Consider the following 144,179-nt stretch of genomic DNA (forward strand, 5'->3'; position numbering starts at 1 on the left):
CCAAGATGAAACAGTGTGGCTCCGGGGAACGGGTACTACTTTGAAGTTTTTTTTGTGTTTTCTTGTTGTGCCTGGTATATGTTTATTGCTATTTCACCATATAGTATAACGTCTGTGCAATACCCTCGTACAGAAGGAGATTACGTTACGCTGAAATAAATATACAAATGAATGAATAAAGTAATAAAATACAAGACAGACTTATGCTTTCTAATATACCCTATAATTGTATAAAATGCCAACGTGTTTATTGTGACGTGCCACCAAGCGTCATATGCCCACAGTTTCACTATGACTGCTTCTGGCAGTCAGTATATGTTTATAATGTATGTGCCCAGCAGGGCAAGCAGTTTGTTCGTTCAATGTTGAAACGCGGAAACGTGTCGTTGTTCATTCAATGTGCCTATCATCAAATCACAAGCTTGTCATTAGGTATGAATGAAAATCAAGAATTGACAGGTAGCACTTATTATTATGGGTCTGTGTACTGTTAAATATGCTTTTAGAACACTTTGCGCTTAAATGTTTAACGAAGTATTTATCATAAAAAAGTGCAGAGACCGTACTGTTACGCCTTACACCATGTCACAATATATATTGACAGAAACACGAGCAGTACAACGAAGCTGTATCTTGCAACGCGCTCCATCATAATGAAGGTACAAGCCAAAACTTTGAATTCTGCGTACAAATTTCTCTTATGTATGCTGATACGATTTTTTAGCACGAAAGTATGTTATGCCGAGATCGACCAAAACTTCACTGACGACTTACGTCCCGAATATGAATGTGAACTTCATAAACAGAATACAAAATAAATAAGAAGAAAAAGTTCCATGAATTCCGGAGAATTGAAAGTTGAAACGACGACCTCTCAGCCAGCGACCATAGATTACGGGTTCCTAACCAACTGCACCATCGACACTTGTGAAAAAACGTTCTTCCAACGCGCTTTATATATCCCACGCTCCTTTTCTGTACCTGCATGTAGAAGAGTAGTACTTCCTTAGGACATTAGCTAGTACCGACAACAACAACAAAAAAAACACTTGACTATACTCAGTACATTCAGAACTACGGTACGGTGCTTCGATGTTACCGTTCGAGTGGACTTTGGCATCAGGATGCCCTAACAACACCACCTATGTGGCCTTGGCCCTGCTCAGCATAGCGGAGCATGGTCTCCGCATTAAGCTCCGACAGTGTTTTTGGCGCTGACCTCTGAAGCCACAGTACGATGAAACTATTATATCATAGTTCACTGTAGCCACGAGGGATCCTACATGCTGACAATGCCGCTACGCGCTTTGCTTTGTGTGTTCTGTTAGTGTGTCACCTGTTTGCTTTGTCTGTCGCGTTGTGCTAATGTAGACAACTTCCACATGCACCAATAGAGATTTCCGACCATCTGGCGATACGAGTGCAAATGCACCAACTTCGAGAACTGCTGTAAGGGCTGCCGAAACTCATCCGCGTCGACGGGTGTGTGTTACTCAAGTGAGTTCGATGCAGCGAAGTACACGCCAGATGGGAGAAGGAGGCCTTCGCGGGTGCGCGGCGGAGGCTGAAAACTCTGGCTCTCGCTTTGCCAAATTTGAGTGCATCCCTACCCAACTGGCTGTCGCTGACACGACGAAGCGGGACCCTAAATGCTCACACCTCCACCAAAGTGATCTACCATCAGGACGCTCGTCGACACAACGACGCCGCATGCCAAGCACATCCATCGGATGGATGGTCGTCGGCACGTAAATTGTGCACCCTTCCTACAACCAACAGTGCGTTAACGAAACGAATCAGTGAAAACCTGTTTGGTTTCGCTTGCACCGTTTGATAACGCACGTGGTTCATGTGTGGGGCACGCGCGATGCTCCTGTGCGTGTAATGCAGTGTTTTTGATAGTTGTTGTGCTGGAGGAGCATTATCAGGCGTCAACGTCTAAGGATACTGCAGTGAATACACACCAAGACACACTCTTTATATATATATCTATATAGGGATCTACCATATTTTTTATTTGTATCCCTTAAGCTCATAACATATAGTCTTCTGTCTATTTTCTATTTTCCTTAAAAACTTCTTTTGTTTTTCTCAGATTTTTCGTGATAGCGGTTACGGACATAGGCGGCTGCGGTGGCGGACAACTTCCTCTGCCACTGCCGTTGTGATCTGATAACAGTTTTCACTCTAATAGTCCACATGTTGGTGGAATCGCATAAAGAGGCCTGGTGTGCGGCCCGCCTCCCACCGTTGATCACATTCACTGCTTGAACAAAGTGTATAACCCAATGCTTTACTCACTGCGTCTTTTGAATAGTTGGAAAGAGGGCAACGCGCTGCCAGCTATTTATCGCATGTTCATTCCATCGCAACATCAAGACGGCAAAACGAGACCTTCTAAGAGCACATAACGTGGCAGTCTCTTTAAACGACGAGAAACAAGGGCCAGCAAGTGAAGGCCTTCGAAAACACTGGTCATCGTGTCACGTGAAAGACTCGAAAATATATGCTCACTTTATTCACGCAAAACTGATGGCTACAAAAAATAACACGAAAGAAATGCACAGGTATACAGAGGGTAACATTACTATTTCGATTTTGAAACCTGCTACCAGCTCGTGTAGCACGTTTTTACTGCTCGGTGCAGTCTAGGATCACACAAGGGAGATGGAAACGACACAAGTGTGGGGAATTCAATAAGAGGTACATCCGAGTATCACACAGCAAAGTCGAGAGCGTTTGATCGTGTCCTTTCTAAGCTGCGTGCACACTGCTTGTGGAACGGTGAGTTGTCTGTAATATCTTTTACGTTTCATCTGTGGGAGCCACAAGTAAATGCAGCCCAGGAAGCCCTATTTTACGAACAACTCATGCCTGAAAAAAAAACACTCGTTACAGCATAACCAATATTAAACCTGATCATCTTCTCATACCTCGTGGACCTTTGTCTTCTTTCAATCGCTTTAAGAAATGAAAGTGATTACAGAAAGATGAAAGCATTTGAGAAGATAACGTTCATATCGATAAGTGTGTCAAAAAGGGGACGAAATCGTACAAATGTTAGGTAATGGTGAAGCATTAAAATAATTTGCAAAAGGAAATACTTTCGATATCTTAGCAGAAAATTGCATTGAGAGTGCGGTGCCAGAAAGAGGTACTTGTCATTTGTCCTCACTTCCTCGAAGGTTGGTTTCAAGGACAGAAACACACTCGGGTTTTTTTAATGACGAAGTTTGGAAAGGTCATGTTACAATTGAAAGTTGAAGTCATGCAGGAAAAGAAGGCAATTTGGAGGGAAACTTGTGCTTATTTTTACAGAGTAGTGCAAATGCTTGGGAGGGTACAGACAGGGGTGTCGCTACAACTCATAGCATCGTTCACGCTGACGAAACGTTTAAGCAAATTTATCCTTCATCAGAGCAACGTGTTTGGAGCTTTAGACAAGTCTCGAAGCAGTAACGAATTTGGCCAGTATGTTTGAAACTTGTGAAATCTTGACATCTTATAATACTTGTTTAGAAATTATCACCAGACAGATACCTCAAAAAATGCGACGCTTTTTTTTTGAACCTAACATTCATTTCAACAAGTAGGCCGGACGTTGTGCCAGATCGTCAAAGCAGTACAAGAAAATAATCAGGCAATTCGTGCAGTTTTTGTGTGAGCAGTAGCGGCCCCGAGATGACGTCAACAATTCACAGAAAAAAAAAGGTGCTCGAGAACGCTATCCCTCAACAGTCACATAAACACAAGCGTAACATTTTCCTTTTAAGAGGAAGAACCAACAACATAGAGATCACAGTGAATCACTAACTGACAACAACAACGTTGTTAGGTAGTAAAGCCAACAGTACACCCTTGGTTAACATTTTAGAGTTACATTCATATATTTTTATATACGTTGTCAAACAGATGGGAACACAATGTTTATATAACATGTACATAAACATTACGACTTTCACACCTTAACGACGATTACGAACAGATATATGATGTGTCAGGTCTTAATCATACACTAGGCCATTTTACGGTCCTAGATCAAGTCTTACAACGCTACATCATACCATATTCTTTGTCTCAAGCCGAGTACTAGTTCCTTGGTGTGGCTAATCCGAGTGAGCGACCACCCCGCAAACAAAACAGTCAGTAGTTTCTTAGGCAGAAGCAGGTTTGATATAAACAAAAGTATACTATATATAAAACAAATGGCGATTTTATCTACAGCGTCTCTGACAGAGCCTCAAAGCAAAAGCCATCAAAAACTGATGTCAAGGTTGGATCACTTCACAGAGCAAAATAAATTAATTAGTGATTTACTCGGTGTCATTATTGTGTGATAGCGATACTGCAGCTATGTACAACTGTGTGTGTTTTTAAGATTATGCGCCATTCTGTTGTAACCTTGACCAACATAAAAAAATAACGGGAGTCTCAGCCCACTGCCTTTTAGACTAAACCCTTTCAATTTTGTTTAAGGGGGGGGGCGTTAACATCTCCCAGTTGAAAATGACCACAGAACTTGCTGTTACTACAGATTTTTCGGTAATTATTTCAGTTTCCTTATGTGGTGTCAGCCTAGTCCATTGGGCAACAAACAATTGTTGTCCTAACAACGGAAACAATTCTGTCACGTGTATATTGTTAGAATAGAGACCTGAACAAGGAAAAGAAATTTTCTTAGTACAGCGAAAAATGTGCTGTCACAAGAGAAACGTTCCTATGGTGCCTTACAAATTATTTTGTAGTGCCACAAAAGCCTGTTGGCACATAGACTTCCAAAAGAATCTTTCAACCAGCTATGTGGTCACATCAGCAAAAGATGTCCCAAAAGACGACAAGACATCCGATTTTTATGTCGTCGTGTTCTGCTACCTTTTTCAACTGAGCTAGAACGCTAAAAGTGACGAAACATAGCCAGTACAGGAATCACCAAAGAAAAAGTACTCATCACTGATCAGTTTGCCCTTAATTATCGTCGTATCTTTTGTTCGTCCGGTACACGCACTAGACTGCTACTTTTACGCAACCAACGAAGTACAACAGCGAGCGACATCTGTAAAGACAACACAAAGCTGACACTTCTTCTTTTGACATCCACACTGGAGCAAACAAAAATGACGAAGTAGGTATTTCGCCGACGAGCCGCCATGGAGACCGCTGTTAGCCTGGCAGGCCTGCTCACTTCTTGCCCAGCGACTGAAAGAGGCCGGCCCTCTGGCACCGACAGTTGGTGCCCCAGAGATTGCAGCGGCAAGCCGACTGGTTGCAGCAGTCGTTGGGTCGGCCATCGCAGGTTGCCCCCCGCCGAATGCAGCTGCGCCTGAGCATCGAATGAAAACAAAGTCTTTCAATGAGAAGGATTTAGCTGTAATAGCGGAGCAAATTCTTAGTTGTCGCTTTTTTTTATTAGCGTAGCTTTTCATGCTGGGAGAAACTCTGCTCAATTACAATAAAAATTATCCTTATCAGCTTGCACGGGCATTTGTCCAGCATGTCCAAACGACGTACACGTGTAAATCTACTGTTTAAAAAATATGTAGTACTTCAGTAGATTCCGCGCCAAAAAATGCATCTCGTGCATCTCCATTACCATACTTCATGTACTTTAGGAAGCTCTCACAAAAAGAGACAAGAAACGGGCAATTATTTTTGCTCTCATTAAAAGTATCATTGAAATTTATTCAAGGCAGTTGCTCTTCAGCCATTGTGTTTAGAGCAATCAAGTGCATAAGAAAACCTTTTTTTTTACTGGACTTTTGTACCAGTTCGTAAAAAAGCTTTGATTTGTTACGAGCTGTAACGAAAGTTTTCTGTTATCAGACAAACACTAATGATCTCTATCGGAAGCTTCACTTGATACCTTTCAAACTAAAGTTTTATCTCCCCTTCTTGTACTTTGAAGTTTCTAGCATAAGTAAACCATGAAACCATTATTGTTCTATCGTATTCGTATTGTTTTCCAGCTTTCAGGGAGATTTCATGTCATTTGCCCTTTGAAATACGTTAAGATAAAGTATCATACTTCTTCGTCGACGACCATGTGACCAATATACCTTCCAGAAAATTTTCAGAACCAATAACCTGATCCTGTTAGCATCGAGGCACGTAACGAAAGAGCTTCTGCAATTCGTTTTCAGCGACTAGTGCCTGAAATTTGTGGGCAACAATGTATTGCGCTTTCTTCAGCTTTTTTTATATGAATTAGCGCACTTAGGATCAAAGAAAGTTTATGGCGTCTTCAATGAACCTCCGCAAACAATTCACTAAAGGGTTTGAAGCAAAGAAAGTGGATTACCAAGCGCAGACAATTTTGAAGGTTGTAAATAAAAACAAGCCTTGTAACGATATGTGCGATTGGGGCGCTCGCTGGTGAGTGCTCTTAGAGGAGGACAATGATTATAGCGGCTAGCTCATGTCACGCGGGCAGTGGCTACCAGTAGTTGCGGCTCAGGCTTAGACAAGGAAAGATGGTTCCTTGTCAGTCTCCACATACTTTTTGGGGGTTCTCAGGCTAGCCGCCGCCAAAAAACCCCGTGTTAGATAGATAATGCACTCATTAAAGTGAGGCAATTTTCGATTTTAGCCATGCATAAAGAAACCACATATATATGAATTACTATAAACAATATGCTCCGTTCATCCTCAAGGACAAAATGCAAACGTACGATGCTACGCTGCACTGTTGTTGCTGAGTGTTATAACGACGAATTATTGTTTATATTCGGAAAAATTGTAATCAGAATCAATGTACTCACTTATCGGCAGACATCAAGTAGTTCTCGAGCCGCTGCTTGTATTCATCTAATAGCTGATCATCTGTAAAAAAAAAGGAACACAGAGTACACAGTCAGTACACGCGGATCGAATTGCTCTTGTCGATGCGTCTTTCCCAATAACATATACGATCATTCCTCGGAGCAGTCATTTATAGAAGTAACATTGCTCCTTCTCCAATCAGTATCATTGTTAAGTCGCTGCACATAACTCGAATAATATTATAGTTAGTAAGGCTGATTTCATTCAGCATTGTAGATAGCCATGGTAACACAGTGGCTAAGATGCTTGGCTGCTGAACCGAATGTCGCTGGTTCAATCCTGCTTTTGGCAGTTACATTTTCAATGTATGTAAAAATTCTAGAAGCTAGTGTGCCGAGATTCAGGCGTACGTTGAGAAACCCCAGGTGGTAAAATTTTTCTCAGCTCTCCCCTATTTCGAGCCGCATAAACACTTGGTGCTTTTACGCGCAAAGCTTTTGTAGCTATAAATAATTATTGAATGTCGTTATGTATGGGCGCCGCTTCGCTACCACCATATGTGATATGTTTTTCGCATTCAATTTGGATAAGTTAATGGCATGTTCAATTCGAATTTAACCACCTCAATCCCTAACGAAGCCACTGTCCTAGCATAGCACGCCAGATTGTGTAAGGACTCTCACGAAAGGTCGAAACAAAATAAATTCTGTGACGGAGTTCCTGCCTCGATGGTTTGGTTCTAATATTCGTAAGCACTCGAAGGTTACTGCCTTAGGCAAGAGACATAGGGATGAATGCACAATTGTATACTTTACTGTTTACTGCTAACGGCCTGCAGTGTTCTGTCATAGGTGACACAGCGGTATTCTTTAGTGAAGTGAGCACCGAATAACTCGGGTTGGCCGTACATTATGCAAAAGGCTTCTTTTACAAACATTTGTTTTAAAATCAAGAGCTTTAGTTCAGGTTTAGAATCATGCTAAACACATATGGCATGAGAGCGTAATTTACTTAGGGAAATTACCTCTTCGCCGAATAATCAAAGTTCCTTGAATATTAATATGGAGAGAGTTTAGGGCTTCCTGGTAAGCGGCTAAGAATGTAGCGGCACCTGATGGAGCGGAACTGAAACACGCTCTTCCTTCTACGTTGCCTCCGAGAGCTGCTAACACAGCGTGGTGAAACACGGGGTGAAATAGGTAAAGGGAAACGACGTAGGCGAGACAGAAAGGCCAGACAGAGGTGAAGGGCGCCCGTATCGTCTATATCACTTTTTTATCCCGTGTATTGTGTTTCACTACCAAGTATGCATCTCAAACTGTGCGAAATCTTCACCTTCTAAAGTTTGCAAGGTTAAAGCCAACGAAGGCGCTTCGATGCGCGCATGCTGTAGTGCCACTGCCAGACAGCTAAGTGAAGTTTCAGAATATCGCAGGTAGCATATTCGTTAGCATAAGGCTCCTGAACTGGGCAACTCGTATTGTGAATCTCCCCGAAGTACGCGCTTCGTTTCAATAAAACGAACGTCTGTGGTCTATGATTAGTGATGACATCACGTTAGACGACAAGTTTCCTTTTAAAGACTAGCTTACTCGGCGCGCCTAGTATGCGCACGCATAGGCGCCCCTTACGGAGAAAAGGGTGTTTTGTACAGCAATCCCCTTCCAGTTATGTCAGTATATCGGGCTGACTTTGCCAACCCCTTTCATCTTGCAGAACACTCCTCCCTATTATGTCAATGTGTAAGGCTGACTGGGTATCCTCTTAGGCGTTGTCGCCTTCCTTGCACTCCTTCATCATGCGCTCGCCTACTGCGCACATAAGTATACTTCATTTACAAACAGAGTGTCGATTCGTAACGCTCACTCAAAGCCTGAAAATGCTGCGTAGATTCACTGGCGGCTTGTCATGAAACAGATTCCCACAATGCGTGAAATCTACCGTGTTTTATTCTTTTTTTATGAATGATTACTTAACGTAAGAAATTTGTTGTGGATGCGGTACAGGGATGTTCTTACCGTAGTTGTTGTAGGGCACAGAAAGCACTGTCCCCACGAGGAAAATGACTACTAAGGTGAGGGCGACCAGCTGCGACTGCATTCTGCTTCGAGGAAGGTGTGGAGTGCTGAGATTTCACTGAGTGTGAAGTGACCGCCCTGCAAAAACACACGCAAGCGAAAAAACATCAGCACTACTAGCGACACCAAGCATGTCATTGTTGCTACAATTCCCAAAAGAATGGTAAGCTTCATGTTAGGGCATAGAGAGCAGCAACTGAACCCACGACGTCTCGCTGAGGCGCATACTGTTTGAAAACCCGTAAAACTTACAGAACGGACCTATACGGGATGGATGCCGTATAAACATCTCAACTGCCGCATTCTGCAGCGGGCCTCAGCGGTTCCCACTTCCCAGAGAAATTTTGTTGGGGAAAATGATAAGTAATAACGTTTACTGTGATCGGTATTTGGTCGGTTGGGTTATTATTTACGGTTCGAGGGCGCCCATACGCTAGCGATTTTGCTGTTGCAGTATTAAAACTTCAAACGCACGATTTATTTGTTCGGCGTAGAGCTACGACATTGTTATTGCGTGGAAAAAGCTACGGCTTCAAGAGTGTCTTCTGCCATAACAGTGAACATCCTGGCATTGAAAGTTAACCAGTTCTTTTGGTGTAAAACTACAATTGTTTACGGTATGAAGTTTCTAACAGATACACTACAAATGTTGAAACACCTTCAATTTTTTGTTTTTAAAAATTTGCATTATTCAATGTGCTGCCGTAAACATGGTAATTAATAAGATCAGCAGACAGATTTCTTTAAAGCAGTTGTACTGGGTTTCTTTATTTGCGTAGGCGTCCCCCACTGTTGAGGAAAAGGAAGGCCTCAAGTCGTATCAGAAAACAATGCACTATTTTAGGAAATTAAAACCTCAAACATACAACATCCACACCTAGGACATTTTCCGAGAACAATTTACCCGAAACTGCAAAATCTGTTCGGGCTGAGGTTCTTTTCGATTGCACGGATTTTCATCTTTGATAGGCTGAGTGCCTTTCACAAGAGCCGCGAAATGTGCCGTTGTCACACGAAAGAAAAAGGCGCCGTTCTGCGGCCCATCCGGCCCCCTAGATAACGAATGCAAATTGCACTCGTAATTAGGGCTAGCCGCCCGGCCCTAACTGTTTTTGTATTCCTTCGCGTCGTCGGCCAGAATATCCTATGCATTTTTCTATGAAAAAGTCGGAGGCAAAAAAAAATCTTAGTCTTTAGGTCGGTGTTAGTGGTGCCTTGATTGATTTCTTTTGGCTGCATTTCCAGCCCCGTCTTACAGAATGAGTACTTTCCTACTAGCTCCGCTTCTTGTTATGCCAGTTTACTTTTCTTTTCTGTCAATCTGCTGTCATCTTCTGTTCCTTCGCAGTGAAAGTACTGATCCACCCTCAAAGCCCCTGCGAAGCTGCTGTTAGTGTATACCATACACAAATTGCTTTTCAATTCTTTGTTTTCACCGCACGTGGTACCTAAATAAACGTTTGATGTCTACGAGTCAAATGACGTCATACTGACATCACGGTGAAGTCACCACGACGTAGCACGATCTCGGCCGCCGAAATGACGTCATATAGGGACGTCACCACTTGATAAGGGTTTCTTGCATCACTCGTATTCACAATGATGGTCAATTTGTGCATTTGATTAGATATATGATTCTTTCGTCTTAACACGGAAAGTATGATATCTTTTCCGTCTCGGTTCTTTTTTCAACACCGTAGATTTTTCTGGGGCGTGAAATAAGTGGCGTTCACAGAAGCCACAAAATGTGCTACTGTCACGCGGAAGACAAAAGCGCCATTCAGCAGACCGCCTGCCAAGCTAAGCAATGCAAATTGCGTGCGTAATTAGGGGCTAGTCACCAGGCCCGGGAGGCTTCTGTACTGCTTTGCCTGGTCGCTCCGGCAATTCGTTTTAATTCTTCGCTGGCCCAGAATAAAAGGAACGCTTATTGGCTTATTGGATTCCCCGCTGAGTTCAATCTTCTGGATACAGCATTCGGAGTGTGCAGCACAACTGCGCGTTTACGTTTATTTATTTCGAGCAAAGGAAGTTTGTGACGTCTTCGAGTTAGCCACTTCCCTGTTCGTCATTCTAATTAGCTCGTATTCTTGCTTCCTTCTTTCCTTCACTCTTTCCTTCTGCCACTGTTTTTTTTTGTATTTACGCCTTGTTTTTTGCTGAACGCGGTTTCTTCGCTGAGACCTCCCGGCGTGGATGGCGAAGGCCATTAAGGCTAGCGAAATCAAGTTTGCAGGCGTCCGCACAATTTAGTTCAGTGTGGCGAAAAGACATTTCCGGACTAAGACAGATAAAATGAAGGAAAGGCATGAGTGACCCAGATCCAAATTCCTGTGTCGTAACAACTGAGAAACAAAGTGATGTTGCTGTGTTCTGTGGGTTCAGCCGAAATGTATTATTGGCATGGTGAACATGCTAGCACTCCCTGTTTCTCATTTCATTAGGTTGAATAATACTAGTTTTTTTAATGAACTGTGGAGCACAGGGTCATGAACAAGAAATGGATACAGGATTGTTGGAACTGAGGAAGCACCAATCTTTTTTCTGTCAGTATGTGGTGTGAACAAAATAAAAATGTCCAACCGTGTGGACCGCATCAAGTTGTCCAATAAAGAGTGGTATACTGCCTCGCAGACTAATTTATTTTGCCGTTTTATCCGCAAAAGAGAGAGAGAGAAAACTATATGGAAAGAAAGAGGTCGGAAGGTGAACCTTGTAGTAATAACCGGTTCGCTACCTTGTACAGCGGAGAGGGATTAGAGTCAAAAAGAGGACAGACAGAGAGAGAGAAAAAAACACGCATGCACAAACATACAGGATGTTCCAATCAATCGCTTTGGTGGACAATTCGAACGGAAAAAGCGTAGTAAGGAATGTGACCTTCGTCTAGGACACGAAATCTTGTAAAAGGTGCCACACTCTTTCTTCCGAAAGAGTATGGTCCTCAAATTTATTGAGCGTGTTGCAAAGCGACTGCATCTGCGAACAGCAGGTACCGTGGACAGACGCACAGAATATGCTCAATCGTTTTATCATGGCCGCAGTGGTCACAAGCTGCGGTGTCGAAAATTTCTGTGCTGAACTCGTGCACGTGAAAGCTGTTATTACCACTGAAAATTTCAGGCCGCCGCCACAATGTTTTCAAATCTTTTAGATTATTTTTGACAATTTATGCAAGTCCACCTATGACGCAAGTAGTCTAGTTTGTTCTAGAGGTAACACGACCACCAGCACTAGGCCTGGAATTGGTCAATAACTGTTTATACTAGACGACGCGTTTAAAGAACGGTCAGATTATTGATGACAATCATTACCATGTGACAATATGTGCCTCGTGCACTCAGCTTCTTTAACGCTTAATTAATTCTACTTTATGACAACTGAGGGCATAGGCCTATCTACATGATAGTGATTTTGTTGCAAGGAAGCACAAGTACATCCCACATTCAAACAAAAGAAATACACGCAGGATAGTTGAGCTTTGTATGTAGACAACATCGGTTTGAAAAAGCGCGTAAAAGCCTTTTTATACGAAGCATAGAGTTGCCTGTGGATGTAGAGTACTTGAAAAGTTGTTGCTCCTCAAATCGACATCAAAATGTCTCGTAACAATAAAGACGCGAAATGTTCTTGAGAAAGACTGAGCCCCTTCCATCCACGATTTTGCCTTCTTAGAACTATACTGCTCCCTCCTTTTGACGTCACAACAGTCCACGTGACCCGACTGCGTACGCAAGTGCCACTTTTTCTATAGAAAGGTCCCCTATACGACAGCGAGGCACCCAAGCTCAAAACTTGGCCCGAATCTACCTGTTACACTGTAAACGTCGTCGAAAGACGATAGTCTTGCATCTGGAGAGAGTGAACAAAATGTTTATTTGATGTTCTGCGCAAGAAAATCGGTGAATGGTATTCTGCAGGCGCTCGTTAGAGTGCCACGAGCGTGTGGCGGTGGCGAACGAGCGCATCTAGGCACGTTAGACACAAGTGCCATCTGGCAGCTATCTTCGAAAACGAAGGCGTGCTGCCCGCGGAGAAAGATTCACGCCAGTCTCGGAGATGATAAGGTGTAGAACGCAAAGTGACGGGCAGGTGCCGCCACCATGACGTCGTAGCAAAGCATTGGAAACACCTTTTTGAGTATCGCGTTGCACTGTCAGCGCAGCATAAATAAACGCTACATTCCTTAGAGTTACTTGTGTGTGCCTCTTCTAGTATAAAGGCAGACATAGAAACATCGAAGCGTTGTTGTGGCGCCTTAGACATGCGCAATAATTGCTTTTTAATTGACAATCGCACAACTATGAACGCTAAACCTTGAGCAATATTGGTGGGCGCTGCGGACGGGGTTTGATGTTTAATGCCGTTTGAGAAATTGTTAGGGCGGACAAACAGGCAAGTGTACAGGCAGACAGATAAACAGACAGATAGACAGACAGACAGACAGACAGACAGACCAAAATTTTTTCGTCGAAGGTCCCCAAGAAAGACTATTGTCTTTAAAACTGAATGGATCGATGGTGTTATTTCTTACTTTGGTCTTCCTTCTTGCCGATAAACAAAACACTATATTATTATTTCGTTTTGCACGGGCAGTATGAGGTTGGTAGTCCAATGATTATAGACGTGCCTATTCATGGAGGCGGAAATGCTGTAGGCCCGTGTGCTCAGATTTGAATGCACGTTAAAGAAACCCAGGTGGTCGAAATTTTTGGAGCCCTCCACTACGGCGTCTCACATAGTCATATCGTGGTTTTGGGACGCTAAACCCCACAAATCAATCAAGACGTGCCTATTCCTTTGCTATCTTGATTTGACGCTCTCTGAAGCTCATCTAAAATGTATTATTATGCAGCAAGCTTGTAGGTTTCCTTTAATTTTTGTTTTTCATATTCATGGGTTTATGTTTCCTAGTTTTATTTGGGGCGTTTTCAGAAGAGGGCCTCAAGGAGCCGAAAGCGCCTCCTAGCGAAAACAGCGACTTTCGAAGAGACGTCAGGAATACGCAGACCTGTGTGATCAGGTGACTTTTGCATTGAAGAACATTGTGAGGCCCATTTGTGGCCAGCCAAGATTGCGTGGACAAATGAACAATGTGTATAAAGCTACATCTTTCTACAGAGCAAAAAAAGTGTCAGGCTGTTTACCGACAATCGTTTGTGTGTGTGTGTGTGCGTGTGTGTGTGCGTGCGTGCGTGCATGTGTGTGTGCGTGTGTGCATGTGTGTGTGCGTGTGTGTGCGTGCGTGTGTGTGAGTGTGCGTGTGTGTGTGTGCGTGTGTGCGTGTGTGCGTGTGTTTGTGTGTGTGTGTGTGTGTGTGTCATCGTATTGGAAGGGTGTCAAGACCCGCAGAACATGCCTGATGACATTCATTTAAAACAAACAGATAAAAAACACAGTGTCATTATTGCAAACACGTCATTGATTTTCATGTCCAGATAAGTGTACGCGTTTTTCAAACTCCCTTGTACAGAGAAAATCGGGTCTCTTCGACTGTCATCGCTTCTAGTGCCGCGTCGTTGCATTTGGCGCGATTTGGTGAGCGAATACCTGTCATTCTGTGGCACGGTTCTTCGATTGTCTCGCAGAACACCGCGATTGAGCTGTGCCTAGAGAATCGCTGACAGCGCGGCGCTGCGTATGTGTTATTCATTTCTTGAATGTTGCTCTGTTATCACCAATGGTGAAAAGGATGAAGAAAAAAAAAACGTTCGGCGAATTCCTCAAACTTTCCTGACAAATAGGCAGTGACTTCACACACTCTTAAAGTTTTCAGGCTCCCTTGTTTGTTTTTGTTTGTTTCCTGAACGCCAGATGTTGCTTGCTCAGGCCAAACTCTGTCTTGCCATCAGCTGCATTCGCTTCCGTGTAAGCAACATGCCGTCAGGCGGAACGCACAACGTTACGGGATATCCTGCGAGTGAGAGTATACACTTCCAAAAAGCCGACATGCACTGGAAACTGCACAAACTTACGCTCGTTCCTTATATTTCTTTTTTTATTCTCTTGAAGCAGCTCGAGATCAAGTAAACAGCCCACGCAAACAACAAAGGAAAAAATTCATGGCCTCCTTGCTGCTGCGCATAAACATCCTCAAATCGCTTGGAGAGACGGTAGCAGTGCATATATTTTTAATAACATGCAAATGTCACGCGCACGACGTTTCCGTGAGATGTTTTTCACTCGTTCCGGTCTTTGCGCGAGTCCTAGCTCAAAGAACCAAATTGTTAAGGTCGAAGAGAAAAACTTTTTTTCGTGTTATTCATTTTCGCATCGCTTCACTACAGTCAACCGTGAGCTACGCTTGCTCTCAAGCGAGCCAATTCAACGCGCGTCGAAGCATTTAACGGCACAAGCCAAAGCGGAAGCTCAAGTTGAAGTCACTCGTTTTTCTTAGTCGCACCATCGTGTTTACTTTCAATTTCAGTTTTGCGTAAGAAACTCAAAGTTTTGAGTGAAAATGAGTTAAGACTTTTCGTTTCCTGCTACCCGGATGTTAGCTAATGCTAAAGTCGGACTGAAGGGTTGAAAAATGCAGTGAAATCCTTCCCATCTGCGCCTGCTTTGTTCAATCTTTAACTGAATCACATCTCTGTAAACTCAGTTCCACTTTGTCGATCCCGGGCTTTCTGCGAGTCTGAACCTCGAGCCATTCTTTTGTTCAAGTCGCAGTCGAGCATAACACGTCAAGAAAAATGGAATGCGAACTGAGGTTTTAATAAAGCTTCACACAGCATTCTAGAATTATTTCGTGGCATGCAAGTCATTTCATTCTTATTTTTTTTTTCGTTGTTTTCCCAATATCTGGTTCTTGGAGAATTTTTGTTTTATCACACAATTGCTTTACTAAGTGCCTCACCTGGCTTAATTATCTTCATAGCTTACTGCCTAACAAAAAATAAGAGCACCTCTAACGCCGTCATTTTGATTCGTATTTAAGGTGAAAGAAAGGTAAATAAAGCGACAAGGACTTAGTCTGAAGTCTAGGAGGGAAGTGAAGGATTGAACTTTGACGTCAGTGTTAATCAAATGCTTTACTCGGTGTGACCGCGCTCATTATGATATATTTACGCGTTGTTCTCGCCACTAATTGAAACAAGAGAAATAAAAGCGTGATTAAAGAGCCTCAAGTTTAAGCGTTGTCTTGATTACATTTACAGCATGCGCAATCAATATTGTATGGTTCTAAAATTTGATTGCGGCCTGTGGTAAATGTCTCCCAATGCACAGTTTATTAGAAACCGCTTAAGAAGTCACTTGTAGCCTAATACATAGTTTGTTTCGTTTAAGAAAATCGATATTCCGTCTCATGTGCGCACTGTCTTTAATGCAAGTCTGCGTGAGTATTTCAGATATAACGCTCTAGCCTACGTTGTACACTTCACTGAAATGAGTAAACAAAATAAAAGCAAGTCCCTGCAACCACCACTAGAGCTACCTAGGGCATTCTTGTATTGATTTTTTTAATAAAGTGTTACTATTGTTAAAATTACGGTGCGCCTGGAAAACCACAAAGGAGGTGCAACCGGCTCATTAAGGATGCGCCGGCTGGCATAGATGGTTGTGACGTCAGCACGAGAATGAAAAGGAAAAGGGGTGAGTGAGACAGAAAAGGGAGAGGGATAGTGCAACGCTTCAGAGCTTAGTAATAAGAGTGGATTGTGAGTAATGGTGGCGTATTTGGCACTGTCGCTGCTTTCATGATGTCTCCGTCAAAGACGCTGGGGTGGCCCTTTGTCTTATGCCTTTGATTCTTCCGAAGGAATCTTTTTGCTCTTGCGCCTAAAGGAAGAGGTGTGACAGTGCAGCGTCCGCCGTGAATGGCATACCCAGGAGGAGGGGGTCTAGGGGTTGAAACTTCTCCCCTTAAATTTGAAAATTTTGCATGTGTATGAACGCATGCACACAAACACACATCATCATGCATAATTTAATGGCGAAAGCCCTTTGCCTCTACTTCAAAAAGGTTTTCGACCTACTCCTCTGCAGGCCATGGCAGCTTCGCGCCTCAAGTGTGTGACTGCTAAACTCGAAGACAACGCGCTGTCGATTTCCCACCCCAGTGACCGCTTTGAGATGCGGCATAAGAGGGAAATCCTGTGTTTTTATTTATAGGGCAAAGTTAAAAGGCACTAGGTTGTCCCAACTGTCGCAAATGTCAAAAAATCTGGACTGCTAAGCCTAATAACATGGCTCGGAGTTCCAGCTCCGGTGGCAGCGTTTAGATGGGCACGGGACCGAAAGATCCTATGCACTTATACTTGTGTGCATGTTGAAAAACTACTGCTGTCAAAAAAAAGCTGACACTGGTAGGTTGTTGCGTCGCAGTGATGCTGATGCTACCCTAAGGATGTATCCCTAGCTTCATGCAACGTCCCGCACTCGTTCACAGCATAATTTCTGCAAACATGGCCTCATCAAGCGTGAAGACCACTAGACGGCTTTACGCGTTCCTGTCATAGAGTGCCTAGTTCTTTATATTGTTAACGACCTTCTGCTAAAAATTTTTTATGACGCCTTTCAGCTCTCTCTTAGTACTCTGAATCAGTGAACATTTTTTTCTAAACACCCCTTACGGCATTCCTCTGAGTCGTATCTTGGCGTTGACATGTGAACGGACCTTTTATTATTATACAACATAGTGTTGAGCACTAATTGCAGTTACTCAGCATGGATGCGCCGAAGCATATACAGAATGAATCGCGGGCAAATTCCAAGCACTTTTCAAACGGTACAAAGCTATCGTCATTAGCCTTTCTCGGTTTGCTACACGCAACCGGCGAAACATAGGGAAGTGTCTATAGTGGGATAACTGTTTAGGATCACCGCCATTTTGCTGTAGGAAAGAGAAATGATCAACGTCAAGAACGTGCACGCGCTCTCTCTACATGCTCTTCTGCAGCTTCATCCTCTGCTGTTTCGCAACTAGAACACGTGCGCCGATTGTTCCGGCATGGGCTCCTAATAAGCCCGATGAGTGAGAATATATATATATATATATATATATATATATATATATATATATATATATATATATATATATATATATATTAAAGAAGTGTATACCTAAGGGCTCCTTTTTCCGTGATTTTACGCAATAATATTGAAATCTAACAGACAATAATGCGAAGGAAAGTATAGGGGAAGCTATTGGACCAAATTGTAATGTAAGAATGAAGAAAAGTGGGGGAGAAGATAACTTGCCGTTATATATATATATGAAAGCGAGAGAAGACATTCAATAAAGAAAAAGAAATTGTTGACGATTCAAAACCACGAAGCCTCGATCCGAAGGCGAGCGTCCTCAACCGTCGTCAACACAGAGACGCTAGCGCACCAAATAATAGAGTTGTACAGTGTAGAATAGCAAGCGGGGGGGAAAGAGAAGTGAACAGGATGAGGAGAGATGCGATCACTAATAGGAAAGGAATTAGTTCGTGAGAGATTAAAGCACAGCGTATTAAGAATGATAAAAAGAAAAAAAATATAAAAATATAGATAAAAATACAGAAAAAAATGAAAAATAAACCATTCGAATGAAATAAATAAATAAATAAACAGAGAAAGCAAAAGACAAAGAGCAAGTACAAGCGAGACCGAAGTAATTGGAACGAAAATAAAGAGAAAATTGCTGATATTTGAAAAAAACAAAACCTCAAATGCCCGAACTACACACGTGCCAATAATCTCCTACGTCGCTCCTTACCATTGCTACTGCGGCGCAAGCTACGCCACTTCTTTCTTTATTTGTTAGCTTTTGCGTTACGATAGGTAAACTAGGTGCTACAGAATGAATTCTTGTAATTCGGGAAAGCAGCATGACGTCAATCAAATTCACCATTTTCACTAAGTTCGCTTGGAGCAAGTAATGTGCACATAATAGTTTAGCGAGCTACATCAGGCGACATTTATTGATCTGGTGAGAAAAAAAAACCATCAACTGGCAATGGCGAACCACTCTCAATTTGCGATCATGTTCAGTCAGAATTTCACCGCATTAGTCCTTCCTACTGATACATTCTAACGTACGTCTTTCTAATTATTTTGTATTTTTGTGTGCTATTCGTGGAATATATGTGACCAGCATAGGGGAAACGTATGCAGTCCTGAAAGAAGACGTTTGCAGTTATTGGAACACGTATGCAGATATATTCATATAAAGGACGTATGCACTCATTCTATTCGAATAAGAGACGTGTTATATTGTCTTGAAGCCCTGAGACTTCTACAGTTTTGAAATGATCGCAAATGGACTGAACAACGTGGTGGTAAACTTGTTGTGAATCTGTCTCAAAACCACAATTACGCTACACACTAAAAAAAATACACAAGCTTAATATTTTTGCAAAGGTTTTGTATTGTTCTTGAAGAACCGTGGTGTATTGCGTACGCGCTTTTTAGAAAGCTTTTTTCAGGCTTTTTTTATGAAGACTTTTTTCGTTTGCACTGTAATGTGTTACGTTTAGAGTACAGTTTAACCAGTTTCTTCACGTACAATTTCATACCGGGGGTGGTATGAAAACGTCACTACAGAATCTCTGACACTGCCCAATCTAAAACCTATTGTCTAAGTTTCTGCAGACGAAAAAAGTTACAAACGTCAACGTGAGCCCATCTTAGACACATGTCGATAAAAGAACATAAAACCTTGGAGAGATGAATTCCGCAAGGTAATGAGAATGTTCGAGCAGGAGGGAGATTCGATTTTCTCGCGATGTCTTTTCGAACTTCTCGATCCGATTTCCTGACAGAAACAGTAATAACCCGCCGACATACGTGGCAGGTTGCGACAATTTAATTCTGGCTCTTCGCTTGTTCGACAATTACGCAGACGACTAGTTTTGACATCCGCCCCATCTAAATTGGTTTTGAAGGTCACAGAGAATGTACGGGTAAGGCAAGAGCTCGCCCAATCCAATGGGTACCGCAAGCCTTGCCGACTGTCCCGAAATAACGCAGGTGGGACTGCGTAGATTTTAAACTCTGTGCAATGTAGCCTGCCCGCACATGCGCGCGGAATTTGCGAGCACGCTACATTCCTGTATTATTATTATTTATTTATTTCAGAAGTGCTGCCAGCTTCACACATGAGGCCTTAGGCAGGGGTGGGTGATACAAAAAGGAAACAAATATGAAGATACAACAGGAAGGGAAACACGTCACGTAGAGCTACACCATCAAGAACTAGTGCATCAAAGTAAAACGCCAGTACTTACACAACCGTAGTGGTTTACGCGTACACGTACAAAAAAACTATGATGACAAACATCTGCTCATACAGAACTGAGAAACAAATATCATATAACGGTTCACAAAACGGCAACATTTCAAAAATACAACGCATTGATATTAAAAAAAAGTGATAAAAATGATAGAAATGATTATGCCACGTTACTGCACGTGGGCCATGTAGGCACAATTCACAGCACGATAACTTCAATTTTTTTTTTGCAAAAACCGTTATGCTGACGTGTGTGTAGGGGGGCCAGAGCGCTATGCACTTGTGTTCATGAGATTTCTCTTCACTGGTCTCGCGCAACATTGTTTATAATGTTCCAGAAGTCAATTCAATTCAAATTGACACAGGCGTGAGTTTTCACCCATTCCGCACATCACCACCAGCTGATTAAACTGTCTGACTCTTCCTTTAGAATTTAATACAACCTGGCAGAAGATGTTTTCTGTGTGTCTGCAGGTGATGCGCAACACACATACAGCCTCTCAATAGAGCATTACAGCTTCTACGTGACTCGATATTAGGACAGCGGTATACTGTAGGTCTGTGGTAAAGCACCATCTGTGAGTTAAGTGCCACGAAAGAGCTGTTGACCTGATTGCGAGCCGCGAACCCTAACGAAGCTTTTTTTTAAGAGCGTAATTTCTCGCATGGCGAATGTCTCCATGTGCCATTATGTGTTTTTCAGTGTGTATCAGCACCTGCAGCAGAAAGTCCTTCGAATATCTTGGCTAACATCAACATTTCATTTAAGCGATTCTTTGTATCTATAAAAAACCCATGAAGATGCTCCCACTTGGCGCTTACTCCAGATGAATATAGTTTCCAAAGCTTGTAATCCCTCACACTTTTTACGTAACGTAGTAGTAGGCCGACTGTTTTTTTTTTCTGTGAAGGGTGCTAAAACTTGCACTATTACACGTGGGAATACTTCAAGCAGTCCGGTCTTACTAAGAATATCCAGTCCCTTTCTCCCCCACTACACGCTCTCTCCAGTACAGCCCAGCACGACAAGCGAAAACTGATTGGCGAGGACAGCCAGAAGGCATTGACAGATAGCTTACAGTGCACTGCATAGAAAAAGCTGCAACTATAGTGCACTTATTTCTATCCACAGTGAGAGCTCGGACGTATTTTAAAAGAAGTGCTTTCTTGGCTGTTGCCTTACACGCCATCTAATAATCATGACAGCAATTTTAACCGCTTTCCGCACGCAAACCGCTTCTTGGAGACCAGTCGACCCTTCCTGGCGTCATACCAACACTGAAATATCATGTTTGCACAAACCAATAACGACCAAGCAAATGACACCCCTGCAGACACACCAGCATACAACCATGGACACACGCAAACTAAGGCTCGTATCCTCACACCTAAAGTTTTGTACCGTAACGCAAGTTGGTGTGTCAGTGAGAACTGCGAAAGGGATGTGTCAGAGGCGGATATCAACCGGGCTTTCAACGCACGTTAATCGATTTGCGCAGTAAACACCGAACTTTCAGAGACGGATAAACACCCGATACGTAGAGAACAGCAGGACGTGGGATGTCACCATCATTGCGAGACAACGCAATCTATTCACCGGGTGTCCACACGAGAAGCGATATCATATTTCACCCCCGACGTCGCGCCTGATGACTCGCGATCACAGTTGGGAAATGGCTCAGCTCCAAAAATAGAGTCACGATGGCAGACCAACCTTTCAGTGTCGCGAGAAGACCGAAGATAAGGGTCAGGCGCAGCGCGTTGAAAGGTTTTCCCCTTCCCTTTTTTTGATAACTCGAATTATATGCCTACACTAACGATGAAACGTGAATAACACACACAACACGCAATAGAAAAATAGTATAGAAAACTTGGCTAATTGGATGGCCCTTGTGGTAATATTAGCGCGAGAAGATGGTAACACGAGAGAAAAAACTACGCAAGCCATGAACCAACAAATGAATTGCTATATCTTCCTCACGAAAATTGTCAGAGAGAGATAGCCAGGGTTTTTCTCACGCATGGTTGGTCGCAGCTTGATAATTTACCGAGTGCCCGCGTCGGGACACGTCATAAACAGGACGGAGACGTTGCCTGCGGTTTATCAGATAAGTAATAACGATGCGCCAAACGCAGCAAAAGGGAGGAAAAAAACTTGAAGTGGCCATATTGTCAGTTATTCTTTATGGGTAGGAACCAAGAAGAGTAGCAAACAAAAGGGGGAGCTTCAACTTAAGAAAACAGCACCGAGTTTAATGAGAACCGTGCCACATAGAGCGTATACTAGCTTGGCGAAGACTGATGAGACCTTTCGTACCATGGAGCTCGCGAGGAGAAAGAAAAAAAAAGTATGATAACAGTGCCTCTTATCACCGACCTCCAGCCTCAACGTTGTCACTGGCGAGCTCACAAAAAGTGCATGCACCAGAAGAAAAAAAAAATGACCGCAAACATGTGCACACACATAATATACTAAATTGGGAAGCAAGAGACCTTTACGGTATATAAAGAAAAGGTGAAAAGGAAAGGAGACCATCATCTCTGGAACTCAACGAGGGATTCAGAAGGAATGAATCCAGGACGCGGCAACAGGGCCGCCTATCTCGGTTCAGACGCGAAATCGGGGGCCGCATTTTCATGACAGCGAAGTGCTGGGTGCCTAGGTGGCGCTTCCGGCGCTATGAAAGCAGACCGTGCCCTGCGAATGACATGAACGCAGACGCACCATCCCTGGCACTGGCGTTCCCGACCGCCCTTTTCCGCACTGTTACGGTCCATTGAGTCTCCGCTATGTTCTTTTCTCGTTTCTTTCATCTCTCGAATCGTGCCTACGGGTGGGAAAGTCGTTTCCCGATTCAAAGCACCGAAAACCATTCCACTGCGGTGCCGTTTGCCCTTGGTTCACCTGATGTGGGTTGGGGACGTTTTGTTGCGCGATAACCCTTATCTCTCGACCAGTTCACACCGAAAATACCATGTCGACACCCACAGTGGTGAAAGGCCCGCTTTGTTCGGCTGCGCCTGGATTCGAAACCCGCCTGAAGGGAATATCCGTAAAGCCTGTAGTTCGAAAATGTTCTATGGTCTTCGTTGCGCTTCCGCCAGGTTGAAAACATTCAATATTTTTTTCTTTTACATCCCGTCAAAAGGTTGTAGATCGACAATTGGTAAAGTTGAAATATAGCCGAGTTGGGCAGTGTTAAATAGAGAAAAGTGAGGACTGGTTTTGCAATGTAATGTTACCGGCGCAATCACCAGATAGAAACGTCCAACTGGCAGTGAACGGTAGGTAACGTATCCACGGAGCTCCTGCTGACAGAGACCTATGATATAATGTATTTTGATGCATTGAATGTAACGTGCGTACCAGATATGTTCTAAAAGTTTGATGGAACGCAGTTACAAAATTGTTTCCTTTATTAAGTGCCATATATGGGAAAGGAATGTGCATGAAGTGAGCTATTTCTTCGGCGAAGGTTTCCACTCTTCTAATACATAGATTTTTTTCTCCAACTATATTTTAATATGTACGCAACTTACATCATCCATGCAACTAAAACATTCTTAAAGAATTAGTCAAGCTAATCTTGCTACGTAAACTCATGTATCTGGCAGGCGAAGTTTTCCATCCGACAATTAGCCAAAAGCCAATCGCAGTCTCGACTGAAAGAAGATCATGCACTGCTAAGGATCAATCACAATGCGATGTACATATTCGTAGGAATGTTTTTTCCAACCTTGTAGGTTATATACCCGAATGACGCCATGCCAGTTTTCTGTCCAACCCCAAATATCAGAGGAAGCTTCCGACAAAAAAAAACATGACGTGAATGCGCGATGACAAAAGCCTCACGGCGAAAGTAATGTGAATGTTATCCCTATTTTTATACCGGATATATCGGCACGTGGCGGAAATATACGACTCTGTTGAACGACCACAGTTACGAAAAAAGGCAAGCCCTCTTGGCACCGGAGTGCGGCACCGCCTAGCGCCACGACAACGGCAACGTGAAGGAATAACCCAGATCCTCAAACGTGAAGCCTGCTTGCGACTAACGAGATGTAGGTCACGTGCATCATAAAAGTGGACTTGAGCCCGTTTCGGGACGTGTTCCTTTCCGCGTGCCTTTTCTTAGCAATTCCATTTTGGAATGAGAAAAAAAAAAGCAGGCAGGGAGGCATAAATAGGGGCCCGGATTCAATTTACGACCCGCGTCGACAACCGAGTCACACACACTAGGCACATGCGAGCCACACACTCGGCACGTACACATTTTCCAGTGGCAACACACATTACAGGCTCGCCATTCCCAAGTGTGACGTTCCTGAGCTAAAGACGTACACAGACGCTGAAAGTAGCGGTCTGAATTTCGCGTTTGCCGAAAATCGTCAAAGAGTACGACCCCGACTAGGACGTGCACGTGGAGGTCGACTGTGAAGCCTAGGGCTATTCTACATGTCTGCTTACACTTTTTTATTGTCAACGTGCCGTAGAAAATGTACTGAGGAATGAAACATCATGTAGCAATAAACAGAGGTACACACTTAAAAAAACATTACCATCTGTAGAATTCTGTGTACTGTGCTGCCTCCACCAAAGATCGCATGTACGGGGCTAGCAGCGTGATCCACACGGGCCGTGTTGGATGGGTGACAACAATGAGCCCAGGCTCCAGAAACAAAAATGTGAAATTGCCAGGGTCTGAGTTTCAGCTAGTCGGTAATGCCATCCTCTTGAAATTGTTTGGTGGTAAAATACGAAGCCAGTGAATAAGGACGTACAGAGCGCTACACACAGAGCAATACAAACAACAAACAGAACGTTGTGAATGCACAGAGCTGTGACAGAAGATGACAGACTAGTAGACGATTCTGTACACAAAAAAATTGTATTTCACATGTAACTCATCGCATCTAATAATTCAGTATGTTAATGCTGCATCGTATACCAAACGTCATAAGTGTCTATTACGAATAAGGGATGCAAGTACACAAGGAGACCAAAAGCTGTAGTTCTTGAGTATACCGGAAAATGAAATTCACACCACACATACAAGCTTATGAAAGACGCTGCTATTTAGGATTTACCATGGCATGCTCCCAACCCGAAGTGCGGACCTTGGCGAGACATCGCTGGTCTGTGTGCTGCTCGCAAAACATGGTATCATGAATTCGTACAAGGGACTCTAAATAAATCAAATTCGCATGCAATTTTAAATGATAGCTTTGGCTAACATGGGAAGACGAGGTTGTGAGGTAACAAATAAGTTCAGCGTGCATAACGGTAATCGGCACTTCAAATCAGCAACTAAGTACAATAATTACCTATTGTAGCTAGCAATGATGTAAAACTGTATCTATGAGATAAATTCCCCTTCTGCTGGGCCAATCTTCTCTAATGAATCAGTGCCATGTTTGGAGGACAAGAAGAAGTAGAAGATGATGATGAAGCGACACTAGCTGCCACCTATTGATAGTATCGCCCAGACCGAGTTCGGTTGAAACAGACAAGGAACATACAGAAGAAATTATTTAAATCAGTAGGTTGTACATTACTGCCATTCCAGGCAGTAATGTTCAGAAAAACAAGTATTTTATGTTGAGAAAGAACAGAAACAATCCTTGTGATTATATGCGCTGCCTAAAAAAAGAGTTGCCGTTATTTGAGGAAAGAAAGAACACAATTTAGTTCAAATTATGCAAAGCTACTCAGTAAGCTTTTAGACAAATGTGTTAAAATACTTCATTTCTATTACTTTAGCCCTTATAATAGGCACCAATGATGCCTGTCCCATTAGCTTTGGTTGGAAGTGCATAGATTTGAAATTCAAAGCCCTGCTATAATCTCGTTTGAGTTTTTGTAGCTAGTCGTAAAATTCAAAATTACTTTGCTATCCAGCCTGGAAGCACTATGGCACATAGGTGCATCTCTTCACAAGTTGAGGTGAGTTTATACCACACGTGGATTTACTGAACGTCACGCACCTGACTTTTTTTTTTCAAGCTGCATAAGCACACATGCACTGATATGTAACATTCGTTCATTTCGAAATAGCGCCCCCTCCACCCCATCCCCCTTTTTAACAATCTGAACGTCGATTCATCTACAATAAAATGTACCTCGCAATTTTTTTCTGTACCCCTGCCAGGCTTTATCACCTGAAAACATCCACAAAAAAAACACTGTTGAACTTTTGCTACTTCTTACGCTTTCCAGGACTCCCGACGTTTTTCACCACAAAGGAATGCCTCGCAATCTTGCCTTGAAAAACAGACGGGTGACGCTTATCTTTCTCTAAAGAATGCAAACGAACAAACAGAAGACAGGCCTCAAAAAGAACCCAGAATGCAATGTACTGCTTTTTGTTTCGAATAAAGTGTGCTTTGTCACCAAGGGTTCCCTGTTCGTCCACTAGTTTTCCATGAGAAGTGTATATATGCTTTCGTGACAGCGACACCTTCTACATACCTGTAATTCTTGCTCGACCAGTCCCGGCGTAAGATTGAGCGGAGTGGACTGGGCGACACGTGCGTGGGTGACGCTGGAATGCAAAGCAACTCCAATGGTACAGTTGGTACGAGTTTCGCCAAGCACAGGCGTTCCTTTAACGCTTTTCTCGCTAGTTCACGCCTGCGCTGTTGATGTTGCTGGAGGGATGTTGGTGCTGCGGAATGTTTGAGTGACAAACGATGGTGCGACGGCGAGTTTATATAACCGTGGGCAGCCGAGCGTGTCCCTTGTGTGTCCGCGAAAAAGAGACGCCGACTAGGTAATCCTCTCCAGGGAACGTAATAATTTACCGACGGCGAAATCGTTCCGAGAGTAGATCCCGTGTTTTCAATATGCGGTATCACAATGGTAGGACTGGACTGCTGATGACATAGTCGTCTGCAAAACATCAGGTACGCGGAAATTATTTTTCGGGTGGCCAGTCTCCCGGCTTGGTGAATAATGAGGGTCCCAGCCTTCCACCTTGCTTAGAGCACGCGTTATATCTTTACTTTTGATTTGGTGTTGATGAGCGCTGTGGTCGTAAAGCTGTGCTTTACGCAAGCCATGAGTAGAAACACGCAGCGCGCGCCTAATTGCTTCGGTGCGCGTGACGATTATTGATCTCGCGTTGGCTTTAGAAATGAGCCTTCATCTTACGCAGGCCTAATTGGTAATGAAGAAATAAGATAAAATGACTCAGAATTACTATGATGGCTCTAATATTTAGGGCTGTTGCGCGGAAAAAATGCGAAACTCACTACTCCGTCAAGCAGATGTTAAAGACGCAAAGTCGTATTTTCTGCGCCATATAATCATTCATGGCAACCGGAGCTTAAGATGGATTCACGGAATAATGATACCTTACCTTGAAGACAATTATCCAACAAGATTGATTAAATCCCAGAATACTTGGTGATCACGTAACACAAGAAATATTTCGGGCAGTTTTATTGAAATACACTACACTCGGGGTTTTTGTGGTGAAAAGTAAAACGTATACACAGTTATAGCCACGCTTTGTCACTTAGCTCGGTTGCCTGAATACTTTAACATACCCAGGTGCATAATTGAAATCAACTTTGAACCCTTCTACTTTTGCTGAACTGTCGTGATTAAGCGTCTAAAAATAAACGTGAGGAGGAGCCAAAGCTTTCTTGGAGATTCGGTGGAACTTTATTGGCAAATAACTGATAGCCTGATTTAGGAAAGCAGGAATCAGGTAGGAGCAAAATTTATCGTTCATAATATTCTCAGTCAACTCCAGGTACAGTGTGGTTTGGTCGTTTTGTCATTAAATCTGTACTCAAATTTATACGGATTCGCGGCCTTCACCCCCAACACCGCGAAGCTGGCATATTCTGGTATTTCGGCAGGAAAAAAATCACAGCATATCCACTGAATGAATGATGATCAGTGTGTAAGCGTCCGTCAGCCCGTTCGTGTTTATGTCCATTCCTCGCGACCCTCGGTGCGTCCATCCATGCGTCTGTCCGTCTGTCTGAACGTCCGTACGTCCGCACGTTCGTCCACCGTTCATTCCGTCTTCCAGTCTGTCTGTCCGTCTGTCCGTGCGACCATCTAGTGAACACTTCAAGTACCACCATCTCCCATCTCGCATCCCGGTGGCTATGTATGACAACTATGGATGATGAATAGACTCACGCCTTAAAGAGCTTCGCCCCTAAAAAAATTTTTCACTGCTAGCGTGACGCCGAAAATTTGGAAGCGACCATACTGCGCTTCTTATATCTTCGGTAGGGGCTCTCGGTCCTAGCTAGGCTTTCGTCCACCTTGGTTTACTCTATAAGTAAAACTTGTGTTTCGAGCGCTGCCGCAACAAATCACCGAGGCCACTTGCAGAAAAGAGTGTGGTCAAAATCTGTTCCGCCAGGTGGCGCAACAAAGTCAGCTGCTCTAGATTTTTAAATACACTTAATTGATTAATTTTTAATAATTAAACTGGCAGTTAACAAGCCCGCAGTGATTTCACACATCAACGCGTCCTAAATTAGCCAGACCCATCGTTTCGTAATTTTAAAGACTATTGCTGACTATGCATAGAATAGACACTAAATGTTCTACTGAAAGTTCGTGAAAGGAATCAGGAGAATTATGCATAGCTACTACAAAACAAAAGTTGAACTTAAGTTACCGTGACCTACGTTATAACGAAAGAAAAATGAGTTAGCAGCAAGAAAGCTACTATGACACTTTTAACAACTAAGTGCATGACGTCACTTCAGTTGTCATTAGTGTGAGAGCTTCAAGGTTTGTTGATTCAAGAAAACAAAGAAATAGAAAGGCAGAAGGTAGATAGGTTAACCAAGAAAGCATCCTGTTGGCCACTGCACACTGATTGATTTGGAAAAGGGAGCACAAAGATGAGAAAGAGACAAAAAAAAGTATTCTATCTAAGCAGGAAAAAGAGCAAAGAACACAATCTAAGACAACAGTAGAAAGCAGAAAAAGAATTCAGAGGGATGGCTATAATGTACGGGCGACGCTATGACTTAACAATGACGGAAAGACGTCAATCCATTCTGACGAAGCGAGAATAACCTGGCGTTCGAGAAAGATAGTCGTCCGAAGGAAGCCTGCAGCTTGCCGCTGCAGCGGGTGGCCGTTCTTTGTTTAATGAATACGCATCGGCGAGTCCCAGAATGAAATAGAAACCCTGCCCGAAACCGCAGACAGCTGCAGCCACGAAAGAGATTACGAGCTTCCAGGTGGGGCGGGTAAACAAAGGCTGCAGCACTTTCTGACTGACAGCCTGCCAACCATAGAAGGTGAGGCTGAAGGGCATTAATCCTGCTTCAAACCCTCATAGCTGTCACTTGTAGCAGGGCTTAACAGAGCGGTAAGGAAACAAACTTTGGAAAAAAGGGAGCAAGTCCGCAAAGAGTTTCACGGGCATGGGCGGTATGTTATATTGGCGCGGCGCGATATACGGGCCATTCAGAGGCTCCAGTTTAGGCGGTTGGCCAAAGAAAAGGGTCGTTTTTTCTCGTTTCGCAACTTTCCCCTGGAGGGTTTTCGGAGTTTGCCGTAGGGAGGCCATCCGGCTATGGCGCGGCATTGTCGACGCAATGCTCGGTTTGGGCAGCCAGTAGCTGGATACTTTTTCGTCGGCGATTTCGTACTTGCCATCGTAATTCCCAGTCGAGCCGCGTGCCGCTTGGCCCGTTTCTTCACTCTCCTATTGCGAGGTGCAGTGATTAAAGGGCTGAGGCTACCGCTACTTGTGCTACTGTTTATTTCGTTCTGTTCCCCTTCGGGATTTCGCTCGGGTTCCCCTTCGGGAGTTTAAAGTGGGGCGTGGATAGTTCTGTGTTTTTGGTGCGAAAAACATACGCCTCCTTCAGTTCTTGACGATGGTGTTTCACGTATACGGTGGATATCGGCGCTTGTAGCTACTTCATACGCCTCGAAATATCTCTAAACGGATTGGTGAGTTCTTGTTTTCTGTTGTTTCTTTTTAGATTTTTGTGCCTTTCGAGCAGGAAACGTTTGCTACACACCCTGAGCTAGTCTGTTATCTGGAAGGTAAAACATTGTGCAACAACCTACTTTCGCCTCGCGCTTACAGTCAGCTTCTACGGCTGGCCTTCATTTGTTTCTTTCCGAAATTTTCGACGGCGTGCTAGACTTCGCTGCGACCCAACGTGGTCGGTGGCACAATTTACGAGGAGTCTAACGACTGTGTGTAACGGCAGAAGTCTAATAGAATCTGTCTTGTAATGTGGGTCCACTGGCGTAGTCAATTACCGTGATTTAAAAGCAGCAGCCTATTTGAAACAGTCAAGTGACAGTAATCAATCAGCAAGTGCCCAACAGCTGATCTCTAGTAGTGTTCTAACAGTGGGAATGAAACGTCACGAATTCCACCGCAAGACTACATTAGCTACTAATATCTGCTCACCAATGTAGCAGGAGTACAACAGTGGCAGTGGGAGAGTAACAGAAGTGTTTCTAGTGAAAAAAAAAGAAAGGTTAATTTTTTTACGCAGATTCGCTCATTCTTTTGCCTCAAACGAATTGAAAGCCAAATGGAGCAACGGGAAGGTTTAACTTTTTCGCATTTACTTGAGCTGGAAGCACATTTTTCACACACACACAAAAAAAAATCGTTTCTGTACCAATACTCCCACCAGTCACGTCCACCATAACGACTGTGTGACTTAATTTATAGAGCACAGCGATAAGCATTGACGTGGTAATAAGGGGCTCATAACAGCGAATGCCACTCGAAAAGTTTTTGTCAAGTTTTACGAATCTCAGCGCTGATTTTCTATTCCGTTTGCTATCCGAACTTACCTTATTGAGCTGCAGTTTCGCAATGTACATAGTGATTCTACTTACAGACTCCGCATATCATACTTTCCGGGTACAATGGAATAATGATTGTTTTATTATAAATTAATCACAAGATTTTAAGGAAGTTCCACACTGCATCTACAGAATGTAAAAAAACACATATTTTCTACTTTTTTTTAATAAGAGACTTTACCATTCAGTTCGAATAATTGCTGTCTATGTTACACTTGCCGTAAGGTCAAAACCAAAATGTTACCAAAACTTTATAAAAAAAAACTCAACCTTAGTATATACATATCTCTTCGCCATGTGGTTAAGCCAGCCATATTTGCTGCGAAACTGTTTGCAATTGAGCTGGACACCCACTGCAACGATAACACACCAATAAAAATGCAGATATATCTTCACTGCGGGAAGCGCATTTCGTGTTCCACATACATTCGCTATGTCCTGCGATTACTGCGCCGCCAGAGAAGTAAAAACGATGCCAAAGGAGACGGCTGAAATGTCGAGGCGACTGTTGCAGCCTTCACAGTCCGAACTCCGTGCGGACATTGATATATGCTCTGCGAGTTGGCATCCAGGCTCTGCGTTATTGGATTGCAAGACTTATGGCTGTGAACTATAGGGCGAATGTAGCGAGCTTAGACGTTGACGTTAACTTCGAGACGAAGACAAAGGTCCAGTGACTTGGTCAGTTCAGGGCAAGTAATGCGCCAACTTGACTTGACCAGAAACTTTGCGTGAAATACTGCGTTCTCGTTCACAGTCGATTTATCTTTTATGAACATTTAAAAGATGTTTACAATCCGAATATTTATTAAAGTGTCGTCTTTTTTTGCAGGAGCAAGTACTTGTTTCTCATAAAAGCTCAGAATTCAGTAAAGTGCCTTCAGCAACAACACAATCTCTATCAGGATACTGATTATAAGAAAGCGAAGCAAAGAGTGACTGATGCGGCGGATCGCTGCAAGGAGCTAACAGCTCCGAAAATTTCGCTGTGTTCTACGGGACATATGGCAGCAGCTTTGATTGGCACCAGCAAGAGCATAAACGTCATTTCCAATGCAGTCTCGTGAACATTAAAGTTAATTCACTATACCCTTACTATAGTGCCACGTGCTTACTTGAAATCTCACATTTTTTAAACGCTGATCACTCCTGAGATCCACTCATAAACGCTGCTTGAGTTGAGCCTAACTTGAAACCGCCTTCAATGCAGTGTGTATGAAACATGTCTGCGCGTTTGTGCTAGATAGATAGATAGATAGATAGATAGATAGATAGATAGATAGATAGATAGATAGATAGATAGATAGATAGATAGATAGATAGATAGATAGATAGATAGATAGATAGATTTTCCGGGAAATGGGCTATGTAACGTGATCGCATTATATATCATGCGAAAGATCCAACTGAATAAAACTACAATGTAGAATGGGCTCCCCGTTTTATATAAGTAGGGAGAGGCGCCCCTTCCCCTCCCACAGTGTGCGTGCTTATTCTTACTTGCCAAATAATATCTTGACCGTAGACCTATGATGTCGCTGATATCGAAATATAGACTTTCGATAGAATTGGTTAAACTGCTGAATACACACTTTTAGTAACCAACATGTCTTTAAAGTACGGATATGAATTAAGCAGGAGGGCATATTGTCCGCTACCCAATGTAATCTATAGAAACAAAATTAAGCCCATATCAATTTAGCATTCAGCGCATAATAAAGTTTCGGAATCCTTTTATCTGTCTAACCAAATATTTTCCATAATTTGGCAGCTTTACAGTGTTTCAGTAAAGTAACTTCCTAGTTTTTATATCTTTCTAAATCACGAAGCCGTTTAAGCCCTTTTTGATTTTTTCTATCTTAAGACAATGCAGAAATCAGGTTTGAAGAAGGGCAGGTCTGAAATCCGATAGGGTCTCTAAGGAAGTTGATGACGTCAAAATTTTGGGATCTTCCAAAATAAACCAGGTTTCTGAATATGAAGCAAACTTTGAGGTGTCTGCTCGTAATTCAAAGAACGCGATCTTGTTAAGGCGCCATAAATTTGCTTATTCTGCCTTTGCACAGGAATCTCCAAGAAGAGAAATTTGAAGTTATACAGTTCAAAAGAAAATACTCTTTGATGACGAGAGAAGACCTCTCTTTCTCTTGCACTTTTTACGTTTTTTTTATGTCTGAGAGTTTTTCGGTTGTTGTGTAAAAACATCCCTCCTGTGGACTTCTTTTTTTTCTACTGCTCACAATGCCAGACAGAGAACGGAGCCTCTAGAGTCATAATTTATTACTCGAGTGACGGAAGGCTTGGAGAACATAAAGCAGAATGCTAATACGAGACGAGACATTATGTGTGAAGGATATGAATATGAGAGTGTGCGTTTTTCATATTAAAGAGCTATCCATAATCGCATGCATTTTCAGCAGCGATGCTCTTGTTTTGTACAATCTCTTTGTGCTTGAGTAAGCGAATTTTACTAAGATTTTTTTTTTCTGTTCTCGCGCTGTTGATTTTTTGTTCAATCGAACTACTATGGACAACGGGTGCAGAAAGTAAAGGAGAGTGAGGTGTTGTGGCCACACTTTTTTAATTTTTATTGTTTCTTTCTTCCTAATCCTGTTTTTTTAAGCTTCTTGTACCTCTTTTTGTATCTGCTTCTTTCTATTTCTCTCCTTATCTGACTGTCAATTTCTTTTTTTTTACCACGCTCTTGCTATTTGACACATCTTTTTTTTATATTACTTTTTCTAGCTCTCTGCATCTTTCTCTTTTTATCTTTCTTTCTTTTTGCTCTAATATTTCCTCTAATTTTTTTGATATTTCTCATTGTTATATTTCTATTCACTAAATCACTTAGTTCGCTATCACATTTTTTTGTCTTTTTGTTGGCTTTTTTTCCTCTTTTCTTTTTAAAATGTTCATACGCTTCCCTATGCCGAGCAAACTTTTCCTTCAACGCTCGTCCTAGCTCTACTTTGCAGTGGGGCTAGCCCAATTCCCGTCACGCATATTCACATGAGGACTTCTGCACACAGCAGCGAAAGTTACAAATAGCTAAACAGGCTTTGCTACCAATACATCGATACATATTCGTATATGGCTGCCATGCACTGCTTGTCAAAGAGCGGAGTTGGTTTTCCTTCTCATTTTCTTCTTGATCACCCTCCTTTCCGTTTCGCACTTCTTATATTTACACAAACTCACTCGCTAGATCAAATATAGTGATTGTGATGTACCGCTAAGGGCTATGGCAACCTGCAGTTGCGTGCGAAAAAAAAAAAATCAACGTTGCATGGACATTCTCTGAAGATAATCGAAAACTTATCTGCGACACGTGTCGCTTCTCGTGAGAAGTGCAAACAAAACTGCTTGTTTTCGTGTGGCTTGTCGTCAATAAATAGTAATTTCTTTCTCCTGCGGAAGTTAGTTCATTGCGAAATTCTTTGAGCGTACGACGTATTTATGAGATGCCTACTGTTCACGTGCTCGGAACTCAACAATGTAGCAGTTTTTTTATGTGTGCCTGTTTATGAAATTCAGACGTAATAAATAAATAAATGAATAAATAAATAAATAAATACCTATGACATTCATAGAAACACAAACTGCGTCAAGACAATGCAGTTTGCGGAGGATGCCGAGAGTAGTATGATCAAGAATTTAACATTCCGAAACCACGATATGATTACGAGGAGTGGCGTGGGAGAAGGCTCTGAAAATTTTGAGCATCTTGTGTTGTTTAACGTGCAAAGAAATAGCACAACATACAGGCCTTTACGCTCTTGTCTCAATCAAAATGCGAATGCCGTGGCCGGAGTCGTACCCACGACTTTCCTATAAGCAGTAGAGCACCGGGACCATTCTACACCCGTGGTGGCACGCGAACCAAAGTTAAACTTCCAAAGAGTGAATAACGTTTTGTGGGCGTATTGCAAAAAATAACGTCACTTAAAACTTAAGTGCGCCGTGAATAAAATTTCTTCTGTTACTGCTACGAAACGTAAGCACGCCCGTCGCAGCACTTTAAACGTGAATCCCAACTTAAAGATCGAAGAAATGTATTGCCAAGTTCTTTTAACAGTTTTGTGTGAACTCAAACAGGAAGAAAAGGAAAACGTAGATCGGCCAGTTTTGAAGACACGTTTCTTCAACGCGTCTCTTACTACTCAAGCACGTGCTTATTATATTATACTCATTAATTTCCGGGATCGCATCAAAAGAGGATTCCTTTGATGAGTATTACTGAGAGGGTTTTAAATTGTAAAGCATAAAAAATTAGCGATGCACTGTTACTTCAAACAGTCCTTGAAGCTCTGGTGAAAGCTACGATCGAAGAGAGAGCTTTATAATGAAAGCCCCGAGAAATATTAGAACGGTGCGTTGCACCTGAATTTCTTCGTGGTTATCTCATTTTGTGAAAACGTGTTATCATATGACTGCACTCACAACCTTTGATACTTTCAGAAAAGAAAACATTTATTTAATTGAAGAAAAGTGTCTTTAGTTCTTATCAGCACCCATCTACCGAGCTTTAGTGCCAAATGTGAAGTTTCCTTCTAGCGGATAATCCCATGAGAGATACTGCAAAGTGAAAGCCGGCACGTTTACAAGGAGAGCAAGGTGGGCTCTCAATTTACTATGTTAACAAAACCAATCAAAATCGGTGCACACTTCTGCGCAGAAACACCGGATAAAAGGAGAGAGGATGGCTGCCGTGTTTTCACTTATAATAGACAATTGCACGCGTTATACGAACTTTATAAGCTTGGCCCTTACCATTTCTGTTCATTTAGAGTTCGCTAAATTTACATTATAATTACTGCACTGAGGATAAATTTTTGCAGATAATGTAGCCCGTACTTCCACATTTGTTTCATTAGGTGCCACTGTGCAAGTGCTGTGCATTGTGTGCACTTCAGCTTTCTGTCAGTCTCTCTCTCTCTTTTTTTTCTGCCCAATTCATTTCCTTCTTCTCTTAAGCGTAGTAACCAGGAAACAGTCTAAAGGTGGTGAATTCAGAATTTCGTTTCAGAAGTGAGGGGGAAAGGGGAGGGTTTGACGAGTCAGCCAGCCTTTATTAAAATTCGTACAAGTATTTAGATACGCAAAGCCAGAATTCCAAAATTTAGGAGGGTTTCTGCCTCTCCTGATCCCCCTCTACTTAGATACAACAGTGTAGTATTGTTCACATCCCTGTCTTTCCTGTATTTTACCCCTTTCCTAGCTATTACTCCTTCTTATTCTTTTTTTTTCTTTTAATACGGGACCACTGTCTAAAGAACTGGTCAGGATCACAATAACTAACACGACCTTGCAAACAGTGATATAAGACACTGACAATCTTATTTTTTCATGACCTTCGGCCGCTCTTCCTATGGCAACGGTACACAGCCACCCACTTCAGTGAACTTACCACCGCTCTATCCACCGTCTTCTAACATTTCTATCAAAACTTTTCCTAACCACGCACGTTCACAGGGTCACTTGAGCGATCCTTCCATCCGTGCTTCCCCCCTGCATTCATTAGCCTTCTAAACCAAACTCCCGACTCCCTAGCAAACTACCTTCCTCCTATCGGGCCCTGCCGACGATGTTAAGAATGAGCTCGGTCGAGCACACCACCACCGTCATGCGTCCAGGATAGTCTTCTATAAACCACGGTAAGTATAAGACAAACTAATACCGTGTTTTTCGAGGTGTAGTCCTTTGTACCAGTGGACTTAAGGAAAGCGTAATGACTCTCATAACAGATAAAAAATAAGCGAAATACCCTAACAAGATATTTTCATATCTTCAGCACAATTGGCCAACGATGTCAGTCCTGTTGGCACTAAATATATGAAGCTATATATAAAGCTCAATATATGAAGGCGGTTGTTCCTGCAACTTTTCAACTATGGCATCACTTTTTGCAGCTGCAGTTGAAAGACCTCGGAAGCAGGTGATTATCTAGTTTTGAGTGCAATTTGTTTGTAAGCGATAAGAAAAACACCATTTCCAACCAAAATTCAAGCCTGGTGGCGGTGACGTTAAGACTAGCGTGGATTACTAGTCGGAAACAATACAGATCTAATCTTTACAAAGCATCAAAATGCAGTTATATTATAGAAAAGATTTCTTTTTGCGTGTGCTTTATTCATATACACTTAGATTCGTATAAGTGGATCCTAATATCTCATAAGGGATACCAACTTGTACTTTCATCGGTGAACTGTTTGTCATCGTTCAATCGCATAACATGAATACGGAACTGTTTCAGTGCGCTTTCGCTTATTTTGTGGCCTTTAAAAAGAAATGTTTAGGTGCTAAATACCAGATGTAAGATACCCACTGTTATGCTCTGGCAGGAAGTTTCAGAACTTCGCTTTCCGTAATGTCTCCTCCAATTTGTCAGCCAGCCTTTGTAACAGGCATCGCATCATCACTCGCTGAAATATGATCGTACAATATTTTTTTTGCGTAAGAATTCATCCTGCATACGTGGATCACGGGATGTTCATCCCGAACTCACTCGCTGTTCTTGGGGCGCGGACTATGGCCCGAACATTTCGGTACGCAGCCAAACAGGGCCAAGCCTTGCAAACCACCTGTGCCCCAGGCGCCTTCTCTTGCACAAACGAACACAGCAAAAGACGCGTCGTCCACTCTCTATGCTGGAACAAACTTGAAGGCAGTATACTATAGTCTGAGTCCACGTGCGCTGCGCTTGATTTTCTCCGATGAAGCGGGACGCGTGGCCTAACTCGATTGCCGCTTAGAGTCGCGCTCGGATGAGGCGGAGCCCCGCAGGCACGCCCGGCGTCTCTTTTTGCTTGCCTTCGCGTCTTAGCCTTTCGGGACGTGCGCGTTTCGCTAATAGATTGTCATCTCCCGTAAAGCTCATTCTGTGCAAACTGAGACCCTACGACGCGTGTGTGCCGAGTTTTCAGGAAAGAGGAGAGGAGGAGGATCATTTGCTTCTGCGAAAGCATTAAGATGCAGCAAAAACGAGTTTACGCTCGAATTTCACGCTTCGACGAGTGTTGGTAATGTTCGTTGAAGCGTCATCTTCGCTGCTGCCGTTGTGTCAGGAAACGAGGTCCCCCAATTCACGTGCTGGAATTGAATTTTGAGTTTAATCTGTTATTCTAACGTTCCTATTAAAAGTTTCGAAGAAATGTAATCCATTGCACGAAACAAGAGTTGAGGAAAGTCACCTTAGGGAGACACTCGTACAGTGACGCTCGCTACGCTTTTGTAATACTTTCTTTTGTAGAACTCTATCAACACATGAACGTAATCCTGAAATTCAATTCAATAGTGAGTTTTATGCTACGAACAGAGATTTATAGATATTTGGCGTGATTACATCAATATACTCTTGTCTTACTGTGCCAGCTAGGATGTTCATGCATACATTCAAACAATCAGAAACTAAGGTTTTTATTGTAAATTCTGACAGGGATAAGCAATTTGCAGGTATATTAGAACTTATTTGCTTCCGGAAACAAGTTCTTCAATTCTCGCATCATTCACGGGCATTACATTTTCGAGGTTTTGAAAGCTGTGAAACATAAAATAGCTCGTTTTGCCTACTTTCTTTTAGAAGCGAAGCTTCTTAAGGCGTGGGCTGTGCGTCCCCTGTATGTAGCCACCTCTCGTTTAATTCTTGCAGTGTTCACTAGATGGTGGTACTTGTAGCTGATGATGAAAAGATGCAACTTAAGATGTTATAAAATAGGATTGATGTCACATATGGCGCGTGTCATTGGTGGAAGGCAATCCTTCGATTTAGTGCGGTGACGTACGCTAGGGAGAGTGGACAAAATGTACGGACAAAATGTACGGACAAAATGTACAAAATCGAGTGGACAAAATGTACGGAGGATTCGTGGTTTGCCAGCTTTACCTCCGGAGCTTCGCCCACTCATCATCCTTCACTTCGTGGATATGGCGGCACTTTTTTTCTGTAAAAATCAGTCCAAGAATTCAAATTTATTCATTTTCTTTTTCAGTATGCGAAGCCTGGTCATTCAGTGCGCTTTATTTCTCCGTGAATATTGTTAATTTTTGAGGTATCAGATATACCTACAGATATATCAAGGCATATTTTTGGAGCTAGCAGGTGGAAGAACGGGCTTGTGCGCCTTTAATAATATCTGGAGTTTAGTGTTTCGAATCCCATACTTGTATCCATGTTCTGGAAGGTATTCGTAAAAAAGGTCCTATGCAGTTCTCGTCAAAGCCGTAAAACCTACTTTTCTAACTCCTGCTATGATCGGCCTCTCTGGCTTGGCACCACTTGAATGCTTGAGACAATGCGGCTAAGCTTGCCGTGATTTATTCCGTGTCAGCTCTTCCAGGGACGCGCCAAAAACGGCGACAACACGGCAGCAGTACTTGGAATCCACCAGCGCAGTCAGTTTGCTCTTCGAAAGCTGAACGTTAATTGTCGACAAATGATGATGTCCTCAGGTTAGCCGATCCCGGAGGCTATGCGATTCCGCATTGGGTGCAGAAAGCCTTCGCAGAGGTTGCGGGGGGGGGGGGCGGTTAAGTACAGCACCTGAAAAAAAATGGTCGACTTTCGCCTTTAGAACACCTCGGGCCAATACTTAAGAAACCCTTTGAATTGTTCGACTTTCAATTCTTGGGTGCTGCTGTCATAGGCTTCCGCACGAATGTTTTCACAATTTCTGTACGCAATGACGTCGACTAAAAATGCCATAAATTGCTGAAACCATACACGAAGTCATTCTCAGGCGTTTTAGTTTAGAATAGTAGCATTAATTCAATTGTTAAAGGAACGAACTGGCCGCATGACTAGCGCAGTACGGCATAAGATGCAAAACAAAAATCCCAAGTACAGTCTATTGAGAACGAAACAAGAACGTTGTCGCCTTCCAGACGTATGACGAAATGCATATGACCGCGGGACGTTTTATTCATGTTATGTTGTATTGTGTAAACAAATAAGGCCTCGCGAAATATCACGCATCTCATTTCAGTGCGTTAGCATTGCGACTAAGCGTTAATGACCCGTCTTGTATGCTCAATAAGTTTGATCCTTTCTGCGGTAAGAGCAAACATGGCGTCCCCCTAGGAAATCAACTCTTTTTACTTTCTATTCACAAGCAACCCATTACATTTAGAAACAGGCAGTATTGCGTGCATCTTGCGTCGCGCTGAAAAGGAAATTTAGCATTTATGTATCCCCAGCCCGTAATTTGGTATCAATATTCTTCGTTTTGCTGAAAAGAAACCACCTTCAATCAGGTTAATCTTCAGCAAATAAAACAAAAAGTATGGCATATCAAAAATTTATATAGGTAGTGTTGATTTCTGAAGACCAGATATATTCGCTCATGCTAATTCCCACACGAACGCTATTCAGGAGCTGACTTTCTAAGAATATAGAACATAGTTCTGTTCGTTATGGAAAGAAATAAGAATGGGAGAGAGCCCATGGGCACAACAATTCGAACGACAAGGAAGGGATCTTAGCCAGCCCAGAATAGCCGGTACGCTCCTTTACTCAGGAAAATTGGTATTGTAGTTTATAAGTGCCAGCGGTTATAATTCACGTCTTCTTATTGGCTCTGTGGATTTATTACTTCACCCAAACAATAAAGTGGGCAAGTGGATGAGTTTGACGTTGTGCGTTTAAAGAATGAAACAGAATTTCCGCAACAACATTCTTTATTGCGACGCATTTGCGGGGCGATATTCAAATTGTGCTCACGGTGTATTCGCGATGCTCCCCGTAATGCTTTTGCACTTGACATACGCAGCAGCCGTTTTCACTATTATTGCCATAGCAATTTCTATGGCAATTGTATGGGTACTCTCGACTGATTTTCGCTGTCGCTGTCATAGCCTCAATACATATATGTATATATGTAAAAGGCACAAGTAAAATAAATTAGAAGGTAAAAATTCCAAGGCACTATATACTGGGAATTTGAACCAACGACCCACCACGCCTCAGCGCGCTGCGTTAACCAACTGGGCCGCGCCATCATGGTGTTCATTTCACTAATGGTGTGCTATATATGAACCATTTACCACTGGCATACTGCCAATATACTTAAAATAAACATTCTTGAGCAAAACTTGTACGTTCGGCTTGCAGTTATGCAGCACGAAAAATGAGGCAGCTAGTTCCTCCAAAATCTTCTTTGCATTAGCCCTTGGTTTCATGGCCGATCCTCCGTGATGCGTGGAAGCCACATATCAAGGAACAAGCAAGCAAGAAAGCAAGCAGAAACGCAAGCAAGTTTCTCAAACCATCCAGTTGCTTAGGCGGTTAACGCCCCCACTGTAATTTTTGGGACAATCCAAGGCGGAAGTCTTGGTGAAAGGCATTGGAACTGTACTTCTCGCTACCATCACCGGTATCGTGAACGTTGACTATCGCCAAGGAGGGAAATGCCGAACAAACGCCGGCAGCATGGTTCTTAAACCCCGTAGCCTTACTTCGTATAATAGACTGATGTGTTGCTATCGTATTCATTGCTCGCCCCGCCGCGGTGGTCTAGTGACTAAGGTACTCGGCTGCTGACCCGCAGGGCGCGGGTTCGAATCCCGGCTGCGGCGGCTGCATTTCCGATGGAGGCGGAAATGTTGTAGGCCCGTGTGCTCAGATTTGGGTGCACGTTAAATAACCCCAGGTGGTCTAAATTTCCGGAGCCCTCCACTACGGCGTCTCTCATAATCAAATGGTGGTTTTGGGACGTTAAACCCCACATATCTATCAATCAATCGTATTCATTGCTCCAGCCTTGCACCGAAACTGTGATTTATTTCTGAAGCAGCAATAGCTTCACACTTTTTAGAGCTGAAATGCTATTGTTTGTTAAACTGTTCTATCTGTAGGCGTTTTGTTGCTGCCTGTGAAGCTGAGCTAAGGATAACCTGAAGCTTCACTGGCTTCTTACGCATGGTCTAAAACCACAGTTGTATGTTGAAATGAGTTAGATTTTATTTGAAATACGCAGCTTGCTATGCAATTCAGCATGGTTGAGAAAACTGACTGTGCAACAATCAAAAGAACATCACCATAGAGCATGGCAAGATATTCAGATGTGTGTGCAAATAATTTGAGTCAAAACTATTGGATGCACTTTTATATGCTATCTATCTATCTATCTATCTATCTATCTATCTATCTATCTATCTATCTATCTATCTATCTATCTATCTATCTATCTATCTATCTATCTATCTATCTATCTATCTATCTATCTATCTATCTATCTATCTATCTATCTATCTATCTATCTATCTATCTATCTATCTATCTATCTATCTATTCTAATAACACGTCGGCAGGGCAGTGCGCTCAAAGCCCGCACCGAGACATAATGAGCCCACTGGGGATCAAACCGCCGCCTCTACTAAACAAAACACGCCGAGGTCACGGACCGGGCAGCTCTGCAGATGCGCCTTCTCGAGAGTGCCTCGAGGCATAATAAGAACGTCCGCCTACATTCCCCATCCCATGCACGGACGCTGTCGCGACCTCCGCGCTGCCCTGTGAACGATAACAAGTGACCATATGATGCGTATATAACGCCCTCTCAGTAGTGGACAGTGATCCAGTGGGCTTGAGCAATGCGGCTACTGGTGTACCAGCCAGGAGGTCCAATCATGCCACCGCCGCTCTTGCCTTCCACAAGTATTTTTCCTGTCGCGGGTCCATCCTACATACCGAGGTTCACGTCAAAGGATTAGGGACACGCTGCGCAGCTAGCTGCAGTTTCCCGCTCATCCTCAAACCTGCTGCCACTTCCACTCGGGACCGGAGGACGCAATAACGGCGAGCACGCGACGTGGCTAGAGATGTGCCCTGTCGTTTTCCCTCAAGGCCAGACTATCTTCGCGACCTTTTCCTCGTTTTCTCTTTCCAGTTTTTTTTTTGCTCCAGTAACTTCTCTGCTGCGAGTAACACTCCCTCGTTTCCCACTCTCCCTACCATTGACACTTTTCGTGTCATAATTAAATGAAGTTCGGCACAAAAGAAACCGGACCAGAACAAAAGAGGGCGTACTGGGGACAAGAACGAGGACGTAATGAAGACAAAAATAATACGACGACTCTTACAGCCCTCTTTCCCTATCATTCTCGTGTTGTGTCTCTTTCACAAACCTTCTCTCTTGCTACCTACGCAACTACCCATTTCTCTATCTCACATCATTTCTGTCTAGCACCCCTACCTTTTTGCTACCTTTGTTTTTATATTTCTATTCATCTATTCCTAGTTTTCTTACTCGAACTTTATCTATGCCAGAAAAACCTCGTTACTACTCCTGTCCCTGACACTCTTGACTCTCTCTCTTACCTCCCGCACAACGCTCTCTCATACGCTTTCTCGTTCCCTGTTTCCCCCTTCTGACTACGGACAGCCAGGATAGGGTTTAATGTCGCGCGGCGTCGCTAAGCCTTACCTCGTAACTCCTAATGCTAGTCGACGGCTCTCGCCAGGCCGCGGACCACACTACACGTGTGCGGCATAACGTTTCTGAGCAGCGGCACTATGCGCCACGCCGCGGCAGTAGACCGTCTCGCCGTCGCAATCAGGGAAACTGCGCCTCTCGCGTTCTTGCCATCGGAGACACGGCCGAGAGGAGTTAACGCAGACGTGCTCCAGCGCGTGTCACTCTATCATACCAGCCTTTCCTCTTTGCCCATTTCCTCCCTCTCTCTATCTCTGTTCAAGCCGCAAGTGACGACCGTCGGAATAAGCTATCTACTGCATAACTGGTGAGATTGCTGCGAAAGTTTTGGGGAGGACTCGGGAAGACTAATGACGAACGTCATTGCGAAGTGCTCGCCCTGCATCAAGCGTCTAACTTCCCGTGTATATTCATTACAAATGTGCGCGTTGCGCGTCACGAGTTGAAAGAAAGGCGACTGGCTGATGATTGCCGCAACCCGCGGATCGAAGCTACCTCCACTGCAATGGGGTGAGAGGCTCCCTGCTGAAGCCTAATTATTCCGGTGGTATTAAAGCGAGTATCTCTAGGCTCTGAGTAGCGTCACTTTCGACCCATTGCAGAGAAGGCAGGTCAGAGTGTGAGCGCACCAATTAGGTTGAATCTATCTATCTATCTATCTATCTATCTATCTATCTATCTATCTATCTATCTATCTATCTATCTATCTATCTATCCTGTTTTATACGTCAGTGTATGAAGCATGACAACTTACACATTCCAAAGCTTGAAATTCGTCTTCCTTTTTTCTTTTCAATATGGGTTGTCAACGCACTGCCATAAATGTGAACATTAAACATCCCCGCGAGTACGAATGCCCCTATACCGTTTACCGATGGGAATGCTCTTAGCAGCGGAAGCTTTCTGCATGTATTCGTAGAACCGCCATCGCTCTAATACTTGACACGCCCAGTAGGGCAAACAAAAATGCAATGGAACACGAACACGAGGCAGCTAGTCCTGATACACCTTTCTTTATTTTATTCAGTTTTATCATCGCTTTAGTTGGTCGTCCTTTATTTTTACATCACAAGTCGCATAAGTGTTGCGGAGCCTGCTTTGTACCAACATGGCTACACGGCGCGCCTCTCAGCGCCACTGATGCGAGCGGAGCGCGACACGCGAACCACCATGGATGTTGTATAGGCAGCCCACTCTAGCGTGCAAGAAACCCGAATAGGAAAAGCAGCAGCCTCGCGGAGCATAGGGCATGCGCCTCGCTAGGCCTAACTGTTAGGCCTAACAGAGGTGCTCGTATGTTGTTTGTTCTTCCCCGGTGTTTCCGGCAGTAGAGCGTAAAGCCTCGGCATTCCTCGGTCTCGGGCCCACGCGTTCCCTGTTGCGCTTCCACGAGCACCATGGCTTTCTGCCATACGGCCCACGGTGCCTGAGTTCCAAGTCTTTGTTACGCTTTCGTGCCCACGCCATCTTGCTTCTATTTCGGCGCGCGTTTCTGCTGAATCATTTGTATTCACGTTCTACTGCTCGCGTTCCACTGCAACTCTTGAGCTCTTTTGAATGCATGACGTTCTTTGCATACCACTCCTTCTAGACTGGATATCATTTCTGTCTTTCATTTCCCTCGTGTTCCTTCCTCTCTTGTTCCGTACTCTTGACATTAGAGCAAGCTATCTCAGAAGCACTCGAAGCAGAATTACTTCGGAATTATCATTCGTCGTTCAGAAAGTCAGAAACGTCGATAGAACTAAAACGTGAAATTGCAGAGGGCTATGAAGCAGTCTACGGCTTTGATGCTTTACTAATGTATGGGCACTGTGTATGAAAAACTGAAATGTCAAGGGCGAATAACCAGAAACCTTTAATGGAAGGCACGACTAGGCATGGTTAGGCGAAATTTGTAATATTGCCTCTCCAACTGTACTTTTCTTTAATAAATTCTTGCTTTGGTAGATGGCTTCGATGCGGTCTACAAAAAGCAAGCACATCTTTTTCAAATATATTTCTTCGTTCAAAGTGAATGTGAGCAGCAATTTCTAATCCCAAAAAGCCTCATCCTCTAAAAGCTCTGTCGCACACAATAGTTGCATATGTGCCTACATGCTTACTTCTGGGTCGGCGCACAGATACAAGGCGCAAAATGAACAAAATGACAGGATCACTTGCCCAACTTTGCTGGGCCTACTCATGTACATTTTAATGGCAGAATATGTAGTTGCAGCGCTTTCCACTTTCCTTATAAATAAATGAACCTTAGAACAAGATTCGCTGCTTGTACTAGTAGAAAACTGCTTCTTGGCTCTTGTTTGATATTATTCGAGGTATTCTTAGCTCCCAAAAACAGGACTGCCCCATTGCGCTGCTTAACTTGGGTTGTTGCCTTGCTTTCGCTATCTAATATTTATCTCCCTTATAATGTTCTTCTATTGCTTTAATGTAGCAGGCTGCCTGAGACTATTCAGCAGCTGCCCATTCTAATGAGTAGAAATTAAAAGAAGATTTTCAAAAGCATCATTCCGATTAGCATTCTTGTGAACCAAACTTTCTTTTACAATTTGACAAGCGGCTACTTTCACTTTCAGTATGTAGGCCCATAACATGGCGGCAGCCAGATCACCTTTGCAATACTAAAATGGAAAGTGCACGACGTTTAGCAGAAAAGGCAAATGACACATTTCAACCAATCATAAAACTGCCTCGATCACATTATTGTGATTTTGTTTTTGCATAATTAACTCGGTTTCTTTCTTTTTTACTCAAATGTGCTCAAATTCTTGAGAAATATAACGAGTTCATTAAAAACTGAAACTCGAAACATTAGTCAACCTATACAAATTTCACCCAAGGTAAAAGCGTGCTATCCACTTTTCGGACATTTTGTAACTTCTTTTTAACACTTGTTCCTTCGGTAAAACAAATGCAGGTAGACAAATTGAAATTACCAGGCAGGAATATTTTCTGTCGATACCTAGTTATGCTATCCTTTCAATGAATGTCCTGGGCGTTTTGTATCAGACAATTTAAACAACAGCCCTTGCCTATTTCCAGAATATTGCTTAGGTGGTGTTCCCAGAACATTTACAGAATACTGCGAAGATACCGCTTAGGTAGATCTCTGCCCACATTTTCTGAAATTTTCCGCTGATGTTCTCAATATTGAAATACTGTCCACAACCAGCACAGTATTCTAAAAAATAAAAAGAGAACAAATAATGCTTGGGATGAAACGGATACGAAAAATGATGTTAAGGCAGACTGCTGAATCTTAATGGACGTTACCGACAACCAGCGGAAAAAAATGTACAGAAGACATGGAACATCTGTGTAGGCAACTGATACGGAGCACGAAGCGAAGGCAGTAACAAACAAGTCAGGTTTGAAATTTCACGAAAGTATTCTTCTTCATTTCCAGGACGTATATATGGCGTCATGTGGCAGATGCATTCGTAGAAAAATACTAGGCGATTTATAACGTCCAAATCCGCAAATATCTGTTCAGAGTCGGCACCTGCCCTATCGTTATGCATACACAACATCGAGCTTGAAATAAAAAGACGGGCACGATTTGCGCTTCTGTAATGGTTCCATACTTCTGACATTTTTTGACCTGATATAGATAAATCGTGCCTGCAAATACGGCAAACAAAATGAACAGGTTTCTTATTAGGAGAGCCGAGGTTCTCAGCCCTTGCAACAGGAGCCGAAAATTTGGCGCAACACTATTGGATCGTTAAGGATGGAGCTTCGCATTCAAGGCTGCCAAAAAACGAGTCTGCCTGGCGCAAAAGTTCGGCCTATCGATTGCCTAGCACGATGACGTCAGCAAAGTCGGGAAGAGGTTCTTTTTCAATGCGGCCCGCGTGTCACGAACAGAAACGCTGATGACATTCGCTCGGTGTCGCTGTGTCGAAGGTTTTTCACCGCATCTTAATCGGGGTGCAGTATTGAGAAGCTGTTGTGGAAGCCCGAATAGGCCACGACAAAAACAAACATAAATAAAACTCATTTCAGAGTATTCTAGAAGTGGGTGTACCAAAGTCGCAAGACATTAGTAAGTGGAGGCAAAGGGTGGAAAGTACTCATTATAGGTTCTCGAACATCTCAGTATGCAAAAACGAGTATGCCCACACTGGAAAAAAGTTAAAGGGAGAAGGAATAAACTAACTTCGACGCTTTGCTCGAGGTCGGAATTTTTTCACCTTTAGATGGCAGTATAGACTAGCAGCATCAGCGTGCGCACGGGGATAGCAAGGGGCCTGCCACCCTCCCTAACCACTAAGTCCACCCTCTGCATTGAAAGTAGGGAGTGGGGACGCCGTGAGTTCTGCTGGGTGAGGCGCAAAGCCAGCCCTATATAATGACATAATAAGAAGGGGGCGCTATGATAAACATACGCCCCCTCCCCCCCTCCCAAATAGAAAGCCTGCACACGCGTCTGACTAGCAGGGCAGCCTGCGCTAGGTTTAGAAGGAGAAGCATTCTCGGAATGTTCGCAACGCCTATTCTAAAAAAAAAGAGGATGACTAATTTTTGGTTTAGTGATCCCATGCCGCCTATTTCCCACTGGGTTGGGGCCCTCCTCAGAGTCTATGAGCAGAGAATTCGGCCACAAGGGCATTTGTACTTAGTGAGAACCAGTAGATACCTGGCGGCAGCAACTCGCTGCCTCCCACAGCAGCGGTAGCAACCATAAAGGTTATGCTGGGTTAAGGTGCACCAAGGAGCCTTTGAAGAATTTTATTTGGTTACTGTTTGCAATTTGAAGAATTTCATAGGACCACCATTGGGCTACTTTGAGAGAAACTAGTGCCAGGTCGGCATAATTCTCTACCCGGCGATTTCGCGGTCAGCACTAGGAATCGAACACCGTATCTCTCGCATTGGAAGCAGCCGCTCTAACTATGCTGTCACCGCTGTTGTTCTAACTTACTTGCTGTGGGGAGCTTCAGCTTTGATTGATTGATTTATATGTCGGGTTTAACGTCCCAAAACCACCATATAATTATGAGAGACGCCGTAGTGAAGGGCTCCGGAAATTTCGACCACCTGGGGTTCTTTAACGTGCACCCAAATCTGAGCACACGGGCCTACAACATTTCCGCCTCCACCGGAAATGCAGCCGCCGCAGCCGGCATTCGAACCCGCGACCTGCGGGTCAGCAGCCGAGTACCTTAGTTACTAGACCAGCGCGGCGGGGTGAGCTTCAGCTTTATATGACCGCTGCTCTTCCATCTGTAATAAAAAGGCTACAGTTTCTGCAATAAAATTACCATGCTATGCCAAGTAAGCGTAGCAGCCGTCACCATTAGAATTCGATTTGGCGTTGCTCGACAAGACGCTGGTATATGAGTGTATGGTCGCCCTAGTGAGTGAAGTGGTTTCGGAGCTCGCGATCACTCCAACGCTAAGCAAGAGGTGAGCGCAAAGTACATGGAAGGGTATGAGCCATCCACTGATCTTAGTCAATAAATCGCATACGACCATGTCCGTTTGATCAAAGTTCATGGTTGCTGCGCCATAGCAACCGCTCGTACTTCTTCACACTACAGAGCCGACCAGAGGGTTTTGTCACTGCTGGACCTCCACCATTCATCTAAAAGCAAATTTATTACTTACATATAGGCACACACCGCTTGGGGCATTCCAATCATTTAGGCTTAGGTCTCAGCCTGCATTCAAACATCAACATAAGAATATTTGCAGTGTAGACCCATGAATCCAAGCAGTGATCCATGGATTAGATTAAGATGCATGCTTTTGTTTTTCTTGAATAGGAGTTTTAAAACAATATACTTGCGAAATATCTAATGAGCCAATGACCATTGTGAGTGATAGACGGGTATCTCTCTAACGCTGCTCTAACCCCTTATCACTTCTTATCGACTCGTCTATTTACTATTTCTTTTTTCTTCCTTGCCGTAGCTAAGGACTCGATGTCCTTCCTGGAATAAAATGAATCCCCTATTTCTCTTTAGATATACAAGAAACAATATTCCTGAATATATCCTAATAGAAGGTAATCTTTATTCTAACGGACTACAGGAAGAAATCATGCTGCTTCAGAGTCAGCGTGGATGGCCCCATGCATAGATCGTCGTGAACCTAACAACACCATCAACCCCTCCCGGCGATGTTAAATAAACTAGACTCTGACATATAAAGAAAGTGCACTACTACTGCTACGCTTAAGATGGTCAGAAAAGGCTAATACGCACAGTAGTAAAAACGTAGTAAAAAGGTTTTCAATTTCGTAGCACGTTTTTTATCAGCCTCTCTTGACGCACATGCCCTGGAGCAATGCAACCTTGATTGCAAGCAGAGAACACGAAGCGGAAAAACTGTGCACGGCTTTACGACGGTGCCTACGGGCGAGTAGCAGCCGACATTTGCTGGGGCGTAAACTCGATAAGGCAAATCCAGCCTCACGAATGCGAATATGTGATTGCAGAACGAGGCAGGAGATAAAAAAATAGGAGTGGCCTTACGCGGGCACCGTTTTACACCCCGCGCTTTCTCCGTATAACTTTTTTTACGACTGCAGGGTATAAATCCGACTTTGCTAAGGGTGCGTCTACACTGGCATTAAAGTGAAATAAGAAAATATGGCACGATTACGTTGAGTGAACCGTTAAAGTATCGCCCAGTGCTCTTACAATACTTCTTTTGTTATTAGTTTCTTTCCTTTGTTCTAACAATTATTTCTTTTTTTCCAATCTTCAATCGTACTTCCTCACTTGCTCATTTCCTCAATTATCTGTTTAGTTTCTGTATTTTTCATTTTTTCAGTCTTTTCATTCTGCCATCCTTATTCATATCTTCTTTACTTTCTCCCAACATTAATTCACTACTGCATTCGTCCTTGTTTCTTCCTTTCTTTCCTGTTCCCGTTCATGCTTGTTCCTTTGCTTACTGCCTAATTTCCTTCTTTTCAACATTCAACAGATATTTCGTTCCCTCCCTTCCACAGCTCCTATTTAAAAGTCCCATCGCAATGATTGCGCTACACTCGAAAGGCAGCGTGTATCAATTCAAAGCCGCTGACGATTGTCGAACATAGACAGGGCAGTTCCACGCGCAGAACACTTAACGTTCATCACCAATTAACAGTTGACACTAATTTTGCCGGCCGTAAGTGAGACACCGGTTATCTCAAAGTAACCGTGCACAAGCTCACAAAAACACACACACAAAAAGGTATTCTCACTCACGCTTCCCGTTCTTTCCAGCCGCATACACTCAAACCAGTTTGCACCTTTAAGGGGATTTCGTCTGCGTATATTTACCATCCTACGGTGAGGGTGTTATGCCAAACAAACCAAAGCACTTATGTCACGTTTCAAGACACCTGTGACATGGGTGTTCTAGTTTGTCAAAACACCCTAACTGTAGGCTGCTAACTACACACAAGCAAGATACCCTAAAGGTGCAAACTGGGTTATATAGAGTGCGTGACGCCTGCACTCTGCTCCCGAGATGTCACCACGAAATAAGTTCCCCATTGGCTCACATGCGAGGAATATCAGCGATGAATTTTCTCTGAGTTGTGACGTAGTCGCACACGCTTTCTGCTTTGCTTCTCTGCTTCTCGTTCATAGCGTGCATTATGAACTGATTTTCCTTCGTTTTGTGGGTTTTCTAAAGAGCAAACGAAGATAGCACATATCCGAAAAGATCTAAATGCTAATAGGCTGTACCTTTCGTGGCTGAAGTAGTTCCTGTGTTTATAAGACACAACAGACAATGAGGTGGATATAGTTCCTATGGGAATGGCTACTTAAAGCGAGAAACAAGCCACTGCCACGTCTTTAAATTCGGATACAGTACAATGAGGAGCTTACGTTCAAAAAAGTATGTAATAATTATGAGTGCCGCCATAGTGAAGGGCCCCAGAAACTTCGACCTCCTGATGTTGTTTAGCATGCTCCTACATGGAATAGCACACGGGCCCCTATTACTTGATATTCGTCGAAACGCCACCATCGCCACCGGGGTCGAACCCGAGACCATCGGGTCAGCGGCCAAGCACCAGAACCACTCTTTCAGCATGCAGAAGTTTAGAAGCTTTTTAAAAAGTTCAGAACTATTTTCTTTTTCTCTCTTCGCTGCCTTGTCTGTCAAAATGTAATATAAGTTGCACGAAATATGTTCCCTGGATAATCTCACTTATTTAACGAAGGCTATAAAAAGCGAAGCCAATTTTCTTCTACCGTCTGCAAAAACTAAAAATAAAATTTGATGAAACGTAATCGCATTTGCAGTAGCTTGTCCCACCGTGAAGCGTACGCTGGTCTCATGGTCGTTATTGAAAATCGAAGGCCACCCGAAGCGAGCGATTTTGCAACATACGACACCCTACCCTCGCAGAATGATGAACGCTCCTAGTGAGACTGTCGAGGCTTCACTACTCTAAGCCCGCGATAAATGGGTAGTAATCTTGGGAGAAATTATTGCCAAAGCGTTTGCCAAAGGAATTCTCGCATTGTACCGGAAATCGATGGTGGTCTGAAACGAGCATCTATTTCTGCAAAAGCCGCCGCATCAACCCAGAACAGCTAAAGCTTTTTAAGAGAACGGCATGGCAATAAGATTCATAATTTGCCATTTGCGCACTTAGGTAATGCACATAGGTATGAGAGGGGTTCCCCTTCAAATATAGGGTTAGGGAGGTGGACAGTTTACAACAACAACTCCTTCCCTATTATGCTCATATATGGTACAGGCTTTGTGCCCATGCATCCTCTCTTAGGTGTCTAGGAGGATGCCCCCGCGTGGCCCCCCTTGTGCATTCCTATGGTATTAAGGTATCTCTTAAATGTTTATTGCAGGAGCATTTGCACAACCAATGACCGAGGGCCTCAAATTGATATAAAAGACCTCTCATGCGACAAGGAAAAGATAAATGGGACGATTCCCAGCCAAGCGAACAAAGTTCTGAGAATTTGTACTTTTCTCAAACAGGGCATTCCCGCACAATAAAAAAAATCAACACAAACATTCATACCTAGTGTCTACAAATAGCCATTAGTTATACCCTCGGAATAACTTCCCTTCCCCCATTCACTCCTATTATATATTGGAACGCATCCGTTTCAATGCGAGGCTGTTATGGTGGTTGTCATCCTGTCTGAGATGCGGCCGTACGCAATCGCGCTAACTGCGTGGGCTGAAATGGGCCCCACCGGTCCGGCAATTGAACTGCAGCGCAAAAGCATTACATGTACTTTTTCATGCGATTATTTCTATTTGCGACCTTGTCTCGACCGTGTGAACAAACCCACTAAACGCTAAACATAACCTTCGAAAAAAGCCTGAACGTGTTAAGCTCTCTGAAGGTGAATGCGAACGATATAGCTAGATTCTTTTTTTATTACTACGGTGGCGCCAAAAAGCGAGACGCAAGAGATGCAACCAAAACGCCCATAGGCAAAGCGCTACTGCCCCCACAAAATACATGTCTTTGCACTGCTTTTTTCGCCTAGTGTATCTCCGCGGCAATGGCAGTAATAAAAAACATATGCTATAACAACAAGCCTCTTCTGCGCCTTTATCTAGATCGCTTTCCTTTTTGTTTATTGCCAGGCGTGCAGAGGAAGATGAATGAATATTGTCCCCATTCGTACGTGACACCGGAGGTATGTGTCCCTTGGCGAAAAGGCAGCGCCATACGTGGTGCGACGTAAAATTGCGAAACTAGGGCTTAGGCGAGAAAGGAAATAAGGGAGCAAGTGGGGGAGGAACGAAGCGTCGAGATAATGGCGCAATAATGGTGGTGATGATGATGATGGTGATGATGATGATATGTGGGGTTTAACGTCCCGAAACCACTATATGATTATGAGAGACACCGCAGTGGGGGTCTCCGGACATTTCGACCATCTGGGATTCTTTACCGTGCACCCAAATCTGAACACACGGGCCTACAAAATTTCCGCCTCCATCGCAAATGCAGCCGCCGCAGCCGGGATTCAATCCCGCGACCTGCGGGTCAGCAGCCGAGTACCTAAGCCACTAGACCACCGCGGTGTGGCGCGCGATCATGGAGAAATGATATTATGAAATAGAAACAGGATGTTACGCAGTAATGGAATGGAATGCATATGTGGAAAGGAAGAGAAAAAACTTTATTCGGGCCCGCCGGTTTGCGAACTGGCAGGTAATGGGTCACTCCCACGTCGTTATTACTAAATAGTTAAAGAGGTAGGTGTGTGAGCAGTAGTGCATTATGGAAAATAAGTAACTAATTAACGCAGAAGAGGACAACGAATGAAATGAAGAAAGGAGGAAACGACAAACGAACTAAAGAGTGAGGAGAAAAAAAAAGGAAAGGAAAGGCAGGGACGTCAACCTGACTGCACCATGTTTCCCAGCCTACACTGGGTAAGAGAGAAACAGGAGGAAAAGAAGGAAAGATAGAAAAAGTAAGGCGCTAGCACGCATAGATGCGTGTACTGCACATGCCTAGAACGTCATAATGTTGCGAACTCAAAAAGTGAAGAACAAAGCAAAAAAGCCTGTCAAAGGGAAACAAACAACAACGCATGAACTTAGGAAGAAGTGAAAGGCGCCTGTTGAAGCAGAAAAGAAAACATGAAATGAAATGAGCGCGAAAAAAATTGATAGAATATTTAATTGGGGTACAAAATAAGAAAGAAGATGATGAACCACGAAAGAAAGGCTGACAGATGGAAGGTAATAAAAAAAAATTACGAGAACAAAGGATCTAAACCAACGTTGAACGCAGAGGTCAAGGAGGGAATAAAATAGGGCAAAAATTTGAGAACAAGGAATGGAAACGATAGATAAAACAACGAGAAGAAAAATTAGGAACTCTATAGGGAAAGAAATGAAGGAGAAAGAAGAGAAGTGACTATAAATTATGGCAAAAGAAAAGAACGAACAACAACATAAATAATGGAAAAATCAACACAGTTGATGAATTAGAAAGCAAAACGAAAAAGTTCGTATTGGGCACTAGGTGAGAAAATCTCTGGTATATAAGAGGAAAGCTCAAATCCACGAAATTTCTTTTGTGTAAATACTTCTTCTCATTGGTGAGCCAGTTTCTTCAATCATATTGAACACAAAATTCTTTCCGGTAAAGTTACAACAAGTCTGCCCAACTGTGTGAAACCTCTATCTTCTAGAAAAACAAGACATAAGCATAAATATTCATTGGCGCCAGTTTTTGCCCGTACCACTGCTTTTAAAAATAGTTTTTTCCCTAGGACTATTGCTGACTGGAACTCTTTGCCAATAAGTGCTTTTCAGTCCGAAGATATTGAAAAACAGCTTGAAACTTTTTTTGTTTAGTTCTGAATGATGTATCCATATGGTGTGTATTCGCAGTGCCCGAGTAATGTAGTTAGTTGACTTCTGCTGCGCATGAGTGTTCTGATCACTGTTTATGTGCCGTAACACTGTTGTGCAAGTGCACTATAAGTTGTCTAATTAAGTGCTGTGACATTGTACTTTTTTTTGTTGTTGTTGCCCCTCCTGCTTGGGCCTAAGTATAGGCCTGCAGAACCTGTAAATAAATAAATAAATAAATAAATAAATAAATAAAATATGGCCAGTAACGTGATCAGCTGAAATATTATCGAACAAAAAGTTTTGCGAAATGCTTTTTTTGTGTGCGTGTGACCTGCAGGTGCCGCGAAAAATGTGAAAGTCGGGAAAACAATAACACGCCCTTCATTTCAAATCCAAAAATTTGCGAAAGAAACAGAATCAATTTATCGCGTTTCCTTAGTTCTTACTTTCGAAACCTCATTCCGTTCCGCCACGGCCCGGGAAACTGGTATAAAAATGTGAACGCTTTACCCCATGCACCTTTCTGCGTATAAGGTCAGAGAACTTAAATGGCGGTATTGTTTTTATGTATCCCCGGAAATTACAGGCCATTACAGTTTCACTTGGCGCTGGAGAACAGTCTCGTTGAACGTAACTTGTAAATTGCTGCATATACCACAATAAGGCAAACCGTAACGACATGCTGTGGCCTTTCGAAGTACATAACCGCAATACCTTGTTATTGTAGCGTTGTGTAGCGTATATAGGATAGGAGCAACAAAAGTAGGCATTAACAAAGCGAATAGCCTTCTCTTGCTCTAGCGCCCATGTTCGCAATATGTGGTTGGACTATTACCAATTTCACCGACGATGGGATGGCGTTGACGCAAAGGGCATTTCGGGGTTTCTTTTTCACGGAACATCGATGAGACTGCGTTGACGCAAACGGTATTGCGGGGTTTGTTTTTCACGGAACAGCGTGAAGTATAAATGTTTTCTGGATTTTCAAGTCAACAAATAGAGCCTACACTGAGAGCCACAATGACACTTTTGGGTGGCAACTGCGGCAGTAAATGAGATATGTGCACATGACATGGCTGTGACGTATTGCCACTTTTTCTTAACAAGAAGAAACAAGAAAGCTATATATAGAAAAACCCAGCATAATACTTTTTATCTTCTTTAGTAAACAAGTTTGCCAGGCGATTTAGATATAAATAACTATAGCTAATATTAGAAGGATCTGCAGCACACTTTTGTGCCTAGTAAGGAAACGTTATTACACTCGTCAAGGTTCTTGTGAATAGTTGAACCACATGAGACTTCCCGAACATTTTGATATTCCTTCCTGCAGATCATTACGGCGAAACATCTAGAAATGAGAACTTAGTCGAGACCGAGCTGGCACTCGATAATTAATCTGTTTTCTGCCGAATCACAGTAAAGAAACAAAGAAAACAGAACTCTAACTCCAAACTCAAAATTGTACATTTCTCGGGCGATTCACCCCAGGCGCCATCATCCCAGAACTTTAAATGTACCAGTTACGTCTTAACAGCGTGTTTCCGAACTGATACCCTGTATCTAAATTTAAATGACGTCTTTGTAGAAGAGCCGCCTCAGACATTAGGGGGTTGCGAAATAGTTCGGAAGAAAATCGCAGTCCCCCGGATGAGCTGGCCGTGTGGCGGAGAGTCACACTGAACATCTCAGGCCTGAGGGACCGACTTCAGCCTGTCAAGTAAGCCCAGGGAGATACAGAGAGATCAACTCTTCCACACCGGCGTGGCCTAGAATTGGGCAGCGAATTTGTAAGATATTAGGTGAAGTTTTCTCACTGGATCTGCTGCGACAACGTGCTACGACAAACTGGCGTCATATTTCTCTTATGAAATCAATTCAATTACACAGAATATTATTTCTATTACCTTGATATAATGGATAGTAAATTTTGTTCCAAATACAATCTCTTTTTCATCTTTTTATGCCGTGAAGTTATCTAACCAAGGCCGAGTTGTGAATGCACGTACAGGTCAAGGCTGTTAGCGGACGACGTGAGTGTACAGAAAAGCACGAAGAGCGATGCAAGCATGAACTGAAGCCCACGGCATCGTGCCCGACAAGCCGGTGCAACTGCGGGGCTTCTGAAGTCCCACAACGATCGCCCGACTCCCTTGCATCTCGGTAACGTAAATGGGGCAGCCACTTTCTTTGCCTATTTTATTTATTTGATTGCTTTTTTAAGAGATACGTGAATAGGGTGCACGTCTCTTGGTTGCTATGGGGACCGCTGTGTGACAACGCACTTTACCCTTTCAGTACAAAGCTGAAAGGGCACTTCACGCAAAATGAATGTTTGTAGACTGAAGCTCTTAACTGAACATGTATAAAGCGGTTTTGACTGTAAACCTTATCGACGCTTTGACAAAAACATTTAGCGGTGTTCTCGCGGTCACGGTGCACCACTGTTGGTTGCCAGGTGGCGGAATAGAATTCTACCTGCGGCGAACGCATCTACAGAGAGTTAAAACGCTCGCGGTAAATCTACTTTCATTAAATTGCACGTCAAAGAACAAAAGTTGAACGAAATTTTGGGCGCCTTTCATTAGCCACGGCGTTCATCCTAATCTTATCATTTTTGGACGCAACGCCCCATCATTTATCATTTATTATTCCTGAAAAAAGATTACCAGTGGTATACACCTCCTAAACGACATATAACATCAAAATAGATTTCCTTTCACTGAAGCTTTTTGTAGAGCATGCAACTCGCCCTTGGCCTGATTCTTGTTCAAACGCTATGTGGCCCCCACTCAAAACTCCTGCATGGCAACCAACCGACAGTAGCCGTAGGGTCATTCCCATCCATCTAACTAATCAGGCGTAGTGGTTGTTCCTCTTCTAGTTTCTTATTTTACCGGCCGCGTTTCCACTCTCACCTATATCGTAGCATCATAGCACCAGGGTGACCGCTATTTATTTAGTTGTATTTGTTTTTCTACAGATGCGCGATATCCAGCTCCCGTGCAGTCTGATATGAGAACGCATTAGTTGGCGACGTGCCCCGTTCACACGCTTGCTATTTCTGCGCCCGATCATCACCGAAGCTCTTAGATTGATAGGGTCTGTGCCAAGCGAAAGGGTGCCTGACAAAGCCATCAGCGATAATGACACAGCCAGCCTAACCCGATCATTCTTGTGCAGTGCTCGTTGCGTCACGCCTTACACAAACAACCGATGCATGTTTTTATCTTCACATTAATCTGAAGATCAGGCTGTTAGAAATGCTAATTGCACAATTTCTCGTAATACGTCGATTAACATAGTGATATAAGTATATAATACATATGAAAATAATGTTTTTGCGTAAAGTATTTGTTATGCAGACTTTCTGCTCGTATTTTATATTTGAATCATCTGTTAAAACTTAATGTACAATGTATATATCTTTGCTTTATTGTTTTCGTTAACTCTTATTTCATATACAGTATTTTGATTGCAAAAGTCCCTTTGACAAATATATGAGTTGTGTGCGATGTATTTCCAGTGAGTAAATAAAATTGGAAGCCTGTGCGTAAAAACACTTGAATCACGAGATCTAAGGTATTTCTGTTTTCCTCAACTAGACGTAATTCTACATTTCAATATTAAAAAACAAAATAATTTTCCTCTGTATATTTTTTCTTTATTTTCTTCATGTTTTAATGCGGCAGTAGAAACTAGGAACAAAAAATGCCAGCTTCCACCCTACCTTTGCGTGTGAAAGAAAAAGAAAACGATTAAGAGCTTCGTTCAATGTATGCCAGCAGGACCCGAGCCCTCAAAAGTAATCGATTCAGCACAAAATCATCACTAACCTATATGGACTTTAATAATCGGCCCAATGATGTCTAACTATGGCGCTTCAACAATTCTACTGATTGGTACCACGCGCAGCGATGAACCATATTATAGGGTCGGTATAGTCTTCAAGATGAGAGTTTATATATTTATATATATATATATATATATATATATATATATATATATATATATATAATGAGATATAGCAGACAGTAATGCCAAGGAATGTACAGGGAAAGTTATTAAAACCAATGGAATGTAAATAAGGAGAAAGAAAAGTGGATGAAAAAATCACCAACTGTGAGCAGGAATCGAACCTACGACCTTCGAATTACGCGTTCGATGCTCTAACCCACTGAGCTATCACAGCGGCCCTCCCTCCATCCACTTTTTTAGGTTTATCTGTGAATTTAGAAGTAGGAGCGACAGTCAGCGCCATCTATAAGCCAAACAACGAGTGTGAAAACACTCTTACGCGCATGTTTGGCGTCACGTAGTACGTGAACTTATTATGAGCGGGCAGCTGATTAATTGTCCCTTTTATACAACCTAAACACACCAAGTCTGCCAGTACGAGACCCTCGTTCAATGAAATAAGGGAAAGAAGTGCATACCTAAGGGCTCGTTTTTCCGTGTTTTAGCACAATATTAATGAGATATAGCAGACAGTAATTCCAAGGAATGTACAGGGGAAGTTATTAAAACCAATGAAATGTAAATAAGGAGAAAGAAAAGTGGATGAAAAAATCACCAACTGTGAGCAGGAATCGAACCTACGACCTTCGAATTACGCGTAATTCGAAGGTCGTAGGCTCGATTCCTGCTCACAGTTGGTGATTTTTTCATCCACTTTTCTTTCTCCTTATTTACATTCCATTGGTTTTAATAACTTCCCCTGTACATTCCTTGGCATTACTGTCTGCTATATCTCATTAATATTCTGCTAAAACACGGAAAAACGAGCCCTTAGGTATGCACTTCTTTCCCTTATATATATATATATATATATATATATATATATATATATATATATATATATATATATATATATATATATATATATATATAACTACACCACACCAACTTAACCTCAGAGTATATATTTGCCTTCCTCATCAGAAATCACTTAGGTTTAAAAAATGTCGCTCTATTTCGAACAACATTTGTTATCTTATTTATGCAAATGGGGGAGATAACTGAAACTAGGAGGAACAAAAAAATAATTATATTTTCCTTGGGAATACTTACTAATAGGCGCTTACAACAACATATATAAAGCCCTTCTTGTGGTCGCAATGGAATATCAACTGCCTTGAAATAGTGTTGCGTACGGCTTACCCTTTTGAAGACAGTTACTTGTAGGTCGTGTTTGGAGGACGTTATCAATGTCATAGCAAACAGAACAATACACAGCTGGAGAAATACTGCTGACAAAGGAGCGCCAACGTTTTCCCAACCATCCACACCTTCAAAAGACCGCATAGGTAAGCGCGCGCGGAACGTGCCTGCTGATTTGCGACAGTGGACAGACCGAGACAAAAAAGAAATGATAGAACTAAAGAAAAGTAAATTTTTGTCGATTATTATAACAGATGATTGCACTAATACTTCTGTTTACGTGTAAAAATACATTAGTGAGCTATCTGTCGCGATTTGGGATGGAAGGAAATGAAGGAGCGTGATGCTCAACATAGCCCCTGGCAACAAACGCATGGCTGTGCAGCAGGTCGAGGATGATGCCAGGGTCCAAGGGCTATTCATCGCCATCTAGACGGGATTGACCAGCTTACCACAATTCCGGATACACAAATAAAAGCTGTCTCTCTGTATGTCTCTATCTAATTGCACTATCCGTTTCACTGAGACAGTTATTTGAGAACACAAACACATAAACGAACCATCTGTCCTAATCATTGACAAATTATTTGCTTTATTGAGTTTCGCTTCAAGCGTATCATAAATGTGTGCCCGTCTCTCTAGCATAAATGAGCTATCTGTTGCATTGGTCTTTATGTGTTTTGTTTTGTTTTATTTTAATACTTCCGCTCAGTCGCAGAGCCGAGACTCATGGCAGTGATGAACGTGTTCGTTCAACAAATTTTATGGGTGGGTCTAATATACGTGCTGCTGCAATAATCATGTATTTTTACGTGCTTGGTCACGAGGGACAAAGTGCCCCGAAATAATGCGGAGCTCGTGTCCTAGGTGCACCTGAAACTGAATGGCGAACTAACCAATCCAGGCATACAAAAAGATTACTCAATCAATCACTCATTCAATCAATCAATCAAATAATCAATCAATCAGTCAATGAATAAATCTACAAAAACTTGGTCAGTCAAAATATTGTAGACGAAATCCGGCTGATAGACATTCGACCACAGCCGTTCGTTTGAACTACCAATGTAAGGGGCTAATCGCGAAAATCAACAGCCCATTTCCTTTCCCGGGCCAGACGTTTGGTACAACAGCCGTCGCTTGGTGGTTGTTAAGCACTGCATTAAAGGCTTCAACCTTTGTTAAAAGCAACAACACATATACCCTTAGATTCAGGTGGAAATAAAATAACCTTCCATGCCTTCAAAATTACTCCTAGTCTTCGTAATTGTGTCATAGAGTGTAGCTCCTGACACTTTAAAAATTATTTTTATGGTCTTTTAAACAAAATATCGTGGAAATTACATTATACCTGTGCTTGCAGATTCAATTTCCGTGGGCGATCTTTTACTGCCCCCTAACCAAATATATCAATGTGATATAATTTGCGAGATTTCACCACATAACAACACCACGACAAGATATTTGGACGTGTCGTAGTGAAGGGCTCCGAAAACTTGAATAATCTCAACGTTTGTAACGCGCGCTGGCCACTCAAAGTACTCTGGCCTTCGACGCTTCGCCTTCATCAAATTGTGACTGCAACGACCGGGATCAAACGCGCGACCTTTGGTACAGCAGCCGTGCACCAGCATTACCGCGGCGAACGATGCCGAAGCGACGGGCATTATGATGTGTCTAAACACCGACGCTGTCTAGCAACGAAGACGGCCTTGAACTTTTCTCCGCGATTCTTTCGCAAGAACACTCAGCACAGAATGTCCTTCCACGCAGAACCAACAGGCAAGACAAGACTACTAGCAACAATAGCATCAAAAGCTACCCGTTGTTGCGAAAGACACTCCGACGAATCGCGACCATGACTCACGCAAATTCCTCGTGCTCGGCCAGAGAATCAGTCATCCACGAGAAGTACCCCAGACGCCCTTTTAGCATGCGTGGTACTCCGTCTTCTGTTTAGCCGAGCACGACATGCCTTGCATCCCTTCGCGCAGAAGAAGCAACAGTCTACGCCATTTCTCCGCGATCCTGTGCCAACAAAAGATTTCGATCCGTTACGAACCATGCATGGCTCCTCGAGAAAAGAAGTGCCTCTTAACTTGTCTCTCTGAGGACGTTCAATAACGTGGCCTCGCCACGCATGAAAGGTGGGCTTGCTTACAGAGTGCGCTCATGGTCATTGCTTTACTCCACAGTGCAGTCACGGCGTCTTTAATCCACTTGCCCCACGGGCAATCCACTTGCCCCACGTCTTTAATCCACTTGCCCCACGTCTTTAACCCCACTTGCCCCACGGGAATCTTTCCTATCTGCCTACAGGTTTGGGGGGTTACAAGTCAGAGCACTACCTTTCGCGAAACATAAGCCAAATTATATGCATCATTAGGTTCCACTCGTGGTATAAAGAACGACTTCAACTCTTTCTTCGTTGCTCAGTCGGTAATTGAATTTGGGCAACTATTGCGCCTGTCGCTTAGATTATAGAGTTTCCCACAATACTTACTAGAGAGAACTCTGGCGCTAGTGTCTATGGAAGCTGCAACACATGGCGCTTCAGTGAGCATGGGAATGATGGGTAGTACACACATTTGTATAATTTTTGTACTTCTGGCCTGCTTCTGGCTCCGTGTGTATTCGTGTGGCTTGAAGCTGTTTTCTTTATGAAAACATAAATTAGCAAATGTTCACCGTTTGCGCTTCACAACCTTATTCTTTTAGGCTTACCATTTTGAATCAAGTCACTAAGTTCAAAAGGGTTCGTTCTTTCTTTCAAAACAAAACCGTAACTAGCAATAAACGAAGCCGCAAGTACGGTTCGCCGCCCGCAGGTACGAAGACTAGGCAGATGTGTGTACTACCCATCATTCCCATGGTCGCTGAACGATCGCAGCGCCAGAGTGCCCTCTAGTTAATTTTGGGAAACTCTATGGCTTAGGTGACTGTAGAAGTAGGTGGGGCTAGCTGGAAGAAGTAAATGAGCGAGCCATAATTATCATTCTATTAGGGCGTGTTAGATGCCTCATAATACTTGAAAACGTGACCGTTGACATCGATAGCGTCCACACGCGTGGTGCTGATAATCTATCATGCTCAGTGATGATGTCACACGTCACCGAAACTTGTGATGTCCCCATGTGACGAGGATTGGTTTCCGGCACCACCCATGTTGACGCCGTCAATCCCAACGGTCACACTTTCATGACTGATGAGGCACCTAACACGCCTTTATAAAATTAAATATAAAGGTTACTCATTTACTTCGTCCAACCAGCCCCATCTCTTCCTTCGTCCGTGTGAGCGACAGGCGCCATTGTTACATAAATTCAAGTACCAGCAGAGCGTGCAAGAAACAGTTCAACTTATTGTCAATATCGCGATTGGGACCCGATAATGCATATATTAGGGCTAAACAATAAATCATCATTATGTGATGATGTAATATTCACGAAGTGTGGCGTTATCAACACTTTACGTAACGTCACGTCGCGTGATTATGTCGTAATTTGACATCGTCACCTTATCTAAGTTAAACCCATCCCGGACATTCAGATCTCGGAGGCAATAGAAAACTTTGTTGAGTGCAGAAAATTTTAAAGAGGGGCTGGGATATAAGGGGTATCAATACTATCACAGTAAGGCAGGCCTGGGTGATCAAGCAATAGCAAGGCATAGTGCGACTGAGACTTAGGTCGACTATGACACAGTGTTCGTGCGTGTAGCATGTTTTCTGTGCCTTGTGGTTGTTTTCAACCTGTTTGTGTTTTTCGCCCCTGTTGATGTTGCAATATAATAATCTTAGAAGTAGAAAACGCCGCAGCTAGCTCTCATTGATTGATATGTTGGGTCTAACGTCCCGAAACCACCCTATGATTATGAGAGACGCCGTAGTGAAGGGCTCCAGAAACTTCGACCACCTGGGGTTCTTTAACGTGCACCCAAATCTAAGCACACGGGCCTACAACATTTCCGCCTCCATCGGAAATGCAGCCGCCGCAGCCGGGATTCGATCCCGCGACCTGCGGGTCAGCAGCCGAGTACCTTAGACACTAGACTAGACCACCACAGCGGGGCACCGCAGCTAGCTCATCATGGCGTTGTTGTTGCAATGCTAAAACAAAACAAAGCCCTACTTTTTGTTATTCGAAAGTTCTTCTAAGGTTTTGCTATAGTATTGCTAAGTTATATGAAGATTTGCTAAGCTGAGCAGATCATTTCAAGCTTTATCATTGTTATAATTACAATGATTGTGCTGTATAAAGCTAGATAGTAAGATGTATCTTAATTGCCACTTATTACACCTGTAGTCCTGGCGCTGTAGTCTTCGTTCGAGATACTCGGGATGATCCTCGGCTCGTCGACAACTTAGAAGTGTGGCAGCTTGGGCTAGTTGGTATGGCATGACGATATTTATAGCGCGAGAACGAAACGACGACACATAGACAAGAAGGAAGGTCTTTCGTGTCCTTGTCTCTGTGTCGTCGTTTTGTTCTCGCCCTATAACTATCGTCATCGACAACGTTTTGTTTCCTCATTAGCCCGGTATGCAGGGTTCGCACTCCGTCCTCAATTGTTTTCCGACATGACTTGGGCATGCCGTTCTCTCTCAGCATCTTCCTCAGGAATGCGTCCTTTCTTTGAGTCTAGCCATGACGACACCAAGCTTCAATCCACGCTGCGGAGTGACAGCACCACTTCTCATACAAGCGTCGACGTGGCGTCATCGCCGTGATTATTGTGTGTATAGTAGACACACAATCAAAGCTTAGAAAATTTGTTAGTACTTTTGATGAATACATATGCGAAAATCTGAGCATGTAGCTGCACATCCCAAATAATGTTTGTCCTTTTCATAGGCACAGATTTAATATATATGCTAAACTAAATAAAAGAACGTATGTGTAATACTAAGCTTCCGTTTTACTTGTAATGTTAATAAAAATACTATGAAGCTCTTTCTCACATTCTCGCAATCCTTTTTAATAGTGTTGCTAATTACTTCAAATTCGCTCGTTGGTAACAAAAAACCTCGCGTAGTAAACGAACAGAAAGGCAATTTGAGACATTCACTTAAGAAAATAATCAAGTCAGAGCACCACAAGCACTGAGTAATTTAATCGAGAATAACGTCTCATGTTTTACACTGATATAGTGATTTCTCTTATGTGTATCATTCGGCGTAGTTCTGAGAGCAGCGGAAACTTGCTAATTTGAAGAAAATACTGAACGTCACTCATTGTCAATTCGTAATACAAAATAAAAAGACTGCAAATACGCTCTAAATAATGTAAGCAGTTTTCAATTACAAAACACTGAAGTCATGCAGAATCCAAGGTTTTTTATTTTCTTAAGTATTCCTTATTTCAAGCCTACTATGAGATGATTGTACTCAAGGTATACACTTACTTTAAAAAGACTTGCGAAGCAACCTGCTTTACCCATATATATGGTTTCTGTGTATTGCTTAGTTAATTTCAATATCATACGGAAGTTGATGACCTCCATCGTAATCCCTCATCAGAATGAACTGCACATATGGACACTTGGTATGCCGTTATTTGGTTCCTTTTAAATGACAGACTACACAGTATCGCATGTATTTATTTACCTAATTATATAAGTCAATATTGAAAAGATTAACTTATACGTTTCGAAGTTGCATTTGTTTGATTTTCTACACTTTGGCTACCTACACATGCATTGCACACAAAAATTATATTTAAGACTACATCCACGTATGAACATTTTACTAATTGTTTAACTAACTCACTAAATAGTAAGCTGCTTTCGATGTATTCTAATTTTGCATGCTGACATTCTGAATTGTGTACAAACACAAAACTGAAGACTATGTTGACGTGTGATACACTTCACCCATAAAATACCTAACTCACTAATTTGTGAACAGGTTCTGGCACCGTCTCTAAATTTGGCGTGTGGCTACTCTATATTGCACAAGACTACATGCACGTGTAAGTATTTAACTCATTAGTGGACCAACTATTTTGCAAGTTGTTTTTTTGCTGCCTTCTAATCTTGCGCACTGACATTCTGAATTATGCACAATCATAAGATTGAAGAATACATCTGTGTGTAAATTTTGCCCACTGACATTCTAGATTGCGCACAAATATGAGACCAAAGGCTATACGCAGGTAAAATGAGTTAGCTCATTAAATAACAAACTCATTGATTTGTGAGCTGCTTTTGCTAGCTTGTCTATCTTTACTATTGACATTCTAGATTGCACACAGAGTTGAGATTCAAGAACATATACAAATAGTTGAAAATTGTCACACCGCTTCGCATTGCAATTTTATAGTTATGAACGTGAAGAATAGATGAGTGCACATATTGTAGTTTGTCATGCCCTAAAAATCAACACAATAACTAGTGCCTTGCAGAAATATTGGAACAGTCATCTCTCGAACTAGAACGCGACATGCTTTGATTTCCCATTCTTTCTCACTGAATAAGAGGGGCACATATACATTCTTGTGAGCACCATCCTACTAGCACGAAATTCAAGAAAGAGAGAAAGTAAGAGAGAAAACATTGACAACAAACTGCGAGCTCTAGACGCCCAAAATGAAGCCTTAAATCTCACTGAAGTCGCTCTTCCTACGTTTGGAGTTTGTTTTCTGTAAAGAAAGGATGAAGTTTTTAAAAACCTAACAAACCTTAAGCGCTGCTTCGAGAGTCCCAACTCGCACAACGTCAATTCCATGGAGCACTTTTATTTCTATTTTTCTTTCTAGCGTCAGCTCAGAACAAAAAGTTGGAAGCGCTTCTTGATTAGCAAACGCGCAGACCACCCGCTCTCCCCTTTCCCACTTCCGTCTCGACGCTGACTCGGAACTAACTTCCTGCGAGAAAAGAGCAGAGGGCTGTCAAATCCGACGAAGCTGCTAAGACGCGCTAAGTGCACGGGGGCCGCACTGGGGTGGCAAGCGTGACAAGAAGCCCTAATTATTTCGCCGCTTCGCCGCCTCACTTTGCTTCCTTGATTTTGCCGTCCTTGAGAACAAAGCTGCGCATCGATCTGGAACAGTGTTGACTCTTAGGGGAGTCACAGTTGCGGATTGGGGGGTGGAGGGGTACTCTTAGGGGAGTCACGGTTGCGATGGGGAGGTGGACGTGGTGATGTAGTCGCGTCTTTCATTGATAATGCATCGCAGAACATTGGATTCCGTTTTCTCCTTTCCGATTGTTTAGGAAGAAATGAAGGAAAGCAAATCGCACAAAAATTGATTGTCGCACAGTCGTTAGGAAGTATACAATTATTTCCCACTCTTTTCGGTGCAATTTTAAAAGAGAAACATCGATCCACATTATGTCAGCTAAGCTCGTAGTCAACTGCTCGTTTCTGCAAATTAGGTTGCTTACTTTCCATGGCCCGAAATGAGAGCAGAAACACCAACGGAGGGATGAATATTCGAATGCTCATCTTCTTTTCAACAACAACAAAAAAGCATCGCCATATTCCGTTTAGTAAATGGCAGAAGCAACGTTTTCGGTACGAGTTACAGTTGGAAGATTAGATGTTATCCGCACACTTTGGAAGCATCGATTTGAAGATTGCCACTTTCAAACAATGTTACAATTTCGATTTGTGGGGTTTAACGTCCCAAAACCACCATTTGGTTATGAGAGACGCCGTAGTGGAGGGCTCCGGAAATTTCGACCACCTGGGGTTCTTTAACGTGCACACAAATCTGACAATGTTACAATTTGTGGGGTTATCTTTGCTTTCTCGAGGTCACTGCGTTTTTTGTTCGCGTTTAAGAGAAGTGAATTGCCAAGCAGAATCAGTTGCTTATTGTCGTTTTAGTAGTAACAAAAGTTTCAGTGAGATTAATTTGGGAAAAGTTTGACAGCACACACTGGACATAACGTAGATGTTCAAACACTTGAAATCCAGAATTTGATTAGGGAGTTTGGTCTAAACATGGGTTCGAAAATTATTGCTTAGCTCATGAGATGGCTTTGTGCTCTCCCATTGTAGAGTACCTCGTACGCTTAATCGTTAAACCTTTTTTCTGAACACATGTCTAGAATGAAGGGAAAAAATTATTATACAGGCAATATAGTAATTACAGCTGTATTGCCAAATGAAGAAAACTTATATTTTACGACTCAGAACACACATTAAGAAGAACGAAGAGTATGATTATGACTCCTCTGGCTGAGTACTGATTTACCATGCATATGGCCCTTTGAGGAGGCTTGATAAGCTTATTTGGCGTCTCACAACTCTCCGAAGTGAGTACAATAATTGCCGAACCATGTTGGTTTGCCTCATCTAGGAGAGCCGTGGTTAGTCACGACTCTCAAAAAAGAATTGAAGGACTCGTTTTTTCATTGAGTGTAGGGTAGTTTGTACATTCATTGTGTGCAGTGTTGCACAAAATCCTTCGAATGAACAACGAATTGAAAGGCTTTATAAAATCTTTTCGTTGACGCAATTGGCAAAAAGGCTAATTTACTAATGATGCCGCTATTGACTGGATTCAAACTCTAGCAAATGTTTGCGTACTGATGCCGATAACTCATCGATCTTATTCAACTAATGGGTTCCGCCAATTAGTGCCTGTCATTCATGATCCACGATAAAAGAAAGCTCCTCTTCGAAGATAATGTTCTTTATTCTAAATACATAAACTACAGCCTCAGTTATCCTCCAAGGTCATGCCAAATAACAAGCTAAATTGAGGTGCACATGCAAAATCTCGGCTACTACTTGTTCTTATGATAATGCCACTACCTCGTTGAAATCGATAAATTAACGAGGTTTTGCAGTGTGTGCATTGTTAAAGCTTGGCCGTAACAAATTACTTAACAGGAAACCGATACTTCCAAGCGAAGCAGTAACTTAAAAGATGTCGAAATAACACGGCTTCGTGGTTTCTTAAGTGCAAAAACAGCTTATCGCGCCTGCTTAGGAAGAGTGTATAGGCTGTAAAATGTTGTCAGGCAGTCTCCCAACGCACTCAGTTCTCTTTCTCTGTCTCTCTGTCGCTGTAACTAACGCACACACACAAACACATGCACACTCAGAAACGCATGAGCTCACTCAAAGGTTATACGCAATGGCTCATCGATAAGGACGTCATACTATACTTGCGATATGTGCTCAAGCAAGTCTTGCAACGATCTTAGGATGTGCGCCGCACTGTCGAAGCTACTGCCATTTCGAGAACGCTATTGAACTGAATCAATCCGTTGCACGTGCCTTTAGTGAAGCGGGTGCACGTTCGCTTTATTACCGGTGACATAAACAACTCTGCACACATGCACAGACGCCAACGACGCAGCAGCGCCTTATAAGCAGCTCTCTAATTACTACACAACCGGGGTTGTTTGGTTATTCGCCGGCCTCTAGCTTTAGCGGAGGGCTGGTAAAGTCGTTGTCGGGGAGGCGCACCAAAGCCCATGACCTTTGTGCAATCTAGACACTATCTCCTGGAGTATCAAAACGCCTAAGCTGTCTGCGGCGGTTACCCCAACACCACACCCACCTCTGATTTATTATGTCTTGGCGTTAGCAGGACCCCTCAGGTAAGTGGTTGGTTAGGTGCACGAACGTGGCCTTATAGGCGAGTGCTGTGGCCTAAAAAGACTAGCCGCTATCCCACCCTTTTAGCGTGAATCTTCAGTGAAACTGTATCCAACACCTCGAATGCTGAAGGGGGGTGGAGGAGGGGTAACATTAGGTGTGGTTTATTATTGCTTCCGTTGCTTAAGAGCAACGGAAGTGCTAACGGTGTTGGGCTCGGTATGGTAGACCACGATTGGTTCCGCGTCTATTTTCAACCAGAGAAAGGATCTCTTGCTCTCGTCGAGAGCTGAATTGATGCTGATTTTTCGGTGCCTTTAACTTCCGCGATCTACCCCATAGCAGGCATAGAATGAGCTGAATGAGTTGCTACATCGGTCCTATTTTGATATATCAAAGCGTGAAATACACGTGGGGATTTTCGTATTTTTTGCAGGTACCCTTGTTATCTATCATGTGGTTTGCACTTCACACGAGGACATCGAACGACGTACAAGCGACACTTCTAAAAGCAAATGCCGTATATTATTTTGCGGGAACGCTTCAGACCATGTTCTCACGTGCTATTTGCATTGAATTGTTATCCTCCGGATTTGCGTTTATGCCACGAGAATGTTCCGACCAACCAGAGGTGCAGCACAAAAGTATACCGTCAAAGCTTACTAAAAGCCTATTTCCACTTGAAACCATAGCTGGCTGCCCCATCTTCACCGCACCTCTCTTCAACGCGTCCAGTGTGGATTCGCAAAGGTTACCGCCTACGCAACGTACCGATTCACCCACGACACAGGCAGCTGCATCATCTGGCTACAAGAGCGGCGCACCGGACGTTCATCTGTCATCATGCCCAGTGCGGAAACGGTACCACTGTTTCCCTATTGCCTTTCCCTGTCGGCAAGGCTGCAGCGAACGAAGGTTGGCTTGCCTGCTCCCATTATATCCCATTTTAAAATGGTCCCTCCTATAAAGAGCCAAAGGAACGCAAGGTGGTGGTGCGGCTTCGGGCAGGCAGCGCCGTTTATGGTAGAAAAGTAAAAATCCGACATGTTTGTCGCGCGAATTCTCTTCCCGCCAACGCACTGCCACTCGCTTACGTCCTCTTTCAAAACGCACGTGGTGCGTTTGAGTCACCTCGCAATGTCCCGCCTGCAGTGCGGCTTCATAAAGATCTCTGAGCTGGACAAGCACTTTCGAGAAGCGAATCTAACAAAAGGAGCTAAGCTCGCTAGTCACGTTTACGATGTGGGGCAGAGGATAGAAGACGAGGGCGCCCGAGACACTTCGAGATGCATTTCTCAGATCCGTGACCATACCGTGTAGGACGTATGCTTCGAGGTATTTTGCCGACGTGAAACCGCGTACTCTATCAATGCACTGTGTGGACGTTTATGGAAACGATATAATTGTTGTTTTTATGTGGTATCAAGCAGTAGCAGCCGTGTACACTCATATGACAACGTTTGTGAGGTACTAAATATAAATAAAGTTTAAACTTATACGCTCAAGGCATAAAAATGTGCCTGACGTTTTAGAGCCATCTCCCCCGTGTCGTGCCATCATGACCTGCTGACTTCGCCGTGAGGAAGCGAGTTGAGCTTTAACCACTGCATGTCAAATGCTCGCCTTCTTTTTCCGGCTCTCGTGTGATGCTTGCTCTATCTTTCGCGAACGCGGCTCAGTGTTCAGTTCCACGGCATGACTTTCCGAGGGACCGATACAGCCTTACATGTGGACAGCGTCCCGTCGTGCTGTCTGCATTGTTGTGGCAGCCCACAACGCAACAATACTTCGGACATAACCGACGCTTCCGTGGGGTCACTTCTTACATCGAGAAAAGGAGACATCGCACAGCGAGTATCTTGCTTTAGCGCGCCACCCTGACAATACGACTGCGCCGGAGTGCTCCGCACCGACTGTAGAACGCAGTCTGCGCATGTCGCACACGATCCCGCTTCGGCGAGACACACGGAATCACATGTGCTCTCTGCTGCGCCTATCATCGAATTATCCACATCTTGCCACTTTTTTTTAGATGCGGGAGCATCTTATACTCGCGCCTTGTAGTGCGCCGTCCGCGCCGTCCGCACCGCTTCTCGAACATTCGACAGCTGACGCGCGCGCATGCGCCGTCGCGCCGTCGCCCACCATCTGTGCCGCGCGCGCTTCTTCTTCGAGAACATTCGACAGCTGACAGCGCATGCGCCGTCGCGCTGTATATATACTCAAGGTCGGCGCTCGCTCGCTCAGTTGCCGCTCGTCCGTTGGTTTGTACGGCGCGTCGACGTATGAAGTCGCCGTGAAATGAATGCCAACGAATCCACAAACAGAATGATCGACGTCCCTTCGACCAGCGCCGCCCTTTCGCATACGTGTGTACGTGTTCACTCATTTAACACCCCCTCCTACAACCACATTAACCAATTTAGCCATCGACCCAAGTAAGTCGCAATTTAACACCCCATTTCACAACCACGTTAACCAATTTAGCCATCGACCCAAGTAAGTCGCACTTTAACACCCCGTTAACCAATTATATGCTCCGCATCCTCCTCAGTGTTCCCCCGAGGGAAGCTGCGGGCAATTTTTTTTTCTTTAATAAAGGTATTTGCTCCCCGGATTATAGGGAACTTGAATGCCTCGAAGCTTGCCACCAGAACCAGGCGCAGCGTTGTCGTCGCTCAGCAAACTTGACTTCATGTCGTGAAACGGACCTTTATTCGTGTGCATAACAGCCAAACACTTCGGTTGCTTCAGTTGACGATCCCGTGTTCACGTTCACGCAATAATTAAACGTGGCAGTGCATTAAGACAAGTAGCCTCGATAAAAGATAATATTTCCACATTAAATCTGCTTGACGCCGACAAGCTCTTTATCTAAAAAAATTCGGCAGATTCTACGTACCTAGGAATCGACGTGATGCAAAGCATGCGGAGGAAAGGTGACCGTGTTGCAATTTTTTTATCCATCGACACGTCATGAAATGACGCTGTCTGTACAAATGTTGCACGTACGGACACATGTGGAAAAGTTGCAGATGTTTATATAACCAGTTCTTCGCACTTGCGCAACGATGCCAACTGGAACATGCGTATCAGCAACACCAGAAGCTGATATGAAGCACTTACGCTCACGATGATGCTGGCCCTGGACAGCGCATGGCAACTAACTACAATTGTGGTTAACCCGAAGCGACGGCTATATCAAAGGAGTACTTATGTTATGTTTGGAAAATTGGGTAGGCAGATCTGCAACCACTATTAACGTTTCATCAAGATTCGCGTTCATTTGAAAAAGTAGTTGCGCGACCTGGTGTAGTTCAGTGGTAAAATGCTTCATTGCCACGCAAAATGCTTGGGTTCGATTCCAGCTGCGACCCTGACATTTATTATTTGCATTCGTCGGGTCGACGCTACAGAAGTCGAGTATTTCTTAACGCTCGCGCGTTAGAATTGCCCTTGTGTGTTCTGGTCGTTCCTGGGTAGATACTAAGTGTCAATCACCTGTGGCACATACCCGCATACCAGCGGCACATACCCAACCATGGGTATGTGTCACTGTCTAACGAAAAGCGTTTGACGACGTACGCGACAGGATTGTAACATTATTCATGTCTTTGAACAGCGCGTCACATTCGTCAAACACTCTTACCCTCCCATGCTAATTTTGGTTCACGCCAAGTTAAGAGGGTGACCACGAGAGCACACAAACGGAAGCGGATAGATAGATTAATAGATAGTTACGCTCAAAGTCGCCGAAGTTTGCTGAGAAATGCTTCGCATTTAAAAACAAACATTATAGAAAAACGGCGCATCAAAATGTGCAAATCACCGGCGAACTTATGAGGGCTCCGTTTTAGTAGACTTGCCAATGCCGGTGTATGGTTTGATATATTCAAAAGTGTTTGAAACAGCGGAGCTCTTGGTGGAATTATTGTCGGTGCGGCCAAGTTCGAGGTTAGGGGACGACTTTATGCTCTCCCATTTTGAACCGAGTACTCTAAATCATTAACCAGCTTACGTAAACTCACAGGCGCATCAACGTACTGGGAGAGCTGAAAGCTCTCTCATAATAGAGTGCATCGTAATTTAAATTCTGGAAAAAAATTAAGAAATTTTGAAAAGCTTCATTAAAACAAAGGAGAATAAATTGTCCCGCCTTGGTGGTCTAGTGGTTGAAGTACTCAGCTGCTGATGAGCAGGTCACAGAATTGAATCCTGGCTGCGGCGGCTGCATTTTCAATGGAGGCGAAAATGCTGTAGGCCCGTGTGCTCAGATTCAGGTGCACGTTAAAGAACCCCAGGTGGTTGAAATTTCCGAAGCCCTCCACTACAGCGTATCTCATGATCATGAAATGATCATGTTTTGGTACTTTACACCCTACCTATCGTCTTTATCATCAAAAAGGGGCATCAACGTACTAGGACAGTTTAAGGCTCTCACATAGTATGGCACGTCTTACTCTAAATCTTGCAACAAATTCCACAACTTTCAAGAGCTTCGTTCAAAAATGGCATCAACGTATTGGGACAGCCTGAGGCTCTCTCATAGTCTAGTACATCGCACTCTCAATCGTGAAACATTTACTCTAAAAAACGAATTTTGTGTATACCGCGACACCTTAAGCCGCTCCCATAGCAGAGTGCGTAGCGGTCCACTATATATTTTAAACGCACGAAAGCCAGGCCATATATTCATACCGGGGCAGCTTGCGGCTATCCCATAGTAGAACACACACGCTTACCTGTTCGTGCAGGACCACGCCCTTTGGTCCGTTGGCATCTGCAACATTGCTCACGCTTATCTGGAAAATCGCAAGGGAAGGTTTCCAGAGGCGCTTATAACTGTTGCTCAACGTTTTGCCTTGCAAAGCTTATATTTCCGCAAACGAAAGCTTTTGAGAATAACGCTTCGAAGTTCCATGCTTTCGGTGACTCGTTCGCCCGTGCCACGAATGAAAGACGGCAAAAAGGAGAGGTCACTTTGGGAAGCAACTTGTGCAAGTTCCTTCAAACCAGTGCATGAAGTGACGTCAGATCTTCATTCGCAGATCCCCTGCGAAGTGCAGCGAACTCCTCGGACTTTTGCTTTTTGCCCCAAGGTTTCGTAGTTCGTCGAACTTCAAGGCGCTCAAGTCCTCTTAAGCTGGAAGAGTTGGCGTTCCTCTATAGTTGCTGGATTAGCAGTTGCTCCTCAAAACGAACTCCAAGAAGATTCCTAAGTATCCAGCAATAAGAAAAGCTTTTAGGCTGTGTTGTCATTTATCTTTTTTATATGTTCATTTGCGTGTTCACTTCAGTCGGTATTCTTCGGGCGAAACAAGAACCCCTAGACTCGGCTGGCAAAAAACGGGGCTTTTTGGAAGGGACTTTTAATCCTACTTTCACAGAAGGGAGGCACCATTCTGTGATGAGTTGTCTGTATTTCAGGGGTACGGCAGCTAATCTCTGGACACGGTATTTAGTTTACTCGCACTTTCTGCTTCGTTCAAATATTTATGTTTCTATAAAGAATGCACAAGTGTAAAAAAACTAAATGAAAGGTGTGCTTGATCAACACTAAGAAAAAGATTAAATCTACACATTTTGATTTGAAAGATTGCTTACGCGTTGATGTTCACAGCGCAGCTCAACAGGCGTGCGAAATGTTTAATATTTTTTTGGTACATACAATTAGCAAAGATCACGAAGGAGCCCAACAGAACTGATTATTAGACTGTTCGAAAGGAAAAAAAAATCTCCATGTATTCCACTGAAAAGAAAAACACCTAGAGAAATAACAGTTGAGACAGAACGACAAATTACCTCTTCAGCCGCCTGCTACCCCTACTACGATTACTACCACCACTACTACTACGCTGCTGCAAGCCTGCCGTGGTGGTGTAGCAGTTATAGAGCTTAACTGCTGATTCGAACACCGAAAGCTCGACCGCGGTTGCAGCAGTTGCATATCGATGAAAGCAATGTGCTAGAGGCCCATGTACTGTGCGATTGAAGTGCGCGTTAACACCAGGTTGTCAAAAATTTCGCAGTCAATAACTATGGTGTAACTCATAAGGATATCGAAGTTCTGGCACGTAAGACTTCATTTAATACTTATCACGACTACTATGAATAATAGTAACAGTGATTACAGTAATAATGAGTTTGCCTAAGTCCTGTGATGACTATTCCTCGTCAATGTGCGTAGTCTTGGCCCTTAGATCGGGTGATTACTTAGCATGCTTACCTAAATTACTTTAAAGAAACCCCTTGGTCTCATTAAACTTCGGATAGCTGATATAGTTGAACTGCAATTGGTACGTACATTTTTTTGCATGCGAGCTGAGCTTTAGTATGTCCAACATTTGTTTTATGTGATGCGCAAAAATTACTGGAACGTTCGGTGCCCTAACGGGGCCGATACCGTCCAGTGCCCTAACGTTCGAGTAATATGTTTTATCGAATTTAAGAGAAGCTCACTTACGAGAAAATGGAAAGTCATACAATATAATCATATTAATCTGGGAGAAAATAATATTAATGATTGCATTAGTAAAGTAACGGCTGAGACTTTTCGTTTCAAGATGATGGTAAGAGAAGGAACCTTGTTCATCGCAACAACTATAAGCAAACACCTCAAACAGTAACTTAATTATTTCTAGTCCACGTGTTTCCCATGTCTGATTGTTATACCTTACAAGTTAAAACACGCTCATTTCTATAGCTTTCTACATGAGATGACCCTGAACTCCTTGTTCGTGGGAACTTGAGAACTGTGGAAAACAATTTTCTATCAAAGTATTGAATAATGAAAAATTGTGCTGCTAAAAGAGGTGCAATCTGTGCACTCTTGGGACATAGTGGGTAAATGTATATCGTCACGGGTGGAGTTTTGATTAAGTTAAAACCACTTCTGTTCTCATGCGAAACAGTTCTTTGACTACCTTGTGTAACGCTGTCCCTCCATCCGCGCCGTGCTCGCCTGGCTGCAGGTGTTGGGGTGGTGCCAAGTAAGTAACACCTTCCCTCACAGTGCGCGCGCTTTGTCGTTACTCCCTGTGTCTAGCCAGTCGCCGCGTGGGCTGTCTTTCGCTTCACCCTCTCCACCACTCGCAACGTTTGAGTGCACATTAAGCGAACAGTGTTTCTGCCACAAAACTTGCAGGAACTCAACCAGCCTCCCGTGGATTTGTGTTTCGAACTAACGTTCACTCGAGTAAATGCTACACCGAGCTTTGCTTCAAACCGTTCTTTCAGCAGCTGCGCCGACGTCCGTTTCAACCGGTCAACGCAGTGCGGATCACTGCTGTTTCGCATTCCATGAGGGTTTCCTTCGGGGAGATTGTCCACAATTTTTTAACATGCACCAAAGGTGTGATACACAAACACCATTTAACCTACTGGCCCATGTGGGTGCCCATTTCCTTCTTTTACATTGCCTTGTCTTACCCTTTCTCCTATGTAGGGTAGCAAACCAGGAATGAAGATCTTCATTTTTGAATCAGCAACCGTGTCTTTACTGAATACTTTAGATCGTTCTAGTCTGCCCGTTGTGCACTATACACTAAATGCTTTTCGCATAGCGGTTCAGATGAATTGAACTGGGCGTGCGTCGCCCCGCCGCGGTGGTCTAGTGGCAAAGGTACTCGGCTGCTGACCCGCAGGTCGTGGGATCAAATCCCGGCTGCGGCGGCTGCATTTCCGATGGAGGCAGAACTGTTGTAGGCCCGTGTTCTCAGATTTGGGTGCATGTTGAAGAACCCCAGGTGGTCGAAATTTCCGCAGCCCTCCACTACGGCTTCTCTCATAATCATATCGTGATTTTGGGTCGTTCAACCCCACAAATCAATAATCAATCAATCGAACTGGGCGTGCGTGCGCGAAAAACATGGCCGGCGCCAAAGGTGCTTCCTTTTCACCTTTGATTTTTCAAGTGGCTGTCGTGCTTTTTGCAGCTCGTGAACTTCTGATGGATGCTTTTATTCGTTTTATATTCATGTCCTCAAGCTTTCCGCAGTACAGTGGCTGTGTGAAGAATCCAGCACCGTTTTTGACAGCCATACTTAAATAGTTGATACTTAGCAACTGGCGACGGGCGTTCTCAAAATCTTTGAGGATACATATTCCACGTTATTCACTGCTTTTATCCTCCATAGCTGGTGCCATTTTACGCGACGGCCACTATGGCACATCCTCTGCGGTATTACGCTGCGCTTTTATGATTGCGGAGTGCCGGGCAGACTGAAAAAAAAGCGATTCATATCTCTCTCTCTCTAACCAACAACCAAGCACGACGTCTCAGGTAAGCATAGTTTTCTTATTGATACTTGTGTTAATATCAGAGCTTGTGGTGCTCGAAGTCTCGCTCGAGTATTGGGTGGTAGCAGTTTTTTCTCATCGCCTCTTTTGTCCAAATAAGGAGCGGTAAACGAACTTCCCCTATGCTCAAGTTTGTCGAGGCGCGAAAAAAATAAGGAAAGAAAAATTCTAATCCAGTGCAAATATTTGGCCGTGCGTATAGCGGGACAAGAAACGTGCTGCTCAGAGCAGCAAGCCTAAACACACAAACCCCGTCGCCAGCCCGGCGAATGGAAAAGCGTAGTTCCTTGTCCGTGTACCACGTAGGTCATTCGTGGTTAGTAGCCATTGCTCTTTCGAAGCACGTGCAAGGAGCCGCCATACAAGACAACATCGGGTTTCCGTTCTTCTGGGCAGGATGTCTAGTGGAACAAGCGGTCACGTGCCCACTGTTAGACTTTTACGTACAACAAGAACAGCTTTGCGGAATGTTCCTGCACCCGCAACTGTTCCCGTACTGTCCAGCGACGCCTGAACGCTCCGTCCCAACGGAACTCCTACTGCTTTCCTTTCTCTCTCACTCTTTCATCACCTCTCACTCGCATGTTCCCTCTCTCGAAGGCCAAGCCCTAACGCCGTTTGCGTGACTGGCCGTTTATAAGCGCTACAGCCGTAGGAGGTAGCTGCTTCGCGTAGCGTTGCCCTACGGCGCGAGGGATGTAAGAAACTCCTTTACTGCCTGGCGTGAGGTGGCGCAAGGCCAACGTTAGGAACATGCTCGGAATGTCTCATTGCTTTTTCTCGGGTCAAGCTTACACCCACTTGTCATTCCGAGCCAGAGCCTTAGACAGGAAAAAAAAATCTTGCGGCAGACCTTTCCACAAAAACGAATGACAGCTTGCTCTTCTTGAATGTGAAATAGATGAGCTCACCTTATTTTACGTCTGTCTTTTTTTTCTTTCGCTTTACTTCGAATTTTGAAAGGGTGGATGGTGTATAGAAGACAACAACGAACTGGGTGCTAAGGAAAGGATCTGTTTATTTTCAAAGTACGCTTTGCAGGGAAGATGTTTTCCCTGTCGTTTATTCTGTACTGAGTGAATGGACATCTGTAAAAGACGTCTTGTGAATACTATCCGCAGAAGCGCAGGTAAATCATAAACTGTGGAAATAACACAGTCCGTAAACAAGAGTTACCAAGAGTGCAGAGAAAAATATATAACACGTTTCTCTTTTGTGAGAATTCCCTAACGCAAAACTAATTTTTCCTGAGGTTTTCGAAGTCGCCATATCTCTTAAAACCCTTGTAAACTTGTACCCTGCATTTGTGCCTCGAGCTGTTTTCACACAAAGCATTCCTCGGTTCTTGTGGAGTAATGTTTTGATAGTGCTCTCATGTAGTAGGGACATCATCTCTGCGTTGAAGTATGTCCCCAATGTCCCTCATCGTCAGTTTGTTTTGTACTACCACAAACAGTGCACCAGTTGAAGGTTTCTATTTTGTGCCTTTTTACCTGGGAAGCAAGTAGAAATTTTCGAAACACATTAACTTCCTCTATACTATCCCTTGTTCATACCCACCGCACTGCTAAATTGACTCGATTGCGATTGCTTAGACTTCGGCAATTGACGACTATTATTCTATAATTTCTAATTCTGACATACCTTATTACGTAGCGTCCACTCTTTCATGCACGCATTCATTATCATCATCAGCCAGGCTACGCCTTCTGCAGGGCAATAGCCTCTCCCATGTTCCATCTATCGACCCGGTCCTGTGTATTCTGCTGCCACGTTTCGCCTGGAAACTTATTAATCTCATCTGTACACCTAATTTTCTGTATCCCGCTGACGCGGTGGCCTTGCCTTAGAATCCAGTCAATTATCCAGTGGTTATCCTGCCTCCAAGTTGCGCGACCAGCCCGCGTCCATTAGTTCTTCTTGACTTCAACTACCATATGCTTGAGCTCCGTCTGTTCGCTCACCCACTATTTTTAACTTAATCGAATTAATTACTGTTATACATATACTTAGCTTGATCAGGGTTTTCGGACAACTCAAACCGGCGCTAAACAGGGTGTTTCAAAGATATCAAAGAGTCATACCAAAGAGTGTCCATTTGGGCTAGTGCGACTATGAGAGCGGTATTTCGATACAGATACAATTAATCGGGGACCCCAAAAAAGACACTTTATAGAATAACATAATACGTCTCAAAGCCGTGACATGATCGTGACGGATGCTGTAGATGAAAGCTCCGGACATTTCAACCTAGTGTGATGCGTTAACATGCACTTATCTTAAGGTACTGGGTATCTAGCATTTCACACCCGTCATAGTACAGCAGTCATGGTGGACATTCAACCTCGCTACCTGCTATTCAACAGTCACGAACCCTAACCACTAGACCACTCTGTCGGGGATGTACAGTCAGCGAACATTCAAATGCAGATGGCGACATTTTTGTTCTTCGCTTTTGTTTTATGAACATTTTTTTTAATTTTTGTTCATATATGTACCTACGAAATAAATTCTTCACATGACAAGTATCGTACATGTGGGTATTACCTTTAACTCATTTTTTTTCTTTTCTTACACTTTATTTGTTCTAATTGCTTCAATACTGCTTCAATACTACTTCAATATTGTGATATGGTTTTCGTCAGTGACTCCTAAAATTTCTTTATTTATAATAAAAGAATACTTGCAAATATGTTGTCCAGGCAAGTGCGCGTACCGTATTGTTCAGCAAACGTAGCGATCGTTTGCATAGTCTCGCACACAGACGCCAAGATGGCGCTGTTCTAAGTAGTCTTTCTATGTTGACGTGCGCAAATAAATGCTTTGAAGTACACAAGTGAGCTCTTCCGTGGCACTACGAAAGTTTCGTAACGCATGGCCAACACAGAAAAGCTTTCAAAGGGCATTCAAAAAAGTTTGATATAGGGGCACCACAGCTGCGGAGTAACATGCGCGTCCCAACGATTTCACGCCGCAACTCGATACTCCATCGTTCGTCCAACTGTGACTAAATTTGAGTGCACCCCACGGAGCACTGTCTCATTAGAGTTGAGAGGTTTGATGAAGAGCAGAACGCTTGCGACAGGTCGCCTCAATTAGCATATTTTTCTGGGGTAGCGTATTAAGTATGCTGCAGTGTGGTTTCGAGTGTCATCCCCTTTTTGTTCACTTTTTTTTCTTCAACGACATGGAAAAGGATTCTTGCGAAATAAGGAAATAAGGACAGTTAGCAGACTGGGTGTCGCAGTAATGAGCGTATGATGCGAGTTCGGATCCCCAAAATTATGCAACCATTCTGTGCGCTTGACGCAGAAAGTGTGCCTGTGCGAAGCGCTTTCGAGGCTGCGTATGGATGCACTGCGTTCTTGCGAAAAAAAAAAAAAGTGGTAGAAGCGGGCAATCTGGTAAATGTTCTGCGCGCTACGTCACTGTACTGAGTGCCAGGCGCAGCGACTGTCACCGCGGGCTACACACTCTGGCAGCCCAGCCCTGCGAGTGCGGGTTATGCGCCAGTAACTGCTACGGTACATGTCCTCGAGCGAGGCACAATTTGAGCACATTCCAGATCGTATATCTTTTGGACGCCGTCGTACACATGAAATAACCCAGTTGCAACAAAATAACGAGGAAACAGGCGCTCATTTGTGTCTAGATTCGTGTACGAACAGTTAAAATTTTCCTTGTTAACTTATGCGAGGTCTCAGAACGAGAAGGAAATTACGACACAGAGGACCTGAATGAAGCCGCAACTAAAACGATATCTGAGGTTGCAGCTGAGGTTGCAAGCAATAACAATAAGATGGCAAGTAGTCAGATAGATAGATAGATAGATAGATAGATAGATAGATAGATAGATAGATAGATAGATAGATAGATAGATAGATAGATAGATAGATAGATAGATAGATAGATAGATAGATAGATAGATAGATAGATAGACAGACAGACAGACAGACAGACAGACAGACAGACAGACAGACAGACAGACAGACAGACAGACAGACAGACAGACAGACAGACAGACAGACAGACAGATAGATAGATAGATAGATAGATAGATAGATAGATAGATAGATATATAGATAGATAGATAGATAGATAGATAGATAGATAGATAGATAGATAGATAGATAGATAGATAGATAGATAGATAGATAGATAGATAGATAGATAGATAGATAGATAGATAGATAGATAGATAGATAGATAGATAGATAGATACGAGTGTTAGAGTGGAGACTTTCTCCTTTCCCAACAAATTATTGAAGCCACCCTGAATGCTTTCGTCGACACTGAGCAACAACGAAAAGACGCATTGGAGTTCCGGCATAACGGTGGAGAAGGGGGGAGGGGGAGAAAGAAGGCGTTCATCTGGAACCCAGCCAGCCTTCCAGCCGTCATGTCCGAAAGCTCGTTAACGAGGAACGAGCTACAGTTACAGCGGCCAACTTCGAAACAGGACACCCACCCGGGTTAGAACTTTGTTTATCTTCATGACTCTTCGAAAGCCCCAAGCGCAGCCTCGTCTACAAGCCCACTCGCGTTGCTCTTTATAGCGTTCCGTCCTACGTCATCTTAGCAGGTCCGTCTTCCAGATTTTGTCTCGTTTCACGCCATTGCTTTAGAGTTTCACTCCCCAATCTCTTTCCCGCCACCCTCTTTCAGACAAGCACATCTCAAGCCGGCACGCTATCCAATGTTGCCAACGGCTAGCCGCGGCTGTACTTCACCGCGAAAATGGAATCGTGTTGACACAAGCGTCCCAGCTGGCCAGTGCGATATGTACATGAGTTGCCTTATTTCGCTTCCGTCGCACGCCACCGTCTCGACTGCAGAAGCTTTTTCCTCGTCTTTCGGAACATTCTTCAGGACAGCTTAAGGGCAAGCACAGATCTGAAAGAAAAACAAGGGACTCTTGAAATGCAAGTGAACTCTGGCGGTAGCGCCACTGCCTTCATCTCCTCAAGAACTGCATAGGACGACCGGGGGGCCTGAAGAAACAAAGGACCCACCAAGTTATAACGGGAACCGACACAGTCTGTGCTCTTATCAGACAGGGCGGTATTTTCGTTGTGCCGCAGGCTCACGGAGTGCACAACTACGCACACAAAGACGGCGAAGTCGCAAGGAGTGCAGAAAGGGGGAAAGAAGGCAAGAAAATCGAGAATTGCGGGCCGTCTGATCCTCGCCGCAATTGAGCCTTAGGCACATCCGGACACTCACGCCATGTCCAGCGCTTTCCTATTTTTCTCTCTCGCCACTTCTTCATAGAAGTATACACGGAGACTAGCCAACCATCCCATCTGGAATCATCGTCAGAACCATTTGCTTTCAGTAGGCTTCCGGATAATTCCATGTTCGCCGTCCTTCCTTTCCTTTTTCTTGTGGTCTCGCCAACAGACAGCAGCAGCTGTTTCCTGCCTTTGTTGGGGCTTCGGGCCACAGTGCGATTGAGGCACGTGGAAAGACTGTTTCATCGCTGCCTCTATAGCGTTTCATGCCATACAACTTCAGTCGTCGCATTCTCTCTGTACGTCACTCCCTCGACCTGTCCTAATTCCCGACCTCCAGCATCTATCCGCGAGAACGTCCATGCTATCCGCAAGTCTGCGAATGCTCATTCAACGCCACGGTGACGTTAAGGACCAGCCGGCACGCAATTCACCGTTGCCCCTGGAGACCAAACATAACAAGAAGCGGAACGCCCTTTTGGTTCCCTACCCACCGCACTGTGCCGGGTGTTATGATGAGGAGCAAAAGAGATCCTGTCACCCGAGGGCTTCTCTCTTTTTGTTCACGTATTCTTTTTCTTTTATTCGGCGTTGCCAGTAACGTTTCTGAATATTACACGATGTCTTCGCTCTTAGTTTGCTTCTGGGTACATTTTTTGTTCTCGTCACCAGTAGATCACGTGCTCGCTGACCGCGAATGCAGTGACTCATGTACTACTTCGCATTGAACGCACGCATCACGTGGCGTTTCTTGTCAGGAGCTGAACACGGCAAAATTATTAACTTAGACGTAGTTGTACATGAGAGAAATCGAGAAATCGACGAATCTGATACGAGAAGTCGGAATGACTGGCGTCGCACGCCTTGCTGCCTGTCTAACAAGTCTTCCAGCCATTGCGTTCAGTTGGTTGAGTTCTTGGCGAAGCGAAGTAACGTGTGCTATTACTCAAGATCTTTTGTGGCTCTATAGGTTCGCGTCTACGAAAAGTATGGCCGATGTAATAATAGATAGTTATGACTTGATTGAAATCAGCAGAATCCATCAGTTTGGGAACCTATATTTTCCCGAACACAAAAAAAAATGAGAGTGTTTATGACCCGCGTGAAGCGTTAACAAACTCTGCTGAGAGGTGCTACGAAACCGAAAGTTGGCGAAAAGTGTTTGAGGGCCAAGTGTCTACCATAAACGCTATTTCAAGGACTGGAGCATATACTGGATATTTTTAGATTGCCGTGCCATGCTTTATTGCACGACATCATCTTGTTTTTATGCAACATCATCTTCGTCATCATCTCTTTGTTGGTTATGCAACATCATATTTAGCTACATCCCCTTTCTGTTTATACAAACTTCGTTACGTCAACTATAGGGAAGCTTGCTGACGTTCACCTAGTTTGTCATGCATTATTACCTGCCACGACCGAGCCAGATAAGCGTTCACCATTCGCGGACAAAATACAGCCCCCCTTTCTCTCTTCCCCTAGTGCACTGAGAGCTTCCACAATGCTTAAACGTGTCCCTGCAGAACTAAAAACATCTCAGTTGATATCGCCGCAAATTAGATTACTGAGAAGGTAACCAACGAAAAAAGAATGCTGCAGCTACAGATAATGTGACGAAACGCTTGGCCATAATGAAAAGATAGAGGGAGAGAGAGAAACGCACAGAGGGGGCAGAGAGACAAAGTGAGAAACAATGAGAGCCCATCCCCTGGGAACGAGATTATAGCACTATTGTTGTAAGGATCGAGTCTCACTTTCTCGCATTAGCGTGCATTCATAGAGGGGGCCCAGAACATGTGTTTGTGCCTCCGTTGGCGAGAGGGTAGGCGGAGGAGAGAAGCGAAGCATACGACAGAGTCTCGAGCAGACGACTAACATTCGGGTACGAGCTGCATGATTGGGTTATAGGGAGCAGCCAATTACGAAGACGAGACAATCCGGTTGGCAGCCGACGGTCTTGGAGGGTACGCTCAGGGCTGTTGTCTTTGTACTTGCCCTTGCCGGCAGCGTCGCTAAGCCAAACTTCGAGCCTAACCAGCTTTTATCTGAATGTTAAGTCAGATAAGGGCACGATTATCGTTATACAAGAAGAGGAAGCGACAGTACTGATAACGAAAGTCAAGAAGAAAAAAAATCACGCCCCGTGCACCATCCTGTCAGTTGCACCTTCCACTCCCTGTAAGGTCCTCGGATCGTCGCGAAAAAATCCGATTACGGGACGCGATTTCATAAATAATACGCGACGCTCGAAAGCTGGCGAAAAAGATGGGGGAAATTTGCTTCTTATGCGAAGGCCGGTAATGAAGCTGATGAGTTGTTTGTGAAGCGAGCGCCTCAATCGTTCGTTAGATAAGCCAATTACCGCAACGAGAGGCACGACAGGACCTCTCAAGTTTCGAGCGCGTGTTGTTTGACGTAAGAGGTTTTTTTTTTTTACGTAAGCAGAAATGCTATAGGAGACGTTGCCGATGACGTTTTACGTAAGCCGATGGTGAGAAACGCTGCGCCTGCCAGGAGGTGGAGTTCAAAAATAAAGAGAGCGAGGCTATTCAAGACACAAAGTAATGGAAGGCGAAATGCACGTTGCGTCACTTTTCTCTTTGAACTTGACACAAGTATACGCACGTTTTCAAGGACGGCTTTCTTGGTGCCGTCATAATGTGCCCTCCGCTGTGGAGAAGGTACAAAAAAGCCCCCCCCCAAAAAAAAATAAGAAAACACACTACTGAGGTAGCAACGTCGCTTACGACAGCCTTTGTGCTCCCGTGAAACAGTCTGAGCTGGACATACCACTTGCTGCTGTGAAGATCTGTGCACTATTTGAAGGAAAGCTCCCTGGGTGCCGCCATAACTGTTTCTGGGGTCTAGTAAATATGTGGGAACTTTCCCCTTGCCCTGAAAATGCACTGCCAGCCGTGACGTCGGCTTTCACTGTTGAGGTGTCGCACTATGATGCAGACTGTTACAGGGCTCACTTATATCTTCTCTACTGTCTTTTAAGAATCACTTCCATACACACGTTCGCCAGATTTTGTACTCCGGGAACGTGACTAAAAAGAGGTGCTTTCTCACTGTGTTAGAAAGGTTTATAGGCATTACCGCCGATAATTCTCTGGGTGCCGCCATATTTCTCTCTGGACAGCGCTAAGCAGGTGTGACTTCCCTAAAACACACTGCCGAGGCTGCGACGCTCACCTTCGTACTGTGAACGTCACCCTGACTGGCCGCACTTTTTTTATCTCTAATGATGACGTTAGTAAACAACGCTAGTGTAATGCTTCCCATTTGCGAAAAACAAAACAATTTTCGTAAGCAAGAAAGTTCTCCCGCATCAGCACTAAATTTGAGGGAAAGGGTGGCTGTCAAGCATCGTCGGGCGTTGTTTCCAGAAGTCAGATTTGGTCTTCCTAAGTATGACGGCATGGATGGACGACAAGAAGTTCGGCGCTTCCCTTTTGAATCAGGGTGACAGCCAGTGCCACGAAGATCTGTAATATGAAAAGTCTTTTATGCCCCGTGGCTCTGATTACTAAACTACGGGATACAAAATTCGCTACGTCGAATAAACGCAATCCTTTTGTAATTGATTGATATGTGGGGTTTAACGTCCCAAAACCACTGATGATTATGAGAGACGCCGTAGTGGAGGGCTCCGGAAATTTTGACCACCTGGGGTTCTTTAACGTGCACCCAAATCTGAGTACACGGGCCTACAACATTTCCGTCTCCATCGGAAATGCAGCCGCCGCAGCCAGGATAGTCCTTTTGTAAGACACTTTAGCTATCTATAGCGTATCTTTTTTGTTCTATGCGCTGATTTGATTGATTGTTTGATTGATTGGTTAATTGATTCGTTGATTGATTGATTGATTGATTGATTGATTGATTGATATGTGTGGTTTAACGTCTAAAAACCACCATATGAATATTAGAGACACCGTAGTGGAGGGCTCCGGAAATTTCGACCACCTGGGGTTCTTTAACGTGCACCGAAATCTGAGCACACGGGCCTACACCATTTCCACCTCTATCGGAAATGCAGCCGCCGCAGCCGAGATTCGATCCCGCGACCTGCGGGTCAGCATCCGAGTACCTTAGCCACTAGACCACCACGGCGGGGCGGCGTAGTGGACTCAGCGCCATTGTTCTTGGAGCAGACATTTCAAGATATATAGTTTGAAGCAGCGAATGTTACGTGCCCAGAAGTTTGTTTCCCGGCGAAGCGTTCGAGGCGTGCACTGAGGTTAGCGCATGAGAAGGTGATACCCAGGGAACCCGATTACGCTGTCACGTTGTATCTGTGAAGGCGAAGTAGGTTGAGGGTAAGGGGGCTATGATTATTCTTTGCGCTTGCCCTCACCCCTCTAATGCAGAAGCCCTCGCGTGCGTTTGACAGCAGGAATCAGAGGTACGCCTAATGTTGTACGAATGCCTGTTCGGGTATGTCGTATTTAGTCGAAGACAATCCACAGTTTCAAGGAAGTGTCTAGGAAGTGTTCGAGAAACTTTCTATCACACTTCTTAGCCAAAAAATCACAGAAGATTAACGTTGGCAAAGCGACAGATGCATATTGCATGAATGCCCGCGTAGCGCGACGAGAGAATACTTTTTGAGCGACACATGAATGTCTTGAACGCTGATACACTAAGGATGCCGACTGTGGCCCTACAAGTCAGCAACAAAATTTAGATTTACTGTTAAATTAATTGTTACAAATTGGTCCGTTCAAAAAGCTTCCGAAATTTCCCATTTCATACAGAAGAGGCTAAACCTACATGAAATTGTGAATGTAAATATTGTTGGCATCAACAATGAGGAGAGACAACAAGCGCGTAAAAATCTGCATGACGCATCCCACACCACTGTGACCTTCCATCCCGGCGACGAGGTGCTACTCCGGACACCAGTTCGCACTCCTGGCTTGTGCGACAAATTTCAGTTTTGGTTCCTCGGCTTATGCACAGTCTTAGAGCAGACCTCACCCGTTAACTATCGCGTTGAACCAGTGATTGCTCCAAGTGACTGGTGCTGTCGTGGTACCGAGATAGTGCACGTCTCGCATATGAAGCGTTTCGCAAGGCGTTCTCCGCATACATAAGTTGTGGCCAGGATGGCCGTTCTCATGCGCGGGGAATTAGTGTGGGCATTTAAAGCACGCTTATTGATCACCTGTACAAAACCATCATCACCAAGTGTTCGTCATCTTCATCGTTAGTGGATAAGGCTCTTGAGTCGGTTCTGTGCCTCGGAGGTGACAGTTTTTGGCCACGTCTTCAATGCCTAATAAAGGCGTGTAAAGGACTTCGTCGCGATGTGAGTATCATAATCACTGGCGCGTCTCATTTTTTTCTTATTTGCTATTTTACTATTTCGTATTGACTCTTTTGATTACATTCCATTTTTAAACACTATGATATGTTTATAGTTATATACGTGCCACCAAAACTTGCTTTTGTGATAAAGAGTTTGTGTCTTTTTCTGTTCCTCTCTATCTCTTTAGTCTGTGCAGCCGACTGTTTCTGCAGACTTGTGCATCGCTGAACGGAAATATAAAAGTGATTTATGTATATAGAAGAGGTCATGTAATGCAGGAGAATCATGACAAAAATAGCTTTTGGGCTGGAGTGTGCTGGGTAATTAGCGCAGAGAGGTAGCTGCCGCGACTCGCCCTTAGTTTACTTTAATGCCGGCATGGCGATAAAACGATGGAAACGTGAAATAACGGAGATAACTACGTACGCCCATTAATGTAGTAAACTTGAAACGCTGTAATGAGAAAATTGCGTTTGAGAACTTCCCCAGCTACGCTTGTGGGGAACAGCTACACGTGAACAATAAAAAAGAAGGCACACATACATGGCCACTCTACCTTTGTATTTGTTGGGCTCTGTGCTGCTTCTTTTGCGAAGCTGTCGCACTCAAATATTATCGCTGCATTAAACTCATTTGTTTGCGCAGTGTCCCAACCAATACTAAAGCAAGATCAGCGTTTCAGACTGACAGCTTGGAAAAGACGCGTAGTTACTGTCAATAAGCGAGCTAGCTTATTTTTGACACTGACAGCTTTGAGCACCAGCTATCAAACAAACCATCTTTTATCCATTCAGCATTTAGCTCCGCCTCTCTTCCTTCGCTTTAGCTCGTTTCCCACTTCCTCTTTACACACGGGGCAACTTACGATGAAGTCTGAAATTCCCACAATGTGTTTTGAAAAGCCTTTGTGGTGGTTCCGCACTTACGCTAGAATGGAGAGGGGTGAACGTGCTTAGAGCCAGGAGAGCAGCTGGGAACGAAACTTTCCAATAGAATACTCTTGCGGCAGCTGCTTTCGAAGTGTATGGTGGGGCCACTCACTATGTTTTGAAGTGTCAATCACACGCCCTGGGCATGTTTGTTCCATGGACATCATTCGTGGATAGTAGCATGGTGTCTCAGCACTAAAAAGCGTGCACAATTACAGAAAATAGAAACCCCCATGGAACCCTCGAAACAGCGTGTTTTCAGCGTTGTGCCCAAGTGAACATAGAGTCTCCTAATATACACTAGAGGGAACTCTGGCGCTAGTGTTAATGGGAGCTGCATCACACGGCACTTCGGCGAGCATGAGAATGATGGGTAGTACACACATTCGTCTAATATTCGTACTTGTGGCCTGCTTCTGGCTCCGTGTGTGTTCGTGTGGCTTGAATTTGTTTTCTCACGAAACAAATATTAGCAAACGTTCAGCGGTTGCGCTTCACAATCTTATTATTTTAGACTTACCTTTCCAAATCGGGTAATGATGTTCAAAAGGGTTGAATTTTTCTCTCAAAACGAAACCGAAGCCTAGCAATAAACGAAGCTGCAAGTACGATTCGCCGTCCGCAAGTATGAAGACTGATTTTATTTGATTGATTTGTGAGGTTTAACGTCCCAAAACCACGCTATGATTATAAGAGACGCTGTAGTGGAGGGCTCCGGAAATTTTGGCCACCTGGGGTTCTTTAACGTGCACCCAAATGTGAGCACACGGGCCTACAACATTTCCGCCTCCATCGGAAATACAGCCGCCACAGCCGGGATTTGATCCCGCGACCTGCGGGTCAGCAGCCGAGTACCTTAGCCACTAGACCACTGCGGCGGGGCGCAAGTATGAAGACTAGGCAAATGTGGGTACTACCCATCATTCCCATGGTCGCTGAACGATTGCAGCGCCAGAGTCCCCTCTAGTTAGTTTTAGGAAACTCTATGCAAGCGAACCCTGGTGTATAAGTGACTACTGTGCTCGGATGTTAGGTCAGGGCTTCCGTTCCCGCCCCGGCGGTCTCATTTCAGGAGAGGCGAAATGGTAGTCTCGTGTACTCGGCAATGTAAGCGCTCGTTAAAAAACACTAGATGGCGAAAAATTTCCAGAGACCTCCACTACTTCGTGTTCCATATTCATATAGTAGTTTTGAAACGCGAAATCCCAGATATTTTTACATTATGTCCACGGGAACATGTCCGGGTTTCATTCGACGTATGTTCTATGCTTTGTCTGCGGTCAATTGCGCACCTTCTATTTCTAACAGGAATGCGAGTAATCACTCCTTCGATGTCAAAACTTCCTGCAACCTCGGAAACGTCCAGATGTAGTTCTGCATACAAGTATCCTTTCCATGGAGTGTGTAAGCGTTTGAATGAAAGTATCGTTTTTTGGTAGCTTTCACCTAAACCGTGAATTGGCGTCTAATGGCCGTCCCTGCTTCTTGAATGCTCTTGTTTCTCTGGTTCTTAAAGCGCAGGTTACGTGCGTAAAATTTGTGCTAAGAGGAGCCACCGTCGCATTTTAAACTACCTGCACGATAGACCCTTACTTCAACTTTGGCATATTTCATATTATGCCGTAAATATAATGATACCAGCTGGTGTTTTTACGGGCCCAAACCACAGTATGATAATGAGCTATGTCATATGAAGGAGGTCTCTGGAAATTCCGACCTTCTGCTGTTCTTTAACGTGCAATGACGTCACACAGTGCACACGCTTCTCAGAAACTTCATCCCCATCCTCCAGACTGGTATCAAACCTTCGACCTTCGGGTGGGCAGGACTCAATAAATCTTTCTAGAAGATGGAAACAGACGTCATGAAGGAAATGGAAAATTGTTTCTTGATTCTTCGTTCTTTCAAGCACAATTCATATTCCACGTATGTTATCTGACTCACGTCGCTTTGTTCGGTACACCAAGTTTAACATTCAAATGCATACGTGTCGAGATCTGTTTTAAATATACAGATGACATACAGCGCGAATAGATGGATAATATGTGTGAGGTAATTTTCCTCAAAAGTGCTTCATGGAAAACATGCTGCAGGATGAACTATATTCTAATCATAAGTTATGAATGTGAACAAGGATATTTGATAACAAGGGCGTTCAGGACAAAATATGCAGCATTACTCATTTGATTTTTCTACTATTATTGTATTGCATCTGTAAATAATAAATGAGGGCTGACAAGGTTGTCTATAATTTTTGAAGTAGTCTATTCAATTGTTGATTATGAATAGGCTAACTGCGAGCACTGTCAGCTGGAGGAGTTACGACGAAATGACGCTAAGTATGGTGCCACTAAAACTCAATGTTTAAACTCTGAAACTTTACAAAAAAACAAACTGCAAACAAATTTAGGCCATAAATAAATTATCAATCATAACAATTAGCATCGGTGAAGTCATACTCTCATAAAAGACCACGTCAAACACCCATATCGTCTCTTGAAGTATTAGGTACAAAGCCAAATCAACAAATTAAAAATTGCTGTCTTCAGCTGAATCAATTAATTTTCTGCATCTGTGGTCTGCATGCGTGAAATTAATCTTCGCACATAGGTTAATTCGTGAAACAAAACTGAAGAGCATCAAAAAAGTTTTTAATTGTTCACTAGTAAATTGAAGACTCTTATATTCTCGAACATCAATTTCTACAATCAAACCAGGCCGTAATTGTTTTCTTTACTAAATACCAACCTGTTTTATATAAGTCCAATACATCGCAATTGGACGTGACATTTCCTTTTAAGTCATTCATGAGCAAACAAAACAACACTTTATATTTAACTTTTGCACAAAAGTTGCTACTGCAGCATTACTGACACCTTAATACTATCTTTCACCGCAAGCAGAAGAGCATTGCGCAGGTCCCAAGCGGTGCATGTTAGCTGACCCATTATTTTATTGTTTAATGCTAAATACAAGCTTTTTTCATTGATCGTAGCGCAAGTACGGAAATGTTGCATCCATGAAACGGAGAACTTCAAATTGGTTCACGTAGTAACGGTGGCGTGAATATAGTTACAGACCGTGAGAACGTTTCTAAATTGAACATATGGTAACGCTGAATCACGAGATTGTGCTAAGGTAACGTGACCATTCGGCACATCAGTGCTTTCTCCGCTAGCAACTAAGCAAATGAAAAAAAAAATAGAGCGAGAGCTCCACAGTACTCACCGAAAGTTTTCGGAGCTCAGTTGCAGAGAAGGGCGGACCGGCCGGTTCGAGAAACGTTCAGTTTCAGGTATAGAGTCCAGTGAACTTTTTTGTTTCTCGGTCTCGATGGCAGGATCTGATCAGCCGGTTAACACGTTGAGGCGTTGACGGCTACGGGGCGACAAGGTGGGGAGCAAAAAACTTGGCTGCGACTTGTCTTGGCCGCTGGCTACAAGATGACTCTCTCGTCCTCCGAAGTGCGCTGGCTTGTTTTGCGTAGGACCGGACCGCCGATCGGGCCCGACGAGCTCTTTATACCCGGCGACGCCTTCCCTTCTCTCCCGTCCGTTCCACGCTCCCCATAGCCCCTCAACCCTCCTCTCTCATCCCTGTGTTCCCTAGACGTCCACGCGAGCTCCTCCGGCGGGACGTAGAGGAAGAGAAACTGCGCATGCGCCGAGGCGGAACGAGGCAACGCGGCACGCCGATTGGGCGCGATCGATGCAACAAGCGCTGGCCTTCTTTTTTGACGGACGGTCCCGGTTGTCCGTGCTCTGCTTCTTGAGTGGCGTCTCCCGTCGGGCCGTTAGCTGAGCAGCGATGTGCCCTTTAGGGATACGGGTGGGGATGACGCTTTTCCGGTTCTGTCATGCTTGCTTTTGTCGTCCCAGATTTTGAGCTGTCATTTTTATGCTGGCTGAAGGACCGCTCTTATAACCTTTCCTCGCGTTACACTGGCGTAGTTGGGCACGAATTCCGGGGACCGAGGCATCTTTACCGAACGCCACTGAGATGAAATAAGCTGCCTGATCAGCTCATGAACAAAACTTCAATGTTCGCGCGGCGATGGACAAAAGAGGGAAATAGCTTGTTGTTCGTTGTTTGCTCTTAGTCGAAAATACAGAACAGATGTAGTTCGAAGACAAGGTACGAGTACCATTGCTCCGAAAACTCATGAAGTTCTGACAAAGACGTCATTCGTCATAATGTTGGAGACATAGAGTTCCCTTTATTATTAGAGGGAACTGCGGCATCGCAATCGTTCCGCCATAATGAGAATGATGAGTAAAACTTGGATCTTGCCAAGCTTTTCTGATTGGGGCTTCAAAAACACTGTTGGATTTCTTTATTTTGGTATTTCGCGCTTTCGTTTCGGACAAAAAAACTGGATCGTTTGTAACATTGTGAGCCGGTTTGTATGGATCAGCCCAAAGGAGGCAATGTCAAGAAAAGGGAGTGCTAAAAATTTCCCGAAAATTGTCTCGTGACAAAGCGTCTGAAGGTCGCACGGTGCCGAAAGAAAAAAGCATAGGCAAATCGGTGTATTACCAATCGTTCGCGTACTAGCTGAAGCACCGTTTGCTGTAACCGTTATAAACGCTAATGTCATATTTACCTCTAGCCTATTAATATAAAACTCTATGGCTAGGGCATCTGTGAGATATATTACAAAACGTTTTTCTGCAATTCACGGTTTCAAAGACGTTGCCACAGTCCTGTGACCTTGATGTTTAACCCTTCTGCTACATTAAATCTTCGTGTTGGTCTATGAGAGGCAATACGCTAACCTGGAAGACAAGAGCCTCAGAAACGATAATGGAATGCGTAGCATTCAAGCAACAACATTCTAACTTGCGTACTACCTTTGAAGTACTCCAAGGAACACTAAAGTGAAAGTCAAAGCAGCCTATATGATTTCATTCATTTCCTGACAGTAATTTAGCGTGTGTGATGTGTTCTTCGTTAGAACATGAAATGAATATAGAGATTTTGTTTTTATTTGTTAATAACAGAGAATGTTCTTGTGAGAACAGGATGAAATCTTGTCTGCATGAAGCCGCATGCCTATGCCGTTCTTTGTATTTCAGCCACACTGGAGGCAATTTTCTTAACTATTCCATGTTTTATCCCTTAGTGCTTTAGAGCCCCATGTATAATTTAGCTAAAGGTCAAGGAATGTAGTAAAACTGCTTACTATTTAATGCATGATTACAAATAGATGCAAAACTTCCGGACGGATGTATTCACAAATTTGTCATTTTGCGACATCTTGTCGCTAGCAAAGATAAAACACACGTATATAAATACAAACAATAAACAATACATGACGCACTTTTGTTTCTAACATATTTTACTATGAATTATCATTGCGATGAATACTTCAAGACAGTATTTGTGTTATGCAGACATTTTTTAAAAAAGCTTTAGTTTTAGAGGATGTAGGCTGAATTAGGAATACAAAAAATGCGTGTATAGGCAAGAATATCCTAACTCAGTAACCTGTCGTATTGGTGCTATGGTCTCTATACAATTCACAATTCAATTTACTGAGTGCACACTGAACTATTAGTTCAAACAGCATTAATCAAAGCGGAGAGGCAAAGAAGATTGTACAGTTGATACGGTGCAGCGCAGAGAGCGGAAAAGAACACACAATTGTAGACACCGGCACAAACGTTGTGTAAACCAGCTCAAATGTCAGCGTTTTAGCAATGTTGCAGATTTGAAAGACATAACCAAAAGTCTTTCATATAAATTTGACGGATTTACTATCCAGCTATTTGTAATGCGAAATTTCAATCAATAAAGCCCACCATTTTTTCCTCTCCTCCTTACACAAGGGGAGAGGAATACACAATAATCACAAATGCACTGAAACCTTTGACACTATATTTTGTTCTGTGGCTAAAAGCAAGCAAACATAGAAAAGATTTCTTCAAATTACAGTTTTTCATGCGTAGCTCCTCCAACCGTTTGCGAATTTGACACGACGTGAAGGCCGTGTAGACTGCAACGGCACTTTCAGAGGCGTCCAGCTCTTTGAAAGGCGATGCCCATGAAAATCAGAATCGTCACCCTTGTTCACGGCCCTTAATCAATTTATACGAGCTCTCTACGTTTCCCCGTCTTCCTCACAATAGGTGACAACTCGCTGGAACTTGTCATCCTTGCAGAATTTCTAGCTGGCTGCTGCAAGTTTTGGGTAACAATGTACGAGGCTCCTGACATGGCCATGGGTTTGCTTTGACTATCAGGACCCCGAGGTTGCATAAAATTAAATAGTCAAATCCACGCCAATTGAACAACCATACAGAGAAAGAAACACACATAGACACCATGGGTGCTGTGTGTGTTTATTTCTCTGTGTGGTGTTTCATTCGGCGCGAGGTTGACTCTTTATTCATGACGTGCACCAACTAGCCTAACAGCGAGTTCTACTTGCATAAAAAGTTTGAACATTTCTCTATCATTTAGTTAGTTTCGTGGATGCTTGATCGGCAATTGATGCAAATGAACAAGACCAAGGAGGACCGAATTGAAATACTTTTTGCCTATGTGCATTTATTCCTGCAACGCATTGGCATTGTCTCGACAGGGTGGGTTGGAAAGGAGACCGGAGTTTCAAACCTTTAAATTTTTCAATTTAGCATTTCCTAATTTCGATGCTCTCATACAAGCACGAAGGTTGGCTGAATACTATCGCCTTCAAGAAAAAAAAAAACCTGGCTACGTTTTCGTTTGAAGCGTCATCATGGCCTTGAAAACGCTGCATCTTAGCTTTAAATTAGATTGTGAACTTGGAAATACAACGAGCAATGATGCCAAACGTGAAGGACAAACTTATTTATAGCGAGCTGCAAAGTTTCAAAGACGACGAGGCGAAATAATACGTGGTATATTTCCACTGCATGCACAGGCAGCCCTGAATGCCATATTTCCGGCCTGTTCTGACACGTTCAAACAACATGCACTGAGCCCTTTGGCCAAGCGCTGTCAGCAATTGCTGATACGTACCCCTGCGAATGCCCTGGAGATTCTCCGTTGGTCAAAAATTACTTTGTGCATGTTTTTTTTAATAGTTGGTACCTCAGAATGCCACAAAGAGTTCAGCTTACTGCTTCAAGTATTTATAGACTTACAAACGCTGCGCCACGTTAAATTGGCAGGCCTCAGTGATACCGAAGTGCCAATAAATAACGTCCTAATTTCTATCTTTCGTTCATGTCAATTCTTAAGGAGCAACATTAAAAACAATATCCGCCCCGCCACGGTGGTCTAGTGGCTAAGGCACTGGGCTGCTGACCCACAGGTCGCAGGATCAAATCCCGGCTGCGGCGGCTGCATTTCCGGTGAAGGCGGAAATGTTTTAGGTCCATGTGCTCAAACCTGGGTGCACGTTAAAGAACTACAGGTGGTCGAAATTTCCGGAACCCTCCACTACGGCATCCCTCATAATCACATCGTAGTTTTGGGACTATAAACCCCGCAAAATCAAAGACGCAATATCTCGCTGCACAGACTGACCTACACACAGAAAACGTGCTTATCTTAACCCTCCTCAGCGCCACTAGTGACTTCAGTCAACCTTCTTCGCTGTGGCTCCCAGCTCTGCAATATCAGCGTTGGAAGTCGTCGGAATACCCAACAAATCTTCTCCAAGAGTTAGCAGTCTTGGTTCTGGTTCCGAGGCGTAAGCGATAGTTTTGTACAGTCTCATCAATTGTTGACAGGGTCGAAAGGGTTACCATTTTTTGATCGCTAAAGATTCGTTGCTGACTGCACAATTAAGAACAATTTCTCTTGCTCAATCACAGAAACGAATTCTGCCATTTTTATGCGGCAAAACGACACAACTATTAAGAGGGAACCAGTAGTGCGACACTATGAATAAAGGTAAACACCTTAGGGTTCGACCATGTGCTCCTAAATCTAAGTAAATAGTTGTTCTTGCATTACGCGCAAACCGGAGTGATAATAATTGTGGAAATTTCACGTCCCATGACAACTATAGAGACGTCATAGGGAAGGGCGCTAGAAATTTGAACCACCAAGGCTTCTTTATCATCATCATCACCATCATCATCATCATATTCATCATCATCATCATCAGCCTGACTACGTCCACTGCAGGGCAAAGGCCTCTCCCATGTTCCGCCAGTCAACTTGGCCCTGTGTTTGCTGCTGCCAAATTATACCCGCAAACTTCTTAATCTCATCTGCCCACCTAACCTTCTGTCTCCCCCTAACTCGCTTCCCTTCTCTGGGAATCCAGTTAGTTACCCTTAATGACCAGCGGTTATCCTGTCTACGCGCTACATGCCCAGCCCATGTCCATTTCCTCTTCTTTATTTCAACTATGATATCCTTTACCCCCGTTTGTTCCCTAATCCACTCTGCTCTTTTCTTGTCTCTTCATTACACCTACCATTTTCCTTTCCATCACTCGCTGCATCGTCCTCAATTTAAGCTTTACCCTCTTCGTAAGACTCCAAGTTTCTGCTCCGTAGCTAAGTACTAGCAAGATTCAGCTGTTGTATACCTTCCTCTTGAGGGATAGTGGAAATTTACCTGTCATGATTTGAGAGTGCTTGCTAATGTGCTCCACCCCATTCTTCAACGTGCACCCATTTCCGAGCATGGTGGCCTGCAGCATTTACACCTCCATTGAAAACGCAGCCGCTGCAGCAGGGATTCGATCCCGTAGCCTACGGGTAAGCAGCCAGGTACCTTAGCCAATAGATCACCGCGGTGGGGCGGGAGGCAAAGTCAGCTTCAAACAAATACATATTAGGGAGAGTGGCACTGCAACGCACGCTCGCTCCCTATCCTGAAAGGCAACCCTGTGCACGGCTTCATGGTCATGAGGGCGCAAGGTCTGCATGAAGTGTTTCATATAGGAGGGAGCGTAGAAAGTTTATCGATTACCATAATTTTTTTCTGGGCTTTCGCATGCTGGTCTACCTTGTATCCCAAGACTACCATGTGCGAGCCATTAATTTCACTTTGTTTTGTGCGTTCTCCTCAGTGGAAGCGAAGTTAGCAGGATGCAGCCTAATAGCGCAAATTTCTCATAGGCTCAACGCCTACTGTTCACATTCTCCACATGTCTCGTGAGAATAGGTGGTGACAAGGACATACCGCCAGCACAAAGGGCCACAAAAGCAATAAATGAGAAATATTAAAGCAGTGGCGCTACGCGTGGAGGATTTGCTACGGGTTTCTCTTTCTTTCCTTTTTACTTTCCTTCTTGGTCTGTTCCCCATTCGTCTTATTAGGGGCGATGCTCCTTAGGGCGTGGGCTGTGCGTCCCCTGTATGTAGCCACCTCTAGTTTAGTTCTTGCAGTGTTCACTAGATGGCGGTACCGTCCCCTGTATGTAGCCACCTCTAGTTTAGTTCTTGCAGTGTTCACTAGATGGCGGTACCGTCCCCTGTATGTAGCCACCTCTAGTTTAGTTCTTGCAGTGTTAACTAGATGGCGGTACCGTCTCCTGTATGTAGCCACCTCTCGTTTAGTTCTTGTAGTGTTTACTAGATGGTGGTACTTGTAGCTGATGATGAAAAGATGCAAGATGTTATAAACTAGAAAGCGGTACTTGTAGTTGATGAAAGACGCGAGATCTTATAAAATAGGAATGATGTCACATATGGCGCGTGTCATTGGTTGAAGGCAATCGTTCGATTTAGTGCGGCGACGTACGCTAGGGGGAGCGATGTAATAAAATCGAGTGGGCAAAATGTACAGAGGATTCATGGTTTACCAGGTTTACCTCCGGAGCTTCGCCCACTCATCATCATTCACTTCGTGGATATGGCGGCACTTTTTTTTCATTATTCCTATTTATTTATATTTTCATTTTATTTCTCTTTATTTTCTTTCGGACTGTTAGCAGCTATTTACCGCTTCTTTCTCATTTCTGTTTGAGTTTTTACGCGCGGTTTTGCCAGTCCTACGCCAAGCGATGACAGCACACGACATCCCGGGGGACCTAAAGTGATCCACACCTAGTTTGCTCATCAAGGTACTCAAAGAACTGCCTGAACAAGCCTCCTCTTCGGCGCGAACGCACGCAACAGCTCGCTATGAGATATGCGGTTTCGCCTGCGTGGCGCTAAAAGACGACGTGTAAATGCGATCACAGTACACGAAACCACACGAGAGCTCGGCCACCCCAAGAACTCCGCACTTAAAACCACTTTCTCGTCTTCGCACTCAAAATCACATGATCTTGTCACATTGTTGTAAGTGTCGACGAAGGAATCGAGCCACAAAACAGGAGCAAAGTCGATCACTGCTCTCTGTGCGAAAAATTTTTCCACCAAGTGTACCATCAAAAGTGTATCTCGAATTGCACTATGGAATTTTGCAACTGACGTCCCCAAACAAAGTATTCATTGACAGCGAACTTGTTCATACAATCTGTTGAATGCATAGTCACGAAACGTGCTTTCGCTTAGCTAGCTTGTTAGGACCCGATTGTCCGTTTCATGCGAAGTCTTCGCTTGTGGATTGCCCCAGATTTGGGGCTACATCTATTGTATAAGGTTGTGGCAAATACATCGTTGCGCTGTAAAGACAGCTTTGATACGAGGGCTGACTGTTTGCAGGCAGTCAAGGAAAAGGTACCGTGCACCATTTCGGAAACCTGGTGATATACCGCGCAAAAAAAAAAACAACTACAAGAAAAACAAATCAGGAGCCCTTGTACTATGGGGGAAAAAGGGGGCAACTGAATTTCGGTGTGTGCGTACCTTGCATACTTCTTTCTTTCTTTCTTTCTTTTTTCTTTTTTCTTCTTTCTTTATCACTACAATTTCTTCTTCCGTTTTTTTTCTTTTTCACCTTTTTGTTCTTTTTTCTTTCTTCCTTTCTGTCTATCGCATTGTTCAACGTTTCCTTCTAACTTTTTTTCTTTCTTCATGCCTGGAATCGTGCTTTCATTTATTTGATTTGCATACACAGATACCCAAGGACACAGAAGAACGAGAGAGAGAGCAAGCTGGCAACTGCCACCTGGAGGGGCACAACGCCTGCTCACTCTTTCAGGAGGAGGGAAAAAACACAGAAAACAAAGATTAGAGGGAAGAAAATGAAAAGATGAGGAATGAAAAAATTGACGAATACTTCCACGAGTATGAGTAAAAACATAAATAAAAAGTAATTTAGAAACTGTCTATAAATGGATGGCCAGGCCCGCTTGGTTTACAAATGTAAGGAGAGCTCGGTGGGCCTGGTCGCGTCGGGAAGCACAACCGCTCGGAAAGAGGTTTGATAGGAAGAAGAAACCAGTGACAAACCGCATGAAAACAGCGAAGAACTACCACACAGGGCAAGCCCTGGACTTACAACTAACAACCTCGCAGGGCGAGCCCCGGACTTGAAACTTAGTTTTACGTCCAGGGCTTGGCCTGTGGGATTGATCTTTTTTGGTGTCTTTGTGTAATTTTTCACTGGTTTCTTCTTCCTATTAATCTGAACTAACTTTCCCAGAAAGCTACGTTACTGGGCTTTTGTGCACGCGCTAAGCAGCAAGGCGTTTCACTTGCTGGAGGCAAGAATAAGATACGGTATCCAAAATTGTCAAGTCACCTCGAGTGAATATCAGATTACCGCACCAGAAGCAGCGGTTCACCATTAAATTCAGACTCTAAACCACTTCGCACATTCAAAGGGGCTTCAAGAAAGTAAAACACTTTTTTTTTTCAAACCAAAATTTGCAAAATAAGGGTTGTTAAAGCGAGTTTGAAGGAGTGCCCTCGGGAGTGTGTGTGCCGAGCTATGCCCCTGACTATTAGATTTCATTTTTCAATTTTTTTTCAGTGATAATGCTATTTAGACAATTGAAAACGCTCTACGGTATGTGTATTTCGATACGTGAGAACATGCTTTTCCCAAAAAGTAAACCCATTAGTAATAAACACGGAAAAACCCCAAACGTGTAAAGTGGGTTAATCTGCACGATCGGAATAGCGTAAATTATTGGAAAACGGCGCGTAGAAGTACACTTTGACTGGGCCACCTCCGAAGGCTGCATTTTTGTAAGCTCCCCGACACCCGGTTTTCCATCACCACTGTTGCAAGTTGTGAGTTGAAAGCAGCTTTCTTTGAAAAAAAAGAAAAAACAATAAGCTGAAGCAATTCATTATAATAAAAATTCACGAACATTAGGGTGTCAAACCACAAAAGCGGCGTCTTGTTAAACTGTCTACTTCACTGAAACACGGCTTCGTTGTTATATCGCGTCTGCTTGCTTTCATTTTTCCATGAAGTACTATTTTAAACGCATATTCTAGCAGAAGCAGTAAGCCTCTGCCTCAAAAGAAAATAAAGAAGGATATAAATCTTACCCGGAACTTAAAATTTGCATGTGTAATTGCTAATTGCATATCACTTATCACAAATGAAACTTTTATTCTGAAAGCGGGTGCTGCTACTGCTGGATTAGAATGAATGATTGAATGAATGAATGAAGAATTGAATGAATGATTGAATAAAGGAAATAGAAGCTATATTGCGAAAAAATCTTTCCGGCGAATGTGGAGCCTGAAATGCTGGAATCATGTGGCATTTGCCATCTTGTGAGCTTTGTCGATCAGCTTGAGCTGTTCTTCAAGCTTCGAGCAGGTAAATGCAGCCTTCCCACTCGTGCCGTGTTTATGTGCCGCTTATTGGAGATACAGTTGAGTATTTTCAGGCCAATTTTACGTCATAAAGTGCTAGCTGTTCTCCGTATAGCAGGCACTTGCAGTCATAAATTGTCGGATAGATTTCGTTGAGAAGACTAAGAGCGTAGTACACTCTGAACTAACATTTCTTAACCATTTAGTCATGGTATATGTAGAACATAATTAGGATGTCCGGCTAGGATATTCTTTGATTATTACAAGCTTAAGAATGATACGACGTGGTGCAGGAATGGCTCAAGTTATATTACTCCATATATTGTTTCATAACTTGTGTGAGTCATATAGCTTTCATCACACTGTACACCAGTGACACGGTCTCTCATGCATTCGCCTGGCACTACTCAAAGGAGACAACGGTAGTCTTTTTCTTTGTTTTCGCTCAGTCAATCTCATTGTCTCCCCATGCGCGCAAGCATTCGATACCTTAGACGGTAACCTAACGTAAACTAAAACCGTCATAGGAAGTCGTCATAGCGTTTCAGAGCGCCATAACTTTTGACATTATTATGACGCCATAGTGAGGAGGCGTGACGTAACGTCACACAATATCATCATATGGCATTGATGCTCATTGAAAAGGGGGGGGGGCGATCATAGAGTCAATACAAAACTACGTTCCAGGCGCCTCTGATCTGAATGCAGTGGAAAACAATGTTAGATGCAGAAAGGCTTTCTAGGATGGAGGGGTGGAATTTACACATTTACTAAGAAGAAAAAAAACACGGCTTTTGCTTTCCAGTCATCTTAGCTAGAGTCCACAAGAAAGCCTCTGAGTTTCCATATCTGTCTCTTCATGCCTTTGTCACTTTAATCCATCAAAGAACAGTGCACCGGAAGTGCACCTAGTCGAGCTTCTTGTCATTCTTGTCTTTCATTTATCTTTCTGCACCTTCTTCCGACAGTCCGTATTACAACCACGGGGCAGGCAATCTAGCAGTACATAAGTCACCGCTTCCAATCTATATATATACAGGATATTCCACGTAATTTTAGCCAGGGTTTAAAAATATGCCAGAACACGTAGTCACAACGCGACCAAATACATGTTGCTCACCGTTGCCTGAAGTTAGTCAGACTATTCTTTGTGTTCTCAGATATTGTTTATTCAGATCTGTTTAATTAGTTAATTTTTGAAGGAACGAAGATGAATAAAAAAATTCAATGAGAAAGTTGTAGATCGGTTTGCAAAACGTCCAAAAATATAGTTTTGAACTTTATATCTGTAAAGTATAAGTTTTTTTCTGCTAATTACAAATCCCTGCGAAATCAAAAAAATACCACGTGGCAAACCCGCTCTCACGTCAGTGCGCATGGTGATTGTAGTGCTCACTAACGTTCCGCGCACCAACGATACGCTTCCCTCGCACCGGTTTATGACAGCGATAAACAGTCACAGCAGATATCGTTTTTGTGGCCGATAGCAAAACGTGTTCATCGTAAAGCCACCACGATCGCTGCGGCCCTGCCAAGACAGCACAAAGGGGCAAATGCTATGGTCGTTCGTACGCGGAACGTTTGGGAGCACTAGAATCATTGTGCGCACTAGCGCACGAGCGGTTTTGTCACGTGGTATTTTTTGTATTTCGCGGGCATTTGTAATTAGCAGAAAAACACTAATACATAACAGATATAAAGTTCAAAACTGTCTAGTCGGACGTTTTGCAAACCAATCTACAACTTTCTCTTTGAATTTTTTATCCCTGTTCCTTTCTTAAAAAGTTAGTTATTTAAACATATCTAATTGAATAATAGTTGAGAACACAAAAATAGTCCAACTCCAGGCAACAGTGAGCAGCATGCGTTTGGTCGCGCCGTAATTATGTGTTCCGGCATGTTTTTAAACGCTGGCTAAAGTTATGTTGGACGCCCTGTATATATATATTTCCTCGAACCATGCTGTACACAACGCTTATAATCTGCAGATAATTGGTTTAAGGCTACTCAACGTTACCCCTAATAAAACTAAAAGAAGAAACTACGAGGCACGGCATGTGCCCTTTCGGCACTCAGCTGTAATCGAGATTCGAACGCTTCCGCGAAGCGTAACAAGCGGCTCATCAATCACACTGGTGCATCAGACGCATTTTTGATTAATCCGATTCAGTCAGGAAAGTCCATACAAGGATATTCCCTGAAAAGTTTGGCCACTATTTTTGGCACGAGAGCAACTCGTAGAACTTGCACGAAAGTGAGTGGACTTGCAGGCACTGACGTCGTCAGTGAGAACAACACAGCAACAGCGTTAATGTGGTCTCGATTTTTTAATACCGGACAGAAAAACAACAACATAAATTTGAAGGTCCGGCGGCATTTGAGCCACGTGTCCTATCCACATGTTAGTACTGGGAAAACACACACAAAAAAACATTATTCTGCGTCAGTCTGCAATCCCACTCTTATTCGCGACGAATCTGTGCCAACTAGATTAACTATCTGTCATTATGGGCTTTTATAAATAGTTTTGGGCTCTAATGTTATCAATATTAGCCCTAATAGTTATACTGACTCCCTGTAATTTTCAGTTTGGTTGTTATCACTCTCTAAAACTTATTCTATGGCGCCTAATTTCTTTAATTTCCACTATTCCACTTAAACGACAAGTTGATCAGGCTGTTAAACTATCTTCGGAGAACCCGGCTACATTATTATTATACATATAGGCCGCCTCCACTCTCAAAACGACCAGCCGTGGCAGCTGAAGCACAGAAAACACATCTACTTTCTTCTTTTTTCTATTGTTGTCCGTGCCTAGGTCCCAATGTCCTCACGTGGGAGCGCCACGCAGTGTCGTTCTATATGAGGAGTGGCATTTCTGAAAATTGTTTAAATTACCCTATGTGTGCCGTCTACTCAAAGTGTGCCTGCACTTCAAATTCAACCGCCATGGTGGTCTACTGGTCATATACTTGAATGCTGACCTGGAGGTCGTGGGATAGAATCCTGGCTACGGCGCCCGCATTCTCGATGAAAGCCGAAACTCTTGAAGCCCATGTACTCAGATTTAGGCAAGCTTCAAATAAATTTAAAGGTGTCGAAATTTCCGGAGCCCGTCGCTAAACTCTTCTTTATCATTATATCAACGTTTGAGACGTAAAGCCAAAACAATTATTATTATGAGCTTCTGATTACTTAGCAATAATTGGATTCAAGGAACCTGAACTCGCGCATGCGCAATTCACACAATCACGATGCTTCCGACTTAAGTGCTGCTTCCCATTCATTGTGCAACTTCGAGAGCCATATGCACGACATCGCCATTGGCTGGCCTGTTGTCCTCTCGCAATCATTTCCACCACATCTAAAGTATAGTTTTTTATCTTCTTTAACATAAGACTCCAGCAGCCCGAATTGTCAGCAGATGCTGATTTATGCATGCAAACTCCGCATATTCGATTAGGAGAGGCTCACGTCACCGAAAACTAGGAAGTATATTTCCGATTCTACTTCCATATGTCAGCGCATCCGATATGCATCACCACTCGTCTTACGCAATTCCTGCGGCGAGGTGATCTCTGGACTTCTACACAAGAATGCAACGCAGGCATCGTGATTCGAAGTGCATGAAAACTTTGCGCATACGTCCCTCATGCCTCTCAAATAGCATGCGCACACACGCAAAAGCAAGACGGAGCTGCATATGCAACGTATTGAAGTTTTATATATATATATATATATATATATATATATATAAAGAGAGAGAGAGAGGCACTTATACAACAACATCCTTGAACATGAACAAGCATAAAGGACAATTGCATCATGCCGAGAAAAAAACTTTTTTAGACAACCTCGTCAGATAGTACCGCTGACATTGTCACGTTTTCAACTATGCACCTCGATTTGAAGCATTCAATCACACGGCCGTCGCGCAAACGCACTTCTGTCAGCTTAAACCGTAGGTCCCCAGAAACTTCGAAATAATCAGATGAAATGCGAATTTACCACATGAACTCATGCACAGGTCACATGAAAGCCACACCATTCATAATTCATGTCATCATTGTGGTCGTTAGTGACCCTAAAACTTCCTGTTACATAAACACATTAAAGCGAGAGCCTCAGATGCCTCTTCAAACAAGAAAATTGGCCATTGGCGATGTCGGCGTTGGTGTCGCACGTTGGTGATGTCTACAAGAGCAATGGGAAAGATCTGTACGCCATAACAACACCATGATATAACGGAATCATTGATTGATATGTGGGGTTTAACCTCCCAAAACCACCATATGATTATGAGAGACGCTGTAGTGGAGGGCTCCGAAAATTTTGATCACCTGGGGTTCTTTAACATGCACCCAAATCTGAGCACACGGGCCTACAACATATCCACCTGCATCGGAAATGCAGCCGCCGCAGCCAGGATTCGATCCCGTGACCTGCTGATCGGCAGCCAAGTACCTTAGCCACTAGACCACCACGGCGGGGCTTAATAATGGAATCATGATGCCACAAACAAATAATATTTGTGACGTAGTCATGACGTCAACACATGACTTCGTCACATTACAGCACATCTTGTTCAAAAGAGAGTTGATCACGGAGGCAGTGTAAAGTCATGTGATGTTCAGATTTGTTGCAGTGCCTATGATCCCAGAGGCCTTGCATATTTGCTTTAGGATCAGAAAGCTTTTGGTGAGGGGCGTGGGAATATGAATACATCGACAAAAAAAAAAGAACGGCTCTCGCTATCGCTATTTATTACTTGTAAATTATCATTTTAGTTGCTTTTGATATATTTATCAATAAGCAGTAGTGTAGTGCTCACTTGATGTGTTTGAATTTTCCACCACATCGTAGACAGTATTTGTAGACAACTTCGAAAACAGCAATAGCACCCAATGTTCTCCGAGAAATGGAACTGGTCTAGGTGACGTTTTTGCGGCGTGACGCCACTTCACGACGATAGAAGATAGTTAAAAAGGCAGAGTAATGTTAATTTTTTTTTACTCATCTCGTGTTAAAATCTACGAACAGTTGAACTTAGGTCAGTAGTCTTGTGCGCAGACTATCATACGAGCTAGATCCGAGCCATCCGAGAATTTCCAAGCCGCCTTTTTGAAAGTAATTCACAGTAAGTGCCTGGAGAAGCGTCTACTTGTTAGCACACAATCGTACGAGCTAGATCCGAGCTATCCGAGGACTTCACTGAGCCGCCTTCTTGTTTGGACAGCAAATCATCCGGCATCGCTCTCGTCTATGGTGCCGTCCTCTGAAAGCTGTCTATTTTGCCGGCTGTGTGAATTGCAATGTGATTTAAGATGACCACTGTCCACATCGCTGTATATTTATCCGTCTACGGTCTGCATTGAAACACAGCCATCGAAAAGTTTTGCTACGCTTTCTTGGCCTATCTCCCTGAGTGAGGATGTGCCATGCTATAGTGGAATCAAACTTTAAAGTTGTCCTAGGTGAATTCGTAAAGTACCCTGCCACTTTTTCGTTTCATATGGCGATAATAGACATTACGAAGGTAAGATTGCCTCGCCTTCATAATCCTCTAAAGTAGGGATCGACAACCGATGACTCGTGAGGCAGTTGTATACGAACCCCGGCACGTCATGAGCACACTTCCCCAGTCTTCGTTGCTCTTCCCGAATTGTGTAGCGGGTACCACGCTTCTCCGTAGGACCGACGAAGAACGGCATAATGAAAGCTTTCTCACTACACAACAATCATTATTCATGGTGTAGTGGGTACCCGGCAAGTGTCTTGTTGCAGGTACCCAAAAATGTGTTTAAAAAGGCGGTAGAAAGGCTGCTCTTCCAGTTTCGCTGTGACTTTGCTGAGCGTTCCGCAGAAGCCTGGTAAGTTTTTTACCACAATTTAGTTTGTAACTTGAAACTAATGTTTGTATTGTAAAATCGTGTAACTTGAAACTAATGTTTGTATTGTAAAATCGTGTGACGTGCATGCAGAAAAAAAACATAATTCTTATTTTAATGTTGTTCACCAATGATTGTTCACCGATTTTTTTTATCTGCACCGTCAACCTTCCCCGCCCCCCTCTTCTGGCTGGTTTTCTGTCCCCCGTCCAGTTGGCTTGAAGCATATTGGCCCTCTGCCTGAAAAAGTCGCAAGACTCCTGTTCTGGAGGATAATCCCAACTCTGCACCTTGTTTTTTTCACTGGGAATGAACAGATAATTGTTTAAAGTCTAGGGGTTTGGACGCCACAGCTTTTTGAGAATAATAAAGACTGACAGCCCCTGGTATTACATTCCAAGAACAGTTTACTCACCATACTTAACGCTGAAAAGCCCCAGACAAAGGCCATAAATTTTTGAAGGCCTCTCATTTATTCATTGCCAATTTTGCATTCAATGCAAAATCTTGTTTGCTTTCGAACTCTTACAGCAGCATGTTGGTAAGAAAAAGGGGGGGGGGGGGGTGAGTGCGTATGTTGCTTGGTATATACTGAGGATGTATACCGCAACGAAACGAAGCCAAGCCAAGACACATAAATATCAGACTGGCGCTGACTTCCGAATGACTTTTTGAAAAACACAAAGCCCGGTTTTTTACATGCGCATGTGTCCTCAACAACTCAAGATGCATTCTTGAAGGAGCACTCCAAATCTGCATCTCTTTGAATTGCTGCGCTACGTTTCTTCGATCGCTTGTAGGGATTCACAACTTTCATGTTAAACGATTTTTCCTCGCCATGTGGGTGCCCCAGGACCACGTCTTGGATGCGGTCATGCGTGTGGCAAATTCGTAGCTGGTGAAAGAACCACGTGGGACTAGAATTTCGTCTGGACAAGCTGTGAATAAGACCTTTGCACAAAGTCTTTCTTACACGTGCTTGGTCCTTAGTCACTTTTGTATGATGAGCCTTCATGCACACTCTGCCTCAAGACTGATCATACATTGTCCAGAAGTCTGCCTATTTGTAGCCAGTCGAACTATTCTTTGTAATGAAGCACAAGTAGTCATGCTAAATAGTCATGTTACGCTATAGTGTTTACTTTTATGATTTTCGCCGTAAACTGCATTATGCGTGTGCAATAAAAATTATTTCGAAAGCCAGTGTTTTGTACTTGTCGTTCCATTTACCGTTGTCTCAACCTGAAAACAAAAATAGCACTGTTTTTTTTTTCTACTAAGCACAGCAGTCATGATCCCAGAAGCGAATGCATGGTTAATAGATGAGAAAAACACGGGTATACACGGTATCTACCGGCGGGCCTTGCTGTCATGGCGCTCCCGGCATATATCTCCCGCTAAGACTTTCCATGACCTCAAAAGACGGACGCGCCTACGATATGTCCTTCCACGCCTCCGCATCTTGCGAGAGTAGATGCCACGCCGGTATTATGCGGCCTCAGTTTTCACGCATTCAATTCCTTCTTACGCTTACCGTTTCACTTCGAGGCTACGTTCTTATTTACATTGCTCTAGTCCCAAACTTTGCACTTTCATCCGCAACAACGCCTCCAAAGGGCGTCGCCTTTCATGGAAGCCTCGGGCGTATCTTTTGCGGCTTGCACTACTGTCGTCGGCCATATTACTCTTCCGGCAGTAGCGTTGCAGTTTGAATGAACGAAAAAAAACCACGCGCGTCACGAGGTATGAGCGTAAGCTTCTTTGTTGGTACAGTGTATGTAGTCGTGAGCAAGAACATATATCATACGTGATCTTTTTCTCTCGCTTTATCTGCGCCTGTACCGTTTTTTCAATTGTTGCGTTTTCTCAAGGATACTGGGTGAATTCGCCGTCTATGATGTTGCCCGTGGAACTGCTACGTCGGCTCAAAGACAAACTTCTCTCCTTTTCTTTAACTTTCGTTCCCCTTCTCTAAGACAGTGTAGCCTTTCTTTATCGATTTTTTGTCATTCACGAAACCACAGGAAAAAGGTATTCCGTAGACTACTGAACAACTGCAAGGAACATAGTCCTGCGGTGTTCACTTCAAGATTCACAAAACAGTAGGGCTTCTTTTTTGTCACGTTGGCCATAGCGCTAGAAATGCCCATTGCGCTTGTGCAGTAGTGTACAAATTCCCCTTTACCGGTGGTCAAGTGTATATCGGTCAAACGGGCCGTTCCATAAAGATATAATTAAAAAAACATTTCAAGAAATAACTATTCATCTGATGAGTATTCCCATGTGGCAAACTATTTAAGGTACACTCAAAAGGCGATGAAGAATGCGTGCCACCCACTTTTAGAAAGAGGGAGGATTTTGTGTGTTCATAAGGACCACAATTCAAGAGAGCTCTACGAGCCTTATGCGATTAGGAAATCAAGCGGATTCGGAGATCGAACGGAGAATAACTAAAACAGGTATACTGGACATTATTTTTTAATTTAGTGCAGGTGTTACAATGCAAATCGAAATAGAACTACGGACCATCTTCCCAAAGAGGAACCCTGATGGGATTTGAAGCAGCAGTGGGGCGCAGGTTGTTGACCCGCGTTGAACGGGCGTCGGCGCTGCTGGTGCGGGAAGAACGATTTGGAGCGAAATTCGGAGTAGCGTTTACTCGTGTAAACATTTGCTTGAAACGCAAACACACAGTAGGCGGGATGTCTTGAAGACGCTTGCGCTCGGCTTCCTTGGCCCACGTCTCACCGGTGTTACACGCGCGGTATCTTTATTTTTGAACGTGATCAGTGTCCTTGACTCGCATCTAGTCGGGTCACTGGTCTTCCACTGCCGACGCTTGCGTTCTGCTTCCCTGGCTTGCGCCTCATCGGTGTTGACGTCGCGATTCGTAAAAGTGATCGGCTTTGCTAACCCTCGCAATGCCGGTGACAGCCGGGAAAACTACCCGCACACTTGCGGAAAGCATGCTGCAACGGTACCCCACCTGTCGGCACGATCGCTCGGCAAGCAGCGACGCGCTCTGCATGATGTCGGCGCCGCGAGATCCTCGAGGCACGCGCAGCACGCGCACCCACCAGCTCGCGACTTCTCGCTGACAGGTGGAGAGAGGTGGAGCGGGTGAGATGAGGCCCACGTGAGGAGTGCGCTCGAGCGTCGCTAGTGGTGGAGAGGGTAAAGTTAGAGCTGCCACGCGGCGAGTGCGTGGCAGGCGAGGGAGAGAGACTGTCACCTTGCACTGCTAGGAGGGCGTGAGGTGATGGGCACCGCTCCAACACCTGCGGCAAAGGGAGAGGTGCGGACGGAGAGACAGCGTTACACAGGCTAGTTCAGGTGCTGCTTCACATCTAAAATTAGGAAGATTTATGACATGGTGGCTGTAATGAAAGTGTACGAGAACTTGTAGTAACCACAACAGTTTACAAAAAGCTCTCAAAAGGCTGCTCTTCTAGCTTTTGCTGTGACTGTGCTAAGTGTTTAGCGCTAGCCTGGCACCTTTATCGAATTATCAAATGTAAGTTTTCCCCGAAACTTATCATGTGTTCTGGTCTGGTCCTATTTACAATCGCACATTTGCGTTAAACAATGTAGCTAGATGCTATAAGTCATCCCTATCTGCCCAGGCTATCCAGCATTCACTTCTTTTCTTGTAGTTACATTCAATGCCCCGTGCTCCTCACAACGTGACAAAAGCCTCAACGCCAACTTTCCACCGCTCTCCCGAAAGTTTAGCTTCTCCTTTATTCCCAACAGCAGTGTTTTCACTACACTATATCACCGACATACACAAAGCATGGTGATCCCAGCGGGGATGCCCGAAACCTGTGCAAGTGAATCTTCGTTTTTCTGCCCGTTTATTTTGTCCATTGGGTCCACCAGGTCTTTTTTCCACGACTTTTTTATGTGTTCATTTGTTGATGAAATGAGTACAGTACGGTCGCCTACGTCACACGCTGTACAGGACCAGCGAAGCGCTAATGCAATGACGAGTCAGGCGAAAGTATGTCATCTAGCCATTTATTCTCTCCTGAGAAATATATATATATATATATATATATATATGATATTGAGAGAGAGAGAGAGAGATAATGCTCGCTTCTGTGATGTCCCATGAGAACTTACTACTAGTGGCGCAAAGTTGTACACCCCGACCAGTTCCTCTCCATATCGGCCCTGTGACAGCCGCATCATCATCCAAGCGAACGCGAGCACATTGCGAATGACTGCTCCACTGCCGGACTCACTGGTGCGGTGTGTCGTTTGGAGAGTTGGGTCGGGCTTTCCTAGATGCGTGCAGCACTGAGAAAGGCTGTGTGAGTCACGATAAGGTGGAAATGGCAGTTCTCTCAAAGCAGAGAAAGGTTATGAGGCATTAAAGAATTAACCAACATAAAGAAAAAAATCCACTGGAACTGCTATGACAATGAGAACTACAATTCACGACAAACAATAGCGTTGCATCGGAAAACCTTTAAAATGGGACGAAATTAACATAACCAAAAGAAGGGTCAACATGTGCTATTGTGAATTCAAACGAGGTTGAAGTTGGGCTAGTCACTGCCTAATAATGTTACAGTAACAAAGTAAGGCGGGCAACTACCTTCAATCACTACTATGAAGAAGGTATGATCACTTCTCCAAACGTTGCATCCAGTTACATAAGACATGAAACACGTGAAGCAGCAACATCATCTCAAAACATGAATGGAGCAACATGAAAGTTATATATTAGAACAGAATTAGGAGTGTTACTTGCACTACTGGCACAAGGCTGAAGACAAAATGTATCTGATCGACACCTATGCATGGTCCTGGTGTTTTCGAAGTTACGTGAAGTGTCAATTATTGCATGTCAGTGTAATACAAGATTACAACAGTGTAATACAAGATTACGCCATGCGCAGTTGCTCGTTATGCAACGGGAATAAAGCCATGTTATATTCTGTTACCGATCAGCTTGCTATATATATACTACCGATCAGCTTGCTCTCTGTATACTACAGAGAGCAAGCTAATCGGTAGTATACAAGCTATTTACAAAGGTAATTCTTTACTCTGTTAGCAATTACCTTTGTAAATAGCTTGTATACTACCGATCAGCTTGCTCTCTGTAGTATACAAGCTATTTACAAAGGTAATTGCTAACAGAGTAAAGAAAACATTAGAATTCGATCAACCAAAGGAACAAGCAGGATTTCGAACAGGCTACTCAACAATTGACCACATTCATACTATCAATCAGGTAATAGAGAAATGCTCAGAGTATAACCAACCATTATACATAGCCTTCATAGATTACGAGAAGGCGTTTGATTCAGTAGAAATATCAGCCGTCATGCAAACACTGCGGAATCAGGGCGTAGATGAAGTATATATAAACATTCTGGAAGAAATATACAGAGGATCAACTGCTACGATAGTGCTTCATAAAGAAAGCAACAGAATACCAATCAAGAAGGGTGTAAGGCAGGGGGACACAATTTCCCCAATGCTATTTACCGCGTGCTTACAGGAGGTTTTCAGAAGCCTAGAATGGGACCAGTTTGGGATAAGAGTCAATGGAGAATACCTTAGTAACCTGCGCTTCGCCGATGACATTGCATTGCTGAGTAACTCGGGGGACGAATTGCAACTCATGATTACGGAGTTAGACAAGGAGAGCAGAAAGGTGGGTCTTAAAATTAATCTGCAGAAAACGAAAGTAATGTACAACAACCTCGGTAAGGAGCAGCGCTTCGAAATAGGTAATAGTGCACTTGAAGTTGTAAAAGACTATGTCTACTTAGGGCAGGTAATAACCGCAGAGCCAAACCACGAGATTGAAGTAACTAGAAGAATAAGAATGGGGTGGAGCACATTCGGCAAGCACTCTCAAATTATGACAGGTAGATTGCCACTATCCCTCAAGAGGAAGGTATATAACAGCTGTATCTTGCCGGTACTTAGCTACGGAGCAGAAACCTGGAGACTTACAAAGAGGGTTCAGCTTAAATTGAGGACGACGCAGCGAGCAATGGAAAGAAAAATGGTAGGTGTAACCTTAAGAGACAAGAGGAGAGCAGAGTGGATTAGGGAACAAACGGGGGTTAAGGATATCATAGCTGAAATCAAGAAGAAGAAATGGACATGGGCAGGACATGTAGCGCGTAGACAGGATAACCGCTGGTCATTAAGGGTAACTGACTGGATTCCCAGAGAAGGGAAGCGGGTTAGGGGGAGACAGAAGGTTAGGTGGGCAGATGAGATTAAGAAGTTTGCGGGTATAAATTGGCAGCAGCAAGCACAGGACCGGGTTAACTGGCGGAACATGGGAGAGGCCTTTGTCCTGCAGTGGACGTAGTCAGGCTGATGATGATGATGATGATATTCTGTTACTTTAAACTAGTCACAGGACACTAGCAAGTCGAAAGTGAAGTGATATTTTGTTGTCATGTGACACTACATAACGTCAAAATACTGTTTTATTCCCACATGACTTTTCATTGCTGCATGAGGCCAGTATCGCTTAACGCACGAGTCACTTGACTACCCAAGCGTCCTTTACCTCACGGCACATGCGCAGCCGGTGGTAGTCGCCGAAGGTGAAACGTAGTCGTGTCTAGGTGTTGCGGTGCCGGTACTGTGCACCTGTCGCGGTACCAATCGCTCGACAACGTGAGGTGCTGAGCAGTCGTTTTCGGCGCAAACCACTTTTCGTATTTTAAGAACTTTTTTGGAGCAGGGAGTGTTGCTGCAACTAGCGTTTCTACAAATGGCCCCGCCTTTTTTAGCAAAGCCGCTGTTTTCCTGATAGCGTTCTATATGAGCATGCTCTTCGCAGTCCACTCCAACTAAAATGGATTGTTGCAAGTATTTCCGTGTTCAAGAATTTATCTCGAGAAGCTCCTATCTTCCCCTTTTGTTTTGCTTGGGTTAGGTTTGGTTAGTGTATAAAAGGCCTGGCCTTTGAGTTTGTGCCGGTCACTTGCTTGCTTGATGCTTTCTCGATCATGGTCTTGTCGGCCATCAATCGTTTCTGATATGACAATGTGATCTTTGATGGAGGACACTTGTCATGTCACGTTGCCACGCTTGGTTGTTATCTTTAGATATGAAGGAACGACCACAGTCGTTGCCTGTAGCAATCTAACTGCTGCGCTGCTAACAGCTGGGAGGACGATCCTAACAGCTGGGAGGCAGTACTGGAAAATGTTTGAAAGAAAAAAAAAGTATCTCACGCACGCCTTACGCAAAGATTCATTCATTCCACCTCTCCCGGTACATCTGCTTAGTGGATACCGTGCTGACTGGTTGTGTTGTCCGTGATCTCCAACGCCAGCGTAGCTCACCCCGATCGACCCGCAATATCTTGGTGCTATGGAGTCCTCGCTGATCGGTGCCCCGTCCTCGGACTCCGTCGACCTTGGATCCCGTCTTTCCTATCTCTTCCCTTTTCTTTCCATCACTCCTGCGTGGCAAGTGCTCCATCTTCTTTATCGTTCTCTTTCTAGTATCCTTATTATTCCCCCCCCCCTCCCAAACAAGAAGCTTCGCTATGTGGCCATAATCGGCACAAAGAAATTAGCTCCATTTTCATTTCCTTCAAAAACCACTTCCTGCTGCTACTTTTTCTAGTATGTAACGGTCTCTTATTTCTTTTTCTGGTGCTCATTTGCCGAAGGTTCAAAGCTTCGACATCGTCACGGCATCGTGCGATGACCTTCGGTGAAAATGCCTTCTCTGCGAAAAAAACTCTGCACTCTAACAATGCGACTTCGAACGCCCTTGCTAGCGCGATTCGCATAATTATGCGAGGATAAAGTTCAAGCAGTGAATTTCAAAGAGACATTTATACGTGTATTGCTTGTAAGTTTCGGAGAAGATTCACTCTAAAACCAACAGAAAATGATTAACTTTGACCAGTGTTTAGAAGCGATACGAACCGTAGTGTATGTTTTGAACTCAAGTACTATTTAATAATCTACATTCAAAAGTGTTGCGGCTCGGGCGAGTTGGTCAGCCGCGAATTTAGCTGGTACCAGCGTGCCAGGCGGCACATATGAAAAAAAAGGACGATGCAGTCGTCAAGAAATATAGGCACCAACCTTTCTTGGCATCTCTTTCGTATTTTCCTTTTTATGTAACGCGCTAATACAAGCTGAGCTTATGAGCAATCAAGTCGAGAATAAAAAAGAATGGTTAAGATCTTTAGCGCTTTCAGGTATAACGTACCAGGCTTGCGTGCTTATCTCCTTACTTTAAATGCTTCGAATTTTGAAGGCTTGTCTGAAGATTAGAAATACTTGTAATCTATTACGTTCACGCTTGTTACCTCACCGTGTTTTTTTTTCTTTTTTGCAAACTTTACCCACACGTGGTGTATTAAAAAGCACGTCAGTGGGGCTTCAGATAACAGAGGCAACTCTTAATTTCCGTTACGAAACATTTTATCAAACAGAAACGATTCCTGAACGTTTAACTTCACTTACGAAACAATTTACTTTTGTTTTTCCTTTAACACTCAAGCTTTCACATGCAAATGAGACACGACAGCAAATGTGACATAGAGAAAATGTCCTAATTTATATGCATATAAGGCTTGGAAATTGAATAAAACTGTCCCTGCACGCAGGCTAAGAGTGATAAATAAAAAAAATCACTCCGGGAAAAAGAATTTATAGTCAAAATGGCAAGTGATTGCGAGGTTCGAAATAGAAACGTTAATTTATATTCTGTTGCTTGAGTACGAGCTTCATCAACTTGCTCTTATTGCATGACATCATTAATTTGCATGAGTGTGCTCAAGACAGGAGGCAACGGTCTTCAGAGGCCTGTTATCTCCCTCACTATATAATTTTCTAAGCGAAGAGAATACAAAAAATATTATTGAAAAGTCGCTTGAAAAGGATATATATGCAGCTCTTTCTGTAAAGCGTAAAAAACGTGAGAAAATGCTTCTATATAGGAAAAGCTCTTCACTGTTAAAACGTCTATCGACAAGACAATATTGACAGTTTCGTCTTGCCTTTAGTATCGTCATGAATCCGTTGAAAGGTGGCTGGATGGATGAATGGATATGGCTCTACCCTTCAGATCGGGCGGTGGCTAGCGCCACCAAGCCGTATTACTTAATGAACCAAAAACTAGATTTATTTTTTCTTTAAAAAGTGAGTTTGAGAATTCGAGTGAAGGGTTTAATTTTTACTCGTGCCTTGACTTTAGCCACCAATCAGATAACCTCCTTCTAGTTAAGTCTACCCACTTAAAGGGGTGCCACTTCCGCGTTTATCGGAAGCGGCACCCCCTGGCGACAGTTAAAAGCGATACAATTGATAGTAGCAATGATCCAGATAGATGGTACCACAAGGAGGCCTAAGTGGCATGTCTATCAATTGATTGATTTGTGGGGTTTAACGTCCCAAAACCACCATATGATTATGAAAGACACTGTAGTGGAGGGCTCCAGAAATTTTGACCACCTGGGATTCTTTAATGTGCACCCAAATCTGAGCACACGGGTCTACAACATTTCCACCTCATCGGAAATGCAGCTGCCGCAGCCGGGATTCAATCCCGTGACCTGCGGGTCAGCAGCCGAGTACCTTAGTCACTAGACAACCGCGGCGGGGAAGTGGCGCGTCTATTCATGTTCATTTGAAAGATATTTTCAGTACTGATTAGAAAGTCTTTACGCCACACAAAAAATCACTAATTATCTACTTTAGTGATTCAATAGTTTCGTCGAAGTGAATGACGATGTGTTTGCAGTGATACTTCGTCCAAAAGTACCACAAGGTAAGAAAAATCGCTGTGCTGTTGCTACTGTGTTTGGGAAAACTGAAGAGGACTGCCTCAAACCACCCTTGAAGAGCTTTTATTTGATATAACTAGTTTTTTCATAATAAAATAAATGATATAAAATAATAAAACAATAATTTAATCAAGTTAAATTTGTTAGGCGTCGTACAGACATTTCGCTTTTTGAATTTGATTATTAAATTTACCAGGTACCTCGTTTATGCAACATGCTGCAAATTGGTTAGCTACTCTCAAGAGTGGTTATTCAGCTGCCTTGCTGGAATAGGTCGGCGAACTCACTCATTAGTTGACTTACTGAAAATCACTACATTTGACATCGAGTCGTGAGTCCGGGGGAGTCCGGTTGAAGAAAACTTCCGGCAGTGTGAGTACGAGTGAGCTCGGGTCAGGAAAATTTCGGTGAGTGTGAGTGCGGGTGAGTCCAAAGCGCAAAATACCTTTCTTGAGTGAGTCCGAGTAATTGACTGTTTTTTTGGCCGATATAGGATCCTATCTAGTCATCCTCAGCATTACTGTCAGCTTTTCTTGAATTCACGCTTATACTCACGTCTACTCACAGGTATTTCAAGGCTGCGTCGTTCATACAGCGTTTCAATATTCATTAACTCGAGGCGCAAATTACCTACCGGGTGCCTTAAACTCCCCTCAGCAACTCTTCCAGGAAACGTCTTCATTGTCGTATCTTGTGCTGTTATCTTCTTCAAATACAAGTGACCTTACTGGTTTAAAAGCACTTACAATTCGTTTTTCGAAGATACTGTGTTGAACGGCACCAAAACGAGCATTGATTAAGCGAGATATTGGTGTTAAAGAGCATTTAAATCATGGTCGAAGAAGCTCATTCTAAGCTGACGGGCTCGTGAGTCGACTCGCTATAACTCACTCAGACTCAGATCAAACCTTGAATCCGAGTCAGCCCAGCTGAAGAAAATTTTCGTGAGTTTGGGTTCTAGTGAGTCCGAAGCTCAAAATATATGTCACGACTAAGTCTGAGTGAGCTCAAAGTTTTGCTGACCTATGCTTGGTGCTTTGTCCACTTCACTGGTTGGCCAGTCTATTCGCTCCGTCGTTTATCTTGCACATCATACCGAAATGAAGGGCTAAGCACAAGACCCAGTGTACAAGCAAGCTACCATCCTTGATGTAAACATCATAAAACCATTTTTAACTAACTGCTACGAAATGGTAGAGTGGTACGAAATATCAGTTTGCAGAGAGCGGTGGCCAGTTCGGATCATAAATCCGAATACGAAACAAGGCAGCCTATGTATAGACTACGGTACACTTCGTCTTCACACAACCGACTGTAATAACACGCCCAGTTCGATCCACGCCGTACATGCCGCATTATTTGCCTTGGTGTTCTCCACGGTTGATTTTTGTGAGGGGGAGAAAGATTTTGCTCAGCAAACATTGCAAGCTCCCGGCATGCAAGGGATTCCTGGCTGCTCGCGAATAACACGTTTTCTCGTGGGGATTGTGTAGTCGCTATCGGCAGAAAGCAGGCGCTTCTCGTTTCGCAAACGCTTCTACCCACAGAGCGAAAGGATGCTGCATAAGCAATAAAAAAAATATGAGCTGAAATAACCGCAAGCCTGAATGTTTTCGCGGCGAGGAAATCTTTCAAGTGTCCACGGCTGCGACAACCGAAGAAGATGAACACGCAGAGCTCTAAGGACGGGATTAGCGAAAAGGGGGAAGAGAGATGCGTCAGAAGGTTGGGCGTAGGGAGTGGAGGACGTCAAGGGACACTGTTCTGGCGGTTCTAGTTGTCACTTCATTCCAGTAGCGTTACACAAAAGAGAGGATGGGGCGAGGGCAAGTGGGTGGAGAGCTCGAAGGAGAGGAAAAGGAGCTGTTTCTGCAACGCTTTCTGGAAGAAAGCCTTTATGGTTCATAAGAGAAAGGAGCAGAGCAACGGGTCTCTTGGAACTCGAATGTATAGTTACTCTATATGCTACCGTTACTCTATGCCAAATTACCTGTGGGCGCCACCAGCGGTGCGCAATTTATTGTCGACCACAGTGCTAGGTTGGAAACGGGTCTTGCTATATACTGGCCTTTCAGCTAATTACTGCCGCGTATAGCGCATTGTTGGTTCACAGTTTTCACGTGAATCGCTTATCTGCAGTATGACTGTCCGCTTTCTATTTTCAGAGCAAAATAAGAACTGTCACGTCATGCCACGAAAGGCGTTCTGTCAGCTAGGTATCATTTCGTGATAATAATTGCGACTGATAGCAGTTATACTGATAGACTGCTATCGAGGCAGAAGCACGTGGCGTAAATGTGATTGATTGATTGATTGATCGATTGATTGATTGAATGATCGATCGATTGATACGCGGAATTTAACGTCCCGAAACCACCATATGATTATGAGAGACGCCATAGTGGAGGACTCAAAAAAATTTGACCACCTGCGTTTCTTTCACGTGCACACAAATCTGAGAACACGGGCCTACAGCATTTTCGCCCCCATGGAAAATGCAGTAGCCGCAGCTGGCCACCCCGTCGCGGGGGTCTAGTGGCTAAGGTACTCGGCTGCTGACCCGCAGGTCGCGGGTTCGAATCCCGGCTGCGGTGGCTGCATTTTCGATGGAGGCGGAAATGTTGTAGGCCCGTGTGCTCAGATTTGGGTGCACGTTAAAGAACCCCACGTGGTCGAAATTTCCGGAGCCATCCAATACGGCGTCTCTCATAATCATGTGGTGGATTTGGGACGTTAAACCCTACAAATCAATCAATCAATTGTAGCCGCAGCCGGGATTTGGTCCTGCGACCTTCGGGTCAGCAGCCGAGTACCTCAGCCAGTAGACCACCGCGGCGAGGCTGACCTAAAAAGTGAAAGGCGAAAATTATTCGCACCCATTTTATTTGTACCCATTTTATTTTACCCAATTATTCGTACCCAAAATATTGGTATGGGCCACCGATTAAGCAAGGGACGCGTCTCAGGCGCTGCATTGCTGTCGATCATCGCTGACGTAGCGGAAGTGCCGTGAAGAGGCTTTTGGCCAAGCGCTTATGTGGTCCGTAAAATTTTGTGGTCAATCGTACATACTCGTTCCTCTCATACTGTCGGCCTTGGCTTATCGCAAAATCAAAAGTCACATAAAGGTGTGCTCACAAGTTGAATTAGGCAGTATGGGAAGTGTCGGTGAAATTTTTTCTACGTTCCTTCCGCTGTTTCTGCGTTCTTTTGCGCTGCAGAATTTCATTACGTATGTATACCAACTTACACGACTGTTCCTACCTCCTGCTTGCTGCTCTGTCGTTATAACAGCGTTACAGTATGTCACCATGCTTGACATAGAAAATTGAAGAGTGGGCAACATGTTCTGCTTGTAACTCGCCTCGAATGCTAATGGAAGCACCACCTCGCGGCCTTTCTAGGGATGCCGCGGCTGAACTGGGCGCGAGGACGATGACAGTTGCGCATATAGATTAAAGGATTATCGCATTCGTGCAAACGATTCTCCAGCGCTGGTAATCAGCTCGCGAACAGCTCGAGATTAGCACGCCTAAGGCTTCTCAAGGCCTGATTGTCGGCTGTCGGCGTCTAGATTCCGTTTACCCCGGACTTCGTCTGAACATGCGGTTCCGGTGCATCGTTCTCCGGCGCTGTTCGGGGCGCGAGAATTCGGAGAATGGCTGCACGCTATTGATTACCCCAGACGAGTGAAAGAATGCAGCGAAAGAAGCAGCATAGAGAAAAGAAAAGAGACCGAAAGAAGGACTTGCGAGCCAGTGATATCTGAAGAAATATACTTCTTGAATCGTCTCGGTGGCGTTCCCAGAAACTGAGTCACAGTGCGATAGATAGGCTGAAGAGCTGAGGCACACACTGTCGTGTAAGTGACTTAAATGCCATAAATATTTTGGTAAACCAAGCGCACTTTGATAGCTTTTAAGCTTCTTAAACATATTTCACGCATAATGCATTGATTACCGGCTTAATGCACACCTTTTTCATTTTACTTATGGAGCCTTCAGTTCAGCATTCACTGATGTAACGTAAAGTCATACGTAAGCTTCGCCATGTTGCGCAGGTGCATATTAAGGACATGATCGATTATTAAGGCAAAAGTCTTACCTGGCTCTTCAGGTGCAAAAAAAATGTTTGCGTGATCATGAGATAGTTGGAAAAAAATAACAGAAACCAAAAAAATGGCGTGGATCGAGGCCGGCGTGTTGTTCGTTAACTCGACGACATAAAAATTGACATTAATAATGTTCTTTAACATTTTCTCTAACGTTCGCACAAAAAAAGGCATCCTGTTCAGACGGCCAAACATGCTTTCATCTGGCCCGGCTTAATCTCTCACTAGCATTATATTTGGGTGCAAAAGCCCGCAGCTTTCAAAACAGTCCTGATTTCAATGAAGCACAGTTGGAATAGAGATATTATGGAAGCATCAGCTTCATATATTGAGTAATGAGTTTTTTCGTAAACGTGCAACACACAGTATGGTTTTTCCCTATTTCGAAACATCAACTATAGCGTGCTTTTCACTGCCCCGAATTTTTAGCGTGCCGTCCACACCACCTTTTGTCAATACATGAGACTAATACGATGATCGAGAATCAGCAAACATCGCGAGAGGGAAAGCAACAGCAAAAGTCAATAACTCGGTAAGTGTATTCATGTGAGCTGTTTTGAAAAGTTCTTCCCGTTTTTAAATGACGCGTATTTCACAGTTCGTGCAGCTTCTATGTACACCGAAGGGTATGATGATGACGGGATAGAGTGAAGTCAACATGCAGTATTCTCTGATAGCTCGATTTCTTTTTTTCTTTCGTGCAGATGCGGCAGTTATTAATCACATTTCACGAAAAATCAATGCTTTCTGTCTTAAAAGTCTTCTTCGGGCCTTTCGCATTGAAATATATGCCAAGAAGTTCTCAAAGCCATGTAAATAAGTTGACGTGCACTTGAATAGTCACCCGCATCAATTGGGCCACAAAAGCATTCACTTGAACTGTGGAAGCTATCAAAGTGGGAGGTGGACACGAGCAACCTTTTTCGCAGCGACGATTCACATTCAGTGGCCCCTCGACCGGCTTTGTATTGGGGTTTAACCTTTGCGCAAAATACATGCACAAACAGTCACCACAGTAGCTTCACAAATAAAGTTTCTCGCTGGTCATTGGAGGGTACGTATCTAATCTATGGCAACCGCATTTCGTTGCAGGTGTATTGCCAGATAACTTATGACTGAGATTTAGGAGCATGTTGAAAGGACGCGAGATACTGAGTAGCTCCTATAGTTCCTTATGCGTTTCATTAACACACCTCGAACGGGAAAGGCATCCCGTGGTCCTATTTTCTATTACTCGTGTTGGCACCACCGACTGATGATTTTCACGTTTGATTAGTCATTTGAGCCTTGAAAGTCCGTTTCACCACAAGGGTGCAGCAATGAAAGCGATAGCAACAATCTGGAGTGTCACACAAAGTAAGACTATCTGCTCACTCTTTTAGCTTGCGACCTACTTTGATGGAAATAGACCACCTAAATGAGTGAAGTGGCTGTCGTACTATCTATTACCATGACGCAAACTTTGCGGCAAAAGTACAAGACGTACAAAAGTATGCAACGACTGCAGATACCTTCAAATGTACGTATGATGAGCGTGGACCAACCCACCAAGTACACACTACCAGCTGACAGCTGACGCCACGACACCCCCCCCCCCCCCCCTGCTCCCCGGCACTCCTTCTCGCGCTTCCGGCCAACCGTATACATGGTTGGCGAGGTTTGTCGTGGGCTGAACTGTGATAGTCAACAGCCCTCGCGCGCTCTCACTTGCACTTAAAACATGTGACACCTGAGGCGATGTTTGCTATTTGAAATTCATTCGGAACATCGTGCATGGTGACTTCAAAGGCTACGAGAGAAATGCTCCTGCAGTGTCCACATATTTTCTATCACAAAGGGTTCACAGTATCCTACATACCTTCGCACCAAGTTAATTGAACGTGAAGACCGTCGTTTTCTCCTCAGTCAACATTACTGACACCATCCCGCCCCTTTTTCCGCGGGATCCTACTGCGGTGCCCGACGTCGTTTTGCCCTGCCGGTGAAATCGGACGCTTTTAAATTATTTGTGCACCTCCCAGGTTGTTCCAGTGTCCCTAAGCTCAGCACACTTTACCAAGTGACGATGTCAAGTGATGATGTCAAAAGTTTTGGTCACCTCTGACGTGTAGTGGACGTCATAGGGTTACGTCCTAAAAATGATAATTTTTTTGCATCCCTTTGTGGCAGCACTGACACCGTCGACTGCCACCCATCGCACCTAGTTATGCATCTCAGGCTTTTGCTTTCACAAAAAAAAATACGGCACGCATTTCGTGAGCAACAAAGGCCTCGTTGTTTTCCCAAGTTAGTTTCCTCATTCCCCAAAACGTCTATCGGCTGAAAACTTGGCGTCGTCATAAATGTTGGGCGAGTTGGTGTGGCTGTAAACTAGCGTTTGAAATGCCCTAACTTCCTCGGGCACTTTGCTTGAGCTGTCAACTTTTCATCGCAACAGGCGGTCCCGGTGACAGCTCATATATCTATAGCTTTGAACTTAAAAGAGAACCAAACACGCTATGTGAAGAAAGCAAACATTACGAAGTCGCAGCGTCAAAAACACTAAAGAAATAAAGCGAACATTCAGTAGGGCTTCATTTTTACCGCGCTCTAACAGTTCGAAAAAGTTTCGACTTCGTTGATCAAGTTGGACCCATTCCAAGTTTCCGTTATCTGGGTTGTCGATATGTCGCCAGTTTTCGGTGGTTAGCTTAAGTGCTCATATTCAGCGGAAAACTTTCACCTTCTTTTGTTTGCAGTTCAGGAAGAACGGGAAATTCATAAAGCCATTGAGAAAAAAAATACCAATAAAGTAGCATTATATCAAATAAGTAGCGTACGCTGATTCTAAAGCATAGTCATTGTGTGAAATGACTTATCTTTGTCAGCATGCAATCTGACGTTTCCGGGTTGAACTTCATGTTTAATGGTGCCAGTCGTTCAAGAAATTGCGGGAAGAAAGGTCGGCTAGTTGTTTTCGCCTGGATCTACAGTTCTTTTTAGGCTTGGCAGTCGTATGACGTATCGAGAAGAAACGTCAAATGAAGTAAAGATTGATTACGTTGCAATGACTTCGGGAGCACGCTAGAATTGCTACCGTTAAAATAAAGATTAGGCTTCGGATAAATGTTAGGACGAGATGTTTCGGTTGAGATTAGAAATATCGTACATACATACATACATACATACATACATACATACACACACACACACACACACACACACACATACATACATACATACATACATACATACATACATACATACATACATACATACATACATACATACATACATACATACATACATACATACATGCATACATACATACATACATACATACATACATACATACATACATACATACATACATACATACATACATACATACATACATACATACATACATGCAATGCGTTTCGGAGGAATGCGGGCAAGCTGTACATTGGAACAATCGTTCAATGTATGTGACTGGCATTGCACCCTTTTATTAGAGTTCAGATGAAACGCTGAGGCTAACCTACATACATACCCAAATACATTTTTAACAGCCCCGTCTTGCTAAAACTGAGGAACACTTTGCATTCACCGTGCTTAGCCAAATGCTGTTTTAAAGTAAAATACAAGGGGTGTTCAGCCGAACAGGTACAAAACGTGTTAACAACATGACCACTAACAGATGTTTATGCCGCTATGGGGTAAGGTACCAAGATGTCTAAGGATGCCATTGTAGTCTCCGCCATTGTTTGCAGGACAGGGCCGGAGTTCTTTAAGAGAGCACCGTACAATTAACATGGCAGTGTGCGTGAAGACGCATGGTCTTGCTCTCTAAAAGTTTAGTAATTAAAACGAGTAGTGACGCATAATTCATTATCTGACAGCGGAAAGTGTTAAACCAGCCATCATTAGTCACCTGTGATGTTCATGTCTCTGGTGCCCTGAAAAAAAAAATGTTGAATAGAGAAGCGCTTCAACTCAAACAAAAATCTCGACACGGTATTAGACTGTGTCTCCTCATGGCCACAGGAATTGTGAGGACCAGATGCCCTTTGGTTCGCTTATCACTAGGATCATTGTGATCAGGTATTTAGTGTACACATTGAATAGAGCCATCATTTTAACCCATAGTTTCGTTTTCCAACCTTTTCATTTGAACACTTTTTGTAGTTGGGTTTCACATTCAAGGCGAAAAGGCACCATTGGCATCGGTAGTGTCAGCGCGAGTGATACAAAAATAAGAAGAAAAGAAACTGGTGTGGAGCAAAATATGGGGCAAACGGTGTTTAAGCTCCACCATCCTTAAACTTGGAGAGGGGCCAAAGATGCATTTTATTATCATTCTCCTCCTTTCTTTCCCTACATACCTGGTTTCAGTTTCCTATGGCATATAGGGAAGGGTGTTTCAGGTTCACAAACATCGTCAGCTATTCACTTGGCTAGCTGTTGCCTTCGTCAACTTGCAGTGAAGTGGTGGCGACTGTAAAGGTTTTTTTTCTGTTTTTTGTGGTACATACCTGTTTTTACGGTGAACCGTGACTACATGACACATCCCAACGACATTAAAGACTGAAAAGCCGAGAGCCTAAGGTGCTTCGCCTTGCCATGCTAACGTAATGATTCCGTCCCAAATCGTGTGTACCTTGAACCGTCATTTCGTGAAAGAATAACTTTATCTCTTGAAGTGATGACGTCAGCTCTTTGTGGTTCCCCATACCTACATGCCACGCCATGACGACAGGACAGGCCAACAAGTGGTACTACTGTGGTGATTCGCAGCTAAACTGATCATCGTTTGATGATGCTACCATGTTATCCCAAGTCGGCAAAGATTTGTGACGTAATCGTGACATCATCGTGATGTTACAGTTTAGTCTCAGAAATATGGTGTTACCACATTAACTCACTACATGGCACCGTCGCTCGATCAAAGTTCAACAGATACTGGAAGCGCTTCAAAAGTGCTTTAAGTGCAGAAAAGTTACAGTGCCTCTGATCTCGGAGACCGCGCAAAACTGCATTGGGTGCACAAAGCTTTCAGCAGAATAGAAGAGGGGATTGAGCAATATATGGAGAAGAAAAATATGTATATCTCCATCGGTGTAACACAGTGCGATCCGTTAGAGAGAGAACACAAAGAGAAAGGCAGGGAGGTTAACCAGGGCTGAGCCCAGGTAGGCTACCCAGCACTGGGGAAGGGAAGAGGGAAGGAAAGATATGGAGGAGGAGATAAAAGGTCACTGACTGGGCCGACACGTAACAGTTTCACCATCACAAACGATGGAACAGTCCTGTGTCTTTGAGAAAATGCAACAGCGATTTCATTCTTTCTTGAAACACACAATGCGTAGTAAATCTGGGTACTGGGTCCTCTACTATGGGAGACCCCAAAGCCGTTCCATGGGCTTCACACTTGATGAGGTCCTGTCGACAAAAATTGCTCCACGAATGAGTTCACGGCGTGATCACAAAGAAATCGATCGCGGCGGTACAGCCATAACGTCGTTGATTGTGTTTTAAGAGGTGTTTACGAATTCGGAGTACGTGATACTCTACTACAGGAGATCAGAAGCCGTCTTAGATCTTTTAACGGAAGGTTAGTTTATGTGCAGCGTACGGAGGTGCAATGCATAAAGTTTGTGTTTAGAAAAAGTGTTTAACATTTTAGAGTACATGGTGCTCTACTATGGGAGAGCATAAAGCCGTCCCAACGCGTACATTCCGAATGAGGCGTTTGAGAATTTCGCTAATGTGCCATATGTTTGCAGTGTTTGAAGAGGTGACATTTCAAATAGATGGCTTTGCCGAAGAGATGTACGTTTGTGTCTCTGGTTGTGCACATAAAACGCAAGCGCCTAGGTAAATTAGGTCGACGATTCTGCCAGCACTTCTGAGTTTAGCATATTGGTTTGGGCAGTAACAACGAACCTTTAACCAATAAGGGTTGCCGATCGAGCGAGTCGGTCATTCATGAACGTAGCGTGTATTAGCACACTACATAAAAGAAAGGGACATGATACAGACGAAGAGATAGGTAGGTGCTAAGAAGTGGCATTTCAAATAAAATACACGTAGTATGTACCAGTGCCGAGAAGTAGGATTTAAACAACTTTTTCGGTGCATACCGATATACGACGAACCTTGAAGATGACATGACACGTCCACAAGCCAATACCCTGAGGTAGTTTGACTGAAAAAAAAATATGGCTTTTGTCTCTGAGTTGTTTTTGACAAATGCATGAAGGACCATGTTTTTTTAGTAGTATTTCTTTGAGCAAGAAGGAGACGCCTGAACACGGAATGTTACGCACAGCATAGACAGGCGACCGTATCTTCTAGCAGGAGTACATCGTGATAAAAAGAGGACGTCATTGCAGATTCCGTTTTGGTATCCGTGCTCTCGTCCCAGAGGTGAGCCAAAGTCATGAATAAATCCCTTGAGTACAAGAAATCGATAACCTGCAAGAGAGAGAGAATAAAATGAGGGAAAGGCAGGGAGGTTAACCAGAAAATGGAGCATCCGGTTTGCTACCCTGCACTAGGGGAAGGGGGAATGGGGAAGAAAGATTGGAAAGAAAGCGAAGAGGGAAATAGACGCGCGCGAAAAAAAAAAGGGGGGGGGGGAGCTGGGGTGCTACAATCTATACAATAGGCCGCTGCCACGCAAAAAGTTCAGTAGCGCCTTCACTGATTTTCTGTGAGCACACAAATCATGTCGTCTTTCCAGCACTGATTGTTCAGACAAAGGTCTGCCGTAAAGGCGAGCTAACGCAGCAGCTAGTTGCCGTCTTTGCACGCTGTAACGAGGGCAGTGACAGAGAACATGCTCTATAGTTTCATCGCTGCCGCAATGACCGCAAGCAGCACTGTCTTCCATGCCGATTCGGTAGGCGAAAGCTTTGGTGAAGGCGACACCAAGCCATAGTCGGCAAAGCACCGTTGTCTCGAGTCGGGAGAGTCCAGACGGAGGCCGGAGTCGACGAGACGTGTCCAGTCTACGCAGTCGCGTGTGCCGTAAGCACTCGGTGTTCCACAGCGATTTTAGATTTTTTCGGATGGTCATTGCAGCATCAGTCCTTGAAAATGGTATAGATTTTTTTTCACCATTTTCGTGTGCTGATCGGGCAGCTGCATCGGCATGTTCGTTGCCCAATATGCCGCAGTGACTTGGAATCCACTGAAACGTGATTCTGTGTCCTTCGTCGAAGAGGTGTTGAAGCAGCTCTCTAATTTCCAGCACTAGTTGTTCATGAGGTCCCCGGCGTAAGACGCATGTCAAACACTGTAGTGCTGATAACCTGCAAAAATACTGAAAGAGTCTATAGAAGCGGCCGCATTGTATCCCATCCATCTTACAGACGTTGCATTGCGCTGCCTTCAGATGACGATGACACGTCAGACGTGCACGAAGTGTCGGCTACACGGCTCAGACGCATATATGCGGATTCGGCTTCAGACCCCGGTTACTTGTTTTCTTTGTGCGATATTTTACGTGCCTCTTTCAATGTCGCGAATCACTCAGCACACGAAGCCATTTTGTCACGGTCTGGTCATGTGACGTGTTCGGAGAGTTTCCAAAGGTCAGCGAAGACACGAAAATCATACAGCGGAAGCCAGTGGTTCAGCTTAATCAATAATGCAAATGAGTTCTGCGGAAACACGCGAGGTCGCGCAGTGGCTATGAATGGGAAAATCAAATAACCACCCGTTCGTGGCCCGAAGCCACAAGGAAATTTGTACATATTTCTCAGAAAAGAAAGCCTCTTAGTTGCCTAAAAATGCATCCTGGTCCAGGGAATGAATCCGGGACCAACGCCTTTCGCGGCGTTCTCTCAACGAATTGAGCTAACTAAGAAACCAGCACTTAGCAGCGCGAAAGCGAATTCATTGACAACTCGAAGCACATGGACATACGTAATGCAAATGAGTTCTATGGAGTCCCGCAATTTCGCGGAAAGGTTAAGAAAAAAATTAAACAACTCTAAAAATTGGACAAATTCGTATACTAAGTGGCTTCTTGTTCGGAAAAATTTATACAGATTTCCTTGCGGCTTCGTGCCACAAATAGGTGGTAGCCTAACTTTCCCTTTCTAAGGTCAACCAATACTTACTTTAGAATCAATTGGGCATACCTGACTTCTAGTTTGTGCAAGTTGGAACAGCGAAATAAAGTCGTTATTTTTTACTCATTCTTTTCTTTGTTTCATTAAAGAGGAATACAGAACACTCGGCGGACATATCTTGTGGTATGCAAGTTTAGTAAAAAGAGAGTGCGTCGCAGATAAGTTTCCACAAGTGGACAAACGTTGGCTTGAATTTTTGCATTGGAAGCTTCTATCTCACTTCAGTAATACCTGTTCTGGGAGATATTTTTGTCCAGCAACACGTCCGTACGTGGAGCCACCTGAGTTGCCTATATTAACTCCCACCAGTGGCCTAGTGCCTATGGCAATTGACGGCTGGCCCGTAGGTCACGGGATTGAATCCCAGCCACGGCGGTAACGTTTTCAGTGGAGGTGAGGATGTTTGATGCCCGTGTACTTGAATTAGATGCGCGTTAAACAGCCCCATGTCGTAGAAATGTTCGGAGCGCTTCACTACGGCGCTTCTGATAATTATATAGTGATTCGGTGAGCTGAATGTTCAGTACCTGCTTGCGAGAAGAAATCTCTTGGTGCACTTTCTTTCTATGCAACAAATAATTACTATTTTTAACAAAGTACAAATACAGTTTGCTATAACTGGCTTGGCTTTATTCCGCTTTTCACTCAATTTGGGTCAGACGACGATATGAGCCGTTGAAGCGCCTCGTCTTAACTGCATGCATCAGTCATAAAATTTTGTTGAAGCGAGTTAAACGTAAGATCATGCATTGTCAACATTACCAGCAGGAATTATTCCTTATAGCCATCTGTTATTGTAATTTAATTTAATATAAAATAAAATGTACTTTGAATACAATACTTTTCAGGAGCAATTTTGCCATCTCTGTTGGAAATTACCAGGTAATATAGTTTAGACTTAGATACACGTGATACACGTTACCGCTTTACATATATATTCAGTGCCAACGTGTCCTTCAGAAATAGAGACGCATGAAAATTCTCAAAATTATAACGACAAGCGTAGTAGTCCCGTAATTGCCTCATTGCTACGCGCACCCACCACGAATAGCTCTATGCGATAGAGGCCATAGAAAACAGAAGGAACGTTATAGTCTTCGCGATAGCAGACAGTTTTATCGCTCAAACAGCCCATGTCCCGAGGGCCTCTTACAAAACGTTCAAGTTAATGAGCGGGAATTCTGTCCCGGCGGGCATAACCGGGAAAACAGCTCGTTCCCTAATCTCAGTCATCGTGTTCATTATTTTTTTTCGTATACTTATCTCGGTGCTGCGAGAACAAAGGAGGAAATACGGGCGTGGATCGAAATGAGTTGGCAATAAGATGACAAAAAATAGGTCCAGGAAGCACGTGCGTAGAACAGGGAGAAAGGAAGAGGGGGAAAAAAAGTACGAAACTGATGAGTTGCCAGTGAGGCTTTTGTTCATTTAGCACATTCGCCAGTGCCGTTTTGGTTCGCTTAGCGCGTCCGCCAGCGCTGCTATTAATACGCTGCAGTTCCGTACAAGAGTGAATACAAGAATCCGTGGTATCATACTGGTTATATTGTTGGATTGCTGATCTGCAGGTCGCAGGACTGAATACCGGCCACGGAAGCCACAGTTTCGATGAAGGAGGTAACGCTTGGAACCCGAGTAGTACTTAGATTTGCGTGGTTGACAATTGTGAAGCCTTTCACCATGGCGTCCCTCATAATCATATGGTGTTTTGGGGATGTAAACATTAACAATTATTGTTAGATCATTACGCTAATCATTACAAAAACAGGAGAATCTATAAAAACAGTTTTTCACTGCAGTGATGCCTACAGTAAGATAATAAGGCGTGATACCAAGATGCCTCATCACACGCGAAAATGAGCTGGCGTCCCGCCTTGGCGTCGGCACTAGTGACGTAAAAGTTATAATAGCGTGATTACGCGCATATATAAACAAACGACAAGAAACACAGCCTCTCTTTGCATGGACGTGGTTGCAGCTCTCTTTTCATAGGCCGACCCAAGAAAGAACTCAAGCAGAAGCGAGGAAATGGAAGTATAGAAGAGGCCGATGCCTAGACGTCCCCAAGACGTAAGTATTAGACGCCCATCTCGTGTCTTTTCTGTAATGCTCGTCTAAGGGGCCAGAGTGTGCTGTCACGGCCAGACGACGGGGCCTGGCGCCTCGTTTCTTTCGATTCCCTTCAGCTTCCAGTTTCAGAAGTGCCTTGCATTTACCTCGGTGCGTTTCTTCCCAGAGCAATGTGACATATACCAATGCTTTGATCTGAAACATTGTTTAAAACTTGCGTTCTTACGTAGAGTGGCTGAAGGTGTGTGCTACAATACATAGAAGCTATAGTGTGCTGTGTTTTTTTCTTTTGTTTACCGGTGAGTGTAAATATGTTAGGCAATGGTAACGTGCCTTCTATTAAACAGTAACGTCTAAACATCTACCTTAGGCGACTGCCCCAGCTTCTACCAGTCAGGCTGAGTTACAGCTGATCGATGTAACGGGCGGGCCGCATTCAAACACCCCTCTTCCCGCAATTCACTTGGTGTAATGCCTGAAAAGAGTTGACACTGCTGTGACACTGTATTACAAATGTTGACGAGGCTCTTTGCCCAACGCGCATGGAGTTTTTTTTTATGGGACAGTTACAACTGGCACGACCTTCTGATGAAATATTTGAATGGCACGCTGGATACTTACGCTCGAACCAGGGTTGAACATTAAGTTGTATCTGATTTCGTGTTGTCATGAGACGTTTAATTCCGCCCACTGCGTTCTTTCTAGGCCAGCGTCTGAAAAGGCACCTCAAGTGGCCATGACACAGATTGACGCATAAGAGAGCCTATGTCTAAGCACATGGGCCTTAAGCGTTTCAGTAATCGTCAAAAATACTGCAACAGCCGTCGCGTGTATTTGATGTCGCTACATTCAAGTCAGCAGTCAAGTACCTCAACGACTAGACCACCATGGCAGACTCCTTTCTGAGGGTCACAACCTGATTGAGAAATACTTGTATTCCAACCTCTACAGCAACGATAACGCTACTAGTTGTGAAGTTAGGTGGAGAGATGGGAATGGAAGAGAAGAAAAGGCCGCATGCTGAGCCCGTTCTGCACAATTGGTTTTGCTACCCTGCACACGGAAGCAGGATGAAGTAGATTGAAAGATATACGGAAAAGAGAGAACTCACAAACAGGCACCCATCACAACCCACACAAGCATGAATTTCTTCTCCTTTCCACAAACACACACTCTCGCACACACGCGCACACACTCATACACACACGAACGCACACGCACGCCCGCACACACCCCTCACACATACGCACATACACACGCACCCACACGCACACACACGCACGCACGCATGCACCCGTCTAGAAAACTTAACTTCGTCATCTAAACGTATGAGTGTGATTATAACAGTATTTGAAGTTACTAGGCAGTCAACAGCCTATTGTGGAGTGGCCCATTCCTACTGCCCCCTCTTCACACTCTTTTCCCGCACACTTATGTTCTTGTCAGTTAATGTTATATTTAAGGGTACGCACACCCTCCAGCATATCCTCGCGTTGGTTTCACGTAGTCCTTACGCCAGTTACAAAGTCGCGAAAGGGCAACCACAATATCCCACTCTCAACGTTGGGATTACGAAAAGTTTACAAGCACACCTACGTTTTTTTTTTACCTGAGCGAGAAATGCAGGGTTGAAAAGCACTCACCACATCTCTATCCGCGTGTTTTAATCCTCCCTAAACTCGTTTCGACGATTGTGCGTAGGTGGAGAGCCACGCTTTTCGCATTTAGACAAATTGGAACTTGTTCCTGGCTGCCTACGCTTTCGCCGTTAAATAGGGTCGGACACATCTGCGCCCTTGGCAATGAAAACAAAAGCGTATAGTAGTGTGTCACATGGTTGCGTGCGAAGAACTATGGAGAACTTGGATTAAGTACGCGAGTCTTTGTTGAAGTACCTGAGTGTGTGTGTAGTTCTGTGCTTTTAATAACTTATCTCTCTATCAAGTGTTTGCCCACTACTCTAGAAGATCTTGATAATGGGCAAGTTGGCCACAATGTTTGCAAAAGAAGTTATTTCACTCGCAATGCTTGAAGCATGAAATAATTTCTGCCCTGCCCTCTTTGTCTTTCTCGCAATTCTTCATGCATTTTTTTAAGAATAAGCTGTTTTACGACCACCCATCATAGCAATAGTAACTATTATACGAGAAGATTAGAAAGGTGGCGCTTAACACTGGCGTTATCGATACATTAAAAGCGCGAATACGCCCACTGACCTCTTGCCGCTTTTGTATATATTTAAATTTAAAAAATCTGCTTGATACTAAGCCGCCAAAGCTTGCTATAGCAAAAATAGATGATTCTAAAGACCTATCAGCTTCCTTCTAGATTGTTTATAGGCATTAGCTAGGTGATGCAGGTTGCTACCGCGTCATCGTCACTTTAACAAGGTGACGCTAGATTGTTTGTAAATTCATTCTCGGCTTAGGGGGGTTAGAGTTAAACCACAGACAGTGACACACGTGGTGCGAAATATACACCACTCGTATATTTACTGGCTTGTCGTCGTTGGCGTAAGGCTTCTATTGCTTCAGGGATCTTCTCGAAGCTGCAGTAGCCTTTCCTGTTCCCATGTGTGCCCTCCTAGTACGTATTCTGGGTCTTCCACTCACCGCTGTTGCTTCGCACCCATTCGTTGGATAAACTGTTGCTTTAATTCTGAATCGACCAGTGGTGAATAGTGGAATTTAACCAATATCTGTGGTGCATGTCCCTTTATGATGATGACTGTGTCTGTGCGTACATTTCTGTGCTTACATTTCTGTGCGTACATTTCATGTGTCTGTGCGTACATTTCTACATAACTTTAGCGTCATTTCGTAACATTCCGCTCAATAAAAAATAACAACACATTCATCTTCCCTCCGCACGCTTCGCATAACATTCATTCTCAAGGTGCGTGGGATCTGCCGACTTTTTAATTATAACAATGGCAATATAACTGCTTGGAAATGCGCGCATCTGAACGTTCTATTTAAATGTGAACTTCTACCAGCGAACAGTTCATCGCCATGTTATTTTCCATATTCTGTTCAGTTTTGTGGTTGTGTTTCTTTTTTGGCTGTTTATTTTTTGTTCTTCGGTGACAGTTTCTTCTGCACTGCAGAACTTATAGAAATGAAGTCACTGGGATGATACGAACCTCTCCACGGCAATCCAGCTACAACGAAACAGAAAAGATAAGCACATGAGTTGCAGAAAACTACCGATGCCTCCGATACCGGAGTCATTATTCATAGACACAGGGTGCCGAAAGATATTGGCGTGTGGAGGGGAAGTGGTAACCGAATCGACTAAAAAAAAAAGATCACGCGTATTCTGGCTTTCAGCTGTTTTACGCAAATGAACAACTAACCGCATGACTTGTTTATGCTTACCGAGTTACGCGTTGCACTGGCGGCAGTGCAACTGCGTGGGTGCATGACGTCATTCGATGCAGGGCGAACTGCACATACGAAACTCGTCACGCTAGCGTCAAAAGTTTTATTAGTTTTCTTTTCTGACACGCGGAGTAGATGAGAAATGCCGAGCAAAGGGGAAACAATCTATTTCCAAAAACTGAATTGACAACAATTCACACTGTTTAAGAAATTTATTATTTATTCGCTTTCTTCAGGAACATGAAAACTTACACAGACGCAGAAGGTGCGTGTACCGTTATATTCACAGGAAGTGGAGCGTAAATCAGCCACGGGCTCTTCACAGACAACTCGTGCGTCAACAAACTTGAGTGACGTCAGTGTACACAGGCAGCACCTGTCGACTGAGCGCATTATTAATGCGATGCACGCGCGACTTGGCAGCGCCGCGAAATAATAAGGCATCCGAATGGTTGAACAGAGCCGAGAACTGAAAAGCTTCGATATTTACAAAGCGTGTGTAAGGTGGGTAGCAAAAAGGCTCACCAAACAGTTAGGAAGTAGAGAAGAATAAAAATGTGAATTCAGCTTTTGCCGTTGTCTATTGTTCGAGCAGTGTCTTTTATCACTATGTATCATAGGCACAATAAAGAAAAAGTCATTTATTCATCTGTGAATGCAAAGCACACATATATATATATATATATATATATATATATATATATATATATATATATATATATATATATAAATGGCTGTACAAAGTCTGGTTTTGTGCTCAGCGTTGATGGTGTTTTGTTTATTTTTGTTTGTTTCTTTAGTTCTCTCTCACTCTCGCAAACATCTTTCAAGGTGAGAGGTACGCGGCAGCAACGAAGTTTGAACGTCTATGTTAGTATAACTAATCCCCCTGACGAAGGAATGACCCCGCCCGAAACTGTTGGGAATTAAATATATTTATCCTTTTGTGCGATATCTCATACCTATATTATATATATATATATATATATATATATATATATATATATATATATATATATATATATATATAATATTCTCTCCATAAATATTTCGTAAGTGCCATTAGCAAGACTTTTCATGTACAATAATTACAATGAAGGCGTTGCGCGGGTGGCGTGAGATTTAAACAACATGTGGCTTGGCATATTTTTTTCTCAAAACTTATGCGTTACTTCCGTAACGTCACGCACTGCATGGCCGCGCTCAATCTCTAGAGCATCATTGTAAAAGATTTATGACGCATGACGTTTGTTACCATTCAACGCTGGAACTGAATGTTGGAATGGATGGTAGAACACAACATGCATGAACGATTTCATGGGCCTGCCGACAGTAGCGTGAGCCTCAACACTTTTTTGGGCAGAGCCGTTTTGCATCGTGGAATGGAGGGTACGGCCAGAGGCCACGGGCAAGTGGCCTTTCGGTACCCCTTACTGACGCTCGTATACATCTGCCTCCTCTGTTGTTACATGTTTAAATAATGTACGAGAAAAGAGGAGTAGTTTCAGGGGCTTCGTTTTTTTCTTCTTTTTTGTCAGACGCCGCCAATAAAACCAACAGACAGTAAAGCCAAGGAAGGCATAGGCGACATTTTTTTTACTTTTTTTTGCTTTTCATAGCAGAGTTGGAAGGGACAGGGTTAATCCCCTCTTCCCCCACCACGCCCGGCGAAAACTGCCAGACTTCCAATGAAGTTTATTCATTCATTCATTTATTCATTCATGTAAGTTCAGTCAATATGACGTATATTCCAGAAAATCAACATGAACAAAAAGTCACTCTGTTTGCAGGTAGAAACCGGACCCCCAAACTTTTAGTTGCGTATCCGATGTTCTACCAATAGAGCTATGACTGAAGACGTTTCCTCGTCCATTCTATTCGGTGTATGTGTGTTTAATTCTTGGCAGTGCAAGCCAACGCCACTCGTAGCTAAGGCAGCGAAAGTGTAACACGCTGAACCGCTTGTGAAATACGCTACGAAAAACCCAATCCCCCTTTCTTCATTTATTTATTTCCAAGTTCTCTTCCAATATTGTATTTTTTTACTTATTTTAGCGCACTAATTTAGCCAACTTTAAGGTTCAACAGACTGCATTTTGTATAAGGCGAAGCTACAACAAACAAGTTTGTAAGAAAACTGATAGCGCTCATACAGATCCAAAATAAATTATTATATGGGTAGTGATTCAAAATGAAAGTATGTTGACACAGAGTAAATAATATACTTGATTCTGAACGAAAAAATAAATCACCAAGCAAAATAAGGGAGAAACACATGTGCAAGATTTATAAAGAAATAGACAATAAAAACGCATTTCAACGCTTTTAGCTGTAAGCACGTTCAAAAATATACAAACGCATAAGACATCCACAAGAAAAGTTTGGAAATGAAGCATTTGCTTATTTGGAGGACACCAACTGCTTCGTTTGAAATAAAAAATCGCCTCCCAAGTTAAACGATGGTGTTTTCAAGTAGACTGCTCCACTTTTTCAGACGTTTTAACAAGCTAGTTCTGAGAACTGTAAGCTGGACCAAGATATGTAGCACTTATGAGGAACAATAATGTTCTTTTCAAATGCAATTTATGCTGCGGAGTCTTCATGACAGAATGACCCTTACACCGGCTGTCATGTCAACGTAGAACAGGTCACACTTACCACAGGGAGCTACTTCTTCATATAGTTCTGTTCGAGGGACGGAGGCAGAGGCGTACCACCTGCAGTGAAAAAGAGATAGCTTCCATTCATAACTCCCACGTCTTTAAAGCAGTGCGGGCTCTCTTGCGGAGCTACGAACAGCATTGATAAATAGATACATCACAAGACACGCCATGAGTCACTGTTTCAATACATCTTATGCTCAAGCATTGCAGCGCGCACACACGCGACACGCACTCACACAGACACACACACGCACGCACGCACGCACGCACACACACACACACTCGTGCGCGTGCGCGCACGACACACACAGAGCATCATTATATAATGAGAGATGTCTATTACAAAATATCCCACAGTCTTTTATGCACTCGCTTAGGACGAGCTGAGAGGCGAACGCCATCCACTTCTTTTTCTGCTTTTCATTATTAACACTTCTCCATCGATTGTGTTGACGCGTCTTCTCTACTCCGAAAGCCTGACGAACCAAACCTGCTTTTTCACTGCCTCCGAAATTGGAGGCATCGCAGCTTTCTGCCCCTCACGTTGTCTTGAGACGCTGCCTACTAGATCGGGCCACCTTTTACCAAGCGACTATGTAGCGTAATGGCATCGGGTGACGTCACGATGACTTCGTAATGACGTAATAAAGTCATGATGACTTTCGCACCAAAAAATGTAGACGTTGTCTCCTCCGACGGTCATTTTCCAGTGTTTCATGAAACATCTGTGGCTTTCGATTTCATAAAGAGAGACATAATATATTTGTTTGGTCTCCCCTAACCCGGAACATCATATCAACCTCCGACTACCCCTGTAGTCCAGGTTACAACTATGCCGAAATGTCTACCCATCCATGAGCCCAGCTCGGGTATTTGTAGAAAAACGAGCAGCCCTTAACCTATTTGTCTTCTCTCTTTTTCTCACCTAGGTAATGACCTCCCAGGGAATAGTGAGTGCAGCGTTAGCCATCTAGAAAAAATGCGAGAGGACTTTAGCAATATAAAAAAGACATCAGCGCGCATAAGCTAAAGGAAAGTCTATACAGTAATGATATTTGCTTGACTTTTTTTTTGAAAAATGTTTTCTATCTGGCATGCCTCGCAACTGCACTCGTGTGAGAAGCTCTGAGCGTGCAAACCTGATCTTACTGAAATTCAAAGAAACTTTTATTGAACTCTGCCCCAAAAGTTGAGGCCATAACTTAAATGTTCAAAATGAACTCTATGGATACTTCACGAGGCAGTGGAAATCAGACAGATGAGCTCACAATTTATCTTTATTTCATCCTTCGTCAAAAAGATGGTCAGAGATTGAATGAAAGGACTCTTTTTATCCTGGGTGAGTTGCAAGAAAGCAGAAGCCGGAAAACAAAAAAAAAGTCCCACGTCAGGTATAATTCTTGTTTTTCGCCATAATCAGTGGGTGAACAGAGTATATTAGGAAAGCAGCAAAGCGTCAAAGAAAAAATTTCCGATCTCTAACAACTTTCTTTCTCAATCTATTCAAAACTTCATTTCTCGATGACTTTATATTCGTTGATTCTTGAAAGAAGAAGCATTTTACCTTTTCACCACCTCACCTGAAAACAAACGTTGAAAAAAATCTAATAATTCAAAGGCGAACATCTTTTTCAGTGCTAGGTACCGGAGAAAATAAATAATTTCATGAGAAGTTGTGAGAATTTCGCGTGTGTTTGTATGAATACATGATGGAGCGGTGGTCTTGCAAACTTAGAGTAACCGAGCAGAATGCCTAATTGGATTTGCTCGGCACAATGCGAAGTTGGCTTCATCTCAGTCTTCTCTGGGCAAACACTTTTCCTTTTCTTTTTTTGTCAGTCCTTTCATCGTAGGCAGACCCTTATATGTGATGAAATGCAGTAGGATGCAGACTATCTTAATACCGCTGTCATACAAGAAACTGAATGACAGAATGAAAGCAAGCTTCTGAAAAGGATATAAATTTTTCAGGGCAAAAGGCAATCCGCCTTCAAAAGAAAGACTGGTGACGTTTGACTGTCGCCGCCAACCAAGTTATCGACCTCAAAGGGGTAGGTGGATTCATTACGTTTGGCAAAGTGACCTCGAACACTTCTAGAGACGTTCGAAGGGAGAGAAAACTTGACCCCTTTATTTTGGATGATAGGGAGTATGGCAGAAACCGCCGTAATCAAATTACTCATAGAGAAATACTGTTCCCCCGCATATAAGCACAGAAATCCACTATTTCACCACAAAGGCGAATCAATGACTGGGATGGCAACAACTTTGAATGTTATGTGAAGAGGCGCTAGCAGGCTTCATCAGTGTCGCCTTTCGCACGGTTTGACAAAATGCTTTGGTAAAGAGATGAGCCCCCTGCGGAGGGCGCAGCGTTCTTTCTTGCTAACTGCGTAAGCACGAATCAGAATGATGAGAGCACCGCAGGTACAAAGGTTTGTGTCGTACGCTGATCCCGGTCAAGATAAAGTACGCGAGACAGGGTGTAGCCGATAGAAGCACGTAGCTCATGCCGGAGCTTTGATACACTGGCTCAAATACGCCACGTACCCTCATGGGCCCACTGTGCGACGGAGGGGGCCAGCGTGCTTCATCTACAATTGAGCCGTGATCATCTGCTTCCCGCTTATGCTTTCACTGACGCATAGAATGTACAAAGTGCTGGGCGATGTGATTGCCTTTGTACTGTATATAGAACATCACGGCGAAGCTGGTGCCAGAAATGGCTGTGATCTGTCCTGGACTGCCACTGCACTAGAACTTTAGCGACCACTTCGCCTAATCTGCCATCATCACTATCATCATCATCATTATCATCATCATTATCGTCATCATCAATAGCCTGGCTACGCCCACAGCAGGGCAAAGGCCTCATCTATGTTCCGCCAATCAACGCAGGGCACGCACAGGGCGCGTAGCACGTATGAAGAATAACCACTGGTCATGAAGAGTAACACATTGAATTCAATGAGAAGGCAAGTGCATGAAGAGGAGAGGGAAAGTTAGATGGGCACTTTGCGGGTATATCGAGGGCAAAGCAAGCACAGGGCCGAATTGGTTGGCGGAACATGAGACAGGCTAATTTATAGTAGCGTCCAACTCCACATCGAACCACGCATATGACCATCCAGTGGGTATGTGTGCGTGGAAACGATGGCTCTGAATAATTCATTACTCGCTTCTTGCTTGACCCTGAAGCTTGACCCTGAAGCTTGACCCTGAAGCTTGACCCTTCTTGCTTGACCCTTCTTTATATCAACTGTCTCGAGTGTCACGGACTTCTTCTGGCTATATGTCTTCCGACTGCGACACCACTTCTCTTTCAAGGCATTGGCACGGCTGACACGAGAACGCTTGGTCAATGAATGCATGCGCCGCGCCTCTCACAAGTAGTGTACAGGCCGCGCGCACTATATAGATGGGGCCGCCAAGCCTCACTGCATTTACCCAAAGCAATTTCTAGCTATCGCCTCACTCAGCATCGCGCAATTGGCTCAGTAGGCAGCGCTACTGCCAACAGAGCTGGACGTGTTTCCTTCAACGACGCCACACCTTCCCTTCGCCGCCACATCTCCCCTTCCGAGGGGTTTCGCACGCTTAATTGAAATTCCAACGAATGTCCTCTAGATGTCCTGCGTAGGTCAGCGCTCGCACAAACTTCCCGATAAGGGACCACGTGTCGCAAAGAGCATGCCGTCTTGTGTGTCGGATGCTGATTGCTGCCTGTGCTGAGTGGTTTCATTTAGACTAACCACTTTTCACAGAGTTTAAGCGTTGCGAGTTAGGATATTGATGGCGGCACATTGTACTCAGAAATCACAAGCCTCCAGACCTTTATGCATCAGCAGTGCGTGACCATAATAAATTAAAAGGAACTCTTTAGGTGCAAAGTTTACTAAGGCTATTATTTCTAAGTTTGTCAATACTCATACCGTAATTCCAGAAAATTGAAAAAATAAACAATGTTCTGCTAGCTTCGTTTGGTGGGCACTGATCGAACAGCAATCCTCGAGCGGGCAGGATGATTGCATGAATTGCGCAGTGGGCGTAGTGATTGGAGTGCACGGGTGAGAGTAGCGTGCAGAGGTGTTGATAGGAGGAGTGGCACACATCCGTAATAGGATCTGCCAAATTTCCGTGGGTGAATCCCATTGCAGACGTCGCTTTAAACGCCATTGGAAACCATGCGTTGCGGAGAGGCAGACGCTGCATAGGTGCATTATTCGTAATTATCGATTCCATCGTCACACCGAATTGGATTCGCACAACATATTGCGAGTCATGTTAATAACCCAGCTTCGACACACCAGGAATATCGCTTGGCGGCACTGTAGGCATGTCGCCTGTAGATACGGAGTCCAGCTTCGCCATGTAAGCGTGGTTGCTGGGCAGATCTAAGCGCCTCTCGGTTAGCTGGATGTAGCGTATGCAGGAACTTTCGATGAATTTATCCTCTCTTGTCACCCTTTCAAAGCTTTATTCTGCACATAATATTGTTTCGTGCTGCCTCCAAGATCAGCGCTGCCTCCAAGATCAGAAGGCCGCCAAAGAGGGCGGGCCTCTGTGATCCGCCAACCTTTAACCAGGCGTCGCTATCATACGGTGACGTTATCTGGTGACGTAGTGTTATGTGAAGTCCCAGTGAAGTAAGAGGGACATTATAATGTATCCACAAAATTTTCCTATATGAGACCTCAAGATAACGTCAATTGTGTAGTATTCACGTGATGATTTTTTGTGTCGTTCCTGTTGATGCGCTTGTCCCTGTCTATTTTTTTCTGTTGTCGTTAGTCTGCATTTCCGCACGCTAGGTTAGCCAGGATAAATTTGAGTTTTTAATGGGGCACCTCACGATTACAGCTTAATAAAAAAAAAATCCTCGCGTGGCATGAGCATTACCAATTAGGCAACACCCCCACAGCCGCCGATATTTTCATCTGTATCAACGACAGCGTGCAGTAACTGTAAACGACCTGGAGGAAAAGAAAGCAACAGAAAGCCGCTTGTCTCTACTTTTTTATTCTACACAGCTAGGGTCATTAACAACTGCTAATTTGACGAAAGCCACGGGTGGTATAATCAGGCGCTTGCCTAGAAAAACGTCTAATGCAGTATAAAAGCTCACACGACTTTGCGCTTGGTGAGTAATAAAGCTAAGGTTCGCACGTCACCTACACAAGGGTCATGTCTCTCAAGCTGTATGCGATCGTTCCAATTGTCACACCATGTCAACTACGCAAAAAGTTGGTCGTTCAAGGCATCCCACCCATTGCAGAGGGTTCTGTCAAGATTAATCAGTGGCCGCCACAACCTCAACATAGTGTCAAACTGTGCAGGTACATAGAACGCCTTAAGTATGCTTTGTGGGCACTTGATTATTTTGTTTTATTGCGAGCCGTATATCTTTCACCGTCGAGTATCCTTAGGCGAAGGCATAACTTACCATGCGAGTCCCCTTAGGCTGAATGCTTTAGAAGTTCCTGAGAAAAAAGAAAGTGACAGGCAGTGTAAACACGAGTGATGCACAATATAATGTTATGACGTCAACCATAGTACATATTTATCACGTCACAGAGCCTTTACATGAATGACGTCATCACACTGCAGCTGTGACGTAACTTCAGATTGATTGATTTGTGGGGTTTAACGTCCCAAAACCGACGTGACATCAGAGGTGAGCCGACGTCAAGGATGGCACCATCTTGAAGTCACTGCTCACCACTTTCGTTGCATTAGACTTCTTTTATAATAATTGTTAGGATTTAGTGTCCCAAAACATTGATATATTTACGAAGAACACCGTAGTAGAGTGTTCAAAAATTTGACTATGTGCCATTCTTTAACGCTCACTGACACCTCCGAGTACACGGCCATCTACCGTTTCGGCTGCGTCGAAATGCGACTGCGGTGACAGGAATCGAAGCTATGACGTTCGGGTCATTAAACTCTTTTTAAGGTAAAAACTTGAGCACGAATTGGCACAGACCACACAGAACCAACTAGGCCCAGCAGAAGTTTTAAAGAATATATCCAATGCTTCCTAACCCCCTTTTTCAGGGCAAACCCACGTTGAAACACAAAGCTCTCTGTGAGTGGCTGGGGAGAGTGGGGGTGCTATGAATGCGGTATCAAGAGTCGGGTTGGTATTACAAGATTAAGATAGCTTTCACCCTCTAGTCACCTTAGGAAATATCATGAGCAATTCTTTCAGTTATCTTCTTCAAGGCAACCGCGAAATGTTTTTCGATTATACAGTAAGTATGTTTAATGAAAGACCAACTATCTTTGATCTTGCCCTGCAAGCAACCGTTCTACGGAACCACGCCTACCACAAGGCCGTCTAAATGTCAACGCAGTACACTCAAAGTCCAGTTAGAAGATGAAGCAAATAAAAAAAGGTAATGTATTTAATGAAAAAGCACGAACTATTACCACGAAAACGCTCGTTTATTGACTCGTCTCCTTACCAAAAT

At 43.7% G+C, this 144,179-nt stretch overlaps 2 protein-coding genes across 4 annotated transcripts in view; both read right to left on the reverse strand.

Moving 5' to 3' along the window:
- Positions 1 to 4,683: 4,683 nt before the first annotated feature.
- Positions 4,684 to 92,618, reverse strand: LOC119164180 (xibalbin-1). The gene is made up of 4 exons (XM_075871170.1): positions 92,326 to 92,618; positions 8,775 to 8,912; positions 6,756 to 6,816; positions 4,684 to 5,320 (listed from the first exon to the last, which is right to left on the reverse strand). The coding sequence occupies exons 2-4, from the start codon at positions 8,854 to 8,856 to the stop codon at positions 5,179 to 5,181; spliced, it is 285 nt and encodes a 94-aa protein (XP_075727285.1). The 5' UTR covers positions 8,857 to 8,912; positions 92,326 to 92,618; the 3' UTR covers positions 4,684 to 5,178.
- Positions 92,619 to 110,220: 17,602 nt separating this feature from the next.
- The window catches only part of LOC142768831 (uncharacterized), a 308,858-nt gene continuing 274,899 nt past the window's right edge, over positions 110,221 to 144,179 (reverse strand). Inside the window, exons 3-5 of one of the 3 annotated variants that reach the window (XR_012885492.1) lie at positions 143,150 to 143,186; positions 137,702 to 137,760; positions 110,221 to 110,871 (exon numbers count right to left, since the gene is read on the reverse strand). Coding sequence is in view for 1 of the 3 variants with exons in the window: in XM_075871175.1 (XP_075727290.1) it covers positions 127,727 to 127,929; positions 137,702 to 137,760 (262 nt within the window). In the remaining 2 variants the exon portion in view is untranslated. Of the gene's footprint in view, positions 110,872 to 127,559; positions 127,930 to 137,701; positions 137,761 to 143,149; positions 143,187 to 144,179 lie in introns of those variants that run through there. The other 2 variants (XR_012885491.1, XM_075871175.1) reach the window with 2 other exon arrangements.

The sequence above is a fragment of the Rhipicephalus microplus genome, chromosome 8 (assembly GCF_043290135.1).
Source record: "Rhipicephalus microplus isolate Deutch F79 chromosome 8, USDA_Rmic, whole genome shotgun sequence".
NCBI lineage: Eukaryota > Metazoa > Arthropoda > Arachnida > Ixodida > Ixodidae > Rhipicephalus > Rhipicephalus microplus.

Coding starts and splice junctions, on each gene's coding strand:
- LOC119164180 (XM_075871170.1), bottom strand. CDS start 8,856: ATGCAGTCGCAGCTGGTCGCCCTCACCTTAGTAGTCATTTTCCTCGTG. Junction 6,817..8,774: donor TGTGCCCTACAACAACTACG/GTAAGAACATCC, acceptor TTTTTTTTACAG/ATGATCAGCTATTAGATGAA. Junction 5,321..6,755: donor TACTTGATGTCTGCCGATAA/GTGAGTACATTG, acceptor TTCGATGCTCAG/GCGCAGCTGCATTCGGCGGG.